This window comes from Aotus nancymaae, unplaced genomic scaffold (assembly GCF_030222135.1).
Source record: "Aotus nancymaae isolate 86718 unplaced genomic scaffold, 86718_ANA_hifiasm-v0.15.2.pri h1tg000029l, whole genome shotgun sequence".
Taxonomy (NCBI): domain Eukaryota; kingdom Metazoa; phylum Chordata; class Mammalia; order Primates; family Aotidae; genus Aotus; species Aotus nancymaae.
In genome coordinates this window covers 6,605,489-6,748,298 of record NW_026988442.1, presented here as the reverse complement: position 1 = coordinate 6,748,298, position 142,810 = coordinate 6,605,489, and the positions used below count along the sequence as shown (strand labels likewise).

Sequence of the window (142,810 nt, the reverse complement as noted above, 5' to 3'; positions counted from 1 at the left end):
TCACTGAATGACTGAAATTCACTGAAATTTTTTAAAAAAGAAGAAAAATATTGGAAAGCCTTATTTCTCTCTTTTCTTTTTTGAAACAAGGTCTTGCTCTGTTGCTCAGGTTGGAATGCAGTGGCTCGATCTCAGCTCACTGCAACCTCTGGCTCCCAGGCTCAGGTAATCCTCCTGCCTCAGCCTCCTGAGTAGCTGGGACTACAGGTACAAACCCCACACCTGGCTAATTTTTGTATTTTTAGTTTAAAAAACTGCATAGTTTTTGTCTGAAAAAAAATCATAACATCTTACTGAGATACTTAAAAATATTATTTTATTAAACTAGTAAAAGCCAGGTTACTATATTCAGTAACTTCTTATTAATTTGATCTTCAAGTATTTTGTTTTATACTTATTGTGAATGAGACCATGTTCCTAAATGTTACTCTAGTAGAGTAGAAGTTCTCTCAATTTTGATATTATTTGTAACCATCTATCCTGCTGCTGAACTCTCTTATTAGTGCAAATAGCATTTGAAAAAAATCTCTGTGCCCTTAATATAGAGACCAGGAAAAAAAAGAAAAATTCTCATTTTTTTAAGTTGCAATGAAAGCGTTCACAAACTAAGATTACTTTCTCATTCTTTCTTCCTTTTTCTCTTTGTACTGATTTCATACTTCTCATTTCTGCAGGAAGACTGAAAGTTGCTGTGTTAACTGATTGATATATTTTCATTTCCACTATTTTCTGTGACCCCATGACTGCTTCTCTCCAGACTGGCAGCAGCCAGGGTGTTCAGTGCCTACTTGCATAGGAAAAGAATGACACAGCAGAATGTAGAAAAAGGAAGTCAAATTCTTGAAATGTTTAGTTTCTAAAGTCTTGAAATAGCAAATGAGGCCAGTGAGACTCTATACCCTGGACTCCTGCTGATCCATGAACTATCTGTTAGTGTCCATGATAAGTTAAGTACAGGTATTAAGAACAAATATTTAGCAGCTGTTATAGCAATATGATGTTGCCACAATATCCAAGTGCATGATTGGGTGACTCATCTCATTCAACAGTATATAGGCCAAACAGATTAATTCATGACAATTGGAAGTAAAACAAAACTGGTCTTCCATCATACGTTGATAAGTGCTTCTTTTTTTTTCTTTTGAGATGGACTTTTGCTCTGTCACCCGGTTGGAGTGCAGTGGTGCAATCTTGGCTCACTGTAACCTGTCTCCCAGGTTCAAGGGATTCTCCTGCCCCAGCCTCCTGAGTAACTGGGACTACAGGCACGCACCATCACACCCGGCTAATTTTTTTTTTTTTTGTATTTTAGTAGAGATGGGTTTCACCACGTTAGCCAGGATGTTCTTGATCTGACCTTGTGATCCGCCTGCCTCGGCCTTCCAAAGTGTTGGGATTACAGGCGTGAGCCATTGCACCCAGTCTGGTAAGTGCTTCTTTAACTAGAAGTCTCTTGATGCGGAGAAAGAGGAGAGTTAGAGAGAAGCACGTGGCTTTGAATCTGAGATGTGTCCCTGCATCTTGTCTCCTTTTTTAGAAGCCCAAAAAATTGCTCTAAGTGGGTGGTGGGGGATGGAAGAGGCAAGCTGCCAGCAGGAGAACAAAAGATATCCTTGACCAACTAGAAAGCTGGAATCTGAAGGGATCCATGCCCTTTTTCTAAGTAGAGTCTGGGAAGTGGCAAGACAGTGAAAAGGCTATGGGCACAGCAGGGCAGCTGGGTCTGGCAGCCCACATGGTTCTCAGGCACCCCGGCATGGGCTGGAGCAGCAGAACAATTTGATGTGTGTCCAGAAGGAGCCCAAATACAGCATAGAACCTTGAATATTCCCACAAAGTAGGCACACATACCACCTAAAGCTCCCACATTCCCAAATGGGGTGCAGAAGGAGCTGAGAGACACAGATCAGAAGCATGTTCATAGCTGAGAACAGGGAACAAAACCACAGCTACCTGTATCACCAGTACCCAGGGTCTAGACAAAACAAAATACATCTTTGCCAGTGGGGACACTCAAGAGTCAGATGCTCCTCCGTTCTGCAGGCATTGACATTAAGTGACAAAAAAAAAAAAAAAAAAATGACAGATGTTAGTGGACATTTTTACCTTGTTTCTGATTTTAGTGAAAATGCATTTGATATTTTATTGTTAGTTATGGCATTTGTGATTCTTTTTTTTTCTTGTTTTTTGAGACAGAGTTTCTGCTCTTGTCACCCAGGGTGGAGTGCAATGGCATGATCTCGGCTCACTGCAACCTCCACCTCCCTGGTTCAAGTGATTCTCCTGCCTCAGCCTCCCAAGTAACTGGGATTACAGGTGTGCATCACCACGCCTGGCTAATTTTTGTATTTTTAGTAGAGATGGGGTTTCACCATGTTGGCCAGGCTGGTCTCGAACTCCTGACCTCAGAGGATCTGCCCTCCTCAGCCTCCCAAAGTGCTGGGATTACAGGCATGAGACACCACACCCAGCCTAATTCTTCATATTCTTTTTTTTTTTGAGACGGAGTTTCGCTTATTACCCAGGCTGGCTGTAGTGCAATGGCACGATCTTGGCTCACCGCAACCTCCGCCTCCTGGGTTCAGGCAATTCTTCTGCCTCAGCCTCCTGAGTAGCTGGGATTACAGGCACGCGCCATCATGCCCAGCTAATTTTTTTTTTTGTATTTTTAGTAAAGACGGGGTTTCGCCATGTTGACCAGGATGGTCTCGATCTCTTGACCTCGTGATCCACCCACCTCGGCCTCCCAAAGGGCTGGGATTACAGGTGTGAACCACCGCGCCCGGCCTCTTCATATTCTTAATGATGTTCATGCCCATCTTTTTGAAGTTGGCTAGGGAGATTTTCTTTTTTTTAGAAGCAGAGGTTTAATAGAAGAAAGAGTAAGAAAAACAGCTCTCTCTCTATTGAGAAAGAAGGGAATTCTGAGAAGAAAGACCCAGCTAGGGAGTTTTAATATACTTTTTATAAAATCAGGAATAGATTATGAATTTCATCTGACGGTTTTCCTGATTTCTATTAAGACAGTCATATGATTTTTCTCCTTCAACCTATTAGGGCAATCAAGTACACACAGATTTCCTTAATATACCTTTGACTTTGCCTATTTGTTTTAATCCACAGCTTGATTTTATCTTACTATAATTTATTTAAAATCTTAAAATCAATATTTATAGGTGAAGTTTGAATGTACTTTTTTTTTTTTTGAGATGGAATTTCGCTCTTGTTGCCCAGGCTGGAGTGCAATGGCGTGATCTCGGCTCACCGCAACCTCCATCTCCCGGGTTCAAGCAATTCTCCTGCCTCAGCCTCCTGAGTAGCTGGGATTACAGGCATGTGCCACTATGCCCAGCTAATTTTGTTTTTTTTTTTTTTAAATAAAATAAAGACGGGGTTTCACCACGTTGGTCAGGCTGGTCTTGAACTCCCGACCTCAGGTGATCCGCCCGCCTTGGCCTCCAAAGTGCCTGGATTACAGGCGTCAGCCACCACGCCCGGCCTAATTTTGTATTTTTAATACAGACAAGGTTTCTCCAGTTGGTCAGGCTGGTCCTCAAACTCCCGACCTCAGGTGATCCTCCCAACTTGGCTTCCCAAAGTGTTGGGATCATAGGTGTGAGCCACCACTCCCAGCCCCATAACATTCCATGTTGTATCTGTCTGTGTTTAATTGATCCAGTCCACTGTTGATGAAACATAAGATCCCTGGTGACCCTTTTCCTATCCTCCAGAGTTAGTTGGTTTATTCCAATATTTATTTGATTTCTTCCTGAGTCAATTTTAGTAATTTGTATTTTATTTTATTTTATTTTATTTATTTATTTTTTTTGAGATGGAGTGTCGCTCTTGTTACCCAGGCTGGAGTGCAATGGAGCGATCTCGGCTCACTGCAACCTCCGCCTCCTGGGTTCAGGCGATTCTCTTGCCTCAGCCTCCTGAGTAGCTGGGATTACAGGCACGCGCCACCATGCCCAGCTAATTTTTTGTATTTTTAGTAGAGACGGGGTTTCACCATGTTGACCAGGATGGTCTCGATCTTTTGACCTCATGATCCACCCATCTCAGCCTCCCAAAGTGCTGGGATTACAGGCGTGAGCCACAGCGCCTGGCCTGTATTTTATTTTTAAAAGTCCATTTCATTTCCATTTTTTAACTCACACATAAGGTTGTACCTAATCTTCTGTTATCTGAGTGTTTATCCCTGAATCCAGAATTTCATCTGAAAGTTGTATCCTTGGACTCCCGATGGCCCCCTCCAGCATCCTCTCTGATCTCACCATAGGTACGAATCTTCTTTTTGTACAAGTTTCTCCTGTTGCTGGTAGCAACTCTCCTCCAATTCTCCTGTTCCATTTTTTTTTTTCCTGTTCCCGAATCTTTTTTTTTTTTGAGACAGAGTCTGACTCTGTCACTCAGGCTGGAGTGCAGTGGCATGACCTCGGTTCACTGCAACCTCTGCCTTCTTGATTCAAGTAATTCTCATGCCTCAGCCTCCCAAATAGCTGGCATTAAAGGCGCATGCCACTACGCCCGGCTAATTTTTGTATTTTCAGTAGAGATGGGGTTTCACCACAGTGGCCACGCTGGTCTCAAAACTCCTGACCTCAAGTGATCTGCTCGCCTTGGCCTCCCAAAGTGCTGAGATTACAGTGAGCCACTGGGACTGGCCTCCTGAATCTTTTCATGAGCCAAGTTCCTCTTTTCATCTTTATCCAAAGGAGCCTGTTTTTCTCTGGTGTCAAGAGTTGTGATATGGGTTTCCTGTTCTAATCTTCTAGTACCAGACAGAAAAGCCAGGGCTTACTTACCAGATTTATATGATGAGCTAAGAGTGAAGAGAAGGGCTGGACCCCAAGCCAGAGTAGGGGACAGGAGGCCAGGCTCTTTTCCATGACATAAAGGGCTCTCCAGCATCTCACCTGCCTGCATCCTCTCCACAGGCCCCTCATGTTACAACCTCTTAGCCATAAGAAAGCCAGGTGGTAGAGCTATGCAGCCTTCGGTGCAGTAGTCACTCGCGTCTGGCTACCAGTTCCCCACTGCCCTGAGCTCGGCGGGCTGGCATCCGCCCCCAGGAAAAGCGGAGCAGGTCTGCGAGGCTAAGTGTCCTGGCGGAGCACCTCGCGGCAAGAATCCGGAGGAGGAGAAGACCGCAAGGATAGGCCCAGGAGTAATGAAGTCCAAAGAGAAACGAGCATTAAACAATCTCAGCATGGAAAATGCCGACCAAGAAAATGAAGAAAAGGAAGAAAAGAAGCAAGCTGCTAATAAAGGGGAACCCTTGGCCCTCCCTTTGGATGCTGGTGAATACTATGTGCCTAGAGGAAATCGTAGGCGGTTCCACGTTAGGCAGCCCATCCTGCAGTATAGATGGGACATGGTGCGTAGGCTTGGAGAACCATAGGCCAGGATGAGAGAGGAGAATATGGAAAGGCCTGGGGAGGAGGTGAGACAGCTGATGGAAAAGCTGAGGGAAAAGCAGTTGAGTCATAGTCTGCGGGCTGTCAGCACTGACCCCCCTCACCATGACCATCATGATGAGTTTTACCTTATGCCCTGAATCCTTATTAGAGAGACAGACCCCTGCTTTCGAAATTTACATGTTCATGATGTGCCCTTGTTGTAAACCTTTACCTGTCACTTGTTTACGTGGGTTTCCTATTACCAGCTTCTAATTGAATATTGTGTTTCTGACCCAGTCTGTAAGATTTTCGTTAGCAGAAGAATTTTACCTATTGCATGGAAAGATGTTCATTATACATTGTGAAGTTAATAAAGCAACTTTAAAAAGGAAAAAAAAAAAAAAAAGAAAGCCAAGTGGTTGTCAGGCCATACCTGCCACGTCACCTCTCACAGGCGCTCCTCTCACAGGCTGCTCCATCAGTCCAGATGCCCACGTCATGCTTCTTGACTTAGGTGGTACATCCTTGAACTTCTATGTTTATAATTTAAGCTATACCTTTATGTTCGTGTACTTTTCCATGTATATATTTTATTTCACAAGCTGGGCGCGGTGGCTCACGCCTGTAATCCCAGCACTTTGGGAGGCCGAGGCGGGTGGATCACGAGGTCAAGAGATCGAGACCATCCTAGTCAACATGGTGAAACCTCGTCTCTACTAAAAATACAAAAAAAAAATTAGCTGGGCATGGTGGCGCATGCCTGTAATCCCAGCTACTCAGGAGGCTGAGGCAGGAGAATTGCCTGAACCCAGGAGGCGGAGGTTGCGGTGAGCTGAGATCGCGCCATTGCACTCCAGCCTGGGTAACAAGAGCAAAACTCCGTCTCAAAAAAAAAAAAAAAAAAAAAAAAAAAAAAATATATATATATATATATATATATATTTTATTTCACAATGAAAAGGGTTTTAATATGCAGCCAGGGGCGGGGGCTCATGCTTGTAATCCTAGCACTTTTGAGGCCAAGGTGGGAGGATCACTTGAGTTCAGGAGTTTGAGACCAGCCTAGGCAACATAGTGAGACCTCATCTCTATTGGGAAAAAAAAAAAAAAGTCTTGGCCAGGCATGGTGGTCACACCTGTAACCCCAGCACTTTGGGAGGCCAAGGCAGCTGGATCACTTGAGGTCAGCGGTTCGAGATCAGCCTGGCCAACATAGTGAAACCCCGTATCTACTAAAAATACAAAAACTCACCGGGCATGGTGGCAGGTGCCTGTAGTCCCAGCTACTCAGGAGGCTAAAGCAGGAAAACTGCTTGAACCCGGGAGGTGGAGGCTGCAGTGAGCAGAGATTGCACCACTGCACTCCAGCCTGGGGGACAGAGTGAGACTGTTTCAAAAAAAAAAAAAAGGTATCTGTATATATTTTTATACATGTTTTTTTTTTCCCGGAATAATACAATGACAAATTGTTAATATGGAGTCTTTCATATTTTGCTTAATTTAATCCCATATTTAAATGAACAATTCTTTTTTTTTTTTTTTGAGGCAGGGTCTTGCTCTGTTGCTCACGCTGGAGTGCAGTGGCACAATCGCAGCTCACTGCAGCCTCAACCTTCTAGGCTTAAGCCATCTTTCCACCTCAGTCTCCCAAGTAGCTGGGACTACAGGTGCACACCACCACACCTGGCTAGTTTCTTATTTATTTTTTTGATACAGAGTCTCATTCTGTTGCCCGGGCTGAGTACAGCAGTGTGATCATGGCTGACGGGAGTCTTGACTTCCAAGGCTCAAGCAATCATCTCGCCTCAGCGTTCTAAGTAGCTGGGACTACAGGTCTGCACCGCCATGCTCAGCTATAATTTTTGATTTTTTGTAGAGATGATGTCGTGCTATTTTGCCCAGGCTGGTCTCAAACTCCTGGAAGCAAGCAATCCTCCTGCCTCAGCCTCACAACGTGCTGGGATTATAGGCATGAGCTGGCCGGGTGCGGCGGCTCATGCTTGTAATCCCAGACCTTTTGGAGGCCAAGGTGGGTGGATCACCTGAGGTCAGGAGTTTGAGACCAGCCTGGTGAAACCCTATCTCTATCAAAAAAAAAAAAAAAAAAGGCATGAGCTACTGTGCCCGGCCAACAATTGTTTTCCAAAGTCTGGAAGATGACGCAGGAAAACCCAGGGCTGACCCTAGAAGACAGAGACACCATCACAGCCTCAACTGTGTCCGGATTTCAACAAGTAGCTGTCTCCCTCCTTAACAATAGACAACCTTGCCTTCCAGCCTTCATTCCAGAGTATCAACTACTCACAGGGTTTTGAACGTTGGAACCTGATCATTGCTAGGTCTTTGCCAGTGCTTTGTACACTCCAGGTGCTTTCCAGGAATCTCAAGGAGTAAGACGTCATGCTTTTTATTTATTTATTTATTTATTTTTTTTTTTGAGACGGAGTTTCGCTCTTGTTACCCAGGCTGGAGTGCTATGGTGCGATCTCGGCTCACCGCAACCTCCGCCTCCTGGGTTCAAGCAATTCTCCTGCCTCAGCCTCCCAAGTAGCTGGGACTACAGGCGTGCGCCACCATGCCCAACTAATTTTTGTATTTTTAGTAGAGACAGGGTTTCACCTTGTTGACCAGGATGGTCTTGATCTCTTGACCTCGTGATCCACCCGCCTCAGCCTCCCAAAGTGCTGGGATTATAGGTGTGAGCCACCACGCCTGGCGCTTTTTTTTTTTTTTAAGACAGTCATTCTATCGCCCAGGCTGGAATGCAGTGGTGCGATCTGTAACCTTCGCCTCTCCCACCCTGGCCTGGCCTGGGTAGAGTCTGGCTTCCTGTCCCCTACCCTAGCTGGGGGTCCAGCCCTTTTCTTCACTCTCAGCTCATCATCTAAATCTGGTAAATACACCCAAAGAAAGTATGGCTTTTTTTGGTCTGGGACTAGAAGATTAAAATAGGAAACCCGTATCACAACTCCTGACATTAGAGAAAAACAGGCTCCTTTGGGTAACGATAAGAAGAGGCACTTGGTGGAGTAGCTGGGATTACAAGCACGCACCACTACGCCTGGCTAATTTTTGTATTTTTGGTAGAGATGGGGTTTTGCCATGTTGGGCAAGCTGGTCTCGAACTCCTGGCCTCAAGCAATCCACCCGCCTAGGCCTCCTAAAGTGCTAGGATTACAGGCATGAGTCACCATGCCTGGCCAGGACACACTTAAAAAAAAAAAAGGTTTCAAACACAATGAATCCAAACCAACCTCCCTTAAAAAGAAGGAAAAAAAAAAAACCCAGCATTTTCCATGGGAGATAGAGATTTGAAAAATGAAGCTGTGCCTGTGTCTCCTAACTCTGCTAGGTCAGCAGAAGGATGTGCGACAGCAAAGCAATCAGGTGTTTTTTTATCTTTTTGAGACAAGGTCTCACTCTGTCACCCTGGCTAGAGTGCAGTAGCATGATCACAGCTAACTGCAATCTCTACCTCCTGGGCTCAAGGATCCTCCTACCTTAGCCCCCTGAGTATCTGGGACCACCAGTGCATGCCACCATGCCTGGCTTAATTAAAAAAAATTTTTGTAGAGATGGGGTCTCACTGTGTTGACCAGGATGTTTTCAAATTCCTGGCCTCAAGACATCCTCCCAACTCAGCCTCCCAAAGTGCTGCTATTATAGGCGTAAGCTACCATGTTCAACCTGGATCCAGGTTTAATAACTGTAGAGGAGGAAACGATGATAGGAGATCCAAGCAGCAGGTGGAATGACACAGTTAATGACATCAAGTTCATTGGAGTGTGGGTGGGAACTTAGTATAATAGATTTTGAAGGGATCACTCCGACTGCTGTGCTGATAAGTGACTATTTTATGTTGATAATATACTGAGATTAAAAATGTTATGGTCACAAAATAAAAATTAATTGCTGTAAAACATAAAAAAGAATCCTTAGACATTAAAACCATGATAGCAAGTAACAGGCTGGGTGTGGTGGCTCATGCCTGTAATCCTAGCACGTTGTGAAGCCAAGGCAGGAGAATCATTTTTTTTTTTTGAGATTGAGTTTCGCTCTGGTTACCCAGGCTGGAGTGCAATGGCACAATCTCGGCTCACCACAACCTCTGCCTCCTGGGTTCAGGCAATTCTCCTGCCTCAGCCTCCTGAGTAGCTGGGATTACAGGCACGCGCCACCATGCCCAGCTAATTTTTTGTATTTTTAGTAGAGATGGGGTTTCACCATGTTGACCAGGATGGTCTCGATCTCTTGACCTCATGATCCACCCACCTTGTCCTCCCCAAAGTGCTGGGATTACAGGCGTGAGCCACCGCGCCCGGCCAGGAGAATCATTTGAGCCCAGGAGTTCAAAACCAGCCTGGCAACATAGGAAGACTCTATCTCAATATAAAAATAAAATAAAAATTTAAAGTTTTTTTTTTGTAATAAAAAATAGTAACAGAGTAGAAGACTGGGCATAGTGGCTCAAGCCTGTAATCCTATGACTTTAGGAGGCTGTGTTGGGCAGATCACTTTGAGGCCAGGAATTTGAGACCAGCCTGGCCAACATGGCGAAACCCCATCTCTACTAAAAATACAAAAATTAGCTGGGTATGGTGGCTCAGGCCTGTAATCGCAGCTACTTGGGAGGCTGAGGCAGAATTGCTTAAGCTTGGGAGGCAAAGGCTGCAATAAGCTGAGATCACCCCACTGCACTCCAGCCTGGGCGACAGAGTGAGACTGTCTTAAAAAAAAAATAGTTGTAGAAAGTATAATAGAGGAGTTGGAAGACAAAAACTGAGGAAATCTTCCATAAAGGCGATCAGAAAGACAAAATATGGAAGAGACAAAAATACAAAAAACAGAAAAGGATCAACATCTAATGAAAAAATTCCAGAAATAGGAAACCAAGGTATGAGTGAAATAAATTATCAAATAAATTAATTTCAGAAAATTCCCTAGCACTAACAGACATGAGTTTCCAGACTGAAAGGGCCCAGAGCACCTGGCACAATGGGTAATGGGTGCTGAATAAAAATAGGCCAACAGCAGGACATGACATTGCAAAATTTCAGAACACTGAAGACAATTTTACAAGCATCCAGAGAGAAAAATGATGACAAAGGAAGAACCAAGAATCAGAAGTCATGTGGGATGCCAGAAGGCACTACAGTCACTTCCTCCCGTCAGAGGGACAATGGGCAGGAAGAGGACAGGGCAGCATGGAGAGAGCTCTTGCAGATGAAACGGATGGAAGACTAGAGGATATATACAAATGGGGTCAGTTTGGGCTTAACTTACGACAGATACACAGAAAATCATGCAAACGAACACGATTATTAACTCCAATGAAAAACTAAAAGTTGTGTCAGAAGGAAAAGAAGTCATAATAAGTGTCCTGGCTCAACTATGAATAGGGTTTGTATATCCTTAGTAATATCACACAATTATATGGACAAATGGAGGGACTGAAAGTACATGTCTGTAATAAAGGATGACTAAAGAGCAGCCAAATCTGCACCACCAGATACAGTCAATTGATAAGGCTGAACAATTGTGAAATGGTAATATAAATACTTCACATGGAGATGAAAGTTAATACTAAAAGATTCATCTGGAAGAACTGAAGGTGGTTATTTCCTGGGGAGAGAGGAAAGAAGGGTTGCCAAGAACTACTGATTTTCTTGATAAGCCTTGTTGAATTTTTTTTCAGACAGGGTCTTGCTGTCACCCAGGCTGAAGTATAGTGGCGAGATCATGGCTCACTGCCGCCTTGAACTCTTGGGACTCAAGTGAACCTCCCACCTAGGCCTTCCAAGTAGCTGGGACTTCAGGCATGGGCCACAGAGCCCAGCTAATTTTTTAATTCTTTGTAAGGATTTTTTTGTTATTTTTTAACTCTTTTTTTTTGAGATGGAGTTTCACTCTTGTTGCCCAGGCTGGAGTACAATGGTATGATCTCAGCTCACTGCAACCTCTGCCTCCTGGCTTCAAGCGATTCTCCTGCCTCAGCCTCCTGAATAGCTGGGATTACAGGTATGCATCACCATGCCCAACTAATTTTTGTATTTGTAGTAGAGATGGGTTTCACCATGTTGGTCAGGCTGATCTTGAACTCCTGACCTCATGTGATCCACCCACCTTGGCCTCTCAAAGTGCTGGGATTACAGGTGTGAGCCACCTTGCCCAGCTGTTTTTGTTATTTTTTCTCCCAAATATTTTTTATCTAGATACGATAAAAAATATGAATCTCAGATTTGGAACCCAAGCATACAAAGGGCTGACTGTACTCATTTATTAATATTATATTTGTTCAGTTATTTCAAATATGGATCTATTTCTACATAAGTATATTGCAAAATTCTGGAGGATGGGCATGGTGGACAATTCCTTTTTGATGCCTGTCAAAGCTATGTTCATAGTAGATGCCCCCAAAATATTTCATGGATAAAGGCCGAATTCAAGGTGACTTGATATGCAAATTTAAATCAAAGTCTGGAGATAAAAACCAAGGTTAGATTAAAGCTGTCACTGATAATAGTTAAGACATTTGGAGAACCTAAGTACATCAAGATAGAGCTGCATTCAAAGCTCTGTGGTCTACTTTTTTGGTTAACGTTCATTTGTTTTAATATTTTTTGGTTAATGTTCATTTGTTTAATGTTCATTTGGTCACCTGTGACTTGGTACATAAACGTGTGTCTACTCTGCCAACACCCTATGTAACTTTCTAGACTTTGTGCCTGCCTTCTTTTTCTCCCAGATTGCAAAGTAGAGGAAATGTTTTTTGGTTAATGTTCATTTGTTTAATGTTCATTTGGTCACCTGTGACTTGGTACATAAACGTGCGTCTACTCTGCCAACACCCTATGTGACTTTCTAGACTTTGTGCCTGCCTTCTTTTTCTCCCAGATTGCAAAGTCTAGGAAATGTTTTTTGGTTAACGTTCATTTGTTTAATGTTCATTTGGTCACCTGGGACTTGGTATATAAACATGGGTCTACTCTGCCAACATCCTATGTGACTTTCTAGACTTTGTGCCTGCCTCCTTTTTTTTCCTAGATTGCAAAATCCTAATCTCCATACACTGAGATGTTGAACTTCTTTTACTGCCAGTCTGATAAGACTGGCAGAGAGAGATTAGTTTCTTACCCCTTGCTGGAGGTGGGGAGATAAAAACACCAGGGAGAAAAATACCAGTGGAAGATCTTCTTGAATTGATGTTCAGAACGAGGAGGAGTCCTTGATCCTGGGCCAGCATCAATCCATGGTGCTTTTGATCTCACTGTGGTTTCACTCCCCGTTAAATGGGGAAAATACTTGACATTTTCTGACATCCCAGGGTCAACATATGCATATCAGTAAATGTGATACACACATTAAGAGAATGAAAGACAAAAATCACATGATCATCTCAATAGATGCAGAAGAGAGAAAATCTGACACCCTTTCATGGTAAAAACTCTCAACAAATTGGGTATAGAAGGAACGTACTTCGATATACCTTGAAATTTACCTTGTATGACATTTGCAGTGAACATACTTAATGGTACAAAGCTGAAAGCTCTTCCACTAAGATCAGGAACAAGACAAGGTCCCCACTCTCACCACTTACATTCAACATAGTAATGGAAACCTTAGCCAGAGAATTAGGCGAGAAAAAGAAATGATAGGCCTCCAAATTAGAAGTGAAGAAGTAAAACTGTCTCGTATTTACAGATGGCATGATCTTATAAATAGAAAACCCTAAAGACACCACTAAAAACCTGTCAAAACTAAAGTTGTAGGAAGCAAAAGCAACATATAAAAATTAGTAATGTTTCTATATATTAACAAAGAACTATTCAAAGAAAAACACGAATCAAAAAAATCCATTTTATTTTATATTTTACTATTTTGTAGAGAGAGGGTCTCACTATGTCACCCAGGCTGGAGAGCGGTGGCACAACTGTGACTCACTGCAACCTCTACCTCCTGGGCTCAAGCTATCCTCCCATCTCAGCCTTCATAGTAGCTGGGACTACAGGTGTATGCCACCATACCTGGCTAATTTTTTTTGTATTGTTTGTAGAGATGGGGTTTTGGCATGTTGCCCAGACTGGTCTTGAACTCCTGGGCTCAAGCAATCTGCCTGCCTCAGCCTCCCAAATGGCTGGGATTACAGGCATGAGTCACTGCACCTGGCCTACTTATTTATTTTGAGATGGAGTCTTGGCTGGCCACAGTGGCTCATGCCTATAATCCCAGCACTTTGGGAGGCCGAGGCGGGCGGATCACCTGAGTTTGGGAGTTCAAGATCAGCCTAACCAACATGAGAAACCCCATCTATACTAAAAGTACAAAATTAGCTGGGCGTGGTGGCACATGCTTGTAATCTCAGCTACTAGGGAGGCTGAGGTGGGAGAATCGCTTGAACCTGGGAGGTGGAGGTTGTGGTGAGCCGAGATTGCACCATTGCATTCCAGCCTGGGGAACAAGAGCAAAACCCCCATCTTAAAAAAAAAAAGAAAGAAAAAAAGAGCGATGGAATCTTCCATGAGCCACTGTGCTTGGCCCATTTATTTATTTAGAGATGGACTTGCTCTGTCACCCAGGCTGGAGTGCCTCACAAAGTGCTGGGATTACAGGCATAAGCCACTGCACCTGGTCTATTTATTTTGCGATGGAGTCTTGCTCTGTTGCCCAGGCTGGAATGTAGTGGTACCATCTTGGCTCACTGCAACTTCTACCTCCCAGGTTCAAGTGATTCTCATGCCTCAGCTACCCAACTAGCTGGGATTACAGGGGTATGCCACTAATACAGCTGATTTCTGTATTTTTCAGAGACACAGGCTTCGCATGTTGGCCAGGCTGGTCTTGGACTCCTGGCCTCAAGTGATGCGCCCGCCTTGGCCTCCCCAAGTGTTGAGATTATAGGCGTGAGCTAACACACCCAGCCTAAAAGGTCCCGTTTATCAAAGCTATAAAAAACGTAAAATAGCCGGGCGCGGTGGCTCACGCCTGTAATCCCAGCACTTTGGGAGGCCGAGGAGGGTGGATCACGAGGTCAAGAGATCGAGACCATCCTGGTCAACATGGTGAAACCCCGTCTCTACTAAAAATACAAAAAATTAGCTGGGCATGGTGATGCGTGCCTGTAATCCCAGCTACTCGGGAGGCTGAGGCAGGAGAATTGCCTGAACCCAGGAGGCAGAGGTTGTGGTGAGCCGAGATCGCGCCATTGCACTCCAGCCTGGGTAACAAGAGCGGAAAAAAACAAAAAAAACAAAAAAAACGTAAAATACTTTTTTACGTCTCGGGAAAAAAAAAAAAAAAAAGTAAAATACTTCAAAATAACTCTGATATCCCGAAGAAGGGGAAACTTGGAGCTATGAACAAATTCGATCAGTGAGCTTTTTTTTTTCTAAGTGATGAGACCTCACTCTGTTGCCCAGGCTAGAGTCCAGTGGACCATCATAGGTCACTGTAGCTTCAAACCGTGGGCTCAACTGATCCCACCTCATCTTCCTGGGTAGCTAGGATTACAGGCACACATCACCACACCTGGCTAATTAAAAAAAATTTTTTTTTTGTAGATCTGCTGCCCAGGCTGGTCCTGAACCGTTGGCCTCAAGGGATCCTCCCACCTCAGCCTCCTAAGTAGCTAGGACTACAGGTGTGCGCCACCATGCCCAGTGCCATCAGTAAGCTAAGTCTTAAACTTTTCTGATCACAGCTACAGGGACAGCTGGTCTTACTGCCCAGGTTCCTCATGGGCACCTTCTATTTCCCAATGCAAGTCATCTCCTTGTAACTACAGGCAAAGGGGCACTGCTTTCCTTCAACTCTACCAGGCCACAAACCCTCCCAGGCTGTGGTGATTTTGTTGCTGCCATTATTTCAACTGTGGAGCAAAAGGATGGTGGTCTCAGGGCAAACTCTGTAGACATTCTTTTTTTTTTTCCTTTTTTCAAGATGGAGTCTCACTCTGTCACCAAGGCTGGAGTGCAATGGCATGGTCTTGGCTCACAGCAACCTCCACCTCCCAGGTTCAAGTGATTCTCCTGCCTCAGCCTCCTGCGTAGCTGGGACTACAGGCGTGTGCCACCACACCCGGTTAATTTTTGTATTTTTAGTATTGACGGGGTTTCACTATGTTGGCTAGGCTGGTATTGAACTCCAAACCTCATGATCTGCCCACCTCAGCCTCCCAACGTGCTGGGATTATAGGTGTGAACCACTGTACACAGTCTGTAGACATTAATTCTAGAGAAAACTCTCTTGAAGGATTAGCATCTTGGCCAAGAAACTTTAACCCGCAGATTGGAGCATTTTCTAGGTGGCTACTCTTGTGTTAGTGAGAGAAACAAAAGAATGGAGGCAAGTTAGCACTTCAATCGTTTGGAATAAACTCCTGAGCCACCAGGCCTGCCTCACACAGAGACAGAAAGAAAACCTATACTGCCTCTCATTAGGTCATAAATTATACATTGTCCCCTTCCCTGGGCCTTCAGGGCACTGAAGCATGTTCCACTCCTGCCATCAACCCTCCTCATCTTTGGGACTTCTGTTTTGATTTTTCACTGATCACAAAAATCTTCACAGTCTTACTGCACTGTTTCTCTGCCATTTCTATGAAGCTTCTGCAGACTTTGGGAGTTGTTGTCTTAGCTAGAGAATAATAGTGGATCAAAGAGGAGGGATTATACTTTCTAAGTGCCCCCACCCCCAGGGCCACCCATTGGCACTGCCTGAGGAGGTCCAGTCTCAAAGTGAGAAGATGGACTAGGAGGGAAAGTGGGCCCCCATCAGCCAGAGCTTCTGACACTGACATGCAACTAACAGGTAGGGGTCTTTACATGTAGGGATCTTGCTACAATGCAGATACTGATTTAGGAGAGGAACCCAAGATTCTGCATTTCAAAGTTCCCAAGTGATGTTGATGCTGCTGGTCCACAGACCAGACTGCATTTGAGTACCAAGGAGCAAGACTGAGGGGAGGTGAAAAGGGAGATGAAAAAATAGGGAGAGGAAAAACAAGCTCCATGAGAGGTGATCTGATGGCACTCCAGCTGCAAAACCTTGTTTTCAAGGATTTCCCTGCATGGTCTTTCGCCTTTTCCAGAGGATTGGAGCACACAGCCTTCCAGGCCCAGCTGCATGCTGGCAAAGGGGCAGGGGCCTGAGACCTCCTCACACCCTCCACTGGCAGCTGTCAGGAAGAGCAGCCATGCCTGGGCTGGGCAGACAATCAACCCTCGCCCCCTGCCGCTGGCTCTGGGGTGGTTCTGCCATGAAACAGCAGGTTCAGGATGGCACTACGATAACAGATGGTCTCTTTCCCCTCCACCTCTGCCTCATCCCAGGCTCTGCTCCCTGAAGTCAAAGCAGTGATCCTCTTTATTTTCTTAAACGGCAGCTTACTTTGGGCCAGGCTCTGTGTGAACCACCATCTGGAACTGTTTTTATTGAGTCCTTACAATCACCTTGTAAGGTAGGAATTGTTTTATCACCACTTTAGAAGATAAGGAAACAGGTCACATCACTGAACTACATACCTGTGAGGCCAGGAGCCTATGGGGCCAAATCTAGGAAAGAAGCCTCAGGATTGGAATTTAATGAAAAATCAAGGCAACTAAGGTGCATTGATTGGTGTATCACCCTTCGAAGGTAAGCAGAAAGTCAGTGCTGTGTTATTATCCCTCTACCAGGTTCCCTTATCATATACCACTGGCAGGAGGCTCTCCTGTGCCAGCTGGTACAGGTAGGCCGTTAACTGGGCTCGTTGGCCTGGGCAGAGGGTGCCAGGTAGAGGCATGACTAACCAGGCAGCACCAACTGTTTGAAGAGTAGCTGGCCTGCTAGGCAGCTGGCGGACGGCCATTTAGAAAGTCTGAAGTAAATGGTACTCACCTACCTGTCCATACCTCAAAGGAACAGTGTCCTGGGATGGAAATGCACACAAGATTCCAGCTCTTCATTTGACAAACTTAAGTGCTGACAAGCACTGTGCTAGGCTTTGTGGGAGGGTTTAAGACATAGTCTTTGCCCTTAGTGAGTAAAATTAGAATGCTGGATCTAAAAGTAGCAGAGTGGTAGAAACTTTGGAGAACTGGAGAATGCTGCTGAGCTAAAGCTTTCACTACCTTGCTCTAGTTGGCTGGAGCCTCTCAGTAATGAAGGACTACCTGATTTTTCAAGAGAAGTCCAAAATCAAGATCATGTGAACATTTCACTTTTTAGAAACAAAATGTGCACTTCTTGGAGATAGCTGGTAAGAAAATAAAATGGAACAATTAAATCAAAAAAGTAAATCCTCAGCCAGACACGGTGGTCATGCCTGTAATCCTAGCACTTTGGGAGGCCGAGATGGGCGGATCACCTGAGGTCAGGAGTTCGAGACCAGCCTGGCCAACATGGTGAAACCCCGTCTCTATTAAAATAAATCAAATCAAATCAAATCAATCAATCAATCCTCAAATGCAGGCCAATATGTGGCTGCTAGTTTGCAGCACAAACTACCCAAGTCCTATTTTTTCCTGTTGTACCTCTAGCACCTCACAATTCCTAGCAGAACAGAAGTGCCTCTGGTATATGCCACATGAAGCTCATCCAAGAGACCCACCAGAGTGGCAATGAATCTGAAATTTCCATCATATGCAGAACAGCTGAAGCAACTGGAGAGGATTTTTAGCCTTGGAAATGACTAACAGGAGGCAGAGTAGTTGTTGCAAATAACAGCCTTTTAGAAAGTTAGAGTATATGGTCTGGCCAACACTTTGGAGTGGGGAGGAGGCTACTCTGAGGTAAAATATACATCTGACAGCTGACCACGGTCACCTAACTACTTCTATTTTCCACACCCACCTTCCCCATTTCTTCACTGGCCCAGTACCTAAAAGCATTTGGCTGTCATGTTAGTAAAGGGAGTTAGTTCAGGCTTTGCCTTATTATTAAATTATATTTTTTATTGAGATGGAGTCTCTGTTATCTAGGCTGGAGTGTAGTGGTGTGATGTGGGCTCACTGCAACCTCTGCCTCCTGGGTTCAAGTGATTCTCCTGCTTCAGCCTCCTGAGTAGCTGGGATATAGGTGCCCGCCACCACATCCAGCTAATTTTTGTATTTTTAGTAGGCAGGCTGATCTTGAACTCCTGACCTCAAGTGATCTGCCCACCTTGGCCTCCCAGTGTTGGGATTACAGACATCAGCCATCATGTCTGGCCCAGGCTTTGCCTAATTTTAATCCCAAATATCTCACTTCCTAAGACTCTTACCTAACTCAGGATTTTTCTTACCTAACTCAGGTACCCGCCTTGGCCTCCCAGTGTTGGGATTATAGGCATCAGCCATCATGTCTGGCCCAGGCTTTGCCTAATTTTAATCCCAAATATCTCACTTCCTAAGAATCTTACATAACTCAGGATTAAAATGAGATATGTAATAAAAGCACTTGCTAGAATATCTGGCAAAGGGGTCAAGAAATGTTCAACATGATTACATGGGTTTAGATCTTTTCTCCTGTCCAAGTATTAACCAGGCCCGACTCTACTTAGCCTCCAAGATCAGATGAGGTCGGGAGCATTCAGAGTAGTATGGCTGTAGAGGTTTAGGTCTTTTCTATAAAACATCAAATACAGCTATGGCCAAAGCATAGAAATTACAGGGAGTCTGATTTTGGCTTAATAAATGATATTTCTGTAACAATTCCAGCTGGAATGAGATTACAAGTGTGAATGTTCAAATAGAGCAGCAAAGGCCATTCCTCAGGGGACTCTGGAGAGGAGATTCCTACTCCATGTAGGAAGTTGGTTGGTTTCTGCTCTGCCACTATGACTACTAAATAAACAGGATGAAAAACTATACTTATAAGGTACATCAGTAAGAATATAACTGATCTCCATGGATATGCAGATACACAAAATAGAATCAGTGGGGGAGGGGAGAAATTATAGAACCATAGAATGTGAGCCTAAGTTTTAAAAATCAGACGTGTATTTATGTGCTTAGAACATTTCAGAAAGGATATATTAAGAAATTTATTTGAGGCTGGGCACAGTACGCCTGTAATCCCAGCACTCTGGGAGGCCAAGGCAGGGGGATCATGAGGTCAAGAGATAGAGACCATCCTGGCCAACGTGGTGAAACCCTGTCTCTACTAAAAATACAAAAATTAGCTGGGGGTGGCGGTGCCTGCCTGTGGTCCCAGCTACTTGGGAGGCTGAGGTAGGAGAATAGCTTGAATCCAGGAGGCAGAGGCTGCAGTGAGCTGAGATCGAGCCACTACACTCCAGGCCTGGTGACAAAGTGAGACTCCATCTCAAAAAAAAAAAAAAATTTATTTGGAAAACCTTGAAAGGTAAAGCTGGAGTAAATGTACACTCTCCACCCCATGCCCAAATGTTTACTTTTCACTTTATACCCTTCTGTTCCATTTTTATTTATTTTTTTTGACCAGCAGCATTAACTTTAAAAAAAAACGACCAAACAGGCCAGGTTCAGTAGCTCATAATTGTAATCCCAACACTTTGGGAGGCCAAGGAGGGAGGATCACTTGAACCCAGGAGTTAAGGCTGCAGTGAGCCATGATTGTGCTGCTGCACTCCAGCCTGGGCGGTACAGCAAGACCCTGTCTCCAAAAATCAATCAATCAATCAATCCATCAATCCAAATCATTTGGTTTTGCCAAAACCTTCTGATCTGAGCTTTGCTTGGCAACCACTCCCCAAGATAAAGCTTTATGTATCACCTCACAATGCACTGTCAAGGCTTAGAAACTCACTACTGGACTCCCCAGCAAACATTCCCATTACTAAAAGTGCCTAATCTTGAAGGCTGCTTCAGGTCACCCTCTCTGTCCCTCATTTCCTGGGTCCGTTTTTCTTCCTCCATGTACACTCACTCCACTGGTGATCTCAAATAGCCCTCTGGTTTTTAAGATACTGTCCAAATACTGACTCCTAAATTTCTATTTCCATAAGACCCACTCTAAACTCTAGACACACTCATGCATTCCAACTGCCTCCCCAACAGCTCCATTTGGATATTGAGCAGACATCTAAAACTTGCTCTTCCCACAGCCTTCCATCTCAGCTGATGGCATGGCCAGGCTTCTATTTGCCCAAGTCCATAACCTCAGGGTTGGGGAAAGCAGTGTGACTTACAATGCCAGCTAACTAGAAACAAAGGTAGATCTGGGTACTGGGATTAAAGATATCATAAAATCACTGAAGTGTTTTCTGAAATGTTTAAAGTTAACTCATTTTAACTCTAGGACTTGGATTTCAACATTTTAATTTCTTTGGAATATAAGTCATTTTTTGCAAGCTAAAAAATAGAATCAAACTAAGGCAATCCAGTGCTCCAGGCATCCAGGCTGAGCCTTGCAATCATGAGCAGAATAATGACATGATACAAGGTGCTAGCAACAGGGCTATAAACTCTAACTAATAAACACTTATCTACACATTTCATTAGGAACAGCCAAAAGTCCTGCCCTTAAAGGAATAATTTACAGAACATCTTGATTTAGAAGGGACAAAATGACCCCATTATATGCTGTCCAACCTACTGGTGAACTGGATCAGAATGGGCCAAGGACTGTTAAACAGACAAAGTATTTACATTTTGAAAACTTGCTGTGCAGGCTAAAACATTCCTGGCTGCTGTCAATAAGAAAGCAAGTAAAAAAAAAATTACAGATGAACTCACTGATCTTTGATTTTTACCAAGGTGTTCCACTGGAACATGAAGGTAGGGTTAAGTGTAGAGGATAAGATACTCCAACATTTTTTTTTTTTTTTGAGATGGAGTCTTGCTCTTTTGGCCAGGATGGAGTGCAGTGGTGTGATCTTGGCTGACTGCAACCTTCACCTCCTGGGTTCAAACAATTCTCCTGCCTCACCCTCCTGAGTAGCTGGGATTACAAGTGCGCATCACCATGCCCAGCTAATTTTTTTTTGTATTTTTAGTAGAGATGGGGTTTCACCATGTTGGTCAGGCTGGTCTCGAACTCCGGACCTCATGATCCACCCATCTTGGCCTCCCAAAGTGCTGGGATTACAGGCATGAGCTACCGCGCCCGGCCAAGATACTCAGATATTTTTAAAATAAATTACTTAGTAGTAAGAAATTAGCCATACTACATTCTTCCATTTGCTCCAAGAACAAATTGGCAATGAAGACTATTTAAAAGAAATTCTCAGCTCTACAGAGGGTGGTGGCAGGCAACACTTTCCACTACAGAATAACCTCTATTCTTCCATGATACATATTCCTGTGGAAAAACTTGTCAGGAGCTCTTGCCAGGGCCAAGGGATGAGGAACAGAGCAGGTCATGTCCTAACTAGCTAACTGTAGGCTCAGTTAACATCTTTGGGAAGAACCCATAAAATCTGGCCATTGTTTACTTAAACATCCGCAAGATGCAGAATTCTTTAGCCCTTATCTAGAGTTTCTGCTCAGTATCTTAAAGCTGGGACAGTCCCACTGTGACTCTTCTCCTCAGATATAAGGTGCGTGCTAGTCATCAAAGTCTGGAATGTCATCATAGGAGTAACCACGGTAGCCTTTGGATGCATAGTAAGCGATGCGCAGGTGGTAAAATCCGGGTAGGAACACCAGAATGCCAATGATCAGGACTGGAACGGCCCGGTCTGCCCCCTGGTGGCAGAAGGAGGCAAACACATTAGTACTCTAAGAGTTACACATTTTAAAATAAAAAGTCACAGACCTAATCTTTAGATCAGTATTTTATACTTTTCAGTACATTTTATTTGAGTTGTACACTACCAAGGGAAAAAGTTTCCTCCTTATTAGAAATTGAAGGAAAACTACAAAGTACTAACAATTATAAAGAATGACCCAATCTCAACTAGATATTTTGGCTTCTTTTCCTTCTTTAAAAGTTCTTAGTTGTAAATCACCATATTCTGTGTCCTGCGGCCAATATTATTAAAACCTCTTCATATATTTAAACCGTAAGGGTATGTAACATTCCACTGAAATGAATGTACACAGTTTCACTTAACTGCCCCACACACAGCTGCTGGACACTTTGGTGGCTTTTCACCTTTTGTAATTGTATAGATGCTACTACAATAAACTTCTGTGTTTTTCTTAGCCTCTCAGGTTTTTCTTTTCCTTTTTTTTTTGAGATAGAATCTTGCTCTACTGCTCAGGCTGGAGTACAGTGGGGTGATTACAGCTCACTGCAACCTCTACTTCCCAGGGTCAAGTGATCCTCCCACCTCAGCCTCAAGTAGCTGGGGTTACAGGTGTGAGTCACCATACCCAGCTAATTTTGTTTGTTTGGTAAAGATGAGGTCTCACTATGTTGCTTAGGCTGGTCTTGAACTCCTGGGCTCAAGCAATCATCCTGCCTCAGCCTCTCAAAATGCTAGAATTATAGGCTTGAGCCACTGCACGTGGCTGGCTGTGTTCCCTATTGTGTGTTAATTATGGCCAGAATTGGTCAAGAAAACTTAGACACTGTGTATGTGGGGACAGCCCATGAGAAAGAACCACCAACTACTTTAGGTTACTAAGATTTCATATTGAAGCTCAACAGGTATACTCCAAGAATGTTAAGAATGATCAAAAAAAAAAAAGAAAAGAAGCTCAACAGGAACTCAAACCAAACCTAACGTAAGAAGGAACTGACTTATGAGGCACTGTGACCCCATATATATAATAGAATCACTATTTCTCTCCGAACACTGACCCGTATGTTCATGGCACTGCACAGCTACAATGACAGCATGCTGCTCCAACTACACCCTTTAGCAGTTAGGACTCCTGTATGCCATGCTCAGCTGTGTTGTTGCAAACTATGACAGTGGGCAAACTGTCTAATATCTCAGAGGCCAAATGTGCCTACCTGCTACTACCTCCCTTACTGGAATTATGGAAATTTACTATTGCTCAAAGGAAGAAAAACATGTTTTGCCAACAGAGAACAAAATATAAAAGAAAATCTTTTTGTCCTTTCTGCTGAAATCTGCTGTACAGACATGAATATAAAAATAAAGATTGAACCATGAAGAAAACTAAAACCTGAACAGAAAGTAATGAGATTGAAACCCTAATAAAAAGTCTCCTAGCAAAGAGAAGCCTGGGACTCAAAATTGTGAAGTGACAGGCAAGAAAAAATAAATAAATAAATAAATAAATAAAAAGGGAAAAAAAGAGAAGCCTGGGACTTGATGGTTTCACTGCTGAATTATGCCAAACAGTTAAAGAATTAATACTTGGCCAGGCACGGTGGCTTACTCCTGTAATCCCAGCACGTTGGGAGGCCAAGGCAGGTGGATTGCTCAGGATTTTGAGATCAGCCTGGGCAACATGGTAAAACCCCGTCTTGACAAAAAATACAAAAATTAGATGGGCATGGTAGTATGCGCCTGTGGTCCCAGTTACTAGCAAGGCTGAGGTGGCAGGCTCATGTAAGCCTGGAGAGGCAAAGGTTGCAGTAAGCTGAGATCATACCATTGCACTCTGCCTGGGTGACAGAGTGAGACCCTGTCTCAAAAGAAAAATAACTAATACTAATCCTACTGAAACTATTCTGTAACAGACAAGGAAAGGATACTTCCAAACTCATTCTAGAAGGCCAGTTTTACCCTGATACCAAAACCAGGCAAAGACACATAGAAAAAAGAAAACTATAGGCCAATATCCCTGATGAACATTGATGCAAAAATCCTGAATAAGGAGGATAATACTAGCAAACGGAATTCAACAACACATTAAATAGACTGTTCATCAGGACCGAGTGGGATTTATCTCAGGGATGCAAGGATGGCTCAACTTATACAAATTAATCAATGTGATATAATTGTATCAGCAAAATGAAGGACGAAAACCATATGTTTATGATTATTTCAATCAATGCTAGAAAAGCATTTGATAAAATTCTACATCCACCAGGTACAGTGGCTGAGACCTATAATCCCAGTACTTCGGGAGGCTAGGGTGGACCTTGCACCGACTGTAATTAACACACAACGTGGAACACGGCCAGTGGGGTGCAGTGGCTTAAGCCTGTAATTTCAGCACTTTGGGAGGCTGAGGCAGGAGGACTGCTTGAGCCCAGGAGTTCAAGACTAGCTTGGGCAACATAATGAGACCTCATCTCTACCAAACAAACAAAAAAATTAGCTGGGTATGGTGACTCACACCTGTAACACCAGCTACTTGGGAAGCTGAGGTGGGAGGATCGATTGAGCCTGGGAGATCGAGGTTGCAGACAGCTGTGATCACACCACTGTATTCCTGGATTGCTTGAGTCTGATGTTCAAGATCAGCCCGGGCAATATGGCAAAACCTTGTCTCTATAAAAAATAAAAAAAATTAACCAAGTGTGGTGGCGCATACCTGTGGTCCCAGTTACTTGGGAGGCTGAGGTTGCAGTGTGCTGAGATGATGCCGCTGCACTCCAGCCTGGATGACAGAGTGAGACTGTCTCAAAAACAAAAAAGAATATATGCTGGGAAAAGAACCAGTCTTTTTTGTTTTAAGATGGAGTTTCACTCTTGTTGCCCAGGCTGGAGACCAATGGCACCATCTCAGCTCACTGCAACCTCTGCCTCCTGGGTTCAGGCAATTCTCCTGCCTCAGCCTCCCAAGTAGCTGTGATTACAGGTGCCCACCACCACATCCAGCTAATTTTGTATCTTTTTTTTTTTTAAAGATGGGGTTTCACCATGATGGCGAGGCTGGTTTTGAACTCCTGATCTCAGGTGATCCACCCACCTCGGCCTCCCAAAGTGCTAGGATTACAGGCGTGAGCCACCAAGCCCGGCCTTAATTTTGTATTTTTTAAGTAGAGATGGAGTTTCACCATGTTGGTCAGGCTGGTCTTGAGCTCCTGACCTCAGGTGATCCACTCACCTCGGCCTCCCAAACTGCTGGGATTACAGGCATGAGCTACTGTGCCCGGCCAAGAACCAATCTTTTCAATAAATGGTATTAGGAAAACTGGATATCCATATGCAGAAGAATGAAACTAGACCCCTGAAATCTCTTGCCATATACAAAAATCAAATGAAAATGGATTAAACACTTAAACCTAAGATCTAAAACTATGAAGCTCTAAAACTCTCCTAAGACCTAAAACTCTCCAGGATGTTGGACTCGGCAAAGATTTCTTGAGTAATGCCCCCAAAAGCACAGGCAAACAAAGTAAAAAAGATAAATGAGATCACATCAAGTTAAAAAGCTTCTGTACAGCAAAGGAAACAATCAACAAAGTGAAGAGACAACCCACAGAATGGGAAAAAATATATGCAAAGTATCCATCTGACAAGAGATTAATAAGCAGAATATACAAGGAGCTCAAACTCTAGGAAAAACATCTAATAATCCAATCAAAATTGGGTATTTCACAAAATAAGACATACAAATGGTAAATAGGTATATGAAAAGGTGCTTAACATCACTGATCAAAGAAATACAAATCAAAACTACGATGAGATATTATCTCATCCCAGTTAAAATGGCTTTTTAAAAATACAGACACAAGGTCTCACTATGTTGTCCAGGCTGGCCTTGAACTCCTGGGCTCAAGTGATCCTCTTGCCTTGGCCTGCAAAAGTGCTGGGATTACAGGTGTGAGCTACTGTACCCAGCCAAAATGGCTTATCCAAAAAACAGGCAATAAGAAATGCTAGTGAGGATGTGGAGAAAAGGGAACCCTCGTACAATGTTGATAGGAATGTATATTAGTATAGCCACTATGGAGAACAGTATGAAGTAGAACTACCATATGATCCAGCAATCTCACAGCTAGGTATACACCCAAAAGAAAGGAAATCAGTCTGTTGAGGAGATTATCTGCACTTCCATATTTATGGCAGGACTATTCACAACAGCCAAGATTTGGAAGCAACCAAAGTGTTCTACAACAGACAAATGGATAAAGAAAATGTGGTACACATACACAATGGAGTACTATTCAGCCACAAAAAAGAAATATCCTGTCACTTGCAACAACATGGATCAAACTGGAGAACATTATGTTAAGTGAAATAAACCAGGCACAGAAAGACAAACTTTGCATGTTCTCACTCATTTGTGGGAACTAAAAACTAAAACAATTGAACTCATGAAGACTGTACAATGATGGTTACTAAAGACTGGGAAAGATGGAGAGGGGGGAAATGAGGATGGTTAATGGGTACAAAAATATAGTTACATAAAATGAGTAAGCTCTATGACTAGAGAATGATTTATTGTACCTTTAAAAATATAATAACTAAGACTGGGAATGGTGGCTCACACCTGTAATCCCAGCACTTTGGGAGGCTGAAGTGGGCAGATCACTTGAGGTCAGGAGTTACTGACCAACCTGGCCAACATGGTGAAACCCCGCCTCTACTAAAAATACAAAAATTAGCCAGGCATGGTGGCTTGAGACTGTAGTACCGGCTACTCAGGAGGCTGAGGCAGGAGAATCACTTGAACCCAGGAGGTGGCAGCTGCAGTGAGCTGAGATCACACCACTGAACTCCAGCCTGGTGACAGAATAAGACTCCTCCAAAACAACAACAACAATGTATATACATATAATAACTAAAAGTAGGCCAGGCACAGTGGTTCCTCCCTGTAATCCCAACACTTTGGGAGGTCAGGAGTCTGAGACCAGACTGGTCAACATGGCAAAACTCCATCTCTACTAAAAATACCAACATTAGTCGGGCGTGGTGTCATACATTTGTAATTCCAGCTACTCAGGAGGCTAAGGCATGACAGCAGCTTGAACCTGGGAGGCAGAGGTTGCAGTGAGTCGATATCCAGTGCTGCACTGCACTCCAGCCTGGACAACAGAACAACGCTGTCTTAAAAATAAATAAATAAATAAAAGTATAATTGGAACATAACACAAATGATGAATGCTTGAGGTGATGGATACTCCATTTAGCCTGATGTAATTATTATGAATGCATGACTGTATTAAAATGCCTCACGTATCCCCTAAGTATATACACCATGTACCTGTAAAAATTGAAATAAAAATTGGCCAGGTGCAGTGGTTCACACCTGCAATCCCAGAACTTTGGGAGGCTGAGGCAGGCAGACTGCTTGAGCTCAGGAGTTAGAGATCAGCCTGAGCAACACAGTGAAACCCTGTCTCTACAAAAAAATAAAATGAACAAAAGTAAAAAATAAATCAAATTAGCTGGGTGTGGTGGTGCACACCTGTAGTCCCAGCAACTTGGGAGGCTGAGGTGGGAGGATCACTTGAGCCTAGGGAGGTAAAGGTTGTGCCACTGCACTCTAGCTTGCATGACAGAGCAAAACCTTGTCTCAAAAAAATAGACTACTGGGACGGACGGACACGGACATGGACATGGACACACACACACACACACACACACACACACACACACACGAGCCTTGGCTAGCATTTTATGGCTCTTCCCACATGCCCGTCAGCTTACCCCTTTGCTGATATAGCCTGAGAGCAGGAGGGAGCCTATAATAATGAGAAAGGCGCCAATCAAAAACAGCACAGTGGCAAGTGCAATGGCCTTATAAGGGATCTTTGGAGGGCTTTTCTTAAACTGGAAGAGAAACAGAGATGAAAAAGACAAGGAAGAACATTAGGCAAATACCAGGTTTCAAACATTTTATTTATTTATTTTTAATTTTTATGTTTTTAGAGACAGAGTCTTGCTCTGTCACCCAGGCTGGAGTGCAGTGGTGCAATTATAGCTCAATGCAGCCTCAAACTCCTGAACTCAAGCAATTCTCTTGTCTGAGCCTCCCAAGTAGCTGGGACTACAGGTGTATGCCATCATGCCCAGCTAATTTTTAAGTTGTTTTGTAGAGACAGGGTCTAACTATGTTGCCCAGGGTGGTCTTGAACTCTTGGGCTCAAGGGAATCCTCCTACCTGTGCTTCTCAAAGTGCTGAGATTACAGGTGTGAGCCATGAAACCCAGGCTCAAACACTTTAAAACAGGGAGGAGAGCTCATGCCAGTAATCCCAGCAACTTGGGAGGCTGAGGCAGGTAGATCACTTGAGATTAGGAGTTTGAGACTAGCTTGGGCAACATGGTGAAACCTCATCTCTACAAAAAACACAAAAATTAGCCGGGCGTGGTGGCATGCGCCGGCAGTCCCAGCTACTTGGGAGGCTGAGGTGGGAGGATGGCTTGAGCGCAGGAGGTGAAGATGCAGCAAGCCAAGATTACACCACGGCACTCAGCCTGGGTGATAGAGCCAGAGCCTGTTACAAAAGCAACAACAACAAAAAAAATGGGAGGGTAATTAAGAACCAAACTAGATGCTTTATGTGTCTTAAGTATGTCCTACCACCCAGTGCAGCTCTGAGAAATAAAAGGGACTGGCAAGAGATGAAGCTCTAGTTATTGCTCTCACGGTTACTCAAAGGAGTCTCAGTCTCTAGTTCTAATCTCATTCCATAAATCATTAATTATATCATAAGCAACTTTATAAAGACATTTCTGTTTTTGTTTAAAAAACACCCTGAAAAGATGAATTGGCTTTGACTAAAGTGTAAATAAACAGTGATAAAAAAAAATTCCACCTAACAAAAATTTTACAGTTCCTTAAAAAAAAAAAACACTCTACTCAACAAAACACAATCTGATTAGTTTCTGATTAAAGTAAATAAAACTTGTAATTACAAGACTCTGGCATTACAACTAAAAATTCTTAGAAATGGACAATACTGGAATTGGTTTGAAACTGCCCTGTCAAGGTCCTCTTCTGCAATTATGGCCAAACGAGTCTCAGAGCTGAGTTTTCTTCTTGTTGCTCCCTCTAATCCCCAGGGACAGTTAGCAAAACCTCCCTCTGGGAGGTCTTCCTGCTAACTCAACAGAAATATGGCCAGTCAGTCTTGTCAGTTCTCTTCTGCATTTACCTGAAGGTCAATGTAGCCATCGTCTGTGCTGGAGAGCCTTGAATATTTCACTTTACTACTGGGGATTCCAGTAGCCAAGTTGGTACGGGACGGCATCATAACACGCTGACGCAGCTACAGTATGAAAACAAAAACCCTGTTATTGTCTGTAGGTGACAATGGTGCATTACAGCCAGTGAGTTCAGGATTATTAGAGCTGTGCATTGGAGTTCTGAGCTGCCACGTCAGACTAGCAATGAGCAATTTATGCTTCACTGCTAATTTTCATTGTGTCAGAAGCATATGCATATGAAAAACCAAATATGCCTGTGACACAGTGAAAACATTCTCAGTATGTATTAAATATCTACTCTGGTCTGTCCTTGTAGAATGAGTGAAGACACTCATCAAGAGTCACATTCCAGTTTATTTTGCCACCAAGATTCCCCAACTTTTACTTTTTCCAAAGTCACATAGAAACTAGGAAGAGTGGGGACTTAAATCCAGGACCAACTGACACCACAGTGTTATCTGTTCCCTGCTCCTGCTTTATTTTTATTCTTTGAGATGGAGTCTCAGGCTGGAGTGCAGTGGCACAATCTTGGCTCACTTCAACCTCCACCTCCCAGGTTCAAGCAATTCTCCTGTCTCAGCCTTCCGATTAGCTGGGACTACAGGCGTGTTCCACCATGCCCAGCTAACTTTTTGTATTTTTAGTAGAGATAGGGTTTCACCGTGTTAGCCAGGATGGTCTCGATCTCCTAACCTCGTGATCTGTCCACCTCAACCTCCCAAAGTGCTGGTATTACAGGCATGAGCCACCGTGTCTGGCCCTGCTCCCACTTTTAAGGAAAAGAGGAGCATATACTCAAGATTCTCTTGTTTGACAGGAAGAAAGAAGAGGGCAAGGAACGGAATACACTCACATCAGCATTTTGCCTATTTCCTGTGGACAGAAATCAACCTTTTAATGTAAAATATCTGTAAAGTTTCTTGCTGTAAATTTGTGTATGTATGTTTTTTTTCTTGAGTTGGTGTCTCGCTCTGTCACCCAGGCTGGAGTGCAGTGGGTTGATCCTGTCTCACTACAACCACTGCCTGCTGAGTTCAAGTGATTCTCCTGCCTCAGCCTCCTGAGTAGCTGGGATTAGAAGCATGCACCATCATGACTGGTTAATTTTTTTTTTTTAATAGCCGAGCCCCCCTCCCCCTTTTTTGTATTTTTTAAAGTAGAGACTGGGTTTCACCATGGTGGCCAGGCTTGTCTCGAAGTCTTTTTTTTTTTTCTTTGTGATGGAGTCTCACTCTGTCACCCAGGCTGGAGTGCAGTGGGGTGACCTCTGCTCACTGCAGCCTCCACCTCCTGGGTTCAAGCTATTCTCCTGCCTCAGCCTCCTGAGTAGATGGGATTACAGGTGTGTACCACCACATCTGGCTAATTTTTGTATTTTTAGTAGATTCAGGGTTTCACCATGTTGGCCAGGGTGACTTGAACTCCTGACTTCAAGTGGTCTGCCCACCTCGGCCTCCCAAAGTATTGGAATTACAGGCGTGAGCCACTGTGCCAGGCCTTGAACTCCTAACCTCAAGTTATTCCCCGGCCTTGGCCTCCCAAAGTGCTGGGATTACAGGCCACTGCGCAAGGCCCCTTGTAAATCTGGATAAGGCCCTGGCTATCAGTAATATACTAGTGCCTCCAGAAGTGCCCGCCTCTCTGTCCTATCCCAAGCACTGAAAGTAGTGATTTCATTTTCCTTATTACTTCTGTACCTACCTTAAGAAACAGAACACTGTACAATATTTATCTCACAATAAATTTTAAATAAAGAACAAAAAAAAAAAAGGAATAAAAACCTGGTTTCTTGTTCAAAATATTCAAAGCAGAGAGTGGTAGTGAAATTATGGCTATTTTGTCACTAGTTTAAGAGACAGTGGATAAGTTTGTAAAATAAAAACATTTAAACTGAGACAATTTGTATTTGTAGGCCGGGTGTGTGGACTTAGGCCTGTAATCTCAAAACTTTGGGAGGCTGAGGTGGGTGGGTTATCTGAGGTCAAGAGTTTGAGGCCAGCCTGGTCAACATGGTGAAACCCCGTCTCTACTAAAAACACAAAAATTAGCTGGGTGCAGTGGCACATGCCTGTAATCCCAGCTATTCAGAAGGCTGAGGCATGAGAATCCCTTGAGCCTGAGAGGCAGAGGCTGCAGTGAGCCCAGGTTGCACCACTGCACTCCAGCCTGGGTGACAGAACGAGACTCTGTTTAAAAAAAAAAAGAAATTTTTTTAATTTGTCCACTTTTCCTCCATAACGTAACAAAACTATACGATCAAAATGGGCAAATATATTTTCGGCATGTATTATAAAGTTATTTAAATTCTAAATTCAAAAACATATCTTTAAAAAAGAGAAAAAGTAAGGCCGGGCGCGGTGGCTCACGCCTGTAATCCAAGCACTTTGGAGGCCAAGGCGGGCGGATCACCTGAGGTCAGGAGTTCATGACCAGCCTGACCAACATGGTGAAACCCCGTATTTAAAAAAAAAAAAAAGAAAAGAAAAAGTATTTCAATAAGGGCAACATAAAAAAAGACTAGTTTTTCTCTTGGAGGGCATTTTGTAAATTCATCATCATCATCATCACAATAATGGTAGTTAGTACTTAGTCTTTTTTAGGTGCCAGCTGTTCTAAGTACTTTATACATACTTAATTCCAAAAATTAACAAACTGTTTTAAGTGGCTTTCAGTTAATGTAAAATAACTAGCATAATTAAAAAGTTGGTGCTAAACATTCATGGCTTTTTTTTTTTTTTTTTTTGAGATGGAGTTTCGCTCTGTTGCCTAGGCTGGAGTGCAGTGGCGCAATCCTGGCTCATCGCAACCTCCACCTCCCAGTTTCAAGCGATTCTCCTGCCTCAGCCCCCAGAGTAGCAGCTGGGATTACAGGCATGTGTCATTATGCCCAGCTAATTTTGTATTATTAGTAGAGACGGGGTTTCTCTAGGTTGGTCAGGCTGGTCTCGAACTCCCGACGGATTCACCCGCCTCGGCCTCCCGAAGTGCTGGGATTACAGGCGTGAGCCACCGAGCCCGGCCCCTCTTGTCCCTTTTTATTGATTACATCGTGGTCTAGAAATCAAGTATTGAAAAAATTAACGTAATGCTAATTTCTATACTTTTCAAAAACGATTGGATCAAACTGCGTCACTAGGGTTTTAGTGCTGTGATCCCGACTGCATTTAATTCTATAAAACAAAGTTCAAACTACCAATATGTGTAGTTTTTGAGGGAATTTAGCCACATATAACTCGCATTTAGGCTTTTAAAAAAAGTACGTCCTCTGATATTAACTATTCATATATCCGCAAAAAACAATACATCGCCGGGGCCGCGAGGGAGGGGGGAGACGAATGTTTATTCTTGGCAAAGAGGATTCTAAAAGAGGGAAAAAGTAAAAACAAGCATTTTCGATGTATCAGTCCTCGTTCCCCACAGGCTTTTTATCAGCTCACCGCGACCCCTAAACTCGCTTAGCACCTGAATGTTAAGTTCTAAAAGCATCATAAAACGTTTGGCCCAGTGCCTGGCATTACGCGCCTTTACATACGTTATTCTTCTGCCCGTCTTCAGACCTTGCCAAGGAGAGAAATAAGAACCGGCGCGAACTGAGACATAAAACAAACAAAACTGGCTTCTGGAAAGAAGCCAACCGTGCCTGGGCCAGCGAATGCCCCACAGGGATGACTCGGAGCTTGATTTCGGCGGGGAACGCGGTGTTGGTCACGCCCAGAGGCCGAGAAGACGCTTCTGTCCCCGCCCCGCCGCACGCACGCACGCCCGCACGCCTTACCGGAGCGCCGCGCCAGGCTGCCCGCACGACCAGAGCTCGTCCACTGTTGGCAGCACCAGAGGTCGCATGGCACGGCCCACCTAAATGCTACCCAGCTCGCCCCAGGCGAGATCAGTACGCCGGAAGTGGTGTGCCGGAAACAGGCGCGCCGGAAGTTACGTCTTCGGGAGCGTTTGTCTCGTCACTCAGCATCCGGGCTCCCGGGCGGTAGGGACCGAGTGTTGCTCCGTGGGTTTTGTTTGAGCAGCCGTCATCTGTGCCCGCTGCCGGTTACCTTCGCTAGGGCGGGCGAGCACCTAGGGTCCCTACCCACCTGGGTCCGAGTCAGGCCCAGGACTAGCCGGCTACGTGGTTTCTCCCTTCACTTCAGTACAGGGGTCGGGTTAGAGAGCGCGGTGGCTTCCCAGGGAGGCAGAAGCCGAGTCTGTCGCAGCTTCAGGACCGACAGTCAGAGCTGCCAGATCTTAATCCGCTGCAAGGCGCAAGCCTTCCATGCGCACGCGCTGTCAACACTCCACTATCACACTTCCCTTGAATAACACTCTTATCTCTGCTGTCAGCACCCCACTGCACATCCCTTGAGTAACTCCACAAATTTGTGCTTGTCTTCAGGCCTTGCCCAGGTAAAAGTCCTGCCCACAAGGGACATTTTGCTGCACATGAAGCTTTTTAAAAAGTTAGGTTTAGGCCGGGTGCGGAGGCTAACGCCTGTAATCCCAGTACTTTCGTAGGCCGAGGCGGGCAGATCACCCGAGGTCGGGAGTTCCACATCAGCCTGATCAACATGGAGAAACCCCGTCTCTACTAAAAATGCAAAATTAGCCGGGTATGGTGGCGCATGCCTGTGATCCCAGCTACTCAGAGGGCTAAGGCAGGAGTATCGCTTGAACCTGGGAGGCAGAGGTTGCAGTGGGCCAGGATTGCACCATTGCACTCCAACCTGGGTAACAAGATTGAAACTGTCAAAAAAAAAAGTTGTTTATTAAGGTATAATTTATACACAAGTACAAATAGATGAACTCTGAAAATGCACACTGTCCTGGAACCAATCTAGATGGAAATATATTCATCATGCCAAAGGTTCATCGGGCCCTTTTGCAGCCTATTTCCTTCTCCACTCACAGTCACACTGTAAGTAAATGAATATTTAACTACTGGACATGGTTAATTCTCACATCCAGTAACTAGAACTCAGTCCAAGTAATGTAACAAAGAAACCAGTCATTTAGACTTGGGACCAAATTCTCAAAAGCAGAGTTCAAAAAATAAAGATAAAAAAACAGTCATTTAATGTACCAAACACAATATGCACTGGAAAAAAGGATTATGATAAAGCAATTTTTTTAAGTATTTTTTCTTGCCGGGGGCAGTGGCTCACGCCTGTAATCCCAGCACTTTGGGAGGCCAAGGCGGGCGGATTACGAGGTCAAGAGATCGAGACCATCCTGGCCAACACGGTGAAACCCTGTACAAAAATTAGCTGGGCATGGTGACGTGCGCCTGTAGTCCCAGCTACTGGGGAGGCTGAGGCAGAATTGCTTGAACCTGGGAGGCAGAGGTTGCAGTGAGCTGAGATCATGCCACTGCACTCCAGCCTAGCGCCTGGTACCTAAGCAAAGCTGTCTCCAAAAAAAAAAAAAAAAAAGCATTTTTTCTAATGCCAAATGTAGCCGTGGGGGTTGTATATATCTACTTTAGTGACACTAATGTTAAGTTCTGATAATCTCCTATCAAATTAGCCAAAAATGTATGTATATATGTTTTTTTAAATGGAGTCTCACTCTGTTGCCCAGGCTGGAGTGCAGCGGCATGATCTTGGCTCACTGCAAGTTCCACCTCCTGGGTTCAAGTGATTCTCATGCCTCAGCCTCCTGAGTAGCTGGGACTACAGGTATGTGGCCCCATGCCTAGCTAGTGTTTCTCATTTTTAGTAGAGACGGAGTTTCACCATGTTGGCCAGGATGGTCTCAAACCCTTGACCTTAGGTGATCTGCCAGACTCAACCTCCCAATGTTGGGAATTACAGGCCTGAGGCACTGTGCCCAGCAAAAAATTCTTAATGTGCAGCACAGTGACCTTGCAGCTATTAGTGGGAATGTTTTTAAGTCTTTCTTCACAATTTCAGGGCTTTTTCACTTTCTTGGTTGGATCCAACATCCAGGGAATTTAACACATCTTAGGCTGGGCGCAGTGGCTCACACTTGTAATTAGGAGGCCAAGGCAGGTGGATCACGAGGTCAGGAGATCAAGACCATCTTGGCTAACGTGATGAAACTCCGTTTCTATTAAAAATACAAAAAACTAGCCAGGCGTGGGGCACACACTTGTAATCCCAGCTACTCAGAAGGAAGAGGCAGGAGAATCACTTGAACCCAGGAGGTGGATATTGCAGTGAGCCGAGATTGCGCCAATGCACTTCAGCCTGGGCAACAAAGCAAGGCTGTCTCACTTCTGGTGGTCCTGGTCTAGAATTAAAAAAAAAAAAAACTCTCTCTCTCTCACACTCACACACACACACACACACACACACACACAAGACATCTTCACCCTTTGAGGGGAGCTGCTTGCAAAAAGTGTACTCAGAGAAATTTTGCACAACCATACTTCTTGGGCTCCATCACAGAGCTACTGAAACATCCAAGATTCTTGTAGGACTCTCTTGGCTAAAAAAGAAACACTGCATTATCATTAAGCCCACATGATTTTGGGTAATTAAGCTTCTGAGGAATATTCATTTTTGCTAACTAAAATGATGAAATATACAGGATATGTTCTCTCGTTTGTTACTTGAGCTCAGATTGGAATAACAAGTTTGACAAGTGAATCCTCTAAAATATCTAGTAACCTACTGCATTTGAAATAGTTTTTATCTTCACCAGGTTGCTCTAAACTGAAAAAACATTCACATGAAAGGGTAGCTGTAGCTGGCAATTCAGGAGGATACTTCCAACAGTCCTGGTCCAAATGAAGGCACTGCCCATGATGTTTGAAATTCAAGTAACTTTATTTAAATTCAAAACCAATTCTTAAAACTGCATTTAGAGTCAAGACCCTTTTGTATTATAAAAATCACAAGTATTTTTAAGAGACAAAAATACTTCTAGGTTAATTAGACTGGATCTGACTTTGCAGAGATCTTTAAACAAACTGCAGAGAATAGAGAAAAAATAGGTTATTTACAGATAACAATATCTACATATGTACTTAAAGGTACAAATTTGGTGACAGAAAAGACTTCAGTATATGCTGGCATCTCAGAAGCAGTTCTCAAAGAGCTTAGTTTTATTTTCTTGAATTTTAAGAATGCCTAAGATCCTTCTTCATCCTCGATCTTGGGAGCCAAGTAGTACTTTAAGTGTCCCATATCAGCAATTTTATACTCTACAACTGAAAGACAGGAAGATAGTCAATTACTGACGAGTATCACATATATTACCTACAAAATAAGGTTCAAATTTATTATCTTACCAAGGGGTACATCTGCAGACATACTGAGTGTCACTGTTGAAGAGAGTGGAGTGGCTTTTGTAAAGAAGTTCAGGTACCTCAGTGCAAAAGTTAACTGAACTGGTTCATTCATCTCTATGGTAACCTACAAGAGAAAACAGATTCATCATTAAAAACAGCAAGAAACTCTGGGAGGCCGAGGCAGGTGGATCATGAGGTCAAGAGATTGAGACCATCCTGGTCAACATGGTGAAACCCCGCCTCTACTAAAAATACAAAAAATTAGCTGGGCATGGTGGTGTGTGCCTGTAATCCCAGCTACTCAGGAGGCTGAAGCAGGAGAATTGCCTGAACCCAAGAGGCGGAGGTTGCGGTGAGCCGAGATCGCGCCATTGCACTCCAGCCTGGGTAACGAGCGAAACTCCAACTCAAAAAAAAACAAAAAACAAAAAACAAAAAACAGCAAGAAAGTTGCAATCTATTAGCTCATTATATATTAAAAGAAAAAACATACAAACACTTTCATTGGACACTTTGGAAGAAGCTATGAAAATTTTGAAGACTTATACATAAAGCAAAAGAATGGAGTATTTAGCTTGTTTTTCCTATATTAATTCAGATAACCAAATTATGTGATATGGGAAAGCTTTTCTTTATAGAAAATTTTATAATGAGCAGCCAATAAATTAATGAAACATTAATTTCAGCTCTGGAAACGCTAATTAATGACTTAATGGATCTAGACAATGATTATTATAGCTGCTAACAAACATTGCAAAGACACCCAGACACCCTGTGCCTCCTACTAGAATCACACATTACCAACTATAAAGTATTCTTGCTCTCCCACCCCCAAAACAAATCATCCTGAATATCATCAAGGCTCCAGGGCTGTAGCTACAAGTTTGTAGGGCATACAGGATAGAGGAATTTATGTATACACAGGGATGCAATCAGCAAAATCCAAACTCTGGAAAACCTAACAAATGATCTAATTTCTTTAACAAATACATTGTAATGGAAGAGAGAAAATGAAATTAGAAGGAACCAAGCTAGGTGTGGTGGCACACATCTGTAGTCCCAGCTGCTTGGGAAACTGAGGCAAGAGGATCACTTAAGCCCTGGAGATTGCACCACTGCACTCCAGCCTGGGTGGACAGAGCAAGACCCTGTCTCAAAAACAAAGAAAAACGGGGGGGAAAAACCCCCATGAGATTGGCATAGGAGTGGAAATGTGATCCAGGAAACAAAGAATCAGCTCCTGGACTTCATTAATTAAAAAAAAAAAACTTTTCAACTGAATTTCTTTTATTTAAACTAAAGGTAGACCATTCATTCAAGGGATAAGAAAGCAAGATCTAGTATTTATTGTAAGCTTATAATGTATCAGACACAGCATATGCTATTTAATCCTAACAATCCTACGAGGTTAGGACCTTTGTCCTTGATTTACAAAGTTTTGATTTATGCTCAGGCTAGTAAGTTGAGAATGAGTTTTGCTCTGTCGCTCAGGCTGCAGGGGAGTGGCACAATCTCAGCTCACTGCAACCTCTGCCTCCTGGTTTCAAGTCATCCTCCTGTCTCAGCCTCCTGAGTAGCTGGGATTACAGGTGTGTGCCACCATGCCCAGCTAATTTTTGTATATTTAGTAGAGACAGGGTTTTGCCATGTATTCTATTTTGGTTAAACAAGGGCTCTCTAGGCACTCTCAAAGTTGCATGGAGTCTGCTTTCTAGCTTTAGTGAGAAGTCTCCCTCCTGTTTAACCTTTGATTCCTGCTGCCTGTGACTTTGGCTAAATTGCCACTTAAGGTTGCTCAGCCTGCTTCTCTACCTTTAGAATGGGCTACCAATTGGACCCACAACATGTAAGCTAATATAAGGATTACATAAGAGCTCATAACAGGTAGACTTTTACGCCTAACCATATCTTTCTATTGAGTTGCTGACCTATGCTCAATTATTTGATAATAGAGTAAGTATCTCCAGAAACCTAAAGGTTAGACACCTAGCTTCCCAATCCTATCCTTAAGAGCCTGTGGGCTTGATCCATAAACCACTGTTCTGTGGTATGTACATGTGCTGAATTTGGATGGCACTTATAAATCAATTGCAGATTTCAACAGTATCCCAATTTTCACAAATTACTTAAGGTACAATTCTGTCCACTTTTAATTTTAGCAATTAACCCAATATTAAGTAGTATTAAAATTCTCTTCAAACTTGGGAACGTCTTTGTAGCATTGTGAAAAAAAGAAAACAATTCTTTTCAAACTATTTTCTTTTTACTTAAAAACTACTTACAGCTTCCTCCTCTTTATCGACATTACTTGTCTGTGACAATTTAATGTTTCCATTTCCAAGTTCTCCACTTGCAGAAAATTTCACTCCATCTTTTGCACAGGAAATTACAACAGCATCTCCGATATGGCTGAGATCTCGGCATATACGTGCAAATTCACCAGAAGGCATCTTTACTACACAGCTGTACTCTTGTTCCTATTAAGAACAAAATTTTTCCAAAAGTTAAGTGTTAGAAACTTAATGATTAGGCACTCTTTCTTATGAGGCAACATCTGAACAATCCACAATCAAGATTTTCTGATTACTTTTAAAATATGGCTCAGAGAATTTCTTAACAACCTCCAACCACTCAAAAGAATAAATGGAGATTAAATGCTCTCTCCAGGGAACAAGAGCCTCCTCCTAATCATCCTCCAGGGATAAAGCAAGAGGACATTAGAGTATGCCACAGAAATGATGATGGTGCAAGCAGGCCTAACTACTTTCTAAAAAAACCTAAGAATATGACATTAGGTATTTTCAACATTCCGACATTTCTTTTCTCCTTTGCTGTTTATAAACCTAACCTGGATAAATTTCTTCTAAGATATCTTTAAAATACACTTAATAAAAACCAAGCATTCTAGAAGGAAAAAATTTTTAAGAGGTTCACAGAAGTTAATGCAAATAGACAACTGGCAGTAAACAATAAATACAACCAGTTTTAGGCTTGTGGTAAACAACAACTATTCAAATACTAAAAATCTGTCTTTGAAACATGCACCAGTAGATACATTTCTAGAAAAGTTTTATGAAGTAGGCTTAAATTATATTAACATATCTTGAGTGGGGAGGATTGCTTGAGGCCAGGAGTTCCAGACCAGCCTGGGCAAGACCGTTCCCACCCATGCACAAAAATAAAAAAATTAGCTAGGCGCGGTGGGACAGGCCTGTAGTCCTTCCTGGTCACTTACGGACTGAGACAGGAGGGTTGCTGGAGCCCAGGAGTCCCAGGTTACGTGAGCTATAAGGCTCCACTAAACTCCAGTCTGGGCAACAGAGCAAGACCCTGTGTGGGGGGAGGGGGACGGACGGACTGACAAAAAACCTCACATTCTATTACATAACTATCATGCCTGTGTACAGTGCTCTTTACAATCAGAAATTGATACTCACTGGAATTCCAAGTTGTTCAACATCCAAATCCATCAACTTCATTTCATAGTCTGAAACCTTCTCCTGGTCTACCAAAAGAAAGCAAATGCTGTTGTGAAATACTGATACAGCGTTCTGATTTTCTGTAGCTTCACAACTCAGTAAAAAGGTACGACTTACTTGGTGCTTCAAATACTAGCGCCAAGGTATCCGCATTATCTTCAGCTCTTAGTGTAATGATATCTTCATTGCCAGCGCATTTTAGTATTTTGGACATACTAGAAGACAGGAGACACATGGTTTAAAATCAACACCATCTGCTAAAGGTCTGTATTTCTAATGCAGTTAGAAGGGGTTACCACTCTCACCCATCAGGCCATCTCAGAACTGGTGGAGAGTAAATGTACTGCTGGAGGATGTGAATATAATGCAGACATTTTGGGATGCATCTGGCAGTATTTATACTAAAACGCCACCAGCAGTTTCCCTTCTGAATAGAAACAATCTCCTGCCACCAAGTAGGATGACAGGCTGACACATTCTCGCAAGGGCACATTATAAACCATTTAAAGTCAACCGCGACTGAGCCGGGTGGATCGCCTGAGCCCAGAAGTTGGAGATCAGCCTGGGCAACACACCGCGACCCCGTCTCGAACAAAAAAGAAGTCAGCCGCAACTAAAGCGTCCATTCAAGGCCATCGGGATATAAGGAGCCAGAGCCCTGGAGCAGTGTTCCTGACACTGCAGAAAAACCAGTCATTTTCCCGCCACCAGTCGCTTTGTGACTTTGGCGCGAAAAACCAGGTTCGCACTGCAACAGCCAGCGCGGGCTTTTCGGAACCGCGCGCTCGGCTGGGCCCCACCCCCACCCCCCGCGCGGCAAGCCAATGAGAAGGCGCTGATGGCCCACGCCAGCCAATGAGGGCTCAGCTCGGAAGCGCTCCCGCCAAGCGCCGGAGATAGGGGTGGGCCGGAGTCAGCTCTCGGCGCTGCCAGGCTCACCTGGTGAGGTTCACGCCCATGGCCAGGTTGCGGTCGCAGCGGTATGTGTCGAAGCCCTCAGACCGCAGCGTGAGCTGCACCAAGGAGACGTGGGACGAGTCCATGCTCTGCAGGTTTACGCCGCTCGAGCTGATGTCCCAGCAGGCCTCGTTGATGAGGTCCTTGAGTGCCTCCAACACCTTCTTCAGGATGGAGCCCTGTACCAGGCGCGCCTCGAACATGGTGGCGGAGTGGCACCAACGCGGCTACAGGCAGGCGGGAAGAAGCAAAGTCTAGCCGGTTTCGGCTTCAGGAGCCTCAGAGCGAGCGGGCGAACCTCGTAACGGGAGGCTGAGCCCTAGAAAGACGACGACCGCTCCCTTCGGCCTGCAACCGTTTAATGCCGCCGGGTCCGCAAGCGCGCGCTCTCACCCTGCGCCGCGTTGCGACGTCACCACGTCGCCACGCCCACGGCCTGCGCGGGGACACTTTAGGGCCAATCGTGTCCCTGCTCCCCGCGAGGCCCGCCCTCCTAGAACATGCATTGGAGGATGCGGGCGCAGGGCGAGGCAGCGTTCCGCAGGTCTCCCCGCCTCTTTGCCTGACTGATGAACCTGGCCGCTGGACGAGCCCGGGCGTCTGTGGGGATCAGGCCCAGGCTCCGGTTCGTCAAGCCCCAGCTTTGTGGTGCCTCCTTAGCCTCCCATTTCGTGGGCAGAAAATTTCCAGCCACGAAAGTGAAAGTTAAATGCAAGTCAAGCCTACCGGGAGGAAAAACCTCCTTGCGGCCTGAAGAGTACAGCTGCTGCAAATATGCTTTTTATTTTTCAATTACAGAATTGATGCGCTCCTAAGTGTCACCTGATAGATAGGTGAGCTGTTACGTTAAACTTAGCTCTCTATCACCCTCTTAACATTCCCACATCAGCTCTTAGAATCAATCGTTCACTGTATAAAGCTTTTAAAGCTTTTTTAAAAGTACGAATACACATCTTTTTCAAAATGCGTTCATTCCGTAAACACTTCGAAAGAGTATTTAATAAAGTAAATTTAATTTTATGCCACATTTTTTCTGTATCAGTACCTCTTTAAAAGATAGCATCACATGTGTGTAACCCAATTTATCAAGCTCCTGTTGTTAACTACAAACACTTTTGAGTACTTAGGTAATTTTGGTGTCATCAACTCCTTGAAGTAATACGGCTGAGTCAAAGAGCGTATACATTTAATTTTTTTTTTTTTTTTTTTTTTTTGAGATGGAGTCCTGCTCTGTCACTCAGGCTGGAGTACAGTGGTGCCATCTCAGCAAACTGTAAACTCTGCCTCCCGGGTTCCAGTGATTCTCCTGCCTTAGCCTCCCGAGTAGCTGGGATTACAGGCATCTGCCACCAGGCCCAGCTAATTTTTGTATTTTTTTTTAGTAGAGACGGGGTTTCACCATGTTGGCCAGGCTGGTCTTGAACTCTCAACCTCAGGTGATCCACCTGCTTCAGCCTCCCAAAGTGCTGGGATTACAGGCGTGAGACACCGCACGTGGCTAAATTTTTGATAAATATTACTAAATTAATCTCCAAAAGTTTGCAATTTACATTCTAGCCAAGATTGTGTATGAACATGCTCATTTCTCTTTCTTTTCCCAAACTAGATATCAGCAATCTCGTTTTTAAATCATTGCTCATCTGTGTGAAAATTTCAATTTTTTTTTTTTTTTTGAGATGGAGTCTAGCTCCGTCGCCCAGGCTGGAGTGCAGTGGCACGATCTTGGCTCCTTACAACCTCTGCCTCCCGGGCAATTTTGCCTCAGCCTTCCGAGTAGCTGGGATTACAGGCGCCCACCACAACGCCCAGAGAATTTTTGTATTTTTAGTAGAACAGGGTTTCACCATGTTGGCCAGACGGGTCTCAAACACCTGACCTCAGGTGATCCACCCACCTCCATCTCCCAAAGTGCTGGGATTACAGGAGTGAGCCATTGTGCCCAGCCAGAAAATTTCAATTGTTATAGGAATTGTTACAGGGTTTGTTGTTACTCTCTTGCTTTGTTTACACCGTTTTCTCTTTAGTTGCTTTTAATGTCTTGGTCAGTAGAACTCCTTAGTTTTTCTACCATGTATCTAGGTATGGATTTAGTTTTATTTATCTTGTTCAGGGAACTGCAGATGCATTTCAAGTCTGACATTTTCTCAATCATTATGGCTTCAAATATATCCTCTCCTTAGTCTATTCTTTATCTCTGGAATGTCTTTTTTTTTTTTTTTCCTAGTTCAGCTGTGACTTCAGACAGGATTCTAAGAGGAGTTTCACAGTCTCTTTCCTGGGTTTTGTGGAGACTTAACTTTACCCTTCTGTGTCAGCCTCTGCACTGGGTCAGCCTTAAAAGGGAACAGGAAAGGGCAGTTCTATTATAAGATGTCTTCAAGTATAATACGTACCATTATTTTATGTAGCACAGGAAAGAAAACTGTCAAACTATTATTTTTTATTATTTTTTAGAGAGGGGGTTTCCCTTTGGCACCCAGGCTGGAGTGCAGTGGCATGATCACTGCTCACTGCCACCTCCAACTTCTAGGCTTGAGGTATCCTCCTGCCATAGCCTCCCAAGTAGCTAGGGCTACAGATGTGCACCACTGCACCTGGCTAAGTTTTAAATTTTTTTTTTTTTAGATGGAGTCTTGCTCTGTCACCAGGCGGGAGTGCAGCCGCATGATCTCGGCTCACTGCAACCTCCACCTCTTGGGTTCAAGCGACTCTCTTGTCTCAGCCTCCCGAGTATCTGGGACTACAGGTACGCACCACCACGCCCAGCTAATTTTTGTATTTTTAGTAGAGATGGGGTTTCACTATGTTGGCCAGGATAGTCTCTGTCTCTTGACCTTGTGATCCACCCACCTCTGCCTCCCAAAGTGCTGGGATTAAAGGCATGAGCCACCACACCCGGCCTTTAAATTTTTTTGTAGAGAGGAGGTCCCACTATGTCACTCTGGCGGTCTCCAACTCCTGGGCTCAAGAGATCTTCCCACTCAGCCTCCCCAAGTGTGCGATTACAGGCATAAGCCACTGTGCCCAGCCTCAAACTGTTATACAATGCTTTATCACTTAGAATTTCTATTTTGTTTTAAAAGAACTTTTAGACTTTAAAAACATTCTTATTATATTACTCTTGTGCATACAAGAAAAAATGTAAGCTACATTGGTTAAGGCATTTCTACTGTTTCTCCACTCAGTTGCTGATACTGTGTTTTTCTGTATAATATTATACCCTGTGTTGTTAAGGGTGTTGATGATGTAGCATTTTTCAATAGTGCTATTCTATTGTCTCTCGAATTTCTTGCAAGCCTCTGCTACCCATTTGTAAGTTTTGATGTTGGCACTTTCTTGCTTTATGTGTGATGGACAACCCATTTGCATGTGCATCTCAGTATCAAAACATAATACAGCATCATTTGTTTGTGGGTACTTTCCTTTCTTGGGTCCCTTAAAATCTCAGTTCCTTCACAAAATGTGGAATGTGTTCATTCCTCCAGTGAGGAGCATTTACTTCACTAAAAACAAATGCATATGCTCCACTACTCTGTTTCAGTTCTGTCTGCTTACATAATAACATTTTGGTTTAATGCCAAATCACTGTAATAGATTTGAAGACATTTTAAATGTCAATTAAATTCTACCCATGTGGGACCTACAATGTACATGAATTTATTTTTGCTATTATAGAAGTGATGTGTTCCTAAAAATGTCGAATGATAAAGAGGTGTACAGTTGTGTTAAACTCATGTTAAACTGAAATGAGGACATAAACATGCCTCTGACTCTGGTCAGAGAAGGCCTCTCTGAGGAGATAGCATCTTGTCAGAGAAGACAGCTGTTTGGAGAGTTGAAAGAAAAGCATTCTAGGCTGAGAGAACAGCATGATTATAAAGGTCAGCATACTTGGAATATATTCAGACAAGTTAGATGTTAGCACTCAGACTAAGTGCTAGAGTGGTACAAGGTGAGGTTGCGTCTGGAGCAAGAGTGGTGCAAGGTGAGGTTGCAGTGAGGTTGCAGAGAGGCTGGGGTGAGCTCTTGCAGGACTTTGTAGGCTCTCTAAAAGTGCAAGGGAATGTTGTCAAGAGCAGGTCTTTGATATGATCCAATTTACATTTTAAGAGGATACTTTAACATCTAGTAAACGTACTTTTGAATCAGTAGAAGAAAGAATCAATTAAGTAAATTTTGATCAGATAATTGGTTAAACTATTAGAAAAGAATAAAAGCAGCTGGGCACAGTGGCACACACCTGTAATCCCAGCACTTTGGGAGGCCAAGGTGGGCAGATTACTTGAGGTCAGGAGTTCCAGACCAGCCTGACCAACAAGGTGAATCCCTGTCTCTACTGAAAATACAAAAATTAGCTGGGTGTGGTGGCACACACCTATAATCCCAGCTACTTGGGAGACTGAGGCACAAATTGCTTGAACCTGGGAGGTTGAGGTTACAGTGAGCCAAAATCGCGCTACTCCCCTCCAGCCTGGGCAACAGGGCAAGACTGTCTCAAAAAAAAAAAAAAATGTTTCTTACAGAATGATGATGATGATTGACAATTTTTTTTTTTTTTTTTTTGGAGATGGAGTCTTGCTCTGTCGCCAGGCTGGAGTGCAGTGGTGCCATCTCGGCTCACTGCAACCTCCGCCTCCCGGGTTCAAGCAATTCTCCTGCCTCAGCCTCTCGAGTAGCTGGAACTACAGGTGTGTGCCACCATGCCTAGCTAATTTTTGTATGTTTTAGTAGAGATGGGGTTTCACCATGTAGGTCAGGATGGTCTTGATCTTGTGATCTGCCCCCTGTGGCCTCCTAAAGTGCTGGGATTACAGGCGTGAGCCACCACACCCAGCCCGATGATGATGATGATTATTTTTTTTTTGAGACGGAGTTTCGCTCTTGTTACCCAGGCTGGAGTGCAATGGCGCGATCTCGGCTCACCACAACCTCTGCCTCCTGGGTTCAGGCAATTCTCCTGCCTCAGCCTCCTGAGTAGCTGGGATTACAGGCACGCACCACCATGCCCAGCTAATTTTTTGTATTTTTAGTAGAGACGGGGTTTCACCATGTTGACCAGGATGGTCTCGATCTCTTGACCTCATGATCCACCCGCCTCGGCCTCCCAAAGTGCTGGGATTACAGGCTTGAGCCACCGCGCCCGGCCCCGATGATTATTATTTTTGAGAAAGGTTGTCACTTTGTCATCCAGGCTGAGGAACAGCGGTATGAGCTCACCTCACCACAGCTTTGACCTTCTGGGCTCAGGTGATCCTCCCACCTCAGCCTTCCAAGTAGCTGGGACTACAGGTGAACACCACCAAGCCCAGCTAATTTTTTGTAGAGATAGGGTTTCACCATATTGCCTAGGCTGGTCTAAAACTCTTGGGCTCAAATGATCCTCCCACCTTTGCCTCCCAAAGTGCTGGGATTACAGACATGAGCCACCGTGCCTGGCCTCTTAGAGAATTATTAATAATTCCCCCAGAAATTGGACATAAGCTTAAGGTCTAACAATGTTTGCATTTGTTAGGTAAATTGTGATAAATCTGTAAGATGGAATACTGTTTAGCCTCTAAAGTACGATTTGCAAAGAGCATTTAACAATAAAGAGAAAAATTACGTTATGAAGCAGAATAAACAAAGGTCTTCCAATTTTCTAAAATTGTTATACCTGGGTGTATGTGTACAGTAAATGGAATGGAAAAGCAAGAATATAAATATTAACAGTAATTATCTGGCTGATGGTGCCACAGATAATTTTAATTTTTTCTCGTATTTTCTGTACTTTTTTCAGTAAAAATGTATTGGTCAGAAAATGAATACTGGGAGAAAATGCTGTAAATTATTTTATGTAGTATCTGGCAAATTTCTTCACAAGGTAATATGTATCAGAATTATTGTCAATCCTGGCTGCGCTCTAGACTCACCTGGGGAGCTTTAAAAAAGCCTATTCCACGTGGCCCTCCTCCAGAAATTCTTAGTTACTTTAGGATGGCCCCTCCATCAGTAATTTTAGCAGCCGTCAAAGTAATTAATTTTTTTTTTTTTTGAGATGGAATCTTGCTCTGTCACCTAGGCTGTAGTGCAAGTGGCGTGACCTCCACTCACTGCAACCTCTGCCTCCCAGGTTCAAGCGATTCTCCTGCCTCAGCCATCTGAGTAGCTGAGATTACAGGCTCCCGCCACCACGGCCAGCTAATTTTTCTATTTCTAGTAGCGATGGGGTTTCACCATGTTGGCCAGGCTGGCTCAAAATTATTTGAGCCTTTCCATAGTCCAGAAGACAAATTTGAAAAACTGAGGAAGGGCTGGGTGCAGTGGCTCACGCCTGTAATCCCAACACTTTGGGAGGCCGAGACGGGCGGATCACCTGAGGTCAGCAGTTCAAGACCAGCCTGATATGGTGAAACCCCGTCTCTACTAAAAATACAAAAATTGGCCGGGCGTGGTGGTGAGCGCCTGTAGTCCCGGCTACTCGGGAGGCCGAGACAGAATTGCTTGAACCCGGGAGGAGGAGGCTGCAGTGAGCTGAGATCATGGGCGACAGAGCGAGACTCTGTCTCAATAAATAAATAAATAACTGAGGAAGATCTTAACTGCAAAATGCAAATCATACTAATTTCCAAGCCATGTGTGGATTAAATGAGATAAGCCAACTAAAGCGATTACTCAGCTCAGTGCCTAGTATACAATTAGCGCTCAACAAGTACTAGAGACCGCTTGGCAAAGCAACGCAGATTGAAGTGTGGGTTCCATTTCTCATCATGTGATAAGTGATAATACTTTTAATCAGGTCGGCTCACCTGGTCTCTCCATTCGACCTAAATAACGTCTACTTACTTGCGTGAGGGAATAGCCCTTGCTGCTGCAGGCTCAGAGCCCAGGTCAGCAAGTATTTGTCAGGCTAGAACCTCTGGGTGGCGCCTCTCCCTGTCGGTAACCCGTTACCTACAGAACCAGGGCGCCAGCTTCAGCCATCTGCGTTCAAGCAGGAGCACCCATTGGCTAATCGGACTCTGAAACGCACGCCTATTCCCGCCCCTGACGCTGCCGTCCAATGCGAGCCTCTCAACTCTGCTCCGCCCCGCCTCCGTCGCCCTGTCCCTGGCGTATTTGCGCCATTGGTCGATCTTCCGGGCCGTGATGGCGGCGCTGCGCGTGCGCACTCGCTCCGAGCCCGCCTCTGGGGATGGGGAGCTCGCGCGCCCGGGCTAGGGAAGGCAGACCCTGCCCCGCCCGGGTGAAAGGGCGGTGACGGCGCTGGGCGGGGCTGAGCTCCAGGGCTGGCTGCTGGGCTGCTAGGGGAACTGAGCTGTTCGGAGCCGCGCGCCTCCCGGGCGGGGCGGGGCCGGCCGAGGGAGTCCGCGCGTGCCCGCGCTGAGCTGCCTGCTGTGGGTGCTGCGCTGCTCGCTCGCGGCGACGTTGGGCAGGTTTTTCCAGGATGACCGAGCTGAGGCAGAGGGTGGCCCACGAGCCAGATGCGCCGCCCGAGGACAAGGTAGCGGCAGCCTCGGGTGGGCGCGGCCGGGACAGCGACGCATCCAGGAGGCCCGCGGGGGACGCGCGCAGGGGGGTCCTCTCGTCCTCTGATCCCTTGTCGCGGCTGACGGCGGCCCCGGGCCCGGGCAGCGCGATGGGTCCTCTGGTGCCTAACCTTTGCGGCGCGCGTGTCAGGGATTGGCGAGTCGCTGTCCCGGCTCAGGGTCTGGCTGGGGTGGCTCCCCCGGGGTGCAGGAAGGAGCTCGCCTGGAGTGGCGCACGGCCTCCTGCCTCGCTGGGCTGACTGCGGGACCCCCCTCTCCCCCACCTCCCTGAGGCCTTCCTGGAGGTGAAGATGTGCAGAGCCTTCTCAGATAGGCGGCTCCTCTGACCGCGACTTAGGCTCTCCGTTTCTTTTTACAATGTTATTATTTTGGGGGGTGGGGGAATCTGGACAAGGCCATAGCATTTGCCTCCTGGGAGATGTAAATCCCTTCTTGGACATAAAATCATCGGCTTTGAGCAGAGAGGTTTGTTACGCAGTGAGCCACCCCGTCATCAGCAGGTGTTGGAGGGGGTCCTCCAGTTGATGGGTTGTTTCCTGTGCCGTGTGGGCTCTGGTGAGTAGGAGAGGAGAGTAGGAAGGAGGCCATCTTGGCGGGGACAGCGGCTGGGGGGTGACGGGTGTGGGAGTAGATTCCTTTGGGTGAAGTGAAAGGTCTGTGTAGGGGAGTTGAGGAAGGTAGGGAGTAGTTGTATTACTGTGGACTTTGAATGGCAGCATAGGACTTTGTAGTTGTAGTTGTGCTTTCCGAGATAGCAGTGGTCAGGAGTCCTGTATTTGGAAAACTGATCTGGCAGTGATGTGTAGAATGGATTGAGGGAGCTTGGACCAGAATGAGGGAGACTGATTCACTTGGGGATTGCCCATGGGTGACCTATAGATTTTTTTTTTGGCCCACATGTTGTCTTAAAAATCAGAAAATTTCTCCTAATAAGTTTCTTGCCTGTCTTAGATAATTGGAGGGTCCACCATCACTTTCTCACCTGATTAATGGTTGGCTAGAGCTGAGGATCATCTGTTCCCACCAATCCCTGTTGCCTTACACCAGGCTCATGGCTTCTCCTAATGCAGCCTGTAACTTTTTGATGACTGGAAGAAAGGGACATTAGAGAGACACCAAGAAGGAAGAAAGCACAAGATTTGGTGACAGGATGTCAACAGAGCAGTTACACTAGGAGGAATGTTTTGGGTGAAAGATAATGGTTGTTTTTTTTTTTTTTTTTGAACAACTTTTGTGTTATTGCAATTGACAGTGGACTATCCACAGAAAATTATTCATACTGAATTTTAGAAAATGTATTTTGGCCAGGCACAGTGTTGCACACCTGTAATCCTAGCTACTAGGGAGGCCGAGGCAGGAGGATCGCTTGAGCCCAGGAATTTGAGATCCTGTCTCCAAAAACAAAAACAAAACGTATTTTGGAGAAAATTTAGGGCTAGGGCTAAGGATTTAGCAGTTGCTCGCAGAGACAAGAGACACTGAAGTCTCTAATTTTTCAGTGGGCTCTTCTGGTTCAGCCTGAAAGAATTCTGACTTACCTTGTTACTGCTAGTTGGTGAGTATGCAGATGTTTGGAGGCTCTGTTTAAGGTGAGATCATACTTGATGTCACTGGGACTTTGTGGACCTAGAAGGTATGAGAAGAGGGAGAAGAAAGAAGGCATGAGAGCTGGTGGCCATGTTTTTGAAAAGCTAACTATGTACAATAGTTAGAATGTCAAAAAAACAACGATGGGGTTATGAGATGGAACATAAAGATTCTACCCTTCTTTCTGGACTCCTTGGATCCATCCCCAGAGATAAAGTGCCTGTTGGTCTTACTTTTACATCCCATACTTTCGGTAGGGAGGACATGAGGAGCTGTCCAGCTAAAGGTGCACTTACATCACTTATACAGTGACATTATGCCTGGGGTCATGAGGTCCACTCGTTGCATATTGTTCCCTAAAAGACAGCTGCTATGCACTCTGATACTTTTTACCCAGAACAAGGCAATCAGTCCCTCACCCCATCATCCAGAACTTCTGAATTGTCATGCATGGGATTTTTAATAAGGGCACTTTTTAAAAACTGTGAAATCTACTACTTGTCTTTGAATGTATATAGTAAGTTTTTTCTTTTCTTTTCTTTTCTTTTTTTTTTTTTTTTTGAGGCGGAGTTTTGCTCTTGTTGCCCAGACTGGAGCACAATGGTGCAATCTCAGCTTACTACAACCTCCGACTCAGCCTCCTCAGTACCTGGGATTACAGGCACCTGCCACCACGCCCGGCTAATTTTTTTGTATTTTTAATAGAGATGGGGTTTCACCATGTTGTACAGGTTGATCTTGAACTCCTGACCTCAGGTAATCCACCTGCCTTGGCTCCCAAAGTGCTGAGATTACAGGTGTGAGCCACTGCAGCTGGCCCATAGTAAACTTTTTAAAAAATCCTGATTTATTCTGTTTCATAGTTTGGGAAAAGCCTACTTCCATGACTTTGGCTTTGCCAATATTCTTGTGTTAGAACCCAGGGAAATTAGAAATAATAAAATAGGGTTGTCTTTTTAAGGAAATGCATTATGAAATGAGAACTTTTTTTTATTTCATAATAGAAGAATCCAGTAAACAATTTTCAAGTGAGTGCTTTAAAAGCTCTGGAATAAATTTGAAAGATTCTTCAAAATGTTACAGTTACTTAACTGCCATGGCAAAACTCACTTGTAAATAGATAATCATTAGTATCAAAATAATCTGGAGAATGTTTATTCATAAAAGTCACAGGCTAGGTGTGGTGGTTCACACCTGTAATTCCAGCATTTTCAGAGGCCTAGGCAGGTGGTTCACAAGGTCAGTAGATGGAGACCATCCTAGTTAACACAGAGAAACCCCATCTCTACTAAAAATACAAAAAATTAGCCAGGCATGCTGGCGTGTGCCTGTAGTCCCAGCTACTCGGGAGGCTGAGGCAGGAGAATTGCTTGAACCCAGGAGGCTGAGGTTGTAATGAGCCAAGATCACGCCACTGCACTCTAGCCTGGGCAACAGAGTGAGACTCCATCTCAAAAAAAAAAAAAAAAAAGTCAGAAGGTATTTTGTTATATTTAGCATCTGAGAATGGAATTTTCAAAGCCAATTGCTAATAAAGGAAATGGTCTCTTCTGGGAACTGTGCTTATAATTTTAAAGTCCCAAGGCACAGTATAGTTGCCAATCTAAGAAACTTGGAGTTTAGGCTTTGGGAATGATCCTCTTCCTGCCCAAATGTATTTTTACGATGGAGCTTAGGAAAGGGAAGGATGAGATGTGGTCTGAAAGATTGGCATCTTAAAATTTATAATTGAGTTGGCATTTCACGAGATTTTATTTTGTAAGTTAGAGTAAAGGTTCTGGGTTTTTTTGCTTTACTTAGTTCCTGAGGTGCTATTTAAATTAGAGCTTTACTTATTTCGAGGCTTCCTTTCTAGATAGGTGAAACCCATATGGAGAGGAAAGAGTGACATAATTTAGAAAGGGGAGTTTAAATTTTAACTGAAGATAGCGTTTAAAAGCAGGGGCTTGAGTCAGTTACATCTGCCTTGAGCCTGGGCTCTGCCACATAGAGGCTGTGTAACTTTGAGCAGATCACCGAAGCTGTGGCAGCCTTAATTTGTCCATCATTAATATGGGGGTGATAAAATTGTATGTGCTTCACAGGATATTCATGTGGATTAAATGTATGTTTGGGCTTACAGGAGAGCTTGTCGCATTGTAATAATATGTTAGCTATTGTTGCTACTGGTTAAAATAGATTTTTATAGGAAAAAAATTTAATATTCATCTTACACTCTTAGAAGGTGATTAAATCTTCAAGTTATATGTATTTGTAGAGTCTATTCATAGTAACTACCTGTTAAGGAAAGTTTTATAAAAAGGACTTAGCCAAGGCAGGGCGCGGTGGCTCAAACCTGTAATCCCAGCACTTTGGGAGGCCGAGGCGGGTGGATCACGATGTCAAGAGATCGAGACCATCCTAGTCAACATGGTGAAACCCCGTCTCTACTAAAAATACCAAAAATTAGCTGGGCATAGTGGTGCGTGCCTGTAATCCCAGCTACTCCAGAGGCTGAGGCAGCAGTATTGCCTGAACCCAGGAGGCAGAGGTTGCAGTGAGCCGAGATCGCGCCATTGTACTCCAGCCTGGGTACCAAGAGCGAAACTCCGTCTCAAAAAAAAAAAAAAAAAAAAAAGGACTTAGCCTTCTATGACCTATCTTTTCAGTTTATTTTCTTGCTGAATTTTTCAGTACTCCAAATCACAATCGAACTTTAACTGTAGAAGGACCACTGAACATTGCTGTATGTAATTGTCTTCTTTTATAACTAAAAATGGTTTTCAATAGACTTTGAGATTGAACTACTGAAATAAAATATTAAAGCGCTATAACTACTTCAGGTGTAGGAGAAATGCTTAATTTTTTTCAAGAAAATGTTTTTATTTTGAGAAATAATTTGGGAGTTGAAATATCAGTAAACCTTAACTATGATTCCCAGGCTTAACAGGGAGAGGGGGTGAAAGATTATTTTGTCATATAACTCAGAATCTTATGTGTCTTCTTTTTGTTGTTCAGTGTGATTTTATTTTAAAAACTCAATTACTTCATGATTTTTGACTAAAGTTAGTTTTTCCAAAATCTATTTTTAAAAAACGTTTTGTGTTTGCACGAATTAATATGGTATTTCATTAGAAGAATTTTTATCATCTTTTGAAGGTGTTAAATTGCTCTCTTTGGTTGTTAGGACTAGAAGGGCCTTTAGAGGTGTTTGTTATTTTTAGGGACAGGGTCTCACCTTGTTGCCCAGGCTGGAGTGTAGTGGCACAACCATAGCTTGCTACAGCTTTATACTCCTGAGCTCAAGCCATTCTCCTGCATCAGTCTCCTGAGTAGCTCAGGACTACAAGCCCAAGCCATGGCACCCGGATTGAGGTAGTTATTTTATAGAAGAGGATACCACACCTCAGGGAGTTTAAGTTATTAGCTCAAGATGACGTAGCTGGTTAGATACAGAGTGGTTCTTATCATGAAGGTCTTCTCATTCCCAGTTGTCGTTTTTTATTTTTTTCTTATAGAATTAATTTACAGACTTTAAAAGCTTCTGTGTTGATTAACGTTGATAGATAAGATACCCAAATATTACCTATTTTTCTTATTTGGCTACAAAATCAGAAAAATTCTATTTAAGTCGTTCAAAATGTTAAATGTTAGAAAGTAAAGTCTTAGAGAATAAATGTGGAGACTCTGTGAAGAAAAAAATTTATATTTTTGGGCAGAGAAAGTTGATTAGGCTTGATTTTCCTGGTTACTAGATGACTATGATTTATAAATTTGTAAGCACTTTCCTGGGAGTCGCCACTCTGATATCCTCAAAAGGCACTCCCAGCGCAGTGCTTGAAGACCACAAGGCATCTCATCCAGGCAGCAGGTGAGGCTGCTTGGAAGAAATGCTTTCCAGTTGATGACTGTTAGCATGAGAACCATTTGTTCTAGCAACAAGCAGTCATTCAGTAATCAACATTTCTCTTTAGACCATTCACTGACTTAAGGGTCTGCTAGGGACAGTGTCTGCATTTCTGAGAGGGGCTGGTATTGTCAGTGTTCATAAGGATATTATTCAGAATTTTATACCTGTTTTGACTCCACATAATCAGTTTTTCCCCTTCTGATTTGAATAAATAATATAACATTTTAAAATCAATCATATTTTAAGAGTTTTATGTCTGAGCACCTAAGCATCAAGGACAGGGTTCTGGATGATGTTGACTGCATTTTTATATTGATTGATTGATTGAGATGGAGTTTCTCTCTTGTTGCCCAGGCTGGAGTGCAGTGGTGAGATCTCGGCTCACAGCAACCTCCGCCTCCTGGGTTCAAGTGATTCTCCTGCCTCAGCCTCCCAAGTAGCTGGGATTATAGTCGCCCGCCACCATACCGAACTAATTTTTATATTTTTAGTAGAGACAAGATTTCACCTTGTTGGCCAGGCTGATCTTGAACTCCTGACCTCTGATAATCCACCCGCCTCAGCCTCCCAAAGTGCTGGGATTACAGGCATGAGCCACTGTACCCAGTGGACTGCATATTTAAATTGATAAGGTAGAAAATGATCATAAGAGTCTAACAACTGATGGATATTGGAACATAATACTTGATAAAGTCATTCAGAATATGTTTGACAAACAAGAAAGTTGTATAAAACCTGCACTGCACTACTAATGTAAAGCATTTCCTCTCTCTCACTTAATTCTCAACCTTACAACTGCCAGAAATTATATAATCTTGAATATATTTGATAAACTTTTAAAAATGAATTTTATAACTAATTTCTTTTTTAAAATTTTTATTTATTTGTGTGTGTGTGTATATATATATATATATATATATATATATATATATTATAATAGAAACAGGTTCTTACAGTATTGTCCAGGCTGGTCTCAAACTCCTGGGTTCAAGTGAGTCTCCAGCCTCGCCCTCCCAAGGTGCTGGTACAGCATGAGCCACTGTGCCTGGCCATTCTAACTAATTTCACAGTGCAGATAATCATCCTTTAAACTGTTTGAAAAGATCTGAGTGTTACTATTTCTGATTTTCTTACTTTTCCATCTTTTCTAGGATCCACATAGTTGGAGGACATTCCTCTCTACAGCTTGTTAGCCTACATTCTGTGTTGGTTAGGCCTCTCAGGCCTTCTGGACTGGCACTAGAGGCTGTTGGCGGTGAAAAAGGACAGCTGTTTGTGTATCATACTGCCTTTGGTTCAGAAAAGAGACGGACACTGACTCCTCACTATTAATTTTGCCAGGGTCTCCTTGGAAGAATGCTGATTTGTTCCTGGCATTGGGCAGAGTTCCTGCCTTCCAAGTCTTGTCACGTGGTGGTTACTTGGTTGGGGTAATAGTGAGGCATCCCCTCCCCACCCCCACATATGGTTCCCACCAGGCAGCTTCCATTGCTAGTCACTGGTCTTTGTTCTCATGTTGTTTGCCCCAACAGTAGGGATGGCATTGAGCCTGCTAAGTTGAGTGACCTTTTAAAGAAAGTTAAACTTTATGATGTTATTTTGAGTAGGCAATGTGTGTGGTTCAGAACTTGAAGGGAGCAAAGGGTACTCTTTGAAGGTTCCCTTTCTTCCACCTGCTTCTCCCAGGGACAGCCTCATGGCACACTGTGGTTATCACCAGCACTGCTGTCTGTGTGGAAGGACCTCACCTGTCCTACCAAAGTCGGACATCTTTTTGATTTGTTGCCTTTGTTGGCAGCTCCTTTGTATTAGGATCACCATAGGGCCTGCTTGGGGCTTCTCTGTGGAGACTTCGCTGAGGTTTTGAGAGTTCTTGGGACTTGGGATTTAGAGGCAACAGTCTCTGCCCTTGGGTCTCTGATGTGGAGAGGATGTCTGCCATTGACACTGCACCCAGGAGGGGGCAACTCTCTGAGCTGTGTCTCCACAGTCCATGCCCTGCTAGTGCTGTGGTTTCAGTGGTCTACAGGACATTCCTAGGCGCATGCCCTTAGAGTCCACACAAACTGATTTTGTCTCAAATCTGAATTTTCTCTCTACTCTTACCACCCTGCTCTGGTTTCTTTCTCCTGTGAAAAAATCACAGATGACTCAGTTACTCTGGCTTGAAATCTCCTATTCCTTTTTTTTTTTCTCTTGCCCAGGGAAGTATACAGAATCTAACCAGGTGTGACCTGGAATCCTTATCTGTTTGTTGCTCTTGGAGATTTCACATACTTCAGGATTTGATGCCTGCAGTATTGTAAACGCTTCTAAATCGAGCTCCTCACCTCTCCTGGAATCCTTATCTGTCTTTTGCTCTTTCAGATTTCCCAGATTTCAGGATTTATTGCTTGTCTTATTGTAAACCCTGTGAATTGAGTTTCCTCCTGTTAGGGTCTGCTCTAGATCCCTCCTAGTCCATCTGCCCTTCGTATCTTCCAGGAGTTCTGAAACTACCCTAATAATTATGGGGCGGGGCGGGGGAAGGATAGAATTCTGGCTCTTTTTCATAATGCTTAAACTTTAAGATCTTCTGTAGCCTTCTCTCTCTCTTTTTCCTTCTAATTTTTATTTTAGGTTTGGGGGTACATGGGCAGGTTTGGTTCATGGGTAAATTGCATATTGTTGAGGTTTGGTATACAAATGATTTTGTCACCTGGGTAGTGAGCATAGCACTGGGTAGGTAGTTTTTCAATCCTCACCAACCTCCTACTCTCCACCCTCAAACCCTGGTGTCTGTTGTTCCCCACTTTGTGTCCATGTGTAGCTCCCAGTTCACTCTGCAAGTGAGAACATGCAATAATTGGTTTTCTATTTCTGTATTAATTTGCTTAGGATAATGACCTCTAGCTGCATCTGTGTTGCTGCAAAGGACGTGATTTTATTCTTTTTTATGTAGCCTTCTTTGGCCCCTCCCACTGCTTGGTGTCTCTGTGTCATGGATTGATTCTTGCTCTTTCCTACCCCTGAAATCTGTTCTTTCTGTCACCCTCTCTCATTTCTACCTATTTTTCTACCTTTTTTTTGAGACTGAGTCTTGCTCTTTCACTCAGGCTGAAGTACAGTGGTGTGATCTCAGCTCACTGCAGCCTTCACTTACCGTGTTTAAGCAATTCTCCTGCCTCAGCTTCTCGAGTAGCTGGAACTACAGATGTGCGCCACCACGCCCAGCTAATTTTTGTATTTTTAGTAGAGACGGGGTTTCATCATGTTGGCCAGGATGGTCTTCAACTCCTGACCTGAGGTGATCCTCCCACCTCGGCCTCCCAAAGTGCTGGGATTACAGGCATGCCACCATGCCTGGCCTTTCTACCTATTTAAGTCTTACTTTTTCAAAATTTATCTCAGAGCATCTCTGGCTAGAAGTGACATAAGCATGTATTATTAATAATTACCGAAGTGGGCTGGGCGCAGTGGCTCATACCTGTAATCTCAGCACTTTGGGAGACTGAGGTGGACAGATCACTTGAGATCAAGAGTTCGAGACCAGCCTGGCCAACATGGTGAAACCTCTTCTTAACGTAAAAATTAGCCTGGCATGGTGGCGGACATCTGTAATCTCAGCTACTTGGGGGGCTGAGGCAGGAGAATCACTTGAACCTGGGAGGCGGAGGTTGCAGTGAGCCGAGATTGCGCCACTGTACTCCATCCTGGGCAACAGAGTAAGACTCCATCTCAAGAAAAAAAAATTACAGAAGTGTGTACATATGAGAATAAAATCCATCTACACTGCTGTCATTCAGAGAAACACATTTTTCAAATGCTTATTCTCTCCCACATATACTGCTACTCATGGCTGTAATGAGAGCAACCATGCATCTGATAGCTTGCCTTTTTATGCTGTTGGAAGTGTTACCCCATGTCCTTAAGGTTCTTCATAAATAGTATTTCAAACTTTCTTTTTGTTATGAAAGAACAGGTGAAAATAAAAGATATTCGTTGTAGAAGCATCAGAAAGAAAAATGATCTTAATTCTGCCATTCAGAGATAACCGCTGTTCGTGTTTTATGTGTATCTTTCTTTTTAGACACGTCACACATTCCTGCACTACGTGTACTACCATTTTATTACCCACTGGTTTTTTAGATATAAAATATGCCCCAGGCTGAGAGTAGTGACTCATGTAATCCCAGCACTTTGAGAGGCCAGGAGTTTGCAATAAGCCTGGACAAGACAGCAAGACCTGTCTCTACAAATTTTTTTTTTGTTTGAGACGGAGTCTTGCTCTGTCACTCAGGCTGGAGTGCAGTGGCGCAATCTTGGCTCACTGCAAACTCTGCCTCCAAGGTTCAAGCAATTCTCCTGCCTTAGCCTCCTGAATAGCCAGGATTATAGGCACGCACCACCACACCCAGCTGATTTTTGTGTTTTTAGTAGAGACGGGGTTTTGCCATGTTGGTCAGGCTGGTCTCAAACTCCTGACCTCGTGATCCACCCGCCTCAGCTTCCCAAAGTGTGGGGATTACAGGCGTGAGCCACCGTGCCCGGCCTCTACAAATATATTTTTAAAAATTTGCTGAGCATGGTGGTGCGTGCCTGTAGTCCCAGCTACATGGGAGACTGGGGCAGTAGGATCCCTTGAGCCTAGGAGTTTGAGGCTGAAGTGTAGCCCACTATACTATAGCTTGGGCAACAGAGCAAGACACTGCCTCAAAAAATATACATGCGACCTAAATACTGCTTAAGTTTTTAAACATTTTAACCCAGCATTAAAAAAATTTTTTAGTTGACCTATATTTATGGGATACAGAATGATAGTTCCATACATGTATTCGGTGTATAATAATTAAATAAGAGTAATTAGCATATCCATAACCTCAAACATTTATCATTTCTTTAAATTTTTTTTTTTTTTTTTGTAAAAACAGGATAGTGCACTGTTGTACAGGCTGGTCTGGAACTCCTGGCCTCAAGTGATCCTCCTGCCTTACCCTCCCAAAGTGTTGTAATTACATGTATGAGCCACCACTCCCAGCCTTGAGCTTATTTTTGTATATGGGGAGAGATAGGGTTCTAGTTTTATTCTTTGGCATATAGATATCCAGTTTTCACAGCACCATTTGTTAAAGAGGCTATCCTTTTCCCAGTGTGTGTTCTTGGCTCCTTTGTGGAAAATCAGTTGGTTGTAAATGCATAGCTTTATTTCCGAGTTCTTAATTCTGTTCCATTGGTTTGTGTGTCTGTTTTTATTTTATTAATTACTTGATTTTTTTTTTTTTTTGACTGAGTCTCCTTGCACTGTCACCCACGCTGGAGTACAGTGGCACGATCTCATCTCACTTCAACTTCCGCCTCCTGGGTTTAAGTGATTCTTCTGCCTCAGCCTCCCAAGTAGCTGGATTACAGGTGCTTGCCACCACACCCAGCTAATTATATATATATATTTTTTTAGTAGGGATGGTGTTTCACTGTGTTGGCCAGGATGGTCTCAAACTCCTGACCTCATGATCTGCCTGCCTTGGCCTCCCAAAGTGCTGGGATTAGACGTGAGCCATTGTGCCCAGCCGCAATTACTTGATTTATTTATTATTTTTGAGATGGAGTTTCGCTCTTGTTGCCCAGGCTGGAGTGCAGTGGCACCATCTCAGCTCACCGCAACCTTGCCCCCCTCCATATTCAAGCCATTCTCCTGCCTCAGCCTCCTGAGTAACTGGGATTAACAGGTGCACACCACCATGCCCAGCAAACTTTTGTATTTTTAGTAGAGATGGGGTTTCACCATGTTGGCCAGGCTGGTCTTAAACTCCTGACCTTAGGTGATACAGCTGCATTGGCCTCCCAAAATGCTGGGATTACAGGCATGAGCCACTGCGCCCAGCCTGTGTGCCTGTTTTTATACCAATACCATGCTGTTTTGGTTGCCATAGCTTCATAGTACATTTTGGAGTCAGGTAGTGTGATGTCTCCAGCTTTGTTCTTTTTGCTTGGGATCGCTTTGGCTGTTTGGGATCTTTTGTGATCCCATACAGATTTCAGGATTTAAAAAATATCTGTGAATCTGTACATTGCTTTATGTAGTATGGTCATTTTAATCATATTACAATGCACTGGTGCGATCTCGGCCCACTGCAACCTTCACCTCGCAGATTCAAGCGATTCCTCTGCCTCAGCGTCTTGGGTAGCTGGGATTACAGGTGCACACCACTATGCCTGGCTAATTTTTGTTTTTTTAATGGAGACGAGGTTTCACGATCTTGGCCAGATGGGTCTTGAACTCCTGATGTCAAGTGATCCACCCACCTCAGCTTCCCAAAGTGCTGGGATTGTAGGCGTGAGCCACCGCTACTGGCCTGATTTCTTTTTTAAATGGTTCATTATTGGTGTATAGAAATGATACTGGGCTGGGTGTGGTGGCTCACACCTATAAACCCAGCACTTTGAGAGGCCAAGGTAGGTGGATCACTTGAGGCCAGAAATTCGAAACCAGCCTGGCCAGCATGGCGAAACCTCATCTCTGCTAAAAATACAAAAATTAGTCTGCCACACCCGTAATCCCAGGTACTTGGGTGGCTGAGGCAGGAGAATTGCTAGAACCTGGGAGGCTAAGGCTGCAGTCAGCCAAGATCATGCCACAGCACTCCAGCCTGGGCAACAGGGCTGAGACTGTGTATCAAAAACAAACAAACAAAAGAAATATGATTTTTGTATGTTGTTTTTGTGCTTACAACTTTACCGAATTAGTTTATCAGTTCCAAGAGTTTTTATGGTGGTTTTTAGTTTTTCTGTATGTAAGACCATACCATCTACAAAGAGGGATAGTCTGACTTCCTCCTTTCTAATTTGGATGCTTTCTATTTCGTTCTCTTGCCTAATTGCTGTGGCTATGATTTTCAGTACCATGTTGAATAAGATTGGTAAAATTGTGCATCCTTGTCTTCTAGTGCTTAGAGGAAGGCTTTCAGCTTTTGCCTTTCAATATGATGTTAGCTATGGGTTTGTCATATATGGCTTTTATGATATTGAGGTATGTTCCTTCTATACTTAATTTGTTGAGAGATGTTACTATGAACAGTTGTTGAATTTTATCAAGTGCTTTTTCAGCATCAATTTTTTTTTTTTTGAGACAGAGTCTCACTCTGTCACCCAGGCTGGAGTGCAGTAGTGTGATCTTGGTTCACTGTAACCTCCGCCTCCTGGGTTCAAGCAGTTCTTCCTGCCTCAGCAGGTGCCCACCACCATGTCCAGCTAATTTTTGTATTTTTTAGTAGAGTCAGGTTTTTGCCATGTTGGCCAGGCTGGTCTTGAGCTCCTGACCTCAGTTGATCTGCCCGCCTTGGCCACCCAAAGTGCTGGGATTATAGGCGTGAGCCACTGTGCCTAGCCAGCATCAATTGAAATGATCATATGGCCAGCATCAATTAAAATGATCTTATGGTTTTTGTCCTTCCTTCTGTTGATATAGCATCATTTTTAGTGGTGGTGTGTCATTTCATTTTGTGGCTGTATCTCAATTTACTGAACCAATCAGGCATTTAAGGTGTTTTAAGGTTTTTGCTATTGTAAGTAATGCTGCAGGAAATAACCCTTGTTTAAACAAAGCAAAAACCTTTCTGCTCATGTTCCTTTGTTTGGAACTGCTGACTCAAAGGGATGTACTTTGTTTAGGTTTTGATACAATTAATATATTTCCTTCTCCAGTAAATTTGTAGCCACTATAACTGTATAAATGCCTATCTTTGTGATCTCTCTTCCCTGCAGAGTAATACTAGTATTCACTAGTTTCTTGATTTTAGGAGAGGCATTTTAGCCTACTGATTACAATCATAGACTCAGGAGCTGGAATGCCTCGTTTATAGCCTAGCTCCATCATTAAATTGTGTCAGTTTTTTCATCTGAACAGTGGGGCGGAGAATAGTATCAACCTTATAGGGTTGTTGCGAGGCATTATCATTTCTTTCCTTTATAAATTGTACCTTAGAGCTCAAGAAGTTGATTAAGGAAAGTTTCTTTTCATAGAATAAATGACAAAGTGATATAATTAAAATACTTAAAATTTCCAAACCCCAATGAATTAATAGGATGAGGCAGTAATCACCAATACTGCTACCATCACAGAAACAACCAAATACTATGTACCTCCTGATGGAGAAATTTTGTCATAAAATCATATTTGAGCTTGATCAAGACTAGTTCTAAGTGCTGGTTTATAGGAAATTCAAGAGACAGAAGAACACATGGACCTGGTTGCTTTAGTAAATAAATGGCAAAGAGTAAATAGCATGTGTGTAAATTTCTTTGTCTGTGTGTGTAAATTTCTTTATCCATGTCTGTGATTACTGGTTTATAATTCTTAAAGCCCTTATTAAAGTCTTTTGTTGTAATGTTGGGGCACTTGGAAACTCAGAAGCAGGCATCAGAAAATAGAATCTCCCTCTCTGACCATCTCCTGCTCCCCTTTCACCTGCTCCTTTTTCTCCCCAAGGCAGGAATCTTCCCCTGCCTTTCTATCTTGTAGCTGGCCATAAAAAATTATCTGGCTTTCCCTGTTTGATTGCTATAAGACCCTCATTTCAGAACCCCATAGCCTGGAGGAAAGACTGATGCACAGGGAGGCTAAGAAGAATCTGAATAGACAGGACTTGCTGTGTTTCCTCACTTAATTTGCTAGTGTTAGATCATATCCTTTTTGTTCAGTCACATTTCTGCAGTTGTCCATGCAATGTGTGCATCCAACGAAGCCTCTATAAAAGGCTTTAGAGGACAGGGTGCAGGGAGCTCCTGGGTAGCTGAACATGTGGAGGCTTACAGAAAGGCGAACAAGAATTTATCCACGTGCTGGGAGATTGGTGCACTCCAACTCCACTGGGACAGAAGCTCTCACACTGGGAACTCTTCCAGACTTCTCCCTATATATCTCTTCATCTGGCTGTATATTTGTATCCTTTAAAGTGTCCTTTGTAACAAACTGGTAAATGTAAGTAAGTGTTTTACTGAGTTCTGTGATCCATTCTAGCAAATTAGTCGAACTCAAAGGTGGCAGAGGATCATGGGGACTCCAGCTTAAAGCTGGTAGATCAGAAATTCTTGAGCCTCAGATTTGCAACTGATGAGAAAGAGGGGGGTGGTCTTGTCGGGCTGAGCTCTCATCCTGTAGTTTCTGAAGCTATCTTCAGGCAAATAGTGGCTGAAGTGAATTAAATTGGAGGGCACCCAGTTAGTGTCCGCTGCAGAATTGACTGTTTGTTTGGTGTGTGGGGCGACATCCCCATGAAACATTTGGTCACAGAAGTTTTCTGTGATTGTTGTTACAGTGTGAGAACAGAGGGAAAAAAAACCCACACAATTTGAGTTTTACCACTTTCACACACTGCTCTCTCTGATTTAAAAAAATATATAGAAGGAAGAGAGGGGAGAGAGAGAGCTAGATATGAAAGGTAAAACCTATAGATTAAGACTTTAGGTGCTGGTTATGTTCACTTGTGCCTATAATTCCAGCGCTCTGGAAGCTGAGGTGGGAAGATGGCTTGTGAGGCCAGGAGTTCCAGACTAGCCTGAGCAGTAGAGTGAGACCCTATCTCTTAAATGAAAGATTTAAGGCCAGGCGCAGTGGCTCATACCTGTAATCCCAGCACTTTGGGAGGCTGAGGCGGGGGATCACTTGAGATAAGGAGTTCTAGACCAGCCTGGCCAGCATGGTGAAACCCCATCTCTACTAAAAATACAAAAATTAGCCAGGCATGATGATGCATGCCTGTAATCCCAGCTACTTGGGAGACTGAGGCAGGATAATTGCTTGAACCCAGGAGGTGGAGGTTGCAGTGAGCCATGATCACGCCATTGCACTCCAACCTGCATAACAGAGCAAGACTCTGTCCCAAAAAAAAAAAAAAAAAAAACTTGAGGTATATTACGATTTCTGAACCTAATTTGGATCCTGATCCAATCTAACTGCAATAAAGAGGAATAATTTAAGTATTGGGTAAATTTGACTATTGGATATTTAATATAAAGGAATTGTTAATTTTTTAACTGTGATGTTGGCATGGTGATGTTTAAACATTCCTCCTGTATAAAAAGCACTAACCATAAAGGAAACTGTTGATAAATTGAGCAACATTAAAATTAAGAACTTATGTTTTGCTGAACCACAGTATCAAGAGTGAAAAGGAAGGGCACAGGCAATGAGAAGATATTTATAACAAATGTATCTGATGCAGGGCTAATTTCTAGAATCCATAAATAATTACTTCAAAATAAATATATAAAAAGGCAACCCAATAGAAAAATGGGGACTTTGTTTCTTTTATTTTTTTGAGACAGGTTCTCACTCTGTTTCCCAGGTTGGAGTACGGTGGTACAGTCTTGGCTCACTGAAGCCTCAAACTGCTGGACTCAAGGGATCCTCCTGCCTTCGCCTCCCTAGTAGCTGGAAATACAGGCACACACCACCATACCCGGCTAATTTTTGTAGAAACAGGGTCTCACTATGTTGACCAGGTTGGTCTCAAACTCCTGGGCTCAAGCATTCTTCCTCCCTCAGCCTCCCAAAGTGCTGGGATTATCGGTATGAGCTACCATGCCTGGCCAAAAATGGGCACTTTAGATGATCAATAAACATGAAAAGATACCCAGTATCATTTAGTTATCTGGGAGATGCAAATTAAAACTCTTGATAAGATACTACTGCACACCCACTAGATTGGTTAAAATTAAAAAGAATGAAAACATTGGGGGTTGGCAAGTATGTGGAGCCAGTGGACCTTTCATAGACTGCTTGGGGGAGTATACATTGGCACTATCACTCTGGAAAAGTGTTTGACAATATTTACTAAAGCTAAATATACACACACTTTATGATCAAGCAGTTTCACTCTTAGGTGATTGCCTAGTAGAAATCTGTACATGTATTCACTGAAAGTCAAGTTCTAGAATACTCAAAGCAGTGTTCTTTGTAGTAGCCCCAAACTTAACAACCCAAATTGTGAATAATGCTGCTAGGGAACATGAGTGTACAGATATCTGTTTGAGTCTCTGCTTTCAGTGCTTTTTCTTTATTCTTTTTTTTTTTTTTTTTTGAGACAGTGTCTTGCTCTGTTATCCGGGCTTGACTGCAGTGGCATGATCTTAGCTTACTGCAACCTCTGCCTCCCACGTTCAAGCAGTTCTCCTGCTTCAGCCTCCCTAGTAGCTGGGATTTCAGGAGTGTGCCACCACACTTGGCTAATTTTTGTATTTTTAGTAGAGACAGGGTTTCACCATGTTGGCCAGGCTGGTCTTGAACTCCTGGCCTCAAGTGATCCGCCCACCTTGTTCTCTCAAAGTGCTGGGATTACAGGCTTGAACAACCACGCCCCGCCTGCTTTCAGTTCTTTTGGATATATACCCAGGAGAACTGGATTGCTGGATCATATGGTAATTCTGTTTAATTTGTGGGCAACTGCCACATTTGGGTAGTTTTGTGTTTTAGAAACTTCTCGGTTTTGATTTTTTCTGTAGATATAATCTACATAAACAGCTATTGTGATCCTCAGTAATTGGAGAACTACTTTAATGAACTGTATTATCAAGGAGAGGGTTGAAGTAGCCATTGTCAGTGGGCATAGAAAGTGATAACGTGGGTGTGGTGGGAGCCTGTAATGCCAGCTACTCGGGAGGCTGAAGCAGGAGAATCGCCTGAACCCAGCAGGCGGAGGTTGCAGTGAGCTGAGATTGCACCATTGTACTCCAGCCTGGGAGACAGAACTAGACTCCATCTCAAAAACCAACCAACCAGCCAACCAAAAGAAATAGGTCTAGGCCATCTCTGTTTTGTTACATGTGGAAATTGAGACTCTGGAGACTGGCAGGCTGGCCAGATGTCTGATTGCTTCTGGCCATTTTTTTTTCCCATGGGCTTAACTCTGACAGCATAAAAAATGAGTCTTTAGTCCCTTCAACTGTAGGTTTATGGTGTCCCATAAATCTGCTTCCAGTGTGAGGGTGGCATGTAGATGCCCTGGAATTCCTCCTTATTGCTTATCTTTTGGCACTTTGAATAGAATCTCTCCCTGCAATGCAGTGTTTGGGTCAATATTCATCCCCTCTTATGATTTTGGGAGTGTAAAAGCTGCCTGAAGTTGGTTTTCTCACAGGGATGTCAGCTAAACACCCAGTTTTCTCTTGAACAGTTGCTGTTTCTATTTCCTATCTGTTCCACAGAATACTATGTACAGAGATTTTTTTTCAATATGCACACAGTGGTCTCTCTGTTGAAAATGTATTACTAAGGAGTAACTGTTTTAAAAACTTATCAAGAACTGTTTCTTCAGAGATACCAGTCTCTTTAGTCTCTTCTAGGGACTTTTTTTTTTTACTTTTTCTTTTTTTTTGGGGGGGGGGCGGGGGGACAGGGTCTTGCTGTGTCACCCAAGCTGTTGTGCAGTGGCATGATCATGGCTCACTACAGCCCTGACCTCCTGGGCTCAAGCAATCCTCCCACCTCAGCATCTCAAGTAGCTGGGACTACATGTGCACACCACCATGCCCAGCAAATTTTTTATTTTTTGTAGAGACAGGGTTTTGCCATGTTACCCAGGCTGGTCTCGAACCGCTGGGCTCAAGTGATTCTCCAGCCTTGGCCTCTCAAGGTGCTGGGATTACAGATATAAGCCACTGTAAGCCTGGCCAATCTCCTAGGGACTTTTCATCAGGCAAGTGACATATTGTTCCAGAGGGTTCCTCTGGAGTCCTGGGAGCAGTAGTTAGAGGAACACCTTATTTTCTAGATCTCAGGGTAGAATCAGCTCTATTATTGGGTTTGGCATTCTAACACATGACTCATATTCCTCCTTGGTCTTAAAATATCTAAAATACTAGAATGAGTTATATGAGAGTTGATAAAACAAAGACTTTTAAGTGTCCAGAGGATCAAAAAGGGAATAAAACCATGATGAGGGCCCTTCCTTTTTAGGGAAATTTGGATCAAGATTTTCAGCCTTCATTGGACTGTTAATCTTTTAGCTTTGATGAGTTGGCATAGGTCATGAAGTTGTGAAAGCTGACCTGGAGGGGAGGCTGGTTCTCCTTGTTGCCTTGACAAATCTCGTACTGCCTCATGTGTTCATTTGTGTGTGATTCTGGGGCTCAGTTATCACACACATTTGTGTGTGATTCAGGGGCTCAGATATTTAGCACTGCCAGGGCAGGGCCAAAGAAGGTGTGTGGCAGGGGTGGCGATAGTTGAGCTGGAGGAGCAGGAATGTGCCTGGAAAGTGGACAGAGAATGAGTCAAGGGTCTTGAAGTATGACGGGAAGGCCAGAGAGTTAGAGGAAAGCCAGTAACGGTGTCAGCATAGAGGAGTGAGATGCTTTAGATTATTTGTTTTGTACTTTTAAATTTTATTTATTTTTTCTTTGTTTCTTTATATTTTGTCTTCTCTATGAAGATCAAAAAGTAGTTTTGTACTTTTTACAATTATGGAAGCGATACTTATTTTGTGGAAAATGTGGAGGAAAAGGGGAAGTATAAGCCAATTTAAATTGTCTTTGATTTCACTACCCAAAGTATAACTATGGTTAACCTCTTCATACATGCTCCACTGATCTTTTTTCCTGTGGGTTTAAAATGGCTGCTTGGTATCTCCCCCTAAAGCTGTTAAATAAATCAAGGCATTGTTGGACATATAGGTTGCTTCCAGTTGTTTCTTCTTGTAAATGATGCTGTGATGACATCGTCTTATAAACTGTTTTTTTAGATATTCATTTAAGCTAGGTGCAGTGGCTTGTGCCTATAATCCCAGCTATAGAGGAGCCTAAGGATGGAGGCTGGCTTGAGGCCGGAGTTTGAGGTTAAAGTGAGCTATGCTTATGCCACTGCACTCCAGCTTGGGTAACACTGAGACCTTGTCTCTAAGAAAAAATAATAACAACAATAAAGTAAAAATAAATCAAGTAGCTGAATACATATTCTAAATCGTGGTGCTAATTTCCATTTCCATGAGTACAATTTGAGTATAGTATACTAGTATTCTCCAATCCTGGCCTGTCAACCTGATGTGAGAAAAATTGTTTCTCATGACCATTTTATTTTTTATATGATGGATTATTAGTGAGGTTGAGCATTTATTTATTTATTTATTTATTGAGACGGAGTCTTACTCTATCACCTAGACTGGAGTGTGCAGTGGCGCGATCTCGGCTCACTGCAACCTCTGCTTCCTGGGTTCAAGAGATTCTCCTGCCTCAGCCTCCCAAGTAGCTGGGATTACAGGCATCTGCCACCACGCCCAGCTAATTTTTGTATTTTTAGTAGAGATGAGATTTTACCATGATGGTCAGGCTGGTCTCAAACTCGACCTCAGGTGATCTACCTGCCTCGGCCTCCCAAAGTGCTGGGATTACAAGCATGAGCCACCGAGCCTGGCCGTGGTTGAGTATTTAAATATACCTGCTATTTGTATATGGGAAATGCTTTTTCTTTTTTGCTAATTTTTCTATTGGCATGTTCACATTTTTCTTACTGATTTGTAAGTTTTTTAAATAGTTAAAGAAGTTGATCCCTTTGTTATATGCTGCAGATTTTTCTCAATTTGTCATTTTTAGTGTTGTTTGAAGTGTTTGAAGTTTGAAATGTTAAATTATTTTGGCTAAACCTATCAGTCTTCCTTTGTTTCTGCCTGTGATGACATGCTTAGAAGGGCCTTAATCCTCCTCTCCTTGCTGCCCCCACCATATACGTCCTTAACTTATATGGTCTTTTAGTTTATTTTTTAAAAAATAGAGATGGGATCTCACTGTGTTACTCAGGCTGGTCTTGAACTCATAGGTTCAAGCGATCCTCCTACCTCGACCTCCCAAAGTGCTGGATTACAGGTGTGAACCACTGTGCATAGCCTTCTCTTAGTTCTTTTTTTTTTTTGAGACAGAGTCTCACTCTTTTGCCTAGGCTAGAGTGAAGTGGCTGCAATCTCTGTCCCTCGGGTTTAAGCGATTCTCCTATTTCAGCCTCCTGAGTAGCTAGGATTACAGGTGCCCTCCACCACACCCAGCCCGTAGGTTTTATAAAATAAATTTTATAAAATTCTTTTATTAAAAAACAATTTTTATATTTCTAGTAGAGATGGGGTTTCTCCATGTTGGCCAGGCTGGTGTCAAACTCCTGACCTCAGGTGATCCACCCACTTCGGCTTCCCAAAGTGCTAGGATTGCAGGCGTGAGCCACTGTGCCCGGCCCTCCTAATATTTTTATAGTTTGCTTTTGACATTGAAATCTTTCATCCATCTTGAATATCTTTTAATGAATGGTGTGAAGTAGACGTCTAAAATGTGGTATTTTCTTAAAGGATTTTTAAAAATGATCAATTTTTCAAAGTGCTGCCACTGTGATAACGGAGGAGGGTTTGGGGCAGGGTGTGGCTTTGTGTTGGCTGGCTGCTCAGCAGGGCTGACAATGCAGTGACTAGCTGTCTGCCTGTGGCCATTTCTAGAAACGGATTCACTGGATTATCAGAAGCATTGGCTTCTATTTTACTGGGATGAGCAGACAGGCCTGCAGTTCAGTAAGTCGACATTTTGGAGTTTGAACCCAGGTGGGCTGAATTTCGATTCCATGCTCTTTGCTTTACAATTCTGCCTTCCTGGCTTCCTGGTCTCTGCCAGTCATTTTTCTTCATGGGTTGGCCAAAGAGCCCCTAACACAGGGAAGACTTGCAAGTTTCTCAGGGTCAGCCAGCAGGGCCATTAGGAGTGGGGCAGCCCTTGCCTTCCTCTGTGCCCTGTCTCAGAGAGAAGAGGAGGTGACAGTGGCCTCTGCGTTCCATGGGGCCTGCAGGCCAAAAGCAAGGGTGCCCTGGAGCAGTGCCAGGTCTGTGTGGCACAGTGCCCTCATCCCGAGGCCAAGCTCAGCCCCTGGCCTCCGCTGTGGAGCTCTCCTGATGTTCCCACCCCGTTTCCTCATCTCTGTTCCTCTCCAGGCTTCTGTGGAAATTGACTGTCCAAACCCTCATTAGGTGCTGTCTCCTCAGCAGATGATCTCTGGAGTCAGGCTCTTTGTCTTGGATTTCTGTAGCTCCCAGGTGATTCAGTAAAGGCATGTTGATTCATCATAGGGGTTTCTGGCAGAAGGGCAAAACTATCAGGAGAAAAAAGTAGCCAGAGATCACATGCTGAGCTGCCTGCTGACTTGGTCATGAACTCCTTGCTGGTCAGACCTGGCTAATCCTAGCACATATGGTTGTCAGGAGGTTGAGTTGGTACTGAATCAACTGTGAAGATTAGCAACTGCCTGGGCAGTGAGAACCAGGCGTCTGGTTTCAGGAAGAATTTGTTGTGCAGCAAAATAAAATATTGCCATCTTAGTGTTTTTTTTTTAGCGTTGAAGTACCACCTTAACAACTTGACAGTGTTAATGCTACATTAACATATGATATACTTAGTATCAATCCCAATATTTCATTAAAAAGTGCTTAGAATTTATAAAACTAAAAAAGTAAAACTGATGCAACTGCACCAAGTTTGGACACATTACAGAATATCAAGTAAAAAACAAATTTCATAAAAATTAAATGTAAAACATAAATTACCATTCCTGTGTAGGTTAGTAGATAAAATTTAATGTTTACTAAGATGTACTAAATTAATTATATTACTTCATTTACTACATTTAATTCAAAATTGAAACTAAGATTTAAAATGTAGTGATCAGTGGGCAAGGTGGTATTTACCTGTAGTCTGAGCTACTTGGGAGGCAGAAGTGGGAGGATTGCTTGAGCTCAGGAGGTCCAGTCCAGCCTGGAACATAGCGGGGTCCCATCTCTTTTAAAAAAAAAAAAATTAAAATTTTTTTAGAAATGGGGTCTCACTCTGTTGCCCAGGTTGGTCTTGAACTCCTGGTCTCAGGCAGTCCTTCTGTCTGCATCTCCCAAAGTGCTGGGATTACAGGCATGAGCCACCATGTCCAGCCTAGACTCCATATGTTTTTTTATTTTTTATTTTTAAAAAACAAAAAACAGGCAATGATCTTTTAAAATATGCGTCATTGGTGACATTGATATAAGTATATTTTTATTCAAGCTTTTTTTTTTTCCTGGTGCTGATAAACTAGGAGTAGGGGAATGATGAGAGCACTGAACTGCAACTCTTTTCTCTTAAACTTTCATCTCAAAAGAATCCTTTTTGTTTGCTAACTTTGAGGATTTCTTTTTTTGGCCAAGATTGCAGCCTTTTAATTGCTAGTGTCCTGTGTTTTTGTTTCAAAGACAGCATTTTCTGTTTATCTTGGTGTACTCTAGTTTCATCTTTAGTTTGGAAACTCTTTGAACTGGCATAACAATTAGTCTCCAGGCAGGCCGGGCATGGTGGCTCATGAATTACAACTGTACTTCTAGCACTTTGAGGGGCCAAAGTGGCTGGATCACTTGAGGTCAGGAGTTTGAGACTAGCCTGGTCGACATAGTGAAACCCTGTATCTACTAAAAATACAAAAAATGAGATGGGAGATGGGCATGGTGGTACACACCTGTAATCCCAGTTACTCGGGAGGCTGAGGCAGAAAAATTGCTTGAACTTTGGAGGCAGAGGTTCCAGTGAGCCGAGATTGTGCCATTGCACTCCAACATGGGTGACAAAGTGAGACTCTGACACACACACACACACACACACACACACACACACGAATTAGTCTCTAGGCAAAAAATTTGCTTTATTGATTGGTTTTCTTCCTCCTCTTGAGGATTAGGGAGAAAAAGAAGAAGGCTTTTAAATGAGGACACCTTAATGTGGATGTCTCAAAATATAAGTGGAGTAACTGGAAAAGCATGCCATTTAGAATGCATGTACCACCCAGGCATTATGGCTTTATGTTTTAGGTTCTCATCTGTAAAAGGTCAGCAATATTATGTCTCCTGTCCCTCCTGTTTTGTCCCACAATTATAGCCAGCTTTTGTGTAGTTTAGTTTACAATATTTTTGTCTGGATTGCCTTGAGACCTTTGGGGCTTGTTCTGGACCTTGATCCACAGGAGTAAATACACCTTACACTGTGTCCCAATATCACCTTGCTTGCATATATCACTTGGAAATGAGTTTCAGGAAGCAGTACTTACTATTTGTGATATATTCAGAAATTTTCTTTTCTGTTTGAGTCTATCTTATACTTTTATGTACACTTTTTATTTTAGCATATGTATAGAGTATATACATATCATGTTTACAATGATTTCTCATAAAGTAAGCACATCCTTGCAACCAAGATAAAACAAAATAGCACCAGTCTTGGAGAAGGGTCTCTCATGATGTCTCCTAATCACTGCCAACTGCTCAGGGTAGCCACTAGCCTGACTTTTGACACTATATCTTATTTTATATTTTGCTAATTGTGACCCACTGAATTGATTTAAGACCCAGTAGGTCTCAGCCTATAGTTTGAAAAACACAACCTTAGGCCAGGCACGGTGGCTCACCCCTGTAATCCCAGGACTTTGGGAGGCTGAGGCAGGTGGATCACTTGAGGTCAGGAGTTCGAGACCAGCCTGACCAACATGGAGAAACCCCATGTCCACTAAAAGTACTAAATTAGCCAGGCGTGGTGGCATATGCCTGAAATCCCAGCTACTTGGGAGGCTAAGGCAGGAGAATCGCTTGAATCTGGGAGGTGGAGGTTGCAGTGAACCAAGATCACGCCATTGCACTCCAGTTTGGGCAACAAGAGCAAAACTCCATCTCAGAAAAAAAAAAATGAATATAAAAGAAAAACACAACCCTATTTTATTTTGCCCAATAACTCTTAAGATAGGAATTATTTTTTTATGGATGAAAAAGTTAAGACCCAATGGTGAGATTTCTCCCAAAATCATATAGCTTGTACTGTTTCCCCTTTTTCCCATGCATTTGAGCTGCTCTTCTCCGTGAGATGAGGGGTGACTTGCTTTGGAAAGGCAGTTGCAGCCCTCTTTGTATTATGTCTTGTTTATCACTCCCCCTTAATGTGTTTCCAAGATTGATATTCATTATTAATGTAGCTTTAGTGAGTTCCTGATCTTATCATTCTTAAGTACTAAGAATACTTTTGGTTTGTGTTTTTGTGACTGAGTTGGAGGCATTTGATCTTGCTTTGGAGGTTTGTGGCTTGGAAACTTTCATAGTATTTGTCTTTGGCCTCCCCCTAATAGGATGAAGCTCTGCAGGAACATAGGTAGCATGCAGGTATGACAAATGACGATTGTGCACAGCTCCCCACCAGTTCCTTCCCTGCCTGTAGGCTTTGCCTGTGGAGAGATTTCTTTCTACCCTATTCCCACCTCATGTCTCCCTCAGGCTCCAGAATACCTATATGGAGGGCCTGAGTGCTGAGCTATCCTGTCATCTGTAAGCTTGTCTGATTGTGAGATTGTTGCTCCCAGCCAGCACCTCTGGGAGTAGAAGTCCCATAGCCCATACCCGGAAATCTTTCCCCTGTTTGCTGAGCCTGGGGGCTCTCTTGGGCTTTTGTGAAGTGTTCACTGGCTGTGGTAGTTCGTAGCTGAGGCTTTCATTCTAAGAGGCTTGACCTTCTGGGTTCATCACCCTTGGTAGTTCTCTGTAAGAGAGGCAGCTTGGAAACACTGTCAGGGCAAGTATGTCCCAGGCTGTGTTGCAGGCCATGGGGATATAACAGTGAATAAACAAAGTCGCTTCCACTCTAAGCATTTGTCTGAATGGAGGAGACAGACAAATGTGCGGTCATTTCAGGTGGTAGTGATGTTAGAAGAATAAAACAAGTGTTTCTTAAAAGGATGTACCCTTTTGAAGTGCCAGTGTCTGAAGGAGCTCTCCAGTGTGTTGTCCAGTTGGCACAAAGGACAGATGTCTTTTTCTCTTTTTTTTTTTTTTCTTTTTTGAGGCGAGGTCTTAGTCTGTAGCACAGGTTGGACTGCAGTTGTGTGATCTTGGCTCACTGCAGCCTCCATCTCCTGGCCTTAAGAGATCCTCCCACCTCAGCCTCCCAAGTAGCTGGGACTATAGACGTGCGTGCACACTCAGTTAATTTTTGTATTTTCGGTAGAGACGGGGTTTTGCCATGTTGCCCAGGCTGGTCTCAAACTTCTGAGCTCAAGCAATCGGCCTGCCTTGGCCTCCCAAAGTGCTGGGATTACAGGTGTGAGCCATTGTGCTCAGCTGATGTGTTCTGACTCTGCTTAGAGCATTTCCTGTTATTCAAGGAAAACAAATGGAAACCTATACATTCTGTCAGGCAAGACTGAACCACTTAGGACTCTAAAAGTTTCTACTCTGTATACTTAGTCATTATCCCTGGCAGCACCCTTGCTGCTGTGGGAAATGTAGCACATTCATTACCATCCTCCATTTTATGGTGGTTCCTTGGAGGCAACCCCCCCGCCACCTGAAGTCATTTTAACCTTTGAGAAGGGCTGAAATTCCATACTTTTAGTCATTAATTGCATTTATGTAACTGTAGCTCTAGGGTTGTCTTTCCCACAGAAATGCTGGCAAGCCAATTTTGCAGGCTTTGTAGATAAAGGTTGATGGATTTCATTCATTTTAAAAAATTAATCCTTGAGCTTTCAACAGGTTCAAGGGAAGGAGCTCTCAAGGTCAACAAAGATAAATAGGACAGGCCTTACTTTTTATAATCTCAAAGTCTAAAATTATGGAAACTGCCCTCTTAGTGTAAATATAGAGTCATAAAAAATCATATGGGGGCCCTAGGGAGGATCTGGCCATCTCCCTTCCAGCTTCTGTTGACATTCCTTGGCTGTAGCCATATCTCTCTCTGCTCTGTCTTCACATTGCTCTCTCTAATCTCCTGCCTCTCTCTTATAAGGATCTATGTGATTACATTTACGGCCCACGTGGATAATCCAGGATAAATCCCTTCTCTCTTAGCTTAATCATATCTTTTGACATGTAAGGTAATCTTTACTCTTCTTGCCCTGTAAGATAATAGTCACAGGTTCCAGGGATTAGGAAGTGAATTAATTTTGTTGGGGGAGTTTCCTGCCTACCCATAGACAGCAATCAGAAGAGGTTTTTCTTAGTGGCATCTAAGGATTAACAGGGAGGAGAAAAGACAGAGTAAAGGGGGAAAGGGGGAAAGGAGGAAAGCGCAGGAAGTAATCAGGAACAGGGAGCAGCAGTTTTGCTTGGCTGGAGCAGGTGGTGTGGGGGATGGACTGGGATGGATGGTGGAGAACCTTGAGTGGAAATAGTTTGTCTAATTCACTAGGCAAAAATGAATAGAGGAGGGGTGTGATAAAAGCTGTGCTTTTTGAAGATTAATGTGGTAGTCTATGGAGAATAAATGAGAGAGAGTAGGCAGGAATTTGTGGAGATGCCAATTAGGAGGCCAGCCTAGTAGTGAAGGGTTGACCTGTAGGCTTCAGCAAGGGTGCTAGTGGCAATAATGGGAAAGACCCTAAATGAAAGGGTCTGCATAGTGTGAGAACCGAGGAGGTGTGTAGGGCAGGGGATTTGGCAACAGTGATGTGGACATTGCTTTCCATGGGGCCCATTTCAGGGGATTAAAGTCTTGAAGGAAAGCAGAAGGATGAACTAGTGTGGGTGGGAAAGGTGGTCCCACTGAGTTGGAGGTATCTTGTTGGCAGGTTGAAAGGTTGCACTGGAGCTTGGAGAGGACATAAGTTGTGTTACAGGAGCTGGTCCACAGAAGAGAGGCTGAACTGCAGGTCAGCTTACTAAGGGGCAGTGTGGAAATACAGCCTGGGGGAGTTACTGGCATTTATGAAGTGTGGGGAGAAAGAACAGAGAAGATGTAATTGGAGAGGATTCAGATGTGATTAGTTGTAAATGCAGGCAGCCACTCAAATTGACTAAAAAGAAAAAAAGGAATCCATTGGTTCATGTAACTTAAAAGACTAAGATAATTCTAGCTTCAGGCCTGGTTTAATCCAAATGTCACCAAGCTTTGGTCTCCCTCCATCTCTTGACCCCCTCATGTTGGCTTCATTTTTGGGTTTTAAATGGTAGTAGCTAGATGAAGCAAGATGTCTGCCAGCAGGTGAAAGTCCCATGGGAAAGGTCATGCCTTCCTCCTGGTGGCTCCAGAAGCACAGGAAGTTACTGTTACATATTCTTGTCTTCTCTGACCTGGTCACTTTGGTCAAGGGAGCACACTGCTCTGATGAATCAGGTCTAAATTATGTGCCTACACGTGGAGTAGGGGGTGGAAGGAGTACTCGAAAGCAAAATAAAGGAACTGTTATTGCAGAGTGGAACGAAGCTGGGTGGTAAGACACTAAATGTGTGGGACACCAGGGATCTGGGTGGGAGGGGGAGTGGTGGTGCACAAAGCAAGGCTTGGTTGGATGCTACTCAGATGACTGTGAGGATGCTGGAGAGCAGTGTGTGGGGCTTGACTTCAGGAGCTAACCTTTTAGGAAATGGTTTCTGACACGGTGTAGGCTGAAGCCAAACTCAGAAGTTTGAAGAGTTGGTGGGGGAAGGGAGAATATATTGTAGGTGCAGACTTTGTAAAACAGTTTGGAAGTAAAGAGGAGGAGAGGTGGATTGGTGGCTCCAGGCCAAATGCAGTTGAAAGAAAAACAGTTTTAGGACAAACATCTGAAAAGTGGAAAAAAATTTAAGAGAAAAGATCACGATGGTAGAAGCAGAGAGAGGAGGAGTTGAGTGGCATAAGAGAGCACTGGAAGATGTGGGATCTGGGGCCTGGGCAGGGAAGAGAGAGGCCATGTCTCAGTCTGTTTGGGCTGCTGTAATGAAACACCATGAGCTGGGTGACTTATAAACAACAGAAGTTTATTTATCATTGTTCTGGGGTCTGGGAAGTCCACCATTACGGCACCAGCAGATTCGGAGTCTGATAAGGATCTGCTTTTTGGGTCATCCATGGTGTCTCACTGAGGCCTCACATGGTGGAAGAAGAATTGCTCTGGGATCTCTTTTATAAGGGTGCTAATCCCATTAATGAGGGGTTCAGCCCCATGACCTAATCACCCTCCAGTAGCCCATCTTCTAATACTGTTGAGTTGGGGGTTAGAATTTCAGTGTATGAATTTTGGGGAGACATACATATTCAGACTACAGAAGGCCAAGACTTCAGATGGGAGTAGGTGGCAGGCACTTATTTCATTTCTCTCTGAAGGAGCTTGTTACTGACAGATTATCATTTTAGGTCCTTTAGTTCAAGCTTGTCCAATCCGTGGCCCAACACAAAATCGTAAGCTTTGTTAAAACACATGAGTTTTTTTTTTTTTTTAAAGCTTATAAACTATTGTTAGTGTTAATGTATTTTATGTGTGGCCCAAAACAATTCTTCTTCTTCCATTGTGGCCCAGGGAAGTTTCTGTTTTGAGACAGAGTTTTGCTCTTGTTGCCCAGGCTGGAGTGCAATGGCATGATCTTAGCTCACTGCAACCTCTGCCTCCTGGGTTCAAGCGATTCTCTTGCCTCAGCCTCTCTAGTAGCTGGTATTACACATGCCTGCCCCCATGCCTGGCTAATTTTTTATATTTTTAGTAGGGATGGGGTTTCACCATGTTGCCCAGGCTGGTTTGGAGCTCCTGACCTCAAGTGATCTACCTGCCTTGGCCTCCCAGAGTGCTGGAATTACAGGTGTGAGCCACTGCGCCCGGTCTAGGTAATTTTTTTAAAAACCTGGAAAATCAGGCCGGGCGCAGTGGCTCACGCCTATAATCCCAGCACTTTGGGAGGCCGAGGCGGGTGGATCACGAGGTCAATAGATCGAGACCATCCTGGTCAACAAGGTGAAACCCCGTCTCTACTAAAAATACAAAAATTAGCTGGGCATGGTGGCGCGCGCCTGTAGTCCCAGCTACTCAGGAGGCTGAGGCAGGAGAATTGCTTGAACCCAGGAGGCGGAGGTTGCGGTGAGCCGAGATCGCGCCATTGCACTCCAGCCTGGGTACCAAGAGCGAAACTCCGTCTCAAAAAAAAAAAAAAAACCTGGAAAATCTCACCAGGATTTTTCAGTTGTTTCCAGATTATAATGGAATCTATTTGACTCTGGTCTCCAGGTCATCAAATGAAATATTTTCAGGCTATAAGACCGTAAGTAGACTTTTCTATTAACAGTAAAGCTTGTGAATCTTGGTTTGATATGTACAAACAGAGCCACCCATATGTATCCCAATTTCCAATTGGAGTGACAGGATGAGAACACAGCCAACTTCTGAGCAGCTGGCAGTTTGGGGGCACAGCAGGAATTTAGTACTGGGTGATGGTCGTGTCTCACAAGGTACATCCTCAGGTAGTAATGACTCATTTGTCAGAGATATATGGTTATGTTTTACAGTAGTTTGCAAACTGTGTTCTCTGCTGGTATGTTAGGGGTTCTCCAAACAAAATTTAAATCTGACAGTGAGAGATAAAATAGCAAAGGAGACTGAGAAAGAGCAGCCAGTCAGAGTGAGAACCTGATAAGTATGGTATGGAGGTAGCTGAGAGGAGAATGTTTCAAGGAGGAAATGGTCAGCTAGATCTGATATTGCCAAGATATATGATAAGATGAAGACGAGAGTCTATCTGATTTGGCAGCATGGAAATGTTTTATTTTTATGTTTGGGATGCACTTTAGTCTCCAGAGCCTGGGGAGATCATACTGAGGCCACATTAACTTTTCTCTGCTGAGGTGATGGATATTTGAAAATAATTTGGTGGCCAGGTGCTGTGGCTCATGCTTATAATCCCAGCACTTTGGGAGGCCAAGTGTGGGGATCACTTGAGGCCAGAAGTTTGAGACCAGCCTGGGCAATGTAAGGAGGCTCTTTCCTTTTAATTATTGTTTTTCAAAAAATATTTGGTGTCTCATCACCCTTCAAAGGTGGCCAAAGGGTGGCCCATTTCTTTATCATTATGAACTCATAACTTTTCATATACTTGTCTTTAAATCACTTTTTGTTTATTATTTTAATGCTCAATTGTTCTATCGTTGGCCATTAGGAGTCTTCTTCAATGGCTTTCTCATTTTCAATTTAATGTTATTTGTCAAAAAGAGAAACTATTTAGCATTGTTGCTTTCATGATTTCTCTTCTTTTTTTTTTTTTTTTTTTTTTTGAGACAGAGTCTAGCTCTGTCGCCCAGGCTGGTATGCAGTGGCATGGTCTTGACTCACTGTAGCCTCCACCTCCCAGGTTCAAGCAATTCTCCTGCCTTGGCCTCCCAAGTAGCTGGGATTACAGGTGCCCACCATCATGCCAAGCTAACTTTTGTGTTTTTAGCAAAGACGAGATTTTACCATGTTGGCCAGGCTGGTCTCGAATGCCTGATCTCAGGTGATCCGTCCACCTCAGCCTCCTAAAGTGCTGGGATTACAGGCATGAGCCACCATGCCCAGCCCAAAACTCTTCTATAACTAATATGACAAGTTTGGGATTGAGAACACTATTAATTCCATGTTCTTCAAGGGAGAAACATTAGAGTCTATTTGATTGGTACTTGATTCCATGATTGTTGGTTATAAACCAGGAATACTACAAAAGTGACGATATAATGTTCCAATATGGTAAACAGCCCCAGGGTGCTTGCCTGCCCACAGGGGTAGGAGAGGTTGGGGCATGAGACACTGGGGACATTTGCTCTCATATCAACTTATTTTGTCTAGGAATCTTTCTAGAAAGCACCATTGTGAGGTGAGTGACAGTGAAGCAGGTACCAGATGACGATTTATGATTTAGGGGCTTGTTGGGTGGGGAATCCAGCAGCTGTCCAGTTCAGCTTCCTGGCAGAGGTCTGGGGAGCACACTTGAGGCCAGTTTTGAGATTGCAAATATATTTTTCTTCTCCATCTTACTAGATTTTTTGGCAGTATTCGACATACTCTCTCCTTGGAAGAGCTTTATCCTAATAAAAGATAAATTAAAAGAAAAAATTCCTGGCCGGGGGCAGTGGCTCAAGCCTGTAATCCCAGCACTTTGGGAGGCCGAGGCGGGTGGATCACGAGGTCAAGAAATCGAGACTATCCTGGTCAACATGGTGAAACCCCGTCTCTACTAAAAATACAAAAATTAGCTGGGCATGGTGGCGCGTGCCTGTAATCCCAGCTACTCAGGAGGCTGAGGCAGGAGAATTGCCTGAACCCAAGAGGCGGAGGTTGCGGTGAGCCGAGATCGCGCCATTGCACTCCAGCCTGGGTAACAAGAGCGAAACTCTGTCTCAAAAAAAAAAAAAAAATTCCTTCCTTCCCCAGTAAGGCTGAGAATCCATTTTCCCTTAAATACTAAATAGAGATGCCCGACTAAGGAACTGATAATGGGAAGACCTATTGGATTCCAGTGGGGCTTCTGATTTTTGGTGTCTTTCTCCTAATCCTGGAAGACAATAGGAAAACAAGTGATGTCATCAGAACGGAGCCACTGGTGGAGCCTCCTGGGGACCTGAGTGGTTTTTCAGTCTCTGATAGTCTCTGATCTGAATTAAGTAATGGCTTGTGATGGGGGTTGGTACTTCCTGCAGCTATTTCATATTTATAGTTATATGCTTGCTATTAGTAAACAGATGCATCTACTCCAGAAGGAGGCTTTAATGGGCAAGGTGGGAGAGAGTATTGGCAGAAAGAAGGATTCCTGATCATTCCTTGTCACAACAATTATTGGTTTAATGTATGAGATTGGCAGTCGTGCAGAGGTTGGGGCTCAGTACAACTGTATATATATGAATTAGAAGGCCTTGCATTTGTAGAAGCTGGACTTCACACAGGCTTTCCTTATCCTTTTTTGAGACATACAGATCCTGTACTTTTTTTGGAAACCCCCATATCACTTAGGATACATTTGGCCACAAATATCTAAGAAGAAGGGGAGCTAAAACAGTGGGACAGCTGGCTGCAGCCCTAAAATGCCTCCTATAGTGCTATTGAGTGCAAAAATGAATTTTTGGCCTACGCTATATGTAGCCCAGCTGTACCTGCCACGTTCGCAAACCCTGGATTCTCTCAAAATAATTGGCTGTGGCTGCCTGTGCAGAGTGGTTCTAAGTGCCAGGCTGGGTGCTGGAGGTACAGTGGTGAGGAAGTCAACATGGCTCCCCCACAGAGATTTTTGGTTTGTTTTTGAGATAGGGTCTTGCTCTGTCTTCTAGGCTGCAGTGCAGTGGCATGATCAGGTCCAACCTCCAGACTTAGGTGATCCTCCCGCTTTAGCCTCTCAAAGTTTTGGGATTATAGGCATGAACCATGGTGGGGAGCACTCTTAAAGAAGGATAGGGGCTGCTGGGACACACAGGCAATTAGGGAAGATTTGGAGAGAAAGGGATCTCTTAAAAGGTCAATGAAATTTTGCCAGAAGAGAAGTGGGTTTCAGTAGAGGGTGGTTTGCAGACTGTTTTAGGTGGGAACACAGGAGCAAAAGGCCTAAAGGTAAGAAAGTACAACCTGTTCTGGAAACTGACTTTAGTTCAGAATGGCTGTAAGAGATAAGGCTGGATGAGCAGGTAAGGCCCTGATCCCAAGGGGCTTGTACGCCATTTTAAAGACCTGTCATCTAGGCCCTGGGGAACTGTGGAAGGGGTTCAGGATGGAGAGTGACACAATCAGAATTTCTGGGAAAGTCTTTGTGCTGCAGTGGCAAGAGTGAAGGTGGGATGGACTCTAGGTTGAAGGTGAGGTAGCCAGTTGGGCTGTTGCAGTTACTCAGAGGAGGAATGATGTTGGCTTGAGTTAAGGGAATGACAGAAGTGGCATAAGGGGTGGATGCAGCTCAAAGCTGTTTTGGAGGTAGCATGAACAAGCTTGGTGACAGATCTACAAGCTGAGGAAGGAGCCATTAAGGCTGATGGCCACCCTGTTCTTTCGAAAATTCAGAGGAAAGGGTACCATTTGCTAAGATAGGTCACGTAGGAGGAAGAGGTTTGTGGAAAGAGATGATGAGCTTGGTTTTGGACACATGATGAGTTTTAGGTGTCTGTGGAGACATCTAATAGGCATTTGGATGTAGGGTCTGTAGCTCAAGAAGAGACAGCAGGGAGCATGAGAATGAATGGGAAAACTCAGGACGAGTGAGTGGCAGCAGAAGAATAAGAGAGCTTAGGACCAACCTTCAAGGAACCCTCAATTGAAGGGACAGGCTGAGGAAGAGGCAGCTGCTAAGGAGAAGGCCAACTAAAGACAGCCAGGCCAGAGAGGCAGGCGGAAACCAAGGGGGAGGTGCTGCTTGGAAGCCAGAGGAAGAGTGTTTTTCAATTATAGCATTAAAAGCTGCTAAGGGATTGAACAAGGTGAGGACTGAGTCCCTGGTGGGTTTCGTGACAAGGTCCTTATTGACCTGGGAGAGCTGCTTCAGTGGAATAGGTGGGTCTGAAGTTGGGTTGTTGTGATTTGAGGAATGATGCACAGCCAGGGAGGGGACATGAAATGTCAACAGCTCTTCCCAGAGGTTTATCCACGAAGTGGAGAAGAAAGTGCATTGGTTGGATGCGCTGTCAGAAGTTGTTTGTTGAGCCTGCCTAGATGGTTGTAAGTAGGGCTGTGGTGAGGGAGAGAGGTGAGAAGATGGGGAGGACAATGGAGTGAGTCTCTGAGGAGGTGGGAGGAGAGGGCATGGTGAGCACATGGCCGGCTCCCAATGTGGCTGTCCTGGGGACACCTGTCCTTGGCCATCAGTGGTGTGTCCTCTACCAAGTCCCCTGTGGTCCTTTGTAAATAGCTTTATCTGGAAGCAAAATGGCTTACAGCCGGAGTTAGGTTTTAAGAAGCTGAATCTGCCACATACATGTCTTTTCTTGTCCTTTCTCTGAGTACAGTTAACCTGTTAGAGATGCGAAAAGTGAAGCTGTCCATCTGGGTAGCTGAATGCATTTTCTGTGGATCCCATTATTGTTATGAGGCTTTCGGAGGACAGGCTATGGCCATACTGGGGATGATGGTAAACTCATTCAGAGTGGGCTCCTCCTTTTGTTTGGTGTTTTGTTCTGACAATTGAACTTGTCAAATGGAGTTAGTATTAGACAGGGCTAAAAGTATTTCTTTGTTATCCTAACAATACACACACACAAACGCATGCTCTCACACACATATACGTAAATTTTTTTTCAGTAGGAACTCAGATGAAAGCCTACTTGGCTTTTTCAATGAGAGGGCCACCTAAGTCCCTGGCACTTATTAAGGATAAACCCATCTCTGGTAATTTCTCTCCTAGGATCCTGTCTGTGTGAGTGGGGAGTTGCCCTCCCTGGCACCTGGCCACAGGGCTTGATCTAGAAGATGGAGGCCATGGTATTCAGCAGAAAGGGTAGGCTTAGACTAATGACTATCCTCCAGGAGAAAGTTGATAACTTGCGTATAAAGCAGTGCAAAAATTGTTTGTGTAAATTATGGAGTTAGTGAAATTTGTGAATTTGAATGCATTGTCAGTGGGAAAGGCAGAGTTGTTGGAGGTATAACCCACCAGTGCGTTGAACTCTACCTTTTAGTGAAATTTCCTTGAAGATGAAAGAAGAAGAGAAGAAAAGCCTAATGATGGTACTGCTTATTTTCTTTCCTTAGTTTTTAGTTCCTCATAGGCAAATGCGAACAGAATATTAATGTATTTTCTTTAGTGGAGTCCAAAGCTGAGCCATTATCTGGTAAAGAAATAGGGTAGGCCGGGCGCGGTGGCTCAAGCCTGTAATCCCAGCACTTTGGGAGGCCAAGGCAGGTGGATTACCTGAGGTCAGGCATTCAAGACCAGCCTGGCTAATGTGGCAAAATCCCATTTCTACTAAAAATATAAAAATTAGCCGGGTGTGGTGGCGGGCGCCTGTAATCCTAGCTACTTGGGAGACTGAGGCAGAAGAATTGCTTGAACCTGGGAGGCGGAGGCTCCAGTGAGCCAAGATCGTGTTACTGCACTCCAGCCTGGATGACAGAGCAAGACTCTGTCTTAAAAAAAAAAAAAAAGAAATGGGGCATGGGGTAGGGTAAGTTCCACCAGCACGGAGCCTGACACAGTGCTCAAGGGATTCTCTCCAGCCCTGGCCACAGCCACACTTTTTTGGGTCAAACACTGACCATCACTACTTTGGGTGTCAGAGTCTTGAGAAATATCCAGGTAGGAGGGTGGGCCCCTGACACCAACAGATAACTGAAAGGGAGCCTCAGAAGGCTGCTGCCCAGGAAGCCTCACAAGCCTACCAGGCGGGCAGGAAACCCAAACAGCAGGGTTTTCCACCCGGAAAGTTGATGGTGAAAATAAGTTCCACAAATGCTGTTCTGGACTGAGCTAGGTCCCTCCCCAGGAAAAGCCAGACCTTAACCACAAGGAACATCCCCTCCCGCCCACTGCTCCCTCTGGCTCTCCCTCACTGCCTTCTCTTTCTTCTGTTGAAGGAAGGCTTCTGTTCTGTTCTGATCTTTGGGTCAGTGCTAGGTGTGGGGAAGCTTCTGAGCAGTTGGTCGAGAAGCTTTCTGAGCGTGATTTTCTCCGAAAATGCTAATGGCTTTTACTGAGCCCTTGGTACACAGGACACTCCAGGTGTTCCTTATCCTAAGTGCTTCTGTCTTTCCCTAGAGGGTCTATGTAAACCAAAAGGGGTGGGCCCTCAGAGGAGCTTTTCCCTTTCCTGTAAAGCAGGACTCTTGTTTCCTGTTTATACCAGTACCACAACCCCCTGGGGAAATGGCTGAGGAACTGTGGGAGGTTGGGTGGTGATTGAGAGAGAACCTGAGAGGATCTGCCTCACTTGGCCTCTGTTCCCAGCCCTCAGGATTGAAAGGGAAGGAAGGACGAGGGGTACTCAGGAGTTGGGTGGAGATAAGTTGTTCCCGGCGCCCACCAGGAGTAAGGCAGAAGTGGATGCTGGTCTGGTCCTGCTGCCAGGGCTGCTGCAGGGGAGGCAGGGGCACCTGTCAGGCATGTGAGCAGGAAAATGGGTGCTGTCATATCTTGGATAGTCTGGACACTTTGGTCTATCATAGGTCAAGTTGAATTAATTAGCTCATCAGTTCAACAAATCTTGGGGCACGTGCTATGTTCCAGGCACTGCTCAGTGCCGTGGTGAACAGGTAGCTCCCAGCCTCTGACACACCACTGTGTCTGACATGTTATTGTGTCCGACGTGTATATGATTTTTTTACTATGTGTCCCAGTTTATACTCATAACATATGACATATACTGATGAAAATGCCCAATACAAAGCATACATGGGAAAGAAAAGAAGAATGATGTAAGTAGAGATAAATTCTAAGATTTTTTTCCCACACTTTGGCAGATGGTGATGCATGTGTCCAGCTTCAGAGTCTGCTAGTGTGAACTGTTGCTTTAATGGGTAGCCTTTGTGTTTCAGACACCACCTTACAGTTTTGAGTCAGGGCTGCCAGTGTGAAAGAGCTTGAAGCAAGGTAGGCAAATACCATGCCCAGATCACTTATTAGCACCTGGCCTCAGCAAGGCCTGATGCTCTCCTCGGTAAGGGTGCCCAGCTTGTCTGGGGTGGGTGTTTTAGGCTCTTGTGCTTCGGTCCTGTGTGCTGTAGTCAGGCTACTGAGGGGTGGGTGGGGGAGGGGAGTGTGGCAGGCACCATTCAGTCCTTTAAAGTTTTCATAGACTTTCATTGAGATCACATTGGTCATCCCAACAACCTTCCAAGATAGGGAGTCCTTTCCCCACTGAAGACCAGAGCATGGAGGCCTGTGCTGCGTGTCATGAGTGTCAGAGCTGGCCCTGGGCTTTGCTTTCCTGGACTGGTTGCTGCCTCATTCTGCAGAAAGTTTTCCTTGACATCTACCCGCCTTGCTGTGCCCCAGAAGAGCAAACTGATGAACATGTTCAGCATGTGCCACCTTTCTTGTGGGAAGGAGCATGGGTCCCAGGTCCTTGAGTCCTTCCCGATTGTCTGTGGAAGCTGTCACCGGCACTCAGCTTCCTTTTCCCAGGTATGAGCAGCTCTTTCCCCAGGCAGAATGCGTTTGTCCACAGGGTGGGGAGGAGCTGGAAGACTGCAGGCCTCCAGGTTCTCTCAGGTTCCTATTCCCTTTGGCATCCACAGGACGTCAGGAGCTGGGTGGCTGGCTGACCTGTCCCCCTCCTCCTCTGTGTCTTCCCTGGGCTGTGCAGTTTCCCCTCTCACAGGGATTTGCCCTTGCCACCTGTTCAGCCCTGTCTCAGCTTGTGGGAGAGCATGGTCCGTGTTGGTGTTGGTCTCCTGCTCAGAGGATGCTTCCTCAGTAGGCCTGGGTGAGGAGGCCCAGGGAACCTGGAGTTACTCAAAGGCAGGAAAGACCTAGAAAGTTAATCTCTTTCAGGCTTGTTTGTTCAGGTGATTACTTCATTTCTTAGTTGCTCAGCTCGGTCCCCCTGAGGTCTTGGTAACAATAGTTGCAGTATCTTTGAACAGTTCTCTATCTCCTTTTACTACTCTCTGCCTCCGGATACCTCTCTTCACTTCACCCCTTCCTACAAGGGAGGAGGGGAGTCAGGTCTGACAGTGTTGCAGGATGCAGTGCTGGGCTAATGGAAGGTCCAGAGAGGCTCTTAGCACGGAGCTGGAGCTGGAGCTGGAGCTGGAACTGGAGCTGCTTGCTCCTCCCTCGCAGGACGCTGCCTGGGTTCCGTTCCTGTCCTTCCCTGCCTGGGGAACCAGCAGCCCTTGTGAGTCTCCTTGACAACAGGATGGATAAGTTAAAAATAACCTTGTGCCAGGCTTTCTGTGCGTGAGTGCCCTCTCGTCTGTTGTGCTGGAGCACAGTCCCTGCAGTTTCTGGGTGCTTCTGGAATGCATCTATGGGAGTCTTGGTGGGGTCCAGGTGCCAGCATTTTGAAGCCCCAAGGTTTTAGAGGTAAGAGCCAGGTAATCAGGCAGCATCATTACCTTGTAATGATTACTGTAATATTACCGGCAACTGGTGGTTGCCAATGGTGTGTGGGTGTTAATGTTGAAATAAAGATTGAAAAGCTGTTCTGAATGCTTTATCTTCATTTAGTCTCCCTAGAGAGGGGCAACTCTGAAGACCTTGCTGTATTTCAGAACTTCTGGAGTGGTGTGCTGGGACACAGCCCTGGGTGGGAGTTTGGTTATATCTCTTCAAGGAATCCCCGTGGGAAGGAGGGGCCTTACCTTACTGGGCCCCTTTTATAAGGTGAAGATGCCAAAGTATAGAGGTACTTGGGTGACTTATTCAGAGCCACCTGGCTCAGTTGTGGTGGAGTAGGGAGCAATCACCGTTGTCAGAAGCTGTGGCTCTTTCCCTTGGATCCTAATGATGAGGCCGTCTCTATCAGGCCTGTATCAAAGCCAGCTGTCTCTTTTATATCAACAGTCTGCACTAGGCGAGGCCCTCTTTTTTGCTAATCTGTTTTGTTTTTCTGTTTTGCTAATCTGCACTAGTTAATGCTCTCTGTCTTCTCATAGATGTAAATTAATTTAGAAAGAGCTGTCTCTCTGAGGGCAGGGGCTGGATTTTTCTTTCTTTCTTTTTTTTTTTTTTTTTGAAAGGGTAGGGTATTTTATTTTAGGTTCTGGGGTATGGATTTTTCTTTACCCACCTGGACTTAATTCTTCTCTTCCTCCTTCCATCCATTAGTAAGTGTTTTGCTCTGTGCCACACGTGGGGATAATGAGAACAAGATATTATATTCTTGTCTTTAAGGAGCTTATTGTCAGCCAAGGAGACATTTACGAAAGTCCCCATTGTGGCCAGAGCTGAGAGGGAGAAGGTTTGAGTGTTAAGAGAGCAAATAACTGGGACGTCTAACCTTGGCTGAGGTGAAGGTGAGGGTTAGAGCAGTCTGAGAGAACATATTTGTGACACAGATTACTCAAATATGAAGTGCATAAACCACTACAAATCAATGAAAAAAGGAAGGCAGAAAACTCTGCAGAAAAACTGGCCAATAATTTGGCAAATACTTGACAAAAGAAGATATCCAAATGACCAATGATCATGTGAAACAGTGCTCAATTCCATGCATTTTTTAGTCATCAGAGAAGTCAGAGGACCTGGGTTAATATGAGACATTGGGCCACACGTTGAAATTCCCAGATCCCCTGTTTCTTATTTGTAAACAGGGCTTCTCCTACCCTTCCCTTCCTCCTAGTACTGCCCTGAAGTTTGCAGGCCTGGGAAAGGCTCTTCAGACTGTGCAGGGCTATACAGATACTAAGTAGTGTTGATACTCTAAGTGATTTAATTTCTCCTCCACCTCTTCTCATAGCAACTATTCTGAATTCCCCTATGAAAGAAAAGACGAGTAGTAGGATGGTTCCTTGGATTCAGAGTGGCCTGTCCCTTGGTACTTTGGATAAAGAGCTTACTGCTGGCATGGCTCTGGTTTCCTCACCCAGCCTGGGAGCAGGGTGAGTTCCTGCAGGTCTTTTGACACCCAGGGCCTGGTGGAAGGGAAAGGACAGTGGTGCACCAGTCCTGGCTCAAGTATTGGCTAGAGTAGGCCGTATGGTTCATTGTGCACACTGACTGTGGTTGACCTCCTCACAGAGTGCTCTAGTGAAGTCCAGAAATAATACTCTGGACTTGGGACATGTTGGCATTAACAGTTCTACAGGGGCAACAGCCCATACCACCTGGCTTCCCCTGAGAGAGCCTGGTCAGTGCCATTGGCTGCCCTGGCTGGCTCAGGGATAACCTCCTGGTAAAACCAGTCCCAGCCTCCCTTTTGCATTCTTTGGATACAAAGGAGCCATGTGCTCTCTCTTCTGGATCTGTCCTCTGTGGTTGAGCAGATGGTATGCGGTGCAGATACACACCTCTTTTCCAGCAAAGTGCGGCTGGCCACCTCGGCACATGTCACAACAGCGTCAGGATTGCTGCTAGTCCTGTTGGTCCTGTCACCTGACTGTGCCAGGTTCTTAGGCCCTGCTTGGAATCTTTCTTCACAGATCTCTCATGACAGGCATAGACTTCTCAATGGTCTGCTCTGCACTTTTTACCTTTTTCTCTTGTGTGTTTCTGTCACATAGGAGTCAGAGTCAGAAGCAAAGGTAGATGGAGAGACTGCGTCGGACAGTGAGAGCCGGACAGAATCTGCTCCCCTGCCAGTCTCTGCAGATGATACCCCTGAGGTCCTCAATAGGGCCCTTTCCAACTTGTCTTCAAGGTAACCTGGCTTAATGATGCAGGTGCTTGTTGGGGGCTTTACACCATGTCCAAGTGCCTTGGAAAAGCCTGCAGAGAGCCCATGGTCTCTTGGAGCAGGCCTGCTCACTTGCCTCAGCCTCCCGTGCCGCTGCTCCAGGCCCTGTTGAATATAAGCTAGTGCTTAGCAGTGGCTGTTAGCACAGTGACCAGGATGGGAGGGCAACCAAGGCTGGAAGGATCTGGCTCTGGAAGGGTGCTCCAGACTGGACTAGGAGATGAGATCCAAAGAGGAAGAGGGGACAGGAAGGATGGAGGTGGGTGAGTTCAGCTGACACTGCATGTCACAGGAAACTGGCCTTGGGTTTGTGACTAATGGGCAGGCTGCTTTTCACTGAGGAGTCCATGTTTCCAGTTCAGAGTTTAGTTTCTCTCTCCCACATTCATTGGGAACAGTTCCTTAAATTCTCCAGGAAGAACTGGGAAACATCTGAACTTAGATGAATCTAGGGTTAAAACTTTTGGCCCTTGAGAACTTGGTCCTTCTAACACAGCTTTGTGGGTAGATCAAAAATAAATTATAAGACCCCAAAGCATTATCTATATGTTCCTATGTGTGCCTCCAGATGTCCCCTTGGGAGGCTGAATTGTACAGTGGTTAAGGGCATGGACTTTGCAGCCAGACCCCTGGATTCAGATCCTAGCTTTACTATTTGCCAGCTGTTCACGTGTGCCTCCATTTCCTCATCTGTAAAAGCGAAGTGTGTTGAGGATTGATGGAGTTAATATATGTAAAGTCCTCATAAAAGTACCTTATGCATATTTGTGGTAGCTGTTATTATCATTGCATAATGTTACTATTATTCCCATAATTCAGGGCAGTGCAGTTTAGGACCCTGCTGCCAGAAGAAAATGTTTTTTTTTCTTCAGATAGTCAGCTGTAGAAACCATTAAAGTGGATACAGAAGCAGAGGGCACTATATTCCCTTGTTTTTTTTGTTTGGCTTTTGCCTGATACCTTCTTTAAGATATAAGCTGGGTGTATTTTTCTGCCGAGTCTGGTTGTGGGTGAGGCATTGGTACTAGTGGCCCTGCTCCTGCCAGCATGTGGCTGGTGCTTCCATCAAGGTGAATCTGGAAAGGACTGAGCTCAGGGCCCTCAAATATCAGGAAGATCCATATCCCTTGAGTTTGTGCATTGGTTCTTTCTGGGTTCCTAACTGGTGTTTTCTCCTTCCCCTACTCTCTGACCTAGATGGAAGAACTGGTGGGTGAGAGGCATCCTGACTTTGGCCATGATTGCATTTTTCTTCATCATCATTTACCTGGGACCAATGGTTTTAATGATAATTGTAAGTGCCATTTCACACTATTTTAGTTTTCCCTTCAGTTTTTGCTACAGGCCCCGTTGTCTTAAGTGCCAGGTGTTGGGTTGGTTGTGGAAATTGATGGGGGTCCAGGCTCCTCAAAAAACCTCTGCCATAGAACATCTGTGACTTTCTACTTTTCAGTAGCCACCTGGAGGGTCTCTGGGATAGGCTAGTTGTTTATGGTTGAAGATGTCTCTTCATTTAAAAAACTGACTTTGTTATTCCAACTCGGTTAACTTTTACCCTGGCCATGTCTCTGTGTGACTCCTGGTTTTGTTTCTTGTTTTCCTGGGGCCTCCCTCCAGGACTTAGAGCTTTTATTAAGAAATCCCAGTCCACAGAGCTGCTTTCTCTGTCTTCCCACTGTCCTGGACAGGGTCAAGTGACCATCAGCTGCATGCAAGCAAAGCAGTTGAGACTTTTCAAGTATTCAAAGTCATCAGGAGAATGGATTGGTTGAATCCTTGGAGGTTCTAGAATAAAAAGTTAATTGAGGGCCAGGCACGGAGGTTTACACCTGTAATTCCAGCACTTTGAGAGGCCAAGGCAGGAGGATTGCATGAGCCCAGGATTTTGAGACCAGCTTGGGAAAGAAGAGGAGACCTCATTTCTACTTGAAAAAAATAAATATTTTTGGCTGAGTGCAGTGACTCACGTCTGTAATCCTAGCACTTTGGGAGGCCAAGGTCGGTAGATTGCTTAAGCCCAGGAGTTAGACCAGCCTGGGCAACACGGTGAAACCCTGTCTTAAAAAAAAAGTTAATTGAAACATCAGGGTGTATATTTTATTGTGAGTGGAAAATTGTATCTACTCCCTGTGACACAGAGGGCTGCATTGCTCTGTGGGATAATGTGAGAGTGGAAGGATGAGGCAAGCAGAACCATTGGAGGGCTGATATTTTTCTTAATATAATGGGTTTTCTGGAAGGCTCATGACCTGTTGGTTTCCATTTCCAAAAATCATAAGAATTGGGGTATCATTGGATGTTTTGTGTCCTGCAGGTGATGTGTGTTCAGATTAAGTGTTTCCATGAGATAATCACTATTGGCTACAACGTCTACCACTCCTATGACCTGCCCTGGTTCAGGACCCTCAGCTGGTAAGCTATCCGGCCCCACAGAGGCCCTTAGAATTTGGATAATGTGCTTTGTGGCAGGTGATTACAGTGATGGTGGGTATTTCTATTACTTGCTATAGAAATAAGTGCTGGGAAGGCAGTTATCATGTTAGATCAGGCAAAGTTTTATGAAGAAAATAACATTTGAGCAACAAGTGAGAAAATGGATAAGTGAAGAGAATGTTAGGAGCAAGAAAAAGGCAGGAGAAAAGGAGATGGAGTGATTGCCACAGACTTGCACAGTACCTTTGAGACCTGAGTATTTCATAGGCCAGACTGTGTGGTCAGCCTTGGAGGAGTCTTTAATAGTTACTTGGAGTCTGGAATCTTCCTGAGAAGAAACCAGATGGGCTTTATTCTGTGACTGTGCTTGTCTCAGTATTTGGATTCCTTAAACTCTGCACGATGTCTTTCTAGATCAGCATATTTTTCATGCTGTCATATCTCAGCATCCTGCTAGAGCCGTCTGGGAGTTGTGAGGTTCTGCTGCTGGCTTTGCTTGTTATCCCTGGAACTTGGTTTCCTTGTCTCTAAGACAGATGGTTGAGACTTAGTGGTTTCCAGACTGTGGTGTTGGAGCACCAGACTGTGGTGTTCAACAGAGGTGTTTTGAGTGCCAGAGTGGGCAGGAGTGAGACTGAATGCGTGGGATCTGGGCTCCACTAGGAAAGTTGGCTTTCTCTGTTTCCTAGGAAAGGACTCAGCTTTCTTAAAGCAAAAACAAAAGAAAACCCTGTAGCGCATGTGTGAGACCCCTTTCTGATCTAAAACCCTCTGCTTTATTGGCTGTAGTATTCTCAAATAGTGACTTTAAATGCTGAGAAGACTGGGGCAAATGCAGATCTTTTCACCCCACTGTGCAGGGGTACAGGGATTGAGACCATGACTTAGCCGGCTGGAGAGTAGTGGTTTTTGCCCCAGCAACCTGGTCACGGTCAAGGAAGTCAGTGTGCTCAGATGTAAGCTGGGCACCCCTTCCTGAGGTGCTTCCCATCACCCAACAGTATAGGCTGCCTCCCAGCCTCCAGATGGAACTGTGATTGCCACCTGGCTTAAGATACAGGTCCCTCTTGTGCCTATTCTATAGCTGGAAAGCAGTGTTTTGGATTTTGTTAACATACTCAGGAGGCCTGACTCCTGGCTGTGGTCACTTTCCAAAGAAAGTTTTTTCCATGTAACAGAAAATAAACCCAATATGGGAGTTTTTGTATTTCAAAATTATATTAAAATAAGAATGGGAAAGAAAAGCTCTCGACTTTCTTCTCTATCTCAGGATCCTTGTTGGGGGTTTGCAGTGGTGGCCGCATGGTCTCATACTCAGCAGCACTGTGGAGGCTGTAAGGCATGGCTTCTCTTCTCACGAACACCAGTTGAGGAGAGAGGATAAACAAGTGAAGAGTTAACGCTAGCGGATGGTCTGTGTGTCAGAGCCAGGCTTCAGAGAGGGAGATGCATCATTAATTGCTTAGTCGGATAATCACATATTACTTGCTATAGAAATAAATGCAGGGAAGGTAGATATCATGTTAGTTTTATGAATAAAATGGGATTTGAGCAAGGAGTGAAAAAAATGGAGAAGCAAAGAGAATGTCAGGAGCAGGAAAAAGGCAGGAGAACAGCAGACAGGCAGCAAAGCCGGAAGAAACCATTTTGGTAGGAGTGGAGCGGTTCCTGTTGGGAAGAGTGGAAATGAGACTGGGAAGCAGGATGAGGCGTGTTTTTGGAGGTCGTATGGTTGAAGGATCCCTCAGTTAGGTATGGGAATGCTACAAAAGGGGCAAAAACGGAGTCTCAAGTTTGGGAGAAATGGAGAGTGAATGAAAGCTGCTACCTGTTTCTAGATAAATTTCTCACCTGTGGTGTCACCAGAGAGCAGGAAACTGTGGTCCGCCTGTCCCTCTATGAGCTGTCCTGCGGGGCTAAAGGGCAGGGGGGAAAGGGGACATTCTGCTGCCCTCTGTCCCCTCCTCAGCGATGTCTGACTGTCTTGCTGTAAAGGCAAGGGTGCTCCCTGCAGCAATAACCTGTTTTCATTTACAGGTACTTCCTCCTGTGTGTAAACTATTTCTTCTATGGTGAGACAGTGACGGATTACTTCTTCACCCTGGTCCAGAGAGAAGAGCCTTTGCGGATTCTCAGTAAATACCACCGGTTCATTTCCTTTACTCTCTATCTAATAGGTATGCATTAAGTAGTTCAACACTTCTTGTGTCTATATTGTTTTTGTATATCTGTCATGTAGGAATTGGGGAATTTCTTGGTTAATGCACAGTTTTGTGATACTAACTCTGACCATGGAGGTGAGCAGAGCTGATGTTCTGTCTATGTTGAGCTGTAGTAGCTCTTTCCTTTTTTTTTTTCTGAGGCAGGGTCTCACTCTGTCACCTAGGCTGGAGTGCAGTGGCACAATCTCAGCCCACTGTAACCTCCGCCTCCCGAGCTAAAGTGATCCTCCCACCCCAGGTCCCAAAGTAGCTGGGACCACAGGTACACACTACCATGCCCAGCTAATTTTTGTATTTTTGGTAGAGACGGGGTTTCACCATGTTGGCTAGGCTGATCTCGAACTCCTGAGCTTAAGTGATCCGCCTGCCTTGGCCTCCCAAAGAGCCACGATGCCCAGTCTTGTAGCAGCTCTTTTAAGAGAAATGGAGTGTGAAGGGTGGGACTGTAGTCTGTGCCACCTGCCTCTGTGTTTTAGCCACCACTGAAGAATATCACAGCATGGTTGTGTCCTGACTCTCCTGTTGGCAAAGATTCTGCTGTGGGACTGAAACAAAAATCATCTGAGAACGTACTATCTTTAGGGGAGTCATTTTAGGAGAATACCTTGGGTGACATTGTAGCATGGTGGAAATTTTATTGGATTTGGGCTTAAAAAGACTGCAACCTCAGTGGGGGCTAGGAACCTAATCTTTCTGAATCTCAGTTAGCTCTTTTATAATCTAGAGCTAAAACTTCAGGGTTACTGATTAAATCAAATACATTAAAACTTCACAAACATTAAAGTGTTATATTAATATAAACTCAGTTAAGCCTGGGTACTAATTCTAATAATGCTGATAGTTTTTCATAGTTGCCTTCAAAGCTAGTTTGAGGTGCATGAAAAATTTGTTCTGACTTCAATGTCAGTCTGACCTGTTTTTGATCAGCTTGATAGCAATACTTCTGTGAATGATACCTGGCTACTAAAATAAAAAATACCTGGCTATTAAAATCTACTTCAAAGGGGTCTGCTGCCATTGAGGATATTCAGAGAGCATGCTGCAGACCCTGAAAGCAGCCTTCCCTAGTGGGAGGTGAGGGGTCTGGAACAGTGGCATGCTTATTTCTGGGTAGGATTGCTTTTGAGGGGCTCTGCATATTTATGGATAAAGATTCCTCTCCTTCCTGGAAAAGGGGTCTGCAGACATGTTTTGCTACCATCTAGGTCACTATGAGAGACATAAAAAGGTAGTCTTGACCCTACACTATGTAGATCCCTCTTCTCCCAGCTCTATTCTCTAGGACGGGTGTTGGCAAATTTTTTTTTTTAAGGGAAAGCAAGTTTATTAAGAAAGTAAAGGAATACAAGAATGTCTACCCCATAGGCAGAGCAGCCCCGAGGGCTGCTGGTTACCCATATTTATGGTCATTCCTTGGTTATATGCTAAACAAGGGGTGGATTATTCATGTCTCCCTTTTTTTAGACCATATAGGCCAACTTCCTGACGTTGCCACGGCATTTGTAAACTGCCATGGTACTGGTTGGAGTGTAGCAGTGAGGATGACCAGAGGTCATTCTTATTGCCATCTTGGTTTTGGAGGAGTTTGGCCGGCTTCTTTACTGCAAACTGTTTTATCAGCAGGGTCTTGATGACCTGTATCTTGTGCTGACCTCCCATTTCATCCTGTGACTTAGAATGCCTAACCGTCTGGGAATGCAGACCCTGTAAATCTCAGCCTGATTTTACCCAGCTTCTATTCAAGATGCAGTTGCTGTAGTTCAAATGCCTCTGACATTTCCTCCCTCACTTTTATAAGAAACCCTTAATCCTAAAAGTTGCAGAGGGATGAACCATCTTCTATAACTTCTTCAGGCTGAATAGGGGTGATGATATTCCTGCCCAACTATCAAGATCTCTTGTATTCAGGGTTGAGAGGAGCTCAGTCAGAAAGTGTCAGTATGGTGAGGGCCATTCACAACTCTGACACAAGGTGATATCTGGAAGATTGATAAGTGTTTAAGAGAACATTGAGTAAGCTTATCCTGCATTCTTACGCAAAGAGTACAACAGTAATATATCCCGCAACAGTAAAGCAAAATAAGCAAAACTATCCCAAGTAAACTAAATAAGAAGGCTTTCCATGAACTAGGCAACTGTTGGAACCAAGCTGATAATGGGATCAGTAGTTGACTGTGATATGTTCTGAGAATTAGAATACTGATTCAAGTTTCTACATCACCAATCCCTCTTGTTTCTTCTGAGCTGCAGCCAGAGATCACTGGTTGGTTCACAGGAACAAGCAGTCAGTCTAAATTGCAGAAAAAACCCGAAATCAGCCAATCAGTGCTGCAGCCTATTTCCTTTGGGTTGGGGGGGGGTCTCCTCAGTATTGTCCCTTTGGGGTTCACCAGAAAGATGTTACCAGAAAGGGGTCCAGACCCAGACCTCAAGAGTGTTCTTGGATCTCATATAAGAACGAATTTGGGGTGAGTCCATGAAGTAAAGTGAAAGCAAGTCTATTAAGAAAGTAAAGGAATAAAAGAATTACTACTCTATAGGCACAGCAGCCAGCAAACTTTTTATTAAAGTTCTAAACAATAAATATTTTAGACTTTGGGTACCATAGGGTCTCTCTTGCAATTACAGTCATGTGTTGTTTAATGATGGGATACCTTCTGGGAAATGCATTGTAGGGATTTTGTCATTGTGCGAACATCATAGAGTATACTTACACAGACACAGACCTAGATGGTATAGCTTCCTACACACCTAGGCTATAAAGTGTAGTCTATTTCTCTTAGAGTACAAACCTGTACAGCATGTTACTTTACCAAATAAATACTGTAGGCATTTATAACACAATGGTAAGTATTTGTGTATCTAAACATAGAAAAGGTACCATATGGTAATTAGTAAATCTTATGGTATTACAGTCTAATGGGTATTATAGTCTTAGGGAACCATTTTTGTACATGTGGTCTGTTATTGACCAGAACCTCGTTGTTCAGAGCATGACTGTACTCAGTTCTGCTGAGCTGTAGCTTGAAAGCAGCCATAGACAATATGTAAACAAATGGACTTAACTATGTTTGAATAAAACTTTATTTATAAAAACAAGCAGCTGGCCTGACCACTGTTTGCTGGCCCCTGTTCTCGGAATAAAACATTCCTATCTGATGAACTATGTCCTAAGTTTAGTGTGGTCTGCAAGATTATACAATATTGCCTTCCTTTTACTGTTTTGGAGGAGTTATTTTTTCCTTGTGACTGTTTATCTGGATAATGTTTTCCTCCCCTGGGTTTTGATGTTGTACACTGGTTAGCTGCTGGGAATAAATTAGCCAGCAGCCACTTAATATAGCTCACAGAGGCCTAAGATAAATGCAGAACATAATTCATTTTTCTTTTCTCCTCCCACCTCAAACTAGGATTCTGCATGTTTGTACTGAGTCTGGTCAAGAAGCATTATCGACTGCAGTTCTACATGGTAAGGGAAATGTGTGTGTGTGTGTGTGCGTGTTAGAACTCTTAATTTAAATGAAGTTTTTCAGGAGCTCAACAGGCCTTTCATGCTTTCTGTGACAAATGAAAACCCTGGAACATGGTCTGATCTGCATGCATCTAGAGCATGAAGGAAGAATACCCATTTAGGTTTAATGACTCTGCAATGACTTAGGCCCAGTCACTGTTACTTAACTTACACCTTAAGCAGCCTCTCCACTAGGACCCTGAGGTGGGCTCCAGAGAAGGCTCAAGCTGATGCTTTGGACATTGCCCTCAGATGTCCTGTCTGGTACATCACTTGGTATCACTTATTCTCTAAGAACAGCTCCTCTCTGAGTGCTCCAAGTGCTCAGTAGCTACTAAGAAAATGAAAAATACCCAGGCTTTCAGAGTATGGGAAGGCTCACTCACTAGTGGGCCATGTGGTCCTTCCATTTGATGGGCAAACTAGGGGGGACAAAGTGTTACTCTCAGAAGCCTGATCTTACCTGTTCACTTTCAATAAGTCATAACAAAAGCAGATGTTTTTCCTACCTGTTTCTCAGCAATTTACTATTTGGTACTGATTGTTTTTTGAAGTTACTTTCAAGGTAAACGGGTAAGTAGTGTTTATTTCTCTTCTTTTGCAGTTTGGCTGGACCCATGTGACATTACTTATTGTTGTAACACAGTCACATCTTGTGATCCACAACCTATTCGAAGGAATGATCTGGTGAGTGTTGGGGGGGTGGATCTTGCCTTTTATTTTGTGGGTGTTTCTCACGTACAGTTACCTTGTAAGTCAATGGCTCTCACCTTGAGCCACATAAGAATCTTCTGCAGGGCTCATTACAACACAAATTTTTGAGCCCCACCCCTGAGTTTTTTATTCAGTAGATCTGGGGTAGGGCTTGAGAATTTTAATTTCTAGTACATTCCTGGGTGGTGCTGATATTGCTGGACAGGACCCACGCTCTAAGAACAACTGTTCTAGGCTAACAGGTACAGGAATATTTAAAGACTCAAAGACAATACAACATGTATGGCAACAAATTTGAAAACCTAGAGGAAATATTTATGATTTCCTGGCAAAATGTATACTAAAAGTCAGGAAGAAGAAAACATGAGTAGATCAATAACTATAAAAGAGCTTTGAAAATTATGTAAGATTCCATATCTGGGCCGGGCGCGGTGGCTCATGCCAATAATCCCAGCACTTTGGGAGGCCGAGGCGAGTGGATCACAAGGTCAAGAGATCGAGACCATCCTGGTCAACATGGTGAAACCCCATCTCTACTAAAAATACAAAAAATTAGCTGGGCATGGTGGCGCGTGCCTGTAATCCCAGCTACTCAGGAGGCTGAGGCAGGAGAATTGCCTGAACCCAGGAGGCGGAGGTTGCGATGAGCCGAGATCGCGCCATTGCACTCCAGCCTGGGTAACAAGAGTGAAACTCCGACTCAAAAAAAAAAAAAGATTCCATATCTGAAAAAAGAAACAGGACCAAATGGGTTTATAGCTGAGTTTTTTTTTTTTTTTTTTTATATATAGCTGAGTTTTATCTAACCTTTATACCAAAGCCGATGAGGAGAGAGAATCAGGAATGACAAACCCATTTCTGCTACAAAATTATAGATAAATCATTCTAAATGAAATATTAGCAAATAGAATCTGGCAGTGTGTCGAGAGAATAATATACAAATACTGAGTAGATTTTATTCTAAAAATGCAGTGGTTTCAATTTGAAGTCTATCAGCATTGATAGAAATCACTGGTCAACTGAAGCAGCTAGATGACCTTAGTGAAATGGTAAAAGGCTGGGTACGGTGGCTCATGCTTGTAATCCCAGCACTTTGGGAGGCCAAGGCGGGCAGAGCACGAGGTCAGGAGTTCAAGACCAGCCTGGCCAACATAGTGAAACCCCATTTCTACTAAAATGACAAAAAATTAGCTGTGTGTGGTGGCGGGTGCCTCTAATCCCAGCTACTCAGGAGGCTGAGGCAGGAGAATTGCTTGAACCCAGGAGATAGAGGTTGCAGTGAGCTGAGATTGTGCCACTGCACTCCAGCCTGGGCAACAGTGCAAGACTCTTGTCTCAAAAAAAAAAAAAAGTAAAGGCATATGCTAGTGTATATAAGAGATAGGTTCTTAAGTACTGTGGTTAAGATCCCAGATTTGCCTGTTTCAAGATCTCAGAGTTAGGATGCAGTAATGCCCACCTCCTAAAGAGTAAATTATTAAATATTATATGTAAAGTATTTAGAACTGAGGCCCGACTCATATTAGCTTAGGCATTATGGCATTTAAAACAATTATAATGGCCTGTGGAGGCAAGTAACTCCTCTTTCAGCATATTTTGTTAGATGTTTTTTAAGACTGGCATGTGCTATGTTCTTATCCTTAGGGCCAAACGTACCATTTGGTTCTATAGCGAATAATATTAAAATCTTCGTAATTAATGGTTTTCATACTCACCCTTCTAGCACATAGCCTCTGTTCTATAATTGTAAATTATATAAATTTTAAATATAAATAATATATGTTATATAAATATAAATATAATGATAGTTATAGAACAGAGGCTATGTGCTAGAAGCCTTGACAAAGTCATGCTCTGGGGATTGGGAGGTGAATGGAGTAAGGAGGGTACAGATGCTCATTCCCTTCCTTAATGAACAGGAAGCCAGGAAATGCTACCTGTGGTTGATGGGCTAGGACATTGGATTTATGTATATAGTATTATATTAAACTGTAATCAGGCCAGGTACAGTGGCTCACACCTGTAACCTCAGCACTTTGGGAGGCCGAGGTGGGCAGATCATTTGATGTCAGGAGTTCAAGACCAGCCTGGCCAACATGGCAAAAGCCTGTCTCTACTAAAAATACAAAAAATCAGCCGGGCATAGTGGTGCGTGCCTGTAATCCCAGCTACTCAAGAGACTGAGGCAGAAGAATTGCTTGAACCTTTGGGGCAGAGTTTGCAGTGAGTCAAGCTTGGGCAACAGAGAGAGACTGTTTCAAAACAAACAAACAAACAAATAAAAAAAAAACCCTTGTAATTGAAGAACTTTTTAAAAAGCATCAGAGAGTGGAGAGTGAGGAGAGAGAGAGTGCAAGTGTGGAAACCACCTTCTCTTTCGTAGTGAGGATGACTGGATCAGCCAGGGAGTGGGCAGAGAGGAAATCTAGCTGTGCATGTTGGGGTTTCACTCTCAGTACAGTCCTAGGGAAAGGTAGGGCTCACTACAGCTAGTGATAAACAGCAAGAAAAGTCAGTAAATAATGAAATAGACATTAAAGTGTATTATTTAGAATTGGGGAGGTAACCACTAGAAAAATAAAAGTTAGAAATGATTAAAAGTGATTATTTTGGGGAATGGAGATAGGATGGGTGAAAGAAAACTTTTTTTTCCTTTTACAATTAAATTTCTATTATTGTTTGCATATATTACTTTATTATGAAAAAAGGATAAGGTTTTTTGTAGGTTGCCACCTCCACTTATTCAGTGTTCATTCAGTGAACACTTGAATGTGTACTCTGTGCCAGGCACTAGGTACGACTGTTTTGGTATTTTTTATATTTTTAACTTACTCCTTAATGGGTTACCAGAATTTTATGGGTGATTTCGGTACTGGTAGTTAAGAACGGCACTGTTTTGTGTACTATTGAGGCACTGTCACCTTGGTCGAGTTGATCTTTACTTTGGATCATTTCTAGGTTCATTGTCCCCATATCTTGTGTGATCTGTAATGACATCATGGCCTATATGTTTGGCTTTTTCTTTGGTCGGACCCCACTCATCAAGGTAAATGGATTACCCTAATGTGAAATATCACTCTGAGGGGTGGGTGGTGCTCTCAATGTGAGTCGATCAGCCTGGCAGACAGAAGAAATCTAGCTGTGTGTATTGTGGCCATGTCTTCATGTCATCCTAGAGGAAGGCCAAAGAAAAACACTGACAACTCATTAAAAAAAAAGATAATAAAGAAAGTAGGCCAGGCATGGTGGTTCACGCCTGTAATCCTAACACTTTGTGATGCTGAGCCAGGAGGATTGCTTGAAGCCAGATGTTCAAGACCACCCTGGGGAGCATAATGAGGCTGTGCCTTTACTAAAATATTTAAAAATTAGCCAGGCATGGTGGTGGCATGCGCCTGTAGTCCCAGCTCCTTGGGAGGCTGAGATGGGAGGATCTCTTGAGCCCAGGAGGTTGAGGCTGCAGGGAGCTGTGATAGTGCCACTACACTCCAGCCTGGGTGATGGGGCAAGATCATTTCTTGAAAAAAGAAGAAAGGAAAATATTTTTGCAGATTATATAGACACATTTTTTGGGACTTTGATCTGGATTTGAGTGTAGTCATTTAATTAGTATGTAGTTCTCTAATATAAAACTATTTGAATGACTGTCTGAAACAGAGAGGGAACCAAAGGGAGGGTATAAGGAAGAGGACAAGGAAACAATATTCAGGGGAGTTGTAGAAGGTGACATGGTTAAGAGAATGGGGTTTCATGAAATAAAGGTTCTTAACAAGTAATCATTGTTCCCAAAGCTGTAGTTATTGAAACACCCTTTGCTGAGAACTTGCTCTCTGTCCACAGCTCTCCCCGAAGAAGACCTGGGAAGGCTTCATTGGGGGCTTCTTTGCTACTGTGGTGTTTGGCCTTCTGGTAGGTGGTGGCTTCCAGCTGGGTGAGGGAGTGGGTGGACAGAAGCATCACCCCGCCTTCTAAGGCCTGTCCAGAGCTGGAGATTGTTTCTGGAGGCCAGGACTTTGTCCTACTAAATGGCAACCTTGCCCTGAACAGGGCCACTGGCCTCATCAGGGTGGTGCTAGCAGTTGGAGAGCACCTTCTATGCCCTCTCATGCCCATGCATCAGCAGGTAGCCTTCTTGTCAGGCATTTGATGTTCCAGGGTCAGGCTGAGGGCACCCGAGGGAAGGTGAGATACGCAGCTTTTCTCCTACGTGTGCCTTGCCCAGAGTGGGGCGGTCTTCCTGCCCTTTCCAGAGCACCATTCTCTGCTTTTGGCCCTTGTGCCAGTCCCCCTTCAGTGCTGTCTGGCTGCCCCTCGGTGCTCAGTGCCTAGCCGTGATGCTTTCCAGCCTTGTTCCTCCTGAGGTCTGCCTCTCACTGTGCCCCTCCCCCACAGCCTCTCTCCAGTTATCACTGAGTTCAGAGATCCTGAGGAAAGTGGTCATAGCTTCCCAAATGGGGAGAATCTTGTTGTAGTTTTTTGCCCCAATCCATTCAGGTTTTCCTGGATTCTTTCAGGGCCTGGGTATTTGGGTGCCTATGTATGACCTTGATGGGTCATGAGCCTTTTTTTTTTTTTTAATTGAGATAAAATATATATGGTAAAACACAAACCTCTGAGCACATAGCTTGCAGTTAGCAGGGCACTAGGCACCCTGCGAAACATGGCCAAGCTAGGTGCCTGTGTCTAGACTGGATGGCTGGAACTTATCTCCTTGCCAGTCTCTCTGTTATTCCTCCTCAGCTGTCCTACGTGATGTCCGGGTACAGATGCTTCGTCTGCCCTGTGGAGTACAACAACGACACCAACAGCTTCACTGTGGACTGTGAGCCCTCAGACCTGTTTCGCCTGCAGGAGTACAACATTCCTGGGGTGATACAGTCAGTCATTGGCTGGGTATGTGCCACTCACAGAGGGCAAGTGACCTCTGTGGACAGTAGCTACAAAGAGAGATCTCTCTCCACCACCTGCCCTCCAAAAAAAGCTAGCTTCCCCCTTCCCGAAGCTGTAAGCTCCAGGATGAAGGAGAATTGCTCACGCCAGGTCAGGGTATGGGCAGGAGACCTTTCCCCCAACATCAGATCATGTAGACCAGTGGTTCTCAAAGTTTGTTCTGTGGATCCCTGGAGGGCCCTGGGATCCTTTTAGTTGCGGGAGTATGGCGGCGGGTCTGTGAGGTCACAACTATTTCATAATTAGACTATAACATTATTTGCCTTTTCCAATGTGTTAACATTTGCTGTGATATGGTGCAAAAGCAGCAGTGGTTAAAACTGCTGGAGCCTTCGTGTGAGTTAAGGCAGTGGGTTCCTCATGCCACACACTCACAGTACAAATGGGCCAGTTCTTCTTATGAATGTCCATGAAATAGTAAAGTTATTAATTTTGTTAAATCTTGACCTTTGCATACACACCTTTTTAATACTCTCTACTGAAATGGGAAGTATGTGTAAAACATTTCTGCTAAGTACTGCAGTACAGTGCTTGCCTAAAGGGAATGCATGTGTGCAGTTATTTGAGCTGTGAACTGAATTAGCTGCTTTTTTCTAGAAAAGAAAGTAAATTTTACTTGGAAAGAACCAACAAATTATGATTTTTCAGACTTCGGTATCTGGCAGACATTTTTCTTGAAAAGAATGAAGTAATCCTGTCACTTTAAAGAAAATGACTGAGGCTAGGCATGGTGGCTCACACTTGAAATCCCAGCACTTTGGAAGGCTGATCTCTTGAGGTTAAGAGTTCCAGACCAGCCTGGGCAACATTGTGAAACCCTGTCTCTACTAAAAATACAAAAAATTAGCTGGGCATGGTGGCATGTGCCTGTAATCCCAGCTACTCAGGAGGTTGAGTTGCTTGAACTCAGGAGGCAGAGGATGCAGTGAGCCAAGATCACACCACTGCACTCCAGCCTGGGTGACAGCATGAGACTCTGTCTCAAAAAAAAAAAGAAAAAAAAATGACTGCCAGTAATTGTTACCAAGATAAAATTTGACTTTCAGATGAAAATTGGAATTTTGGAAAGCTTAACCTGCTGCTATGAGCTTGACAGCTTTCTAATACTTAAAGCCTTTTCTGATGAGGTCTGTGATGATTCTTAACACGTGTGTGCGTGTGTGTGTGTGTGTGTGTGTGTATCACATGAGAAAAAACACATATTTGATACTGTATAATGAAATGTGTCTACATTTGAAAGATTTACATAACTCAGTGAACCATTATTTTCTAAATGACCAATGCATGGTGCTATATAGTCATGCATGGGAAAAAGAATCATTCAAGTATAAGATAGACCAGTGGGTTTTAATGTAAGAGAGAACAAAAGTCCATTGATGGAATTCCAGATCCATATCACACCTAATATTCAAGAAATGACTACTTGTCAAGCTCTGGTGTAGTGTCAGAGAATACCCAAAACCATCTGAGACTACTACTAAAATACTCTTTTTTCAACTATGTATCTGTGTAAGGCTGGATTTTCTTTATATACTTCTACTAAAACATCATGTTGCAACAAATTGAATGCGGAATATCTTAATGTTTTCCATTAACTTAGATATTAGAGATTCACAAAAATGGGAAAAATCCACTCCTCTTATTGATTTAAAAACATACATAAATATAATTAGTTTCATAGTTATGAGGCTGGATGTCTTTTTCTGTCTAGGGTTGATATAATAGAACACTTGGGGCTGGGTAATTTATAAAGAAAAGAGGTTTACTTAGCTTGTTTCTGCAGTCTGGGAAGGGCGAGAAGTGTGACACTGGCTGCTGCCTGGCCTCTGGTGAGGGCTTTATGTGCTGCATTGTAACTTGGCAGAGAAGGTCAAAGGTGGAAGTAGACACATGCAAAGAGGCAAAACCAGGGGCTTCATCACTTCATAACAACCCATTCCCTCGGTTACATTCCTGCCAGTGCTAATCTAGTCTCTTGACAGAGAGGACTGACTACCACGAGAAAGGCACCAAGCCATTCATGAGGGATTTGCCCCTGTGACCCAAACACCTCCCACTAGGTGTCACCTCCCAATGAGTCCACGGTGGGGATCAAATTTCAACATGAGTTGACAACTCAGACTGTAGCACTGGGCATGTATGCACCTTGACTTTCACTTCATTTACTCTTCTCAGAAAACGGTCCGGATGTACCCCTTCCAGATTCACAGCATCGCCCTATCTACCTTTGCCTCGCTCATTGGCCCCTTTGGAGGATTCTTCGCAAGTGGATTCAAGCGAGCATTTAAAATCAAAGTAAGAAAACTCTTCTTACGTTCCTCTCATCTCCCTTCTCACCTGTCTTCTGCCTTTCTCCCCCTTCCCTGCCCTCTCCAAAATACGAGGCTGTACACCCTGGCAATTAATCTTCTTGACCCATGCACTGAATTTAGGTGAGTTAAATAAAAATATTTTATTTTCAGGAAAATGCAATAATTGTTTTTCAGTTTATTTGTTAATATATCTTTCTTCAAAATAACATTTTGGGCCAGGCAGTAGCTCATGTCTGTAATCCCAGAACTTTGGGAGGACAAGGTGGGAGGATCACTTGAGACTAGGAGTTAGAAACTAGCCTGGGCAACATAGCAAGACTCCTGTCTCTATAAGTAAATAAAATAAGAACATTTTGTAATGCAATAAAATTGTGTCCTAATATAGCCTCACCATTAGATTTAATACTTCTCACCTTCTGTTGCCCTCAGCTACTCAGGACAGAAGCCAGACATCAGGGTGGGACCATTAGGCTGGGATCGGTCAGTGACTGAGCCCCAGTTCACCCCTCCTTCCCCTGCCTCTAACAGGACTTTGCCAATACCATTCCTGGCCATGGAGGGATCATGGATCGCTTTGACTGCCAGTATCTGATGGCCACCTTTGTCAATGTATACATTGCCAGTTTTATCAGGTATAGTGCCTTCCCATCTGAACCAATTGGTGGATGTTTAAGTATGGGGCAATTCTAGAATTCTAGCAAATCTAAGTTCCAGTGAAAAGCATCCCAAATAATGCAATTTTCAGTTGTTACTGCTTATGGATTTTCTGAGGCTTCCTCCTGACTTCTGTTAGTAGATAACTCTCTGATCCAGAGATCAGAGCAGCCACTCAGATAATCAGGCCCTAGAAGCTTCCGGGCCCCAGCTCAGTGCTGTTTCTTCACATTCTGTTCCAGAGGCCCTAACCCAAGCAAACTGATTCAGCAGTTCCTGACCTTACGGCCAGATCAGCAGCTCCACATCTTCAACACGCTGCAGTCTCATCTGATCGACAAGGGGATGCTGACATCCACCACAGAGGATGAGTAGGGGCCACCCAGGGCCAGGAGAACAGGAACGGAACTGAGCAGGGGCAGGTCTCCAAGACAAGCCCAGCTGGTGTGACTTAGACAATGACAAGGCTTCAACTCACTGTCTTTTTTTTTTTTGTAGGTTGTTTTTTATTTGTGGGTTCAAAAAATCTGTATATACAGTCTATGTGTTTAGAATTTGCGTTGTAAGTAAACTACAGCTTTGAGTTGGAAAGAAGTCATCGGGGTAAAACCATTTGTTTTTTTTTTTTTTAAACAAAAGTATTAATAATCTGGAAGACAGTGTTGCCCAGGTTGGGAGTGTTTTTGTGGTAGTTCCAGCCCCCATCAATTGAACTGTTTCTGGGCTCAGTCAGACACAGACATTCATCTGTGTCCGACCAAATCAGGGGGTTTCTCCACCTGTGTGGGGAGGCACAGCTTGGATGTCTTGTACACCTGGTCTTTTCTAGAAATCCCTGCTTAGAGCTGCAGGAGGGTTGCCTTCTGTAGGTCAGAGGATTGAAGGCTTACTAACTAGATAAGCCTTCTATCCACACCAAAATCATGCAGAATGTAACTAAGCTCTGCTTTATAAGATGGTTTTACCTTCATCGCAGACTAAAAGTTTCAGTTTTTATTTTTTTTAGAAAGCACGAAAAATTATTTATAATAGTCTGGAGAAAAAAACACACTGTAATATTTCAAGTATATGCAGTAGAATGTACTGTAACTGAGCCCTTTCCCACATGTCTAGGCTCCAGTGTCTCAAGTCCACCTAACCATGTCTTTTCAGGGATGATGCCATCCACGTTTGTGCTGTAGACTTGCTGCTGTTGAATCCTTTCTGGGGACTTTCCCATTGGGCAGGGAGCAGAGGGCTTCTTGTTCATGCACCCTTTGCCTGAACACCCATGTAGCTGCTGTGTATGTATATATTACTCTTTAGAGGAGTGTGTGTGTCTGTGTTTGTTTTAAAAGTCACTTATTTCTTACAATGATTTCAATTGTACCATGACTTCTTCACTGAAACCACAAAGTCCTGCTTAAAACTATGGAAAAGCTAACCTGATTAGAGGCTTGACTATTTTGAAGATTAAATGCATACTTTTAATATAATGTGACCAATTTAAATGTAGTTTGTATTTTACTGGGGGACCTTTTGTTGTTGTTGTTTGCTTAAACTGTGATATTTTTTTCTCCTCCCTAATTTCAGGGGTGAGATTGACTTTGGGAAGACAGATTAGTTCTTTGTCAGGCCAACAAGCAATGGAGTGTGGGAGAGAGAACTTGGTGCCCAAATATATTAAGTTATTCCGTGCCATGGATGTTTTCATTGCCAATGAGGGTGTAATTACTTGTTTCAGCACCTTGGTCTAGTGCTGGTTTGTGGTGGTTTTATTTGTAAATTAGCCTCACCACCTTCCTGAAAGCACACAGTCAGCCCAGTTCTCTGGAGCCTCCAGCAGAGGATGGAGCCCCGGGATGTTTCAGCTCACATATCCCTGAGTGACCTCCCAACATGAATGCAGGGCTGAAGCAGCTTCTTTCCTCTGAACTTGTATTTCCATTTCAGCCTTGTGGCTTTTCTTATTCAGGTCCGAGGCTCCTTAAAAACAAAATGTATTATTGCAAGGGGTTTCATTTCAGTACTCACTGTGTGACCCCAGGTGGGATGCATCACTCTCAAGGGCCTCTTTTTCAGAGCTACTCCCAATTCCACTCTTTTGCGATTTTGACTGAGCAAGTTCATGCCACTAGAGGCTCACTGAGTGAGGTCCTGGGCACCCCCAAACGGGTAGTGCTTTCAGGCCCTTACATGCTTATCCTCAATGTGAATAGGTATCTCAGCAGCACACCTGAACAGTGAAGGTGATCGATAATGAAACTGTAGTTTTCAGATTGAAGAATGAACCTGGATCACCAAACTAGATACTGAAAGGGTTCCTTATTTGTCTCTTTTGTCCAATTGTGGACATATGGTGGGCTCCTTGAGAGGAGGAAGTCTCAGCTGGGGCCCTGGCTGCAGAGAGCTGCTCTTGAATAGGGCTGCCTCTGGGATCAGGGAGCTGAGCATACCAGGCAAGGCTCATGTTCCTTTGTGGAAGTGGTCACTGGGTAGGGGGTGGGATGCGGAAGGTGGTACCTAGGAAGCCGAAGCTGGGTGATCACTAGAGCTGCTAGCAGGCAGGCCAGAGGGTCAGCTTGTGTTTTATTTTCTGATTTCCCCTGCATGCTTTCTGGAGATGAGGAATTTTCATCAGGTAGCTAGGAGAGTGTTCTTTGTGTCCATATATAGCACATTTTGCCTGTTCACAGACAAGATTCAAGAAACCATTTTTACATATATACATTTAGATCTTAATGAATGGCATCACTTGCTTTAGACCCATTTTTTTTTTATTTTTTGGTCAGAAATAAAATGTGACTGCAACTGTGTGCCCTCCCTTGTGAATTCCCTGTTTATCACTTTCATTGTGGTTTTATGCTTCCCATTTGTTTATGTATTCATAAATATTGCATAGTCCTCATTCAGAGACTTTTGCTTTGCTTTCCAGCTTGTATCCCTACATTCTCACAACAGCCTTCTTACCTTGGGTGTGAGTCATGAGCACCTTCCCAGGCAGGGAGCTTCCTCGGGATAGCGTGGTGGAGTCGAGAATCACTCCATCCTGCGCTTTACCCACAGGACACCTGGAGAGTCCCCCAGCCCCGCTTGCTTTTGTGTGTTGTGAGTACACCGAGGTGTTGCAGCTTTTCTCTAGCTCAGGAGGCCTAGCCTGAGCCAGGTTGGGGCTTCAATTGTTGTTGGCTCCTACCTGGTAGAATAAGGAGTTGATGAACAAGGGCTGATGGGCATCCCCCCAGCCCCTGGAAGCTCTGCTCATGACTGCTTACAGGGCACCGAGTCTTTGCCTTTTATGTGTTTGCATGCTACTGTCTTAACTGCTTTTCATATTTAAAAAGGTTCCATTTATATTTTATTCCTGAAAGTGAAACCGTCTTAGGCAGCTCGTTTCGTATTCTGGGCATTTTAGTAGCTACAGCATTTTGCATTTAAAATGTAATTACTCTTAGTATTATACATCCCTATAATGTATGAGAACTAGTTTCACATCCTTTGAAACTAGTCTCTTTCATTGGGGGGATATAACTTCTACACAGGTGGACTTTGAAACCATTTTTATAGATTTTTTTTCCACTGGGTTTTTATCCTGTAACTTGACCTATATTATGCAAGAAAATCCCAAATATGTTTTAAGGGGGACTACACAGACCTTGTGATTTGGGGCTGAGCTAGTTGCTGAGTTGACTGGAGCCTTATTTGAATGGATCCTTGAGTTGAGATCTTCACACTGTCAGTGAGCCCTTGGCTGGCTCAAGTCCATGTCCACTGTTGACAGAGTTGGGTAGTGGAAGGGTGTAAATGACTTGGGACAGAGTGTCCTTGCTCAGAAAACTGTGAAGCAGGGGCCTTGTTAGTTACAAAGCCAGCCCTAGATGTATGTCCAAGGAAGTAGATTTTCATCATTCTACTAAATGTGGTATGTCACTGCTGAAGCCTCTCCCTGTTTTAGTAACATATTAGGCACTGTTGTCTTTTGTCTTCCAGAGTAACACATCTGGGCCCACCTTTCTTGCACTCTGATTATGTGCTAAGAAAAGGGTGAAGTTGGGAGGTGGACAATTTCACTTGGACCCAGGTTCCTGTTCTTCTGAGGTCTGGGTAGGGAGAATGTCCAGGTGACTTTTGTGGACACACTGCAAGACAGTTAGCTGCAGATGGTTTCTCACTTGTGTTTTGGAACCCAGGGCTCCAAGGAGCAGGTGGACCAAACTGTGGGCTCCTGAAGATAGTGGCTAATACTTGGGCAGAGCCTCATATTCTTCCCTGTCTTGGTCAAAACAAACTTCCTTTTCCCTTTATCACCCTCCACACATTTGCCTAGCAGCCAGTTTTTAAAGAGATGAACAACTCTCATTTCCTGACTCAGTTTCTCTTCTTGGGTGGGGGTCTTGTTCCACAACCTGCATGGGGTCCTAGGGTTTAAACCAAGTGGTGATGAAGGATTCTTATCTCAGGGCTCTGCCTGGCCCACCTTCTCTTGAGCCTGGACTGTCCTCGTCCACATCCCTGCAGAAGGTGGGCCCTATTCTCAGAAGAGTCCTGGCTGCTGTTGCCATTTGAACGTGCCCCTACTTTTCAGGTTGACCAGCAGTGGCCTTACCTGGCCTCTCAGGTGGATGGAGGCTGTTCTCACCTGGGTCTGTTTCTTGATTAAGGCTGTCACCTGTTTGTATGGGGACCATGTTTCCCAAGACACGCTGCAGTTTAGGAGGTTATCTTTTGGATGCTGAGGTGTTGGGGCTTTGAGGACATGTAGATGATTTATGAGAATAGAGGGGCAGAATATGTGAAGTCTAGGGTTTTGTGGCCAGTGGGTTTTGAATTCGTTGGCTGTTTAAAGACCCTGTCGTCTTCCCAACCCTCCCCTTCCTTTTTCCATCAAATGCCTACCTACTGAGGCACCTTCTCTTTTTATTCTTGAGACAATGGGATATCAGTGTGTTTATTAATAAGGATTGCAACAGTATAGTGCTTAATATATGCCAGGCATAGTGCCAAGGGTTTACATACATTATCCCTTTTAATCCGGAAAACAACCTTTGAATTAGATATTATCCCCATTTATAGATGAGGAAACTGAGGCAGTATGACTGAGACCAAGAGCAGTTGTTAAGAAGACAGACTTTGGGATCAAATCACCCTAGGTGCGGGCAGGTTACTAGGCTGCTCTAAGCTTCAACCTTTAAGTCAGTTGGGTCTGATAATATTACCTTCTTCCCGGGGTGGTTGTGAGCATATAATGAGGTAATGCATGTAAGCATTTAGCACCGTGCCTGGCACATAGTAAGTGCTCAGTAAATGGTAGTTACTTTTGCTGAGCTCAGCTGGTAGTTTGACTTCCATTGGTGCAATGCCAGAGATGGGATTCTCAGCCACCGCGCTACTACCACCCTGCAACAGCCTGGGTCCCTCCGAGAGAAGCAGGCCAGCCGTAACATCCCCTGAAGCATCTTGGTGCTTCACACACCTTTAGGAGGCCAGCCTAACAAGAGGAAAGAGGACATGAGGGTGTGCAGAGGTTCTGTTCTTAGTGGGAATGGCTGGCCTGAGACTCCAGCTCACCTCCTCTGCTCATGGTCTGGACTGCTTGTGGGAAGGAGGCCGTCTCTTTCTGCCTGGTGGCGCCTCCCCTCTGAGCAAGGAGGGCCTGTCTGTGACTCGCTGTGGACCCCACTTCCCCCTCTGGCCAAGGGCTGTGTTCTGTGCACCTAGGTCAGGAACCTGCAGCAGTTTCCTATATGGGTGGATGTTATCGGAGGCCAAGAAGAGTGGGGACAACAGAAACCTGCTTTTTAGGGGATTATGTAGACTAAAAGCCTAGAAGTTCTGCCCACATCCTTATGACACAGCCAATCTGGAGCGTCATGTTTCCTTCTTAAAAGTAGTAACAGGGTAGAAGTGGGTGACCCATTGAGGACACATGATGTGAGGTATTTCTCCCAGATTTTAGGTTAGCAAAGACTCAGATGGGTGACTCATAAATGAAGGGAGAAGAGGCACAAGACTGAGTGAAGAGTTTCTTTTTTTTTTTTTTAAGATGGGGTTTCACCATGATGGCCAGGCTGGTCTTGAACTCCTGACCTCAGGTGATCCACCCACCTCGGCCTCCCAAAGTGCTAGGATTACAGGTGTGAGCCACAGCGCCTGGCCTGAAGAGTTTCTTAGTTTTCTGAATGGGGATGGGGAGTTGTGTCGCGTGTGTGTGTGTGTGTGTGTGTGAGGGGAGGCCACTTCACTTTGAAGGAATGGTGTTGGCTAACAGGATCCATGGAATTCTAGTTAATTGAATAATAACTTTGAACTACTGGTTTGACTGTGGATTATTTCCTGGGTATTAGTGGGACTCGACAGCACATTGCTATTAATATATGGAAATAATGGTCTCTCTGCTTCAGTGAATTCATGAAGTAATGATAATACCATGAACAAGGAGAAGATGGTTGTGGGGGTTCTAGGAAGCAGCTGCTGTGATGGGCGAATCCCAGTCTTGCCCCAGAGCCCTCTTGCCCTTCTGGGTTTGTGTTTGCCTGGCCTGGCTCTTACTCCCTCATTGTGCTGTTGAATGGACCCAGGCAGCCTTGTATCCATAGACAACCTTCACTCTTGGGGGTAAGGGCCCTCTGGAAATCAAGCAGAGAAAGCCCTTGCAGTGATCTCCCGGGCATTGGGCAGAGCCTAGCCCTTTGCAGCCCCCAGAGGACTTCCCTGCATAAAGCACTTGGAGGGGTTAGCCACCTGGTGATTCTGTCCCTAGTGAAACTATGTTTGCTGATAATCATCCACATAGCCCTCTCTGCCCTCACTGTTTGGATGCCTCTTTCTCACCTGTGTTAGGTTCTTGTACTTTTTATGCTGGCTTTTCTTAAAGGAACACCAGAGTAGAAAAGGGGTTAAGAATGTTTTCTAGCAGGCAGGATGTGCATACATGTTTTTATGAGTGTCCTTTGTGTGCTGTTTCTTTTAAATCCTCCACGCACAGGGCTCCGGCCTTTAGTAAACCCTATTTTTCTGTCTTACGTCATGCTGGCTGAGTGGTAGGGGCTGATTACAAAGGGGAAGAGTTGAACAGACATCAGGGGCCGATGAAATCAAAGGACTAGGAGTCAGGAGAACAAGGCAGGGATTAGGAGACAGTGGTTTGGTTTATTGTTATCCAGCTGGAGGACTCATAGGGGCAGCAGCAGGAGGATTACGGGGGCCAGGGAGGGGCCAGGAGTCCCACAGTGGAGGGCAGACTCTTTTAACAGAGGCCAGCTGAATGCTCGCTGACCCTGGATGTCATGTGAGTTGGGGACCAGAAATCTGGGCTCAGAGAACCTGTCCAGGGAGATTTGAAGCCATGGGTTATCTTCTAGAGTTGATGCTGACACCAAGTTTTAATTTTTATTGATGTTGAACACCATCTTAAAACAGAAGGGTGAGATCAGATGGCAAGCCCCTCTGTTGAAGGATCTTGGGAACCTTGGTGTTTTTTGATTGAGTTATACACAGCTGTGGACATCCTTCTTAATTCTCTCCACTCTGAGGATTTGTTTAACTAGAAAGTTCCCAGACACAGAAATGGCCTCCCCACCTGCTTAGGGGAGCTGTCTGCTGGGAGTGCCAGGCGTCCCATGGGACCCATCACTGCCAGTGTGTGCCTCCCAGAGGTCAGCCTTGTGTCTGCCCTGGCCCTGTCCCTCTGTGACAGGGCAGAGCATTTCTGGTCAGTTTCTCTGTGGTGCCCGCTGCCCCTTTGTAAAGTGGATGGACATGGTGGAATTCAATCGTCTCACCCTGATAGCCTGGGTGTTGATACTCACTTTTACTGCACTCAGACACGGGCAACCTTGAAGCAGCTCTCGGTGTGCAGAGTTCACGTGACAGTCCCCACGGCCTCCCCAGATAGGTGTGTGCCTGTGCGCTACTGCTGTGCCGTTTCCCCAACTTGGCGTTTCACTAAATGCAGCTGATCTCTCTCTGTGCACTCGTGATCTGTGTTGAACAATACGTGTAGGTTCTTTTTCCACACAATGTAAGGACATGATATACTGTACATTGGAAAGCATTTACCTTATTTATATACCTGAATGTTCCTACTACACAAATAAACATATATTAAATTCTAGAGCATGTGTGGTCTTTGATGGTGGGGGGTGTCGGAAGGCCAAGGGTGTGGACGTCTGGTCATGTATGTGGAGCCAGCGTTACTTCCCAGGATGCTACTGACCACCCCCTGCTTCTAGAGACGCCCTCTGTCCTTGACCTTTGCATCCTGCCCTTCTGGCTTTCCTCCGCCCTTGGTTGCTCCTCCTCGGTCTTCTTTCTGGGCGTGTCTCCTCTGGGCCATCCCTTGGTGGTGGCATTCTGCCTGAGGCTCTCTTTCCCTCACTGAATTCTCCTCCCTCTCACTGAGTGTTCCCACCCACTCCAAGGGCTCTAATCACCACACTCACTTCAACAGTTCCCAAGTCCATGTCTCTAGCCCACGTGGGCCTGCATTTCCAGCTGCCTGTGAGGCCTCTCATACAGACTATGCATGACAAAACCCAAACCTATGCCCTTTTCCTACCCCTGCCCTGAGTCAGCATTCTTTGACTACCCATGTGTCTGTCACATAAGCCAGTAACTGGAGTGATCTCATCAGCTGCCCAGGCCTGCCCGTTCTGCGTTCCAAACATCCTCGGAGTCATCCTTACTGCAGCCTTCTGGGCCAGGCCCGATCTCCTGCCAGGATTTCTAGGGCAGCCTCCAGCCCTCTCCCTGCAGCCTGGCCACCTCTGCTAATCCTTTTTTTTTTTTTTTTTTTTTTTTTTTTTTATGAGATGGAGATTCGCTTTTGTTGCCCAGGCTAGAGTGCAGTGGCGCGATCTTGGCTCACTGCAACCTCTGTTTCCTGGGTTCAAGCGATTCTCCTGCCTCAGCCTCCTGAGTAGCTGGGACCACAGGCATGCGCCACCATGCCTGGCTAATTTTGTATTTTTAGCAGAGATGGAGTTTCTCCATGTTGGTCAGGCTGGTCGTCTTGTACTCCCAAGCTCAGGTGATCCGCCTGCCTCAGCCTCCCAAAGTGCTGGGATTACAGGTATGAATCACCGAGCTTGGTCCCCTCTAATCCATTTCTTACATAATAGCTGGGATGAGCTCTCTCTGTTTGGAACTCTTTGGTGCCTGAGGTTAAAGTTCAGACTTGGTAACGAGGCTTCTAGGGCTATCAGTGAGCTGGTCAGTGCCTGACCCACGTGTTCAGGCCCTGCCCTCACAGCCACACCTGCCGCTTGTCCTTCCTTGTTCCAGGTGTGAGCCTCTCCCTGGCCTTGGCATGTACTGTTTCCTATGCCCAGTTTTTTCCCTTTCCCCAGCTCCTCCTCAGCCTGCCTAACTCCTCTATTCCTTGCAGTTCTCACCGTCAACAGCACTTCCTCGGGGAGGCCTTATGTTGTCTCCTCACTCACTGTGTGCCTTCTATTTTTGTGGGAGAGTCTGAACTCCTGGGATCCAGTGGGCCAGCCTTACCAGGGCAAATGTCTGAGGCCAGTGGGACCTGTAGACTGATTACCTTTTGGACAGGGGTGTCTGCTGTTTTTGCCCACAGGAAACCTACTACCATTGGAACTTACACAATGAATTGCTTGCCAACATTCCAGATGAAAAAACAAAAAACAAAAAAACCCACCACATTCATTTACTTTCCTAAACCCCACAAAATCTGACTCCAAGCCACCAGTTTCCAGGATTGCTGAGAAACCCAATATGAGTCGTTTTCCCTGGCTGCCTTGCTCCCTTTTGTTGCACCAGGAGCTGAGGGCTCACATGGTGCTGGAGAAGTGGTGAGGGTCCCTGGGCTCGACTCTATCTGCTGAAGTCTCGGTTGTCCAGGCCTGTGAAGTCCATAGGGCCTAGGTCAGTGGCATCAGAGCACCTGTGTAGTTGCCTGCATCTGGCATCCTTCCATACCCAGAGCCCATGAACACTGGCCTTAATGGTTCCCCTCCCATCTCCTCCCTTCTTCTCTCCCCTCCCTTCCCTTCCCCTCTCCTCTCTTCCTCTTCCTTCCCCTCTCTTCTTTTCCCCTCTCTCCCCTCTTTTCTTTCTTTTTTTTTGAGAGTCCCTCTCTTGCCCAGGCTGGAGTGCAGTGGTGCGATCTCAGCTCACTGCAACCTCTGCCTGCCAGATTAAAGTGATTCTCCTGCCTCAGCCTCCCAAGTAGCTGGGAATACAGGCACATGCCACCACACCTCACTAATTTTTTTGTGTTTTTAGTAGAGACAGGATTTTGCCATGTTGGCCAGGCCGATCTCAAACTCCTGATCCCAGGTGATCCACCCGCCTTAACCTCCCAAAGTGCTGGGGTTACGAGCATGAGCCACGGTGCCCGGCCAGCCTTGATGATTTCTGTGTGTTCAGACAGCACTTGTGGAGTGCCTGCTCTAGGGTAGGCCCTCTCCAGACACTGCAACAAAAAGTCTTTGTTTCATGGAGCTCATCTTAGGGAAGAACGACACACCTGAGAAAACATGTTAAATAGATAAAAATGTATCCAGGAGAGGGGAAGAGGGAATGCTGGTGGGGAGAGGTTGCCATATTAAATAGGGTGCACAGGGAAGGCCTTACTGCAAAGGTGGTAGGTGGGCAAATGGACACAACTGGAGTCTGTGGGGGAGGTAGCTGTTTGGGTGTCTGGGGAAGTGTGAAGACACCTGTGCGGTAGAGGAACTGCAGGGATGGAGCAGGGGAGTGGGGAGGAGCACCGGCGGGAAACCCAGAGGTCCCAAGGATCGTGAGTAATTACACAAGGCCAAGGCCATTGGATTTTACTCTGAACAAGATAAGAAGGGTTTGGAGTTCAGAGCCTAGGAGTGTCTTGAAGTGTTTGTTTGCAAAGGGCTGCTATGTTGAGAACAGACTGCAGGGGGCAAGGGTGAAAGCAGGGAGATCAGAGAGGAGGCAACAGCAGCGATCCAGAAGAGAGAGAGAGACAGGCACACACACACGCACAAACACACACACACACACATGGCTCAGCGGGGCATGTGGTGGTGGTGCGGTCGTGAGAAATGGTCAGATTGTCAGAATCTGCGAAAGGATTAGGTATAGAGGAGAGGGATGAAGAGGAGTCAAGGATGGCTGTGAAGTTGGCTTGGGCAGCCAGAAGGATGGCGCTGCCATTTCTGAACTGTGGATGGCTGTGGGAGGACAGATGTAGGTGGGAGGTGGATTAGAGAGGGGTTTGGACACGTTCAGTTTGAGATGGCTGTGAAATGCCCACACAGGGATGTCCAGTGCTGGGGAGTAGTCTGAGATGGAAATAGAAATTTGAGACTGATCAGGGTGTGGGTGTTATTCTACACCAGAAGCCAGAAGACCGGATAAAGTCATCCACAGAGGGGAGCTGAGGTCTGGAGATGAGCCTCTCTATTGTTTTGGACTTGGGGATCTACTTCTTTTCAGCTAGGACCACTCCCTTCCCTTCAATAAGACAATCCAGCCTTAAGGCCTGGGGAAAGGCCTAGGTAGACTTGCCTTCAGGTGGCCCCACTCCCACCTGACAGCAGAAGCAGCTATTAATTTCCCCCTGGGGCCAGAATTCTGGAGGCCTGGGTGTGTGCTTCCCAGTGCCTCTGCCTAGGACTTCTTCTGTCTTTTTTTTTTCTTTTTGAGAGAGAGTCTTGCTCTGTGACCCAGGCTATAGTGCAGTGGGAGCGATCTTGGCTCACTGCAACCTCCACCTCCCTGGTTCAAGCAATTCTCCTGCCTCAGCCTCCCGAGTAGCTGGGATTACAAGTGCCCACCACCACGCCTGGCTAATTTTTTGTATTTTTTAGTAGAGATGGTGTTTCACCATGTTGACCAGGCTGGTCTTGAACCCCCTGACCTCAGATGATCCACCTGCCAGGGCCTCCCATGGTGCTAGGATTACAGGTATGAGCCACCTCGCCCAGCCTCCTGTCTTCTTACACCTCCGAATAGACTGAATCTGATTCCTCTTTTGCATGACACGTGTCTACAATGTTTTTTTTTTGAGACGGGGTTATGCTCTGTTGCCACGCTGGAGTGCAGTGGCACAATCTTGGCTGACTGCAACCTCTGCCTCCTGGGTTGAAGTGATTCTTCTGCCTCAGCCTCCCAAGTAGCTGGGACTACAGGTGTGCACCACCACACCCAGCTAATTTTTGTATTTTTAGTAGAGACAGGGTTTCACCATGTTGGCCAGGATGGTCTCTATCTCTTGACCTCGTGATCTACCTGCCTCGGCCTCCCAAAGTGCTGGGATTACAGGCGTGAGCCCCCACGCCTGCCTACAGTGATTCTTAAGTGCCTCCCGCCCTTCCCTTTGCTGCCTAGCCTTCTCTTCCCAAGTTCTCCATCTTGTTCTTTTCACTCTTCCTCATGAGAAATGCCTCCCATTCTCTTCACTATGCTGCCCAGTTCTGCATACCCACAAGCTTATCCTTTTTGGGGGTCCCAAGTCCCTGCCTGTGGTTGTGTACCAGTGTGTGTGTTGGAGGGGGCATGCATGGAATCCTGTGGGCACTGGAGACTCCCGTAGCCACTGCCCAAGAGTGAGCTTCTTCCCCTCTGTAGTCTCACAGACCCCTAGATTCCCTGTCTACCATGCTGTTCGTTAGGAAGCAGGGCCAGGAGGGGGCCCTCTGGTAATCTGTCGGTTACCAGAGAACCTCCTGAATCTGGGGAGCTGGGGTTGGTGGCTTCCTGAAATTGCAATTATTTAACTTTGTATTTTGAATAGTTTTAGACTTACAGAAAAGTGGTAAGAATAGTATAAAGAATTTCCTACATCCTTCACCCAAAATTTCCAAATGTTAACGTTTTGCCACATTTGTTTGTATTCTCTCTCCACACACACTTTTTTTCTGAGTTATTTGAAAGTCGTAGACATTATGCCCCTTTACTGTTATATAGTCTTATGCAGATTTCACCAATTATCCCAATAATATCCATCATAGCAAAGAAAAAAAAATGTGTGTATATATATATATATATACACACACATATAATACATATATATATGTTTTGAGATGGAGTTTTGCTCTTGTTTCCCAGGCTGGAGTACAATGGAGCGATCTCGGCTCACTGCAACCTTCACCTCCCGGGTTCAAGTAATTCTCCTACCTCAGCCTCCCAAGTGCTGGGAGGCACCACCACGCCTAGATAATTTTTTGCATTTTTAGTAGAGACGGGTTTCTCCATGTTGGTCAGGCTGGTCTCAAACTCCCGACCTTGGTGATCCCATGGCCCCAGCCTCCCAAAGTGCTGGGATTACGGGTGTGAGTCACCACGCCCAGCAATACGTATGTTTTTGACTGGCGCAACTTGAGGAGCTCTGCAGGAGCTTTGAGAACAAGAAATACCCTCCCTGCTTCCTTCCTGGCTGCCCCTTCCCTGTTGTGATGGAACCTCCTGGGGCCGCTGTTGTAGAGGCCTAGGTGAGATGTGGTACCCAGCATAGTGAGGCAGTGCTGTCCTGAGCCCAGCAGAGGGCAGTGGTGGTTCAGGAGTGAGACACAGACAGGCCTTGGGAGTGAGAGATTTATCCACAGAGGATCCTGGTCCAGCATTCACTAGCTTTGTGACCTTGAACAAAAGCCTTAACCATTCAGCTTCCACCTCTATAAAATAAGGATAATTGAGAACATTTGCAAAGCACATGTCCACTCCTAGCATCTAATAATCATACAATAGTTTTATTTGTACTATTTTAAACTTTTATTTGTAATATTACCACCTTGGCTGAGAAGTGAATTTCTCAGGGATGCAGGGGAAGAAGCAGAGAAAGTTTCCAGCGAAGGCAGAGGCAGGGCCGGACATTGAGGCTGTGGGCACAGAGAGGGAGGGAATGAAGGGGAGGGGAATGAAGTGGTAGCTGTGGCTGACCTTACGTTGAACATACCAAAGCCAGCTCAAACTAAAATTCACACTGGAATGCTGGCTATTTTATGGCATTGTCCAGGTTCCCATCAGGTGCTAGAACTTCCTCCATAGCCATCCTTACCAAATCCATGAAGGAGGAACAGCTTGTCTTCCATTCAGGCTGGGGAAGTGCCTGAGTTTGATTCCTGACTCCATCCCTTAGTGGCTGTGTCGCCTTGGGCAAGTTATTTAACCTCTCTGTACTTCAGTCTCCTTGTCTGTAAAACAGGAGATAATACCATTTATACTATATGTCGATTATACTCACCCCCATGATCATTGTGAAGATTAAATAAGTTAATACTTTCAAAGAGCTTAGACTAGCTTCTGGCACACAGTGAGTTTTCATAAATATTATGATTACTGTTATTACTTCAGTGTCTCCTCCCACTGGCACCCCATTTTCTTCCTGATCGGAGTGCTTGGCCTTTCCTTTTTTTTTTTTTTTTGAGATGGAGTTTCACTTTGTCGCCAAGCTAGAGTGCAGTGGTGCTACCTTGGCTCACTGCAACCTCTGCTTCCCAGATTCAAGCAGAACCTCAACCTCATGAGTAGCTGGGATTACAGGAACTGCCACCACATCCGGCTAATTTTTGTATTTTTAGTAGATGGGATTTCGCCATGTTGGCCAGGCCAGTCTCGAACTCCTAAACTCAAGTGATCTGCCCATCTCAGCTTCCTATCATATTAGGATTACAGGCATGAACCACTGCACCTGGTCACTTTGCCTTTTCATATCACCCCCAAGGTGGTCCCATTCTGGGTGGGGGAGTTACTCTTGGGATCTGGGTCTCCCTGCCCTGAATATAGCTGTTGCCCAAGTGGCTGCTCATACTGAGCTCTACAGAGCCATCAGTCAAACTTGAAGGATTGTTATCTGACCAAAGACTTTCTATCTGTTCATTATTTATTGCTGCAAACACACCAGAGATAAAAGGCAAACAGTAGGGTCATGTCAAAATGAGGCAGAGCCAACAAGAAGAGACTCCCAAAGATAGAACATTTTGAACATCAATAAGGGTCATAACTGCAATTGATGGAAACACATTGATTATGTTTAAGATATGAATTCATAATAATGCCTAAATTCATGTGATCAGTTTTGAAGGATGTGGGCAAGACAACTCTATTTCTAAAACTAGTAAATGGAGGGAAAGAATCAAGCACTTACCCTGCCTTTTCTAAATAAACCATACCATTGGTGTTAAATACTTGTTTTCTAAAAATTATTATTTTGATATATAGAGATGGTGTCTTGCTATGTGGCCAGGCTCGTCTCGAATTTCTGGCCTCAAGCAGTCCTTGCACCTAGGCTTCCCAAAGTGCTAGGATGACAACTGTGAGTTACCATGCCTGGCCTAAATACCTGTTGCATAAAGATGAACCAAGTAGTAATCTAGGTAGTAATTTTTAAACTGGTAATTAAAATGACAGAATTAATTGCAGAGAAAACAGGCCTACACCTATATGGTCACTTGATTTATGCAAAGGTGATAGTGCAGTGAGCACAGGGTGGTCGTTTTTTCTGAGACAGGATCTTGCTCTGACGCCCAGGCTGGAGTGCAGTGGTGCAATCATAGCTTATGGCAGCCTCAGTCTCTTGGGCTCAAGAGATCCTCTACCTTAGCTTCCCAAGTAGCTGGGACTACAGGTGTGTACCACCATGCCTGACTAATTTTTAACTTTTTTTTTTTGTAGCGACGGGGTCTTGCTATGTTGATCAGGCTGGTTTTGAACTCCTGGCCCCAAGCAATCCTCCAGCCTTGGCCTCCCAAAATGCTGGGATTACAGGCGTGAGCCAGTGCACCTGACCAGTCTTTTCAATAAACCTGCTGGATCAATTGTATATTCATGTGAAAAATTACCTCACACCATACAAAAAAAAAAATCCAGATGGATTTTTGAATCCATCTAAATGTGAAAGGTAAAGCAATAAAGCTTTTGAAGAAAACATAGGAGACCACCTTCATGACCTCAGAGGAGGCAAAGATTTCTTAAACATGACACAAAAAGGCTCACTATAAAAGAAAATAATTGATAAATTAGACTAAAGGGCCACTGTATTAGGTACCTTGAGTGATTGCAAAACCTGGTTCTTGTCCTTAGGAAGTTCATAATAAAGCTTATTGTTTTCTTTCTTTCTTTTTTTTTTTTTTTAAGAGCAGAGTTTTAAAAGCTGGCTGTCCTCCCTGTTCTGTTCTCCCTAGGTGGTAGACTATGTACCCCTCAGGCACCCTGCTGTTAACTCGCTGAGTTCCCAGAGAGTACGCCTGGCCTAGACTGGCCTCTATTTGAGAGGTGGTTTGCTGGTTGAAGAATGAGAACGAGGTAGGAGGGGGACAAACACTCTTCTGTGTCATTGACAGCTGATTTTTGTTTGTCAATGTGCTAGGGTTGTGAAGTTGTCAGTTCATGATGATTAAGATTCTGTCAGGGTCCTGTAGAGAGGAGAGAGGTGGTGGCTTCTGAGAACATAACCAGAAGGTATTCAGGGAAATAGAAAAGTCATTGTACAGAGCGTTAGCCTTGTCATTCACGGAGCTCAAAGACGCTCCTCCTGACCCCGCCTCTCCCTTCCCTCCTCTCCTTCTTTACTAGCTGGGATTGCTCTTTCATTTATTCACAAAATAATGTACAAAAACAAATCATACCTTGCCCTTGTTATTAAGAGAGACATTTTAAATGGATCATTGCCACACTATGTGGGAAGGATTATTCATAGTTAATTATTAATGACACTTCTAAAAGCTTTTCCTGGACCAAGTATTGTGACTGTCTCTTTATTTGCACCATTTCCTTTCATCGTCATAGCATCCTTATGAGCTAAATATTATTCAACCTGTTTAATACGTCATGAAATTGAGGCTCATAAAGATTTAACAACTCGGTCGCATATATTGTTAAGGGTCTCAAGACAATCCTCTTCAGAGGTCCAAGCCCATCAATCAAATGTCATTTGGCAATAACTCTTTCTTATTTTGTTATCAATCTGTCAACCAAATTATTTGGAGCCTGAGGCCTTAATTAAAAATCTGGCTGGTGTGATTATAATATGGCTGAGTGCTGATGCCAAATTTAAAGTCAGAGTGTGATTTTTTTTTAAGCCATATGTTTCAAAAGGATTGATGGTGGCAACTTATACCCCAGAGCAGCACCCCTTGATGGCAAGCCACTCCAGGAAGGGTTAGGGCCATAGCTGGCTGGCCCCAAACAGAGAAAGCCCAATAGCTGTGTTTCTGGAGTGACCCGAGGCACAGGAAACAAATCTGTCCATGCCAAAATTATTGCACCTACTGGGATGCACTGATTAAAATTCTGTTTTCCCCTGACAAGACATTTATTTCTCAATAAATTCAGGAAACCGTTTGACAAAATCCAATACTCTTTCACGATAAGAACACTCAACACACTGGAAAGAGAAGGGAACTTCCTCAACATGATAAAAGGACATTTATATAAAAGCCACAGCAAATGTCATACTTAATGGTGACTGACTACTTTTCCCTCTAAGATTAGGAACTAGAGAAGGATTTCTACTTTCACTGCTTCTATTCAACATTGTACTGAGGTTCTAACCAGAAGAATCAGGGAAGAAAAAAATCTTAAGTCATCCAGATAAAAGAAAGAAGTAAACCCATTTGTATTTGCAGATGACATGAACTTGTATATAGAAAGCCCTAAAAAATCTACTAAAAAGCTATTAGAGCTAACAAACAGGTTCAGCAAGGTTGCAGGGTACAAGATCAATATATAAAGTCAATTGAAATATTATGCATCAGCAATTAACTATGTGAAAGCTAATTCAGAAAACCGTCTCATTTACAATAGCATCAGAAACAATAAAATATTTAGGAATAAACTAAACCAAGAAGGTAAAAGACTTGTCCACTGAAAATGGCAAAACATTAATGAAACAAATTAAAATAAATGAAAAGACGTTTTGTGTTCATAAATTAGAAGACAATATTGTTGAGATGTCGATACAACCCAAAGCAATCTATAGAGTCAATGCAATTCCTATCAAAATGACTTTTTTTAAAATAAGGATTTTATTTATTTATTTACTTACTTATTTTTTATTATTGAGATGAGATCTTGCTCTGCTGCCCAGGCTAGAGTGCAGCGGTGCCATCCCAGCTCACTGCACACTAGAACTCCTGGGGTCAAGCGATCCTCTCACCTCAGCTTCCCCAGTAGCTGGGACTACATGCACATGTCACCACACCTGGCTAACAGTGGCATTTTTAAAAAAACAGAAATAGAAAAAAAAATCCTAAAATTCATATGGAACTACAGGAGACTCCTAATAGCCAAGCCAATTTTGAGAAAGAAGAATAAAGCTGGAGGCATCACACTTCCTGATTTCAAAATATTAATATATTACAAAGCTACAGAAATTAAAGCAGTATGATGCTGGAATCAAAACAGACATGTAGACCAATGGAACAGAATAGATAGCCTAGAAATAAATCCACACACATATGCACATATGGTCAACTGATCCTCAACAAGGGTGCCCTGAATGCACATTGGGGAAAGGATAGTTTTTTCAACAAATGATAGTGGGGAAAATGGCTATCCACATGCAAAAGAGTGGAACTGGATTTTTTTTTTTTTTTTAGATGGAGTCTCTTTCTGTTGCCTAGGCTGGAGTGCAGTGGCATGATCTCAGCTTATTGCAATCTCCAACCTCCCAGGTTCAAGTGATTCTCGTGCCTCAGCCTCCTGAGTAGCTGAGATTACAGGCATAAGCCACAGCTCCTGGCCTGCAGTTGGATCTTATACACAAAAATTAACTCAAAATAGATGAAAGATTTAAATGTAAGACCCAAAACTGTAAAACTTCCCTGAGAATATATAGGGGGAAAACTTCATGACATTGGATTTTGCAATGATTTCTTGGACAGGGAAACAGAAGCACAAGCAACAAAAGTGAAAGATGGCTGGGCACGATGGCTCATGCCTGTAATCCCAGCACAGACTACAGGACTACACGCCTGTAGTCCCAGCTACTAGGGACGCTGAGGCAGGAGAATTGCTTGAACTCAGGAGGTGGAGGTTGCAATGAGCCGAGATTGTGCCACTGCACTCCAGCCTGGTGACAGAGTGAGACTTCATTTCAAAAAAAAAAAAAGCAAAAGAGAAGTTGAATTACATCAAATTAATTTCAAATAAAATTTAAATAGTCCCGCCTCATCTAAGGAGTCAGGAAGTAGGATGTTAATCTGCCAACTGCGAATCTTCATTGATTGAGGGCTGCTCCTTGGGACATTTCTTCCTCAACACTTCTGACCTGCTGCTGCATGTTCAGATGAGATGAAGCTCCAAGGCAGAGCCACAGGTGATTACAGTAAGAAGCTGCTAGTGGCCAATACATGTAAAGGGAACTGATAGCATCTGCCCCGTTGTCCAATATGGTAGCCACCAGTTACATGTTGCTGCTGAGTACTTGAAACTGGGCCAATTGGAGCTGAGATACGCTGTGGGCATAAAATACGTCAATAATTTTGAAGACAGTAGACAGAAGAAAGAATGTAAAATATCTCACTAATAATTTTTAATATTGATTGCAGGGATAATATTGGTTGCAGTGACATTTCAGATATAACGTATTAAAATTATTATTGAAGCTAAATTCATCTTTTTTTCTTCTTTTTTTTTTTTTTTTACTTTTTATTTTATATATTTATTTCTTTTTTGAGACAGGATCTCACTTTTTGCCTAGGCTGGAGTGCAGTGGCGCGATCATGGCTCACTGCAGCCTTGACCTCCTGGGCTCAGGTGATCCTCCCACTCAGCCTCTCAAATAGCTGGGAATACAGGTGCCACCATGCTTGGATAATTTTTTGTGCTTTGTAGAGACAAGCTTTCACCATATTTCCCAGGCTGGTTTCGAACTGGCCTTAAGTGATCCTCCCTACCTACTCTCTCCCACCTCAGCCTCCCATAGCGCTGGGATTACAGACTTGAGCCCCTGTGCCTGGCCTCTTTTTACTTTTTTTTTTTTTTTAATGTATTTGAAGGTAGATATTTTTGCTTTTTAAATGTGGTTACTAGAAACTTTAAAATTACCTCTGTAATTTAGCTGCATTGGTAGCTTGCATTGTATTTCTCCTGGTTACTGTGTGCTCTACTCTTAACCTCTTACTAGGAAGTTAGGACTTAGTTTATAGCCCCAGCGTCTGACAGCTGATAAGAAGTGGAATCAAGGTTCAAGCTGAGTCCAGAGCCCACACACTGAACTGCTGGTCATACAGGGTACCATGGCAGCACTTTTGACATGCCCTTGGTTTCTGCCACTGGTTTTCACTGAAGAAGCCTCCTCCAGTGGCTTCCAGGCTCTGAGAACTTTGAACCTCATGCAGCAGCTGTTGCAACCTCAGTGTTGGGAAATGACATCCCTAGATGCCCTTCCTGTTGGGCAGCTGGTGAGTCTTCTTCCAGCTAGTTTAGTTAGGTGGGCAGCTGTGCATGGGGTTGCTGAGGCATGTACCCTCTGAACACACTGGTGTCTCTCTCCAATGGGGAAGGCTACACTGTACATGTCAGAAAAGGTGCCTGTGAAGCTGGCAGTGCGAGCTTATATTATCCTGGCCATGCTGACCACAGGCAGGATTAGCCATTGGCAAAAATCCAGGTTGGCCAAGATTATTTCTAGTGCCTTCTCACTTCCATACCCTTTTGTCATTGACTCCTGTGCAGTCTTCTTCAGGGTCCTGGAATTTCCATTTATCTTCTACACATCTATGGGGAACTTCTAACACATCCCAGGACACTGATCCTGTTCCGTAGTGTCTTCTCCACACCTCTCCCACCAGAACTTAGCTGTGATTGGGGTGACCTTATACCTTATCATCTACATAAGGACTCTTTTGGGAGTGACAGCAGTGCTATTAATAATTGCACAGGAGCAGGCATAAAGCAAACCATGTTAGACAAGGTGTAGGATCACTTCCAGTGATATTTCTAATTCTGCCATAAACTGCTCTCAGTAAGCTGTTAAAAATGATGGGAAGCCTAGTGTGGTGGCTCACACCTGTAACCCCCACATTTTGGGAGGCTGAGGTGGGTGGATCACCTGATGTCAGGAGTTTGAGACCAGCCTATCCAACACGGTGAGACCCTGTCTCTACTAAAAATACAAAAATTAGCCATGCGTGGTTGTGGGTGCCTGTAATTCCAGCTACTCCGGAGGCTGAGGCAGGAGAATCGCTTGAACCTGGGAGGCGGAGGTTGCAGTGAGCCGAGATTGTGCCACTGCACTTCAGCCTGGGAGACAGAGCAAGAATCTGTCTCAAGAAAAAAAAAAAAGATGGGAAGATACCAGAGGCTGGGGAGGGGAGGAGGGGGACTGGGGTGAGGAGAGATTGATTAATGGGTACAAATAAACACTTAGAATAAATAAGATCTGGTGTTCGATTGATTAGTATGATGATTGTAGTTAACATTACTTGATTGTACATTTAAAAATAGCTACCAGAGAATAATTTAAATGTTCCTACTATAAAGATAGATAAGGCTGATGGAAATTCCAATTACCCTGATTTGATTGTATGAATGTATCGAATTCTTACATGTGCCCCCAAAATAGGTACATCTAACCTGTATCAATAAATAAAATGGGGAGAATAAATGAATTTGTGTTTCAGGAGTAAGGGCTGAATGCCTTATTCATCCTGGGGGTGGTGGAATATTTTAGTATGACACCATATGAAATATTTCCAAAGTCCTTTTGGTCTCTTCTTCTGGTCATCAAGTAGCTATTTACAGAAAGGGGTCTCTGGTCAAAGAATTTTGAGCAACTCTGGGATAAACCAAGTTAAATAGTTTCTTTTACCTCAAAACTTCCTGGAATTTTCCAAACAGAATACAGTATAAAGAGTTTCTCAAATGTGTTTGATGTGGAATACCTTCTTTTTTGCGAGGGTAAGATTGGGCAGGGGAAGAATCTCTCAGGACTGGTGTTTTGTGGAACCCATTTTAGGAACTGCCTTTTTCATCCCAAAAAATGAATTTCTAGTTTGCATTTAAGAACAGTGGAAGAGAGGTTTACAGGCAAAAGTCTTCCCTGTACCTCTTAAATCCCACCCTCTCTTTCTTCAGACATGAAAAACTACGTACCAAGAAGCTACTTAGGAGTGTAGCCTGGAAATGACCCTAGTTAGTGAAGGGTGATGTCTCAGTTCGTTTGGGCTGGTATAACAAAAATACCATAGACTGGGTGGCTTTTAAACAAGATAAATTTCTTTCTCATGGTTCTGGAGGCTGGGAAGTCCAAGAACAAGTGCTGGCAGATTTGGTGTCTGGTGAGGGCCTGTTCCTCATAGACAGCAACCTTCTCGCCAAGTTCTCACATGACAGAAGGGTCAAGGGATCTCAATGAGGCTCCTTTTATAAGGGCACTAATCCTGTTCACCAGGGTTCTGCCCTCGAGACCTAATCACCTCTCAAAGGCCCCAACTTTTATTAGGTTGGTGCAAAAGTAATTGCATTTTTTGCCATTACTTTCAATGGCAAAAACTGAAGTAACTTTTGCACCAAGCTAATAATACCATTACACTGGAGGCTAGAATTTCAACATACCATTTTTTTGAGGGGGAGCGGAGCATAAACACTCAGTCCATTGCAGAAAAATAATAAGAGAGGGACAAAAGATGACTCATAAGCCTCTAAACAAGTGGGGCCAAATAAATGCTATTGATAGATTTTTTTTCCTCTTTAAAATCCTCAAAATTCTGACATTTCTGGGACCTGATCGAGATGACAGGCTGGTTCATCTCAATAGGGAATTAATGTACTCACTATGGCATGAAAATTAAGTGATTGTGTGAATTGTTGTTCATTATATATTTTAAAAGTTAGGGATGTTTGTACTTTCATGGCACATTTTTCTCAAAGTGTTTGATAAGACTGAGTAATGAATCTACCCTCATGACAATGAGGCAAGCAATTACTATTAAATTCTACTTTGTGAAAATTAGCCTTAAAAAGTATCTTCCCTTGTGATTTCTCATGTTTCTATTCCCTTTCAAGTCCTTGCTGGGTGGTAGAAATACTTTAACTCTTACTTTGGTGGTGGGGCAGGGCATTGCTCTTTAGCTAAAGCCCTTCAAGGTACTTTTCAACTTGGAGATTCCATAGTCTGACTGTCATGAGAGAAAGGAAGAGGTAGAGTGGCCTAACCAATATAGGATGAGCTTAGAGTTCAGTTTGTCAGACCCAGGTCTTGTAATTAAACAATGCTAGCTGGTGAAGAAGGAAATGGTCTGTCTGACCAGTGACGCAGTTATAGCCCTCCAATTCTTTTCTGCAGTTGATGGTTTAACTTATATAAAATATAGCTTATCTATATAATATATATATATATTCTCTATATTAAATATAAGACAGTGGGGAGCATCATAAGCTATGGTTGGGTGATATTGTTTCTAATCCCAGCTTTTCCATTGCCTGCTTTTTAATAAGTCACTTGTCTTTTCAGGGCTTCATCAAAGTGAAATATTTCACACATTTTTAGTAATTTATCAGTTTAGCTACATCTGAGAAAACCCAGCATAACCATGGCTTAAGCAAGACAGAATCTTGTTTCTATCTTTTTTTTTTTTTTTTTTTGGAATTCAGATTTGTTGATTTCCATCATATTGACTTTAATGATGGTATGAAGCTGACTGCAAGAAAGGGAGCTGGTGATTTTAAGTTAAAATTAAGCAAATGGTGAAAGTACAGCACCTCTGGCTTCAGTCACTGTTGGATATAAAAAGAGGTCCTCTTCAAAGGGTTAACTTGCTCAGCATCCTTGCTCTTTGTTCACTGCTTTCAAGGCCGGATTTCTTTACTCTCTGTATCCCCTACCCTGGTAAACAAACTTCCCACCAGTCCTTATCTATAGAGACCACATTCCACATCTGCTACCCACTCCATAGATTACCCCTCCTGTCACAAAGGCTCCTTCCCCTGAAACTGCACTCTTCACTGGTATAACTGCATTTTTGCATTTTTCATGTTAGCCAGGCTCAGCTTAAATTGTCCAACTCCAGCCAATGGAGACAGGATACAGTAGCAGGAGTGAGCTGCGTTAGAAATAAAAACTCCTTGCCTCCTTTGTTCGGGGTGCTCTTGCCATTGCTCCATCACAAGCAGCACCCTTTCTGCAGAAAGTAAATTGGCAATGCTGAGAGATCCTTTGTCTCGGTGCTGATTCTTCTTTGCAGCACCAAACATTTGTTCCCAACAGTCACCACATTGTCTTAGATTGAATATAGATTTTTTGTGAACTAAGTTCCAGAACTCTGAAATCCAGGGATGCTGTAGGCCTTTCCCAGCAATGTCCTTCACTTTGGGTCCGTCTCCTGGGCCAAAGGTGAAAGTGCTTTCAAAAATACTGCCATTTCCCCAGCACAGTGTTTTTGATTGCATCCACATACTGAGTTGGAACCCAGTATACCCAGTAGTAAGAGGCTTCCATGGGCCCCAGCTGAAATGCCATCATGTGATAGTCTTCATGTCCTTCAATAGGTTCACTGACCACCTTTTTTATGGAACCCACGGGCAATTTCTCAGTTTGCTCTTTAGTGCCAATCCACAGATGGTCTTGTTCTAGCTTAAAGGTGAGTCTTGGTGGAGTATGGTGGCTCACACCTGTAATCCTAGCACTTTGGGAGCCAAGGCAGGATCACAAAGTCAGGAGTTTGTGACCAGCCTGGCCAACATAGTGAAACCCCATCTCTACTAAAAATACAAAAAATTATCCATGCCTGGTGGCAGGCTCCTGTAACCCCAGCTTTCACTGCTTTCAAGGCCAGATTTCTTTACTCTCTGTATCCCTTGCCCTGGTAAACAAACTTCCCATCAGACATTATCTATAAGATAAGTCCTTATCTATAACAAACTTCCCACTAGCCCTTATCTGTAGAGATAAGGATATAGGAAGTGGAGGTTGCAGTAGGTGAAAGATTGCACCATTGCACTCCAGCCTGGTGACAGAGTAAGACTCTGTCTCAAAAAAAAAAAAAAAGTTGAGTTTCACTTTTTCTCCATACTTATTGTACACGCCTGACAGGGGTACCGTTGGCATGTGCTCCTCAGCACCGCTAACAGATGGCATCACATCTTCAGGTTTTCCTATTCCAACACTTCCCTGTGTTGTTTCTGCCTGCAGAGAGGCTCCTTCTTGTTCTCTTTGACCTTTGCATCCTGCTGTGCAGCATCTTTGGGTGTGTGAACTGCTAGAACATCATTGATGGTGGAGCCGACCACCATGATCTTGGTACCACTGGTCACTTGTATTTCTATCAATGTCTTATCTTCGTGGATGAGTCCCTTATGCATGACTTTCTGCATGGCAGGCAGGAGATGGGTTATCCAGTGGCTCTTCTGTTTTGGCTTGGAGCCTGTGCTGTCCAGGGGGACATAAGCCTCTTACTACTGGGTATACTGGGTTCCAACTCATTCATGTCATGCTTGGTCTTGTTCCAGATGATCTTCAGGTCCACCAGCTCCCTGCCTGTGCCGCCACCTGTGTCCTCGCCGTTGCTGACTGAGGGGCCGCGGGGTCCCCAGGGGCCTGGGCCAGGGCCATCTGCAGGCTGCCTCCTCTGCAGCTTCTGTCTCCATGCAGTTGAGGGGCCTCGTCGGTGCCTAGATCACCAAGGTCTCGGCCTCCCTGTCCGTGCCAGGTTCCTCCATGCCATCCGGGACTCTGGCTGCTGCCACGAGGATTGTGTCTGTTTCTATCTTATGTAAAAGAAGTCCCAAGATTAAGTGCTGTGATTTTGGCCACAAAATTATCAGAAGCTGAAGCTCCTTACAGCTTTTGGTTCTGGGGTGTGGCCTTTGATTTTGTGGTCCAAGATGGCTGCAGGAGCGCTTGTCACCACATCTACATTTCAGGCAGCAGGGAAAGAAAGGGGAGAGGAAATGTCTACTAATTCCCCTTTTAGATTTCCCAGAAGTCCCAGCAACATGTCCGTTTATAATCCATTGGCCAGAATTGAGCCAAATGCAAACTCTAGACCAAGGGTTGTGGGGAGAGGCTAGGAAAGCAGCCTTTATTCTGGCCAGCCATGTGCTGAAATGAAAGAGCTCTGTTACTGAGGGAAAAGGGAAGAATGGTTATTGAGAGGCAACTATTGTTCTCTATCATAGTCCTACACCACCTTGGGGAGACTAATGTGAAAGCACAATGGGGACTTGATAAATGCTACAGACACATTTCATCATTAACAGGCAGCATGAGTTGCCAGTCTTCTTTCAGGCTGCTTTCACTAGCAGAACAGAGCTTTGTGGCCAAATTCTTGCCTTTGATACCTTTGCTTCCAAAAAGTGGTGTGGTGTTCACATGTTCTCACTTACAAGTGGGAGCTGAACAATGAGAACACAGGGACACAGGGAGGGGGACAGCACATACTTGGGCCTGTCCAGGGGGTTGTGGGAGGGGAGGGAGAGCATCTGGTGAACTAGCTAATGCATGTGGGGCTTAGTATCTAGGTGATATGTTGATAGGTGCAGTAAACCACCATGGCACACGTTTACCTATATAACAAACCTGCACATCCTGCCCCCGTATCCCATAACTTTAAATGAAATAAAAAATTTTTTTAAAGGCAGTGTGTGTGTGTGTGTGTGTGTGTGTGTGTGTGTGTGTGTGTGTGTATGCCTGCATGAGGCATGGGCAAGGAGGTTATGAGCAGCTCATCCTCTCATCCTCCCTGTCTGTCCCTAGGAAGCCACAGCAAGTTTTCACTGATGTTTTAGGGATAGGGATTTGAGTCCTCTTAGAAACAAACAGAACCAGTGAGCACTTAGTGCCATTTCTGCTGCAACATCTTTGCTAAAGGCATTATTGTTATTTAAAAAAATTAATTAAGATTAATGGACTTGTGTATTCAATACAGTAATCACTAAAAGACTAAAATCCTCCTTTTACCTACAAGACAGAGATTCCAAGGTAAGGTAGCTGGGAGTTTAGTCCACTCCTTACAAGAGGTCACTGTAGAACGTGTTTCTGGTCTGTGCAGCCGTGGAATAGCTATTAGCAAATGTGTGGCTTAGCAATAAACCCTTTATTTAGCCTATAGGTTCAAGGGGGGCTCAATCTGGAAATGGGGATTTAAGGAAAGGAACTGTCATAATCTTTCATGGAATTGTGAATTTCTAACTTATGGATAGGTGGGCTTGAAAATAAATCAGGCAGCTGGAGAACTATGTCACCTCTTCTTTGTTGGTGTTGTCTTTGAGAATTTATGGATGTCTATGGGAAATACAGTAGCTGACTGGAGAATTAAACATGAACAGGCATCTCTGCAACTCCTCCTGGGGGAAAGAGCTTGGGAGGAACACGAGCACACATAGGACCACTTGGTGGGACTTTGGTGCTTCAAACTCCTTTCTTCCTACTGTTTGGACAATCTCGGAGTGGCTGACGCTTTTGTGGAATGCCACATGGGAGCTGGGCATAATCCTGGGGGAAGAGAAATGGCCCCCCGGGTGATACCAGGCACTCTGGGTAGGGCCAGGATTCCCAGAAAGTGCATGGGGATTCCCCAGCAAAGATGAGGAGGCAGGGGCTGCATTCAGGTTGGAAACAAGGGCAAGAACCAGGGATAAGTAAGGAGACCCCCTGGGAAGCACTAAGTTCTTGGATATATTTTCCCATGGTTATGGGGAGAGCAATACACATAACTTTAATCTCCTCTTTTGAAGGGCTTATTAAACATGTTCTCAAACACACACCCACGCAATCTTTATAAGTCCCTTTAGATACGGCAGTGGTGACCATCAGAGTTGGCTATAGGTAACAATTCTTCCATTGGGGCAAGCAGAAAGGGATTTATATAGAGAATTAGGTGCTTGCAAAATCATTGGACAAACTAGAGTATGAGACTCTAGGCTGAGCTCTGGAAATAATTTGCAGAGGGACACTGCAGAACTGGCCATTAAGAGAGCTGCCACCTCCTCCATGGTCAGGGAGCTGCTGCCCGTATGGCTGGCTCTGGGGACAAACACTCCCTGCTGAGGAGACGCCCAGGGAGTTGCTGCCACAAGTAGGCCAACTTGACCCTCATGAAGCAGGGGTTAAGGTACTGGGACCTTCTGCACTGCTGCAGAAAACTAAATCCTGCCAAGAGCATGTTGGTCAGTAGACGCAGCAGATATTGTGGAAGTGGGACTTATGGTGCAGTTGGGCTACATGCGTCACAGGCAGGGGAAACTGGTCTTTAGCTCCCCTGTAGGGAAACAAGGGTCAAAGCAGACATGACCAGTTAAGAGGCTGCTGCAGTAACCCTGGTGCAGGGTATGGTTGCAACTAAGGTGGTCAGGCTGGAAGGGGAGGCACAGAATCCTTTGGGATATATTTTAGAGGCAGAACCATTGGAGCCTGCTGATGAAATGGATGAGAGTGGTGAGAAAAAGAGGAATCAAGAATGAGTCTTAGCCAGGCATGGTACCTCACACCTGTAATCCCAGCATTCTGGGAGGCTGAGGCAGGTGGGTCACTTGACTTGAGGTCAGGAGTCCAAGACCAGCCCAGCCAACTCAGTGAAACCCTGTCTCTACTAAAAATACAAAAATTAGCCATTCTCCTGCTTCAGCCTCCCTAGTAGCTGGGACTACAGGTGTGTGTGGTGGTGATCACCTGTAGTCCTAGCTACTAGGGAGGCTGAGGCAGGAGAATCACTTGAACCCAGGAGACAGTTTGCAGTGACTTGAGATCGCACCACCGTTCTCCAGCCTGGACAACAGAGCGAGACTCTGTCTCAAAACAACAACAACAACAACACCAACAAGTTTTTAGCCTTGTTCAACAGTTGGACACGATACCATTATTTTCCTGAAAGACTCTTACTGCTTAGTGTACGGCAGAGGCTGTTACAGAGATGGGGAGGGAGTAGGAACATCACCAGGCGAGGTTGTGAGGATGTTTCAGAGGGAAGAGGACCCTTATTTCTCCGTTTCTCTATCCCTACTTTGGAGATCAGAGCTCCTGATAGCAGAGTCCTGTTCATCTGGGAGTTGATGACGCTGGCCAGGGCTGACTGCTTTTCAGCATTTGTTTCTGTTATCTTTGTTTGACAGCCTCTCTTTTTCTGGCATTTAGTGGGTGTGAGCATAATTAAGTTGGCAGAAATAACAGTAGTTCTTACTCTGGGACTTGAATGTCATTTGCATATTTTAAATTCTCCTGTGAAAATGTCTTCCTGTCTAACCTGAGTCTGAAGAAGGAGAACTAAAGGAAGATCTAAAGAAGGAATCAATTTAACTAACCCAGTAAGCAGCTGGTTTGAGCTAGGCTTCAGACATCAAGACAAGAATCTGAGTGCAAGTAGGGTATTTGGAGGAGCTTAGGAAGAACGTGCAGTGGAGTGGACAGGTGACACAGATAAATTTGTATTAATGAGCAGGTTGCTGGCTGGGCATATTGGCTCACACCTGCAATCCCAGCACTTTGTGAGGTCAAGGCGGGAGGATTGCTTGAAGTCAGAAGTTTGAGCCTGGGCAACATAAGGAGACCACATCTCTACGAAAAAAAAATGAGCTTGGAATGGTGGTGTGTTGTAGGGTGGAATTCCCTCAAGTGCTGTGGCAAGGGTCTGAAGCCTCAGCCTGTTCCCATACAAATATTGATTTAGAAAAGAATTAGAAATGTAGGCACATAGTTATTCCTTTATATAATCATCTATAATCTTATAGTTACTTATAATCATAAAGATATATACTCAATATAACCTTTAATTTTACTAATGACTATCAGGTTATGAAGCATGGAACTGAGGTGACATTGTGAACAAAGTGATCCTAAGGCAAGATTCTTTAAGCCCTCCGTCACACCTGCATAAGGGCTGCTGGAGGGCGCCTCGGCTGTGCAGCCACCAGCACTGTGAAAGTGCCTGCTGTTTAGCCAGCCAGGGAAGGAGATGTCCAAAATGACAGAGACAGCTCCTTCCTGGGCAAGTTAGGAGAAAACTCCGCTTCTCCAAGCTCTTGTGGCAAGGCCTAATGGCTGTCAGGTACACCTGCAGACATCCAGGGGCTTAACTGTCTCTATGTGATGCTGTGCTTCAGTGGTCATGTTCCATGTCTACTCTCACACCCTGCTTCTGCACCTGGTTTCTCTTTTTCTTAAAAGATAAGAATTAATAATAGTAACATAATCGTAGTGTCCTTGACATTTCTGACAATTATGCGAAGAGCACTGATGCATTAGCTTTTCTCCTCTTGTTGGCTACTTGAAAGTCTTGGACCCCCTATCTCCAAGACACGTAATTTACCTGACCCTATCAGCGACCACCATTACCTCACCCTACGTTCCCTGCCCACTGCTTTGTACTCAATAAAAGTCAGAGTGTTGAGGCACTCGGTGTCACTGCAGGTCTCCGCGCTTTGATTGGCAGTGGATCCCTGAGCCCTAACTCTCTTTTCTCTATCTCTGTGTCTGTATCTTTTATTTCTACAGTTTCTCACCTCTGAACCAATAGGGAGGGGCACACAGAACCCTATAGGGCTGGACCCTATAGTGTGTGCCTGTAGTCCCAGCTACTTAGGAGGCTAAGGCAGGAGGATTGGGTGAGCCCAGGAGTTCAAGTCTGCTGATCTATGATGATGCCTCTTCACTCCAGCCTGGGTGACAGAGTGAGATCCTGTAACAAGCAGGTTGCTGCTGGATACAACTGGGACTTAATTCCCCTGCAGAAACTTGGGAGATTACAAAGAGCACTTCTCAAAGTTGTCACCACTAAGACATGAGGCAGAGGCATTAGATCCTACAGCGTATCCTCTCACAGAGAGAGATAGCTCTTAGGCAATGAGTTGCAAACGCTTGCTGTAGGAAGCCATTGCATGTGTGGGAATGGTGAGGGTCAAGGGCATGTAGAGAGGCCACTGACAGCGCTGCTACAACTGCCTGGACTGCTGGACCCAAGGCAGTGACTAGGAGGAGGGGCATGGAGACTGTCTTTCCAAACATAATGCAAAGGATATTGTCATTGCCTGTGACAGTTCACAGTTGGAGATCCTCACAACTTATAAACAACAGAAAAAGAATTTTCATGATGGTTCCATCTCCAAGATATTATATGAATTTCTTTCTTTCTTTGTTTTGTTTTTAGACAGAGTCTCATTCTCTTGCACAGGCTGGAGTGCAGAGGGATGATCTCAGCTTGCTGCAACCTCCACCTCCTGGGTTCAAGCAATTCTGGTGCCTCAGCCTCCCAAGTAACTTGGACTACAGGTGTGTGCCAACATGCCTGGCTAATTTTTTTGTATTTTTTGATAAAGACAGAGTGTCATCATGTTGGGCAGGCTAGTCTCAAACTCCTGGCCTCAAGTGATCCACCCACCTGGGCCTCTCAAAGTGCTGGGATTATAGGCATGAGCCACCACACCCAGCCAAAATATTATATGAATTTCATATGTATATGAAATTATATGTATGGCAGTGGCAGATCTTTTTCAGGAATGCATAGTAAGGTATCTGGATAATTAGCTAGCTTTAATTTATTGATACCTGGCTTGTGTAGGCTCAGCCTGCTGGATGCTGTAGTGCAGATCCCATGTTACACAAGGCAGCTGGGAGCTGGGGGCTGGGGCCGTGGAGGCCAAAATGCAGCCCAGCTCACTTACCTTGTCCTGTATCCTGCAAGCAGCCACGTCTGGAGGGTCTATCCTTTCATCCTTTGGACAAAGTTGCCATATGCATTAATGGAGTGCCAAACAGGAAAGATGAGTTTAGAAAAGAATGATTTATCTCATAGTTTGTCATTTCGTCAACCATTGGGCACAATAAAGGCACTGTATTTTCATCCACGTGGATACGAAGATGAGTCTTAGTTCTAGGAGCTGCCAGATTTCTTCCCAAATCAGTTCAATTACAGACTGGATCTTCTGAGCGCATTAATGATTAAGCTGAAAAGGACTAAATAGAAAGTCACATCAGTCATCTTTAAGAACAGTTTTTACTTAAAAAAAAAAAAAGTAATAGCAAGCACCAAATAACAGCTCACCCCCACCCTACAGAAAGGGGCAGAGGGAAACTCAAGCCCACCAGTTGGATCTCAAAGACCATGACACTAACTAGCTTTGGAAGGCGTGTGGAAATAAACGAGGCAATGCTGACTTTGGAACCCCCTGCAATTCAGTATCCAGTGAACACAGATTTAGTTGGCTCAAAAAATTGCAATCCAAGCTCTAGCTGTGGGCATCTTACAGGCATGAACAGTTGTGTTAGTCTGCACTGCTATAAAGGAGTACCTGAGACTGGGTAATTTATGATGAAAAGAGGTTATTTGGCTCACTGTTCTACAGACTGTACAAGAAGCATGGAACCAGCATCTGCTTCTGGTGAGGGCTTCAGGAAGCTTCTGATCATGGTAGAAGGTAAGGGAGAGCTGGCAGTGTCACATGGTGAGAGGGAGCAAGAGAGAGAAGGGGGAGCTCTCGGAGCCTTTTAAACAACCAGATATCCTGGAAACAACTGGCAAGAACTCACTCATCACCCCTGGGAATGGCACCAAGGCATTTATGAGGGATCCACCCCCATGATCCAATCACCTCCCACCAGGCCCCACCTTCAACATGAGGAATTACACTTCAACATGAGATTTGGAGAAGACACACATGCAAACCATATCAGCACTTCATGGGGAAAAGAGTGACAGTTCAAAGAGGGTCTTTGTCATAAGCACAAGAATAGGAGGAAGGAGTGAGGCATTGGTCAAGCTGGGCACCCCACTCCTTGCCTCTCTGAGTTCACATCTCATACTAACAGTGTCTGTGCCTGGCTCTTTTCTTGCTATTCAGGTTTTTATGACATGGATCTCTGTAACATCACTTTGGAAACAAATGCATGTTTTACTTATGCTTTCTCTTACAAATGATGCGCTTCTCATCTGATCTCATTCCCTCCCTTGCTACCACCTTGGAATGTGCCACCATAACCTCACCCCTGGCTTATGGTACCAGCTTCCTGATTGGTCTTACCCCTTTCCAGTGTTTCCTGGGATCACTTCCCTAATTAATCTACTTGTACTCAAATCCCTGCCTCAGGCTCAACTTCTGGGGACCTTGACTTTTCCTTTGCAGCAGGCACAGAGCCCGCTGCCTTTGGGCAGCTGAAAGCACCTCATGCATTTGCTTGGTGGGTTCTCTTTCACTGGATGGGTGGAGTACTGGCCCCCATCCTCCCTTCCCATTGCCACACACGTCCTCCTACAGGCCCCTCTTTCCACCATATGGCTAGGACCCGTTTCCTCCCACTTGCCCTTCCACAGTCTCCACTTTTTCCCCAAGCCCCAGGAGGCAATGCCAACACTGTTATGGAGTGCAATTTAACTCTTGTTATTACTTACCTCTCTCACCTAAGCTATTCACATGGGGATCTTCACCTTCTTGACCAACCCTACTCTTCAAGACTCTAAGATAAGCAAAACAATAGGTCTCCCCTGCACATGTGCCTGCTTCTCTGCGTTTGAGCTACTGCACAAACTGCAAGCAGTTAACAAATGTGTCTTCCGTGTCACACCGGACTCTATGAGCTCAAAGTCCACCCCGAAGGCTTCATACCACAGCTGGAAATTGCTTTTTATTCACAGAGCATCGGGTATGACGCATTCTCTGTTGGCCACATGAGTGACAACAAGCAAAGAAACAGACAAATTGTACGAAAGAATAATGTTCCTTCTTCCTGGAAATTTTCTAAAAGGAATAGGGTAAGAACCCTGTGTCTTATTTTTAAAAATGGCATACAGCCTCAAATTGCCAATCAACCCCAAGCATACACTTGAATGTAGAATTTTTCTTGAATATCCAGCATACAAATGTTAGCTTTCACATCCTTGACTAGACTAGTAGCATGGACAGACTGTGGAAAGGCTGAATTGCTTGCCTGGAGGCAAGCCGTATTTGAAATAAATAATGCATTTCATAATCCCATGAAACATCACGCTCTTACATCACCAGCAAGAACCTTGAGAGATGTAATCTACTACCATCACTCCATGCTCCTCAAGCATTTCTAATTAACTCAAGGACTGTGGGCTCTGTGTGAAGCTGAGGGAATAGAAGGTACAGTGGGGGCGGGGGGATGTAGGGCAGGAGGACAAACCAGAAAGGTTTTTGCCTTCCTGCTCAGTCTTCATCTTTGTTTTGGCCACTGCAGTCCAACTCTTTGCCTCAAAGATAAGGAAGCAAAACAAAACAAAACAGCTAATTGTAAATCTATCCACCAAAACATCCAACCATGATGCTATGGTTTGAATGTTTGTCTCCTCCAAAACTCATGTTGACATTTAGCCCCCAATGTGGCAGTATTGAGCGGTGGGGTCTTTAAGAGGTGGTTGGGTCATGAGGGCCAGGATTAACACATTCATGGATTAATGGGTTAGTGGATCAATGAGTTATCATGGGAGTGAGACTGGTGACTTTATAAGAAGAGGAAGAGAGACCTGGGACAGCACACTCAGCTCCTCACCATGTGACACCCTGAGCCACCTCGGAACTCTGCAGAGTCCCCACCAGCAAGAAGGCCCTCACCATATGCAGCCCCTTGACCTTGGACTTCTTAGCTTCCGTAACTGTTGGAAATAAATTCCTTTTCTTTATAACTTACCCAGTTTCAGGTATTCTGTTCCAAACAACAGAAAATGGACTAAGGCACCTGGGATGCAGCTAGGTCATCAAAGCTGGTGCTGCCTTAAGGTGGGACCAGCTCTGTGGTACAGTTCCTGCTTCAGTGTGATCTGATCACCTAGCTGTATCCCAGGTGTGACCATATGATGGATTGCTTCACAGTCCTATAGTCAGGTTCTAAATAATATTGACTCAATAACATAATATTGACTGCAATAGATTGCAGACTGCAGGGCCGAATGTACAGGAGGTCCTCATTTTGGTAAATTATATAGGCAGATGTAAATTATAAATACACATGCTTATATTATACAGACATGTTAATTACTTACATATAAAATCATACATACATAAATACCAGGAGAGTAGACCATATTCAAAACAGGCACATTGAGCGGAGGGGTATTTGAAATGTTTGGAAAAATACTATATGTGTGTTTTCATAGTGTTTCACTGATATATCTTTCTTTTATAAATAGAAAGCTATATCAAAAAATATTCTTTCCTCCTGCTTCCACGATTATTGGCACAGTTAGTTTGAGCAAAACTACCTCTTCTCCCAGCTGCTTTCCTTTCAACCTCAGTGTGGCTCTATTGTTCAAACTACTAATATACTCTGCCAGCTGGGGGTGGTGATCGAAGGGTAGGATGCTGTAAAAAGGTCAGTAGACCTGAGACCTGGGCTCCCCATCCTGAAATCTCCATCCCCTGAAGAAACCACAATAAGCCATGTAAGTCCTGTTGGACCCCACCAATCGCTCATTGTGGTTATGGTAGACCTTGCTTTTTCCTGTCCTGTGCATCAGCTTAGACAATTGGGAAATTAGAGATGGCCTCAGTCATGGATTTACAGCACTGTAACTATGTAATATTTTGACGAAATAATTTTAACAATGTAGCTATCGCATTGCCCTGCTTTACCGCAGAGACAGCGCCACCTAATGGTTTAACAAGGGACCAGCCATTCCTTACCAAAAAGCAACTCATTGTTAATTGTGAAGGAGAGGATGGTAAATGATAGCAATGTATCTTCCCCGCCCCTACACAATATAGCAGAAAGCAATAGCTATTTGAGCACTTCTCCATCATAATCCAACCGTCAATAAATCTTTGGGTAAGATTGTGTCATTGTAAAGCATTCGCCCACCAATGACGTTTTATATCCCCAGACACCATTATAAAGCCAAGATCTTTCATAAACAGAAGACAACAAGCGTGCCTGGTTTAATAGCATTTCTTGCCCACCATTACTCAAAGCACCCTGAATGCGGGAGCTCTCAAATGTATAATTCTTAGCCAAACAAAGCCTGCTTCACTGCGGCATAAACCTGAGCCTCCCCAACTGCTAGGATTACAGGTGTAAGCCACCACACCCAGCCAGAAGAAATATTCTTGAACAGAGCTCTCCTGTGGCTAGAGGATGTAATTATATACATTGATTGAACAGTAGTCAGGACCCAGCCTTTCTGTGTCTGAGTGAAGCAAAACCCGATGGCAGAGCCAGAAGCCAGAATGATATTACCAGTCGACCTTGTTCCCATGGACAGTCGTGGGATGCAGCCATAGTGCTCCTGCAAGTGTAACTTCTAGCTTTCACAGCATTTCACGTTGGGTTGTCTTATTTATAGAGATAGAGAATGCCAGTGCTGGGAGTACCTTTTGTCACTCCTCCAACAGATACTTCTTATGCCCTATGCTGGGTTGAATTGTATTCTCCAAGAAGATAAGTTGAAGTCCTACCACCTGGAACCTTAGACTGTGACCTTATTTGAAAATAGGGTCATTGCAGCTGTAATTAGGATGAGGTCATACTAGAGTAGGGGAAGCCCTATTCCAACATGACTAGTGTCCTTATAAGAAGAAGAGAGGCAGCCACAGAGAAAGACGGCCATGTGAACACAGATGCAAAGATCAGAGTGACATCTATAAGCTGAGGAACACTAAGGATTGCCAGCAACACCAGGAGCTGGAAGGGGCAAGGAAGAATTCTCCCCTACAGGTTTTCAGAGGGAGCATGGCCCTGTTAACACCTCAATTTCAGATTTCCAGCCTCTAGAACTGTGAGACAGTACATTTCTGATGTAAGCCACCCAGTCTGTGGTACTTTGTTATGGCAGCCTTAGGAAACTAATGCAGCCCCTGCTAAGTGCCTGTAGGAAGTAGAAAAGTTCCTCTTCAAAATTTCCTTTCTCACTAAAGAATAAATCGTAAGTGTTAGAAATAATAGTTTGTTTTAAAGACTAACTTTCTTCAAAGCCTTCTTGCTAGTAGCTCTTTTTTAAGCCCTGTCCTATGTAGCTGTTATACAAGCCCACAAGCACATAGTACATCCTATGTCCTTGTACTTTAACCAAGATAGCCATGTTAGATGTGCTCACAGGCATGTCCCAGCTCGCAGCCTATGCCCCTGCCTTACCTAGACTTCCTTTTTGTTCTCCATTGCTTTTACCTGCTTAGAAAATTTTAAGTTGTTAGCCAATCAAGTTTTAGTTTGGATTG

General features: G+C 44.2%; 3 protein-coding genes, 1 non-coding gene and 2 pseudogenes across 8 annotated transcripts; 2 read left to right on the top strand and 4 right to left on the bottom strand.

Moving 5' to 3' along the window:
• The first annotated feature begins 5,130 nt into the window (after positions 1 to 5,130).
• On the top strand, positions 5,131 to 5,772 carry LOC105719347 (protein BEX1-like; annotated as a pseudogene).
• Positions 5,773 to 19,685: 13,913 nt separating this feature from the next.
• TMEM230 (transmembrane protein 230) lies at positions 19,686 to 33,203 on the bottom strand. 4 transcript variants are annotated; one of them, XM_012455396.3, is made up of 4 exons: positions 33,079 to 33,203; positions 29,252 to 29,365; positions 27,802 to 27,924; positions 19,686 to 22,024 (listed from the first exon to the last, which is right to left on the bottom strand). In XM_012455396.3, the coding sequence occupies exons 2-4, from the start codon at positions 29,348 to 29,350 to the stop codon at positions 21,884 to 21,886; spliced, it is 363 nt and encodes a 120-aa protein (XP_012310819.3). In that variant the 5' UTR covers positions 29,351 to 29,365; positions 33,079 to 33,203; the 3' UTR covers positions 19,686 to 21,883. The 4 variants fall into 4 exon arrangements, with proteins under 4 accessions (XP_012310819.3, XP_021521527.2, XP_021521525.2 ...); XM_021665852.2 differs by lacking the exon at positions 33,079 to 33,203 and adding an exon at positions 32,944 to 33,030; XM_021665850.2 differs by lacking the exon at positions 33,079 to 33,203 and adding an exon at positions 32,836 to 32,936.
• Positions 33,204 to 36,058: 2,855 nt separating this feature from the next.
• On the bottom strand, positions 36,059 to 41,359 carry PCNA (proliferating cell nuclear antigen). Its single transcript, XM_012455397.2, has 6 exons — positions 40,965 to 41,359; positions 40,143 to 40,240; positions 39,984 to 40,051; positions 38,829 to 39,023; positions 36,547 to 36,670; positions 36,059 to 36,465 (listed from the first exon to the last, which is right to left on the bottom strand). Exons 1-6 carry the CDS (start codon positions 41,183 to 41,185, stop codon positions 36,386 to 36,388), a joined length of 786 nt encoding a protein of 261 aa, XP_012310820.1. The 5' UTR covers positions 41,186 to 41,359; the 3' UTR covers positions 36,059 to 36,385.
• Positions 41,360 to 43,209: 1,850 nt separating this feature from the next.
• Positions 43,210 to 43,328, bottom strand: LOC135277122 (small nucleolar RNA SNORA26). Its single transcript, XR_010344721.1, has one exon. It is a non-coding gene; the product is annotated as a small nucleolar RNA SNORA26 (small nucleolar RNA).
• A 5,025-nt stretch (positions 43,329 to 48,353) lies between these two features.
• CDS2 (CDP-diacylglycerol synthase 2) lies at positions 48,354 to 113,885 on the top strand. Of its 2 annotated transcripts, none has more exons than XM_012455399.2 (13): positions 48,354 to 48,462; positions 88,825 to 88,961; positions 90,195 to 90,291; positions 91,312 to 91,409; positions 93,468 to 93,607; positions 97,063 to 97,121; positions 97,768 to 97,850; positions 100,836 to 100,923; positions 101,718 to 101,786; positions 102,618 to 102,770; positions 105,003 to 105,122; positions 105,668 to 105,771; positions 106,036 to 113,885. In XM_012455399.2, exons 1-13 carry the CDS (start codon positions 48,406 to 48,408, stop codon positions 106,166 to 106,168), a joined length of 1,338 nt encoding a protein of 445 aa, XP_012310822.1. In that variant the 5' UTR covers positions 48,354 to 48,405; the 3' UTR covers positions 106,169 to 113,885. The 2 variants fall into 2 exon arrangements, with proteins under 2 accessions (XP_012310822.1, XP_012310821.2); XM_012455398.2 differs by lacking the exon at positions 48,354 to 48,462 and adding an exon at positions 85,658 to 85,783.
• Positions 113,886 to 130,061: 16,176 nt separating this feature from the next.
• On the bottom strand, positions 130,062 to 137,750 carry LOC105719080 (ubiquitin domain-containing protein UBFD1-like; annotated as a pseudogene).
• Between the last annotated feature and the right edge of the window lie 5,060 nt (positions 137,751 to 142,810).

Coding starts and splice junctions, on each gene's coding strand:
- TMEM230 (XM_012455396.3), bottom strand. CDS start 29,350: ATGATGCCGTCCCGTACCAACTTGGCTACTGGAATCCCCAGTAGTAAA. Junction 27,925..29,251: donor ATGGCTACATTGACCTTCAG/GTAAATGCAGAA, acceptor TTTCTCTTCCAG/TTTAAGAAAAGCCCTCCAAA. Junction 22,025..27,801: donor CAGGCTATATCAGCAAAGGG/GTAAGCTGACGG, acceptor TTCTGCCACCAG/GGGGCAGACCGGGCCGTTCC.
- PCNA (XM_012455397.2), bottom strand. CDS start 41,185: ATGTTCGAGGCGCGCCTGGTACAGGGCTCCATCCTGAAGAAGGTGTTG. Junction 40,052..40,142: donor GCTAGTATTTGAAGCACCAA/GTAAGTCGTACC, acceptor TTCTTTTGGTAG/ACCAGGAGAAGGTTTCAGAC. Junction 39,024..39,983: donor TTGAACAACTTGGAATTCCA/GTGAGTATCAAT, acceptor TGTTCTTAATAG/GAACAAGAGTACAGCTGTGT.
- CDS2 (XM_012455398.2), top strand. CDS start 85,667: ATGAACATGTTCAGCATGTGCCACCTTTCTTGTGGGAAGGAGCATGGG. Junction 93,608..97,062: donor CTTTACTCTCTATCTAATAG/GTATGCATTAAG, acceptor ACCTCAAACTAG/GATTCTGCATGTTTGTACTG. Junction 105,772..106,035: donor TACATTGCCAGTTTTATCAG/GTATAGTGCCTT, acceptor ATTCTGTTCCAG/AGGCCCTAACCCAAGCAAAC.